The 129,754-nt window shown below is 55.5% G+C and overlaps 1 protein-coding gene across 4 annotated transcripts; it reads right to left on the bottom strand.

Annotated features, from left to right (window-relative positions):
* Nucleotides 1-42,612: 42,612 nt before the first annotated feature.
* On the bottom strand, nt 42,613-112,031 carry SPSB1 (splA/ryanodine receptor domain and SOCS box containing 1). 4 transcript variants are annotated; one of them, XM_067719382.1, is made up of 4 exons: nt 111,779-112,028; nt 54,683-54,816; nt 52,761-53,603; nt 42,613-44,634 (listed from the first exon to the last, which is right to left on the bottom strand). In XM_067719382.1, exons 3-4 carry the CDS (start codon nt 53,452-53,454, stop codon nt 44,507-44,509), a joined length of 822 nt encoding a protein of 273 aa, XP_067575483.1. In that variant the 5' UTR covers nt 53,455-53,603; nt 54,683-54,816; nt 111,779-112,028; the 3' UTR covers nt 42,613-44,506. The 4 variants fall into 4 exon arrangements, 3 of the variants coding, with proteins under 3 accessions (XP_067575483.1, XP_067575475.1, XP_067575491.1); XR_010939110.1 differs by lacking the exon at nt 54,683-54,816 and adding an exon at nt 47,036-47,654 and having other exon boundaries at nt 44,507-44,634; nt 111,779-112,031; XM_067719374.1 differs by lacking the exon at nt 54,683-54,816.
* Nucleotides 112,032-129,754: the final 17,723 nt, after the last annotated feature.

Genomic DNA, 129,754 nt, shown 5'->3' with positions numbered 1-129,754 from the left:
TCAAGAAACGTTCATTGAACACCAGTTGTGTGTGGGGCATGATTACTGTTCATTGAAAGAATGAAGTGAGATCCAGGAGATATGGTGCAGCCAGGAGTCAGGTTTGGTCTTGATGTTTGGCCCTGCTCCTTTCTTGCTGAATGATCTTGGGTGAGTTCTGAACTCCATCTGCACCTCAATTTCATGATTTGTAAAAATGAGCACAACCCTACCTCCTAAAGATGACAGACGTGAGAGTTAAACTTCGTGCCCTGGTTGGGGGGTGGGGGGGTATTCTTTCCACTTCCTTACATTTCTTCCCCTCTCAGTGCCTGTCTTTCTCAGGCCTTACACAGAGGACAACACGACTAGTGGGAAAACAGCCCCCTGACCGGCACACAGCCTCAGAGGTCATCCACAGGTTCTCCTCAAATTGTTTTAAAAACAACCTTCATCCAGACGCTGCTTTCTGTGAGTCTGTGTGCTGAGGCCAAATTAGATTTAAGCAGAGCCCTCCCACCTCATCCCCAAACAAATTCCACTAAAACCACCCAAATCCTAAAGGAAAAAAAAAATCCTTTTCTTGAAGTGCGTGGTGACTTGAAGCTAGGTGTTGGAGGGTGGCCTGTGAGGGTGGGTCAGATCCTGGGTCACTGTCTGAGGAGGGTTGAGGCACCGTAAGGGTTGGGGAGCGGGTGTCAGGCTCCCTTGTCACCACAAGGCCTGTGGTTTCCAACCCTGTCTGCATCCCCATCCCACTAAACGACAGAGGGAGAGAAAACAGACGTGCACACGGGCAGGGACACACACACACACACACACACACCCACCCAGACTTGCACAGCCTTCAGAGGAAGTGGGGCACCAGATGTTCTGGGTTTCCTGTTCAATGCTTCCACAGCTGGTCGAGTCTGTGGTTGTGGTTTGTCTGTCTCGGGCTCATGTGCGAGACAAAAGCTGGGCTGACGGGAAACCTCCCCTCCCGGCCGCCGACCCCCCTTCCTCAGCTCTAACTGATCAGTCACACGGAAACCTGGCAGGTCAGACATTTCCTGAAACACCCAGAGCCTGGATTCTCCCAGGAGGAGGCTGAGTCCCCCTAGCCCCGCGAAGCAGCCCCTGGGCTGGTGGTCGGCCCTCACAGATCCCGGGGACAATAGAAATCTCTCCAAATATACTATTAAGATAGACCTGCATCCCTGCTGAATAGAATGAAGCCGAAGCCGGGTTGCCACGGTCACTAAGCTGGTGCCTGGCCTAGAGCAGCCATTCAGAAGCACTCAGCACGTGGAGGAATGGGTGAGGAACAGGGAGCTTCATCTTCGGGGGTTGGATCTAAAAGCCCTGGCTTGCCATCACTTCTCATAAGTGGCTCTGGAGTCAACAGACAAGGGTTTGAAGCAGCACCGTGCTACCGCTTTGCTGCAAGTCATTTAACCTCTCTAGGCCCACTTTCCTCATCCGTAAAATGGAGACAGTAATATCTGTTTCATGAAATTGTGAGGCCCAATGAGACACATGGAGTTGCCTGATATGGAATGTTGCCTGTAGTAACTGCTCAAGACATGCTGGTTCCCTTTTCTACTTGCAACACTGCAGTTTATTTAAGGGGATGCACTAAAAAGGCAAAAGAGATAAAACAACAACCAAAACATTGTTCCCAGGACACTGCCTGGCTTGGAGGCAGAGCAAGAGCGCTGGTATTTGTGTTGATAATTGTGGCTGCCATTCAGACTGCATTTGGACATGAGCAACAGGGACTCCAGCCTTCAACAGACTCCACTCCAGCCCTCCTCCAGTGGCATCCTTCCCTTTGAGATAAGGCTTCCACTTACACCCTGAATGTAGCCATTAGTGTCATTGCCTCTTTGGGGTTTTTTTTGGCCGCACCACACAGCATTTGGGATCTTAGTTCCCCGACCAGGGATTGAACCCTCACCCCCTGCATTGAAAGCTCAGAGTCTTAACCACTGAACCACCAGGCAAGTCCCCAGGGTCATTGCTTCTGAAGTCTGACCAACTAGGTTCAGATGTTGACTCTGACACTTATGAGCTCTGCAGCCTTGGGCAAGTTACTTCACGTCTCTGTGCCTCTGTTGCCTCATTTATAAAATGGGTAAAGCAATAACCATATCATAGGATAGTTGTGATGTTTAAGTGAGTTAATATATGTGAATCACTTAGAACGGCTGCTGGCAGATGGTAAGGGATGGATAAACAATAACTGTTATGGATGTGCAAATGCATTTGATTCTTACAGCAGCCTAACTACGGGTAGGTTCTGTGAGTAGTTCCATTTCACAGATGAGAAAACTGAAGCTCAGAGAGATGAAGTAACTTTTGCAAGTTCACCCAGGTAGTAAATAGTAAGGCTGAGGCTTTACTCCAGTTCTTTCTGACTCTTTCTCCTGTGTGAGGGTTTAACCACCTCCTGCAGTTGCATTTCTTTCTTCTCCTTGGAGTCCTCCTCCCACCCCCAACCCCATGAGGCTCAGCCTCTTCCTGTAGTCCAGGACATCCCCGTCTGCAGCCTCCAGCTGGATGCACGCTTTCAGAGCAAGGTCTTGTTTCCCTGCAGAAACTTCCCTTGCAGAGTGACGTCTTACAGACGGTTGTTCCTAGCTGGGGATGATCTGACTTAATTCACGAGAAAGCCTCACGTGTTTCTAGGACAACTTGTATTTGAACCCAAAGAAAGGGCTCTTTGGGGAGAATTTCACGAGCTGTCTGGCAGGGGAGACATTATGTTGTTTTAGTTGGAGAGGTGGTCCTTTGCTGCACCCCTCAAACCCTACCGCTCTGGTGGTGGCTTTGTCTGACGGAAGCAGGTGGTGTAAATGTTCTCAGACTTAGCGAGCATCATTATTGCCCGAGGAGCTTTGAAAATGCAGATTCCTGTGCAGTTCCATGGTGTAATGGTTAGCATGCTGGGCTCTGAGAATGCAGATTCCCAGGCCCCACCTCGGAGTCTATGAGCTACATTTTGAGAAATACCAGTGTTGTGATGACAGGCACAGACCTAGGTTCAAGTTCCTTAATTAGCTGTGCAACCTCAGGAGGACATTAACTCCCTCTGAGCTTCAATGTTCTCATCTTTAACATAGGAAGTAAGGCAATCCCACCTTCCTCATGGGGGATCACCAGTGACAGTGCTTCATTTCCTGTTCAATGAGAGAATGTGAGAGATGACCATTTCTATGCTTGTGTTCAACCAAGTGCTGCAAAGAAATTCAAAGGAAGGCACAGGCCCAAGCCTCAGAGAAGTTCCTTAAATCTTTGGTGAGACAGGGAACCGTGGGCCCCTGAATATAAGCAATGCTTTGGGTGAAGGCTGTTGGCCAGAAAGGGAGGAAGTGTGGTTTTCCACCTCTTGCATGCTGGGCTCTCCCAGTGACAACATGGCAAAGTACACCAGAGCTTGAATCAGTCAGGCCATGCCAGGTAATGCTGCAATAACAAACCAACCCTGGGTCTCAGTGGCTGAACACAGCAAGGGTTTTGCTCACGCTGTACATCCCAGCAGATCAGCAGGCAGCTCTGCTCCACAGACTCACTCAGGGACCCAGGCGGGTGGAATCTCCGTCATCTTATAGCCGCACTATCCGGAACACTTGGCTTCCATGGTCAGAGTGGCCAGGAAAGAGAGACTAGCGATCACGGCCTGGGCTTTTTACTGTTTCAGCCTGCAATGACATGCATCCCTTCTGCTCAATTTCATCAGCCCAAACGAGTCACACGGCACAGCTGGGAAAGGCAGGGGAGCAAATGGCATACTTGGGGAGCACCATTGATTCTGCTGCCAGGTACTTCGTGCGTAGAGTAGGGAGAGCTGAAAACTCTTGGCCCAGGTTTCCAGCAGGGGCCCAAAGACTGATATCTCTCAGAGAGAAAAGGAAAATTTCTCTGTTGAGTTGCTCCTGCACCCTATGTGCTGAGAAGCTCAGCTCTCCTGTCTGGTAGAGCTGAGTTTTATTTGTCTGAGAATGTGGTTGTTGGGTTTTTTTTTTCTCTTCTTCCTTTTTCTCATTCTTGCCTACCCTCAAAACATGGGAAGAAAAGTGGTCTGCTTCAGATAGCAGCAGTCTGGCCTGGCTCCCTTGGCTGCAGGGGAGTCATCTGCCAGCAGGCCAAGAAATACCCCAGAGCTCCAGGGTCCTGTGGGCACTGGGTGGGAGGCTGACACAGCCTAGAGGCTGTGTGCCCTCAGTCCAAATGCTCTGTGCAGAGCGCAACCAGAAGCAACCCAGATATCTTCAGAAATGGAGAACAGTGGACTAGAACCCAGTAATTGGGGGCAGTAGTTTTTCTGGAGCACGTAGCTGGGGAATTTGCCTTAAGAAACCTCTCATTCCTAGAGTGTCGCTGGATGAATGACACTTATTTGTTTAACCTCAAATCAAGCCACAGCCCCCATTTCTGGGCTGCTTTGAAAGAGTTGTTTTAAAAGAGCTGAACAAGCTGAAAATCATGGTTCTGGTTGCTGGTATGGCTTTGCAGAAAGTGGCGGGCTCAGAAAGTTCCTGAATTTTCCGTGACTGGCAGTGGTGGGGGGAGGTGGAGGCTGGGGAACAGAGCCTGGACACTTCTCCTGCACGTTGGCTGGACTGTTTCTGTGGCAGGTCCGGCCTTGGCCTGGTCAGCGTTCTCACGAGGGTTTTGGGTGGGAGGAAACCCTGGAAGATTCCCTTCTGAAATCTGCTCTAGGCAGCTCTGCGTGAACCAAGTGGAGTTCTTCTGTTGTTTCTGTCTGACCCCCCTCTACTTCCCCTCTTTCGGTAACAGAATGTGTCTTTCCTCAGGAGAATCTGTTTCATTGGTTTAGGTAGGCCGACTCCTGTGGTGTGTTTGTGTTCAACAGCTGGCTCTAGGGGGGGTGGAGTGCGGAAGCCCTGATTTCTAGCGTTTGCCAATTTCCCTGGTGTAAATACAGGCACACGTCGTTCTATTGTGCTTTGCCTTATGGCACTCCACAGATACTGTGTTTTTTACAAATTGAAGTTTTGTGGCAACCTGGCGTTGTCAGAAGATGGTTAACATTTTTTGGGAATAAAATATTTTGAAATTAAGCTTTGTACATTGTTTTTAAAGACATAATGCTATCGCACACGTAATAGACTACATAATTAAGTAGTCTATAATAGACCACATAATTATATAAAAATTATGTGTAAACATAATTTTTACATGTACTGAGGAACTGAAAAATCACGTGACCCACTTAAGTGTGATATTTGCTTTATTGCAGTGGTCTGGAACCGAACCCGCAGGATCTCTGAGGTCTGCCTGTGCTCCCACCATGGCCAGTTTCAAGCTACAAACATGTCATCACTGAACCTTCACAGCACATCAGTGGTGCTGATTCTGCCCCATCTGGGGATGGGCACGTGACCCAGAGGTGCTGTATCAGAGTTCTTAGGGCTATCAGAGAAGACCATTTCTTTCCCTTGGCACTGATAAAGAGATATAGTATGTTATTCTGGGGCTTTCAGCAGCCACCTTGTCAGCCACAGGGAGAGAGTTTCTTAGAGACAAAGCAAGTGAGCAAAGGGACACTCATGATGTCACTTGAACTCCTGAATCCAGTCATACCCGAAGCTGATATATTCCTGAATGTTCCAGTTACACAAATCAGTATTCCCCTTTCTTTGCCTAGGCAGTGTGAGTTGAGTTCCTGCCATCTGCCACTAAAAATGCCGTGAATAATACAGATGGGCCACCCATAGCCAGTTAAATAGAGTTGGATTTTATCTTGATTGTGGTGGTAGTTTCACAGGCGTATTCATCTGCTGAAACTCATTGAACTGTACACTTTAAGTGGGTACAGCTTATTGTAAGTAAATTATATCTCAATGAAGATGTTAAAAATTTTTTTAAAATTGGGGTGCGTGTATGTGGTGGATGGGAGTGGTTTTCTCATACCTAATTCTGCCGGGCAAAGGCTCACATAGGAAAAGAAGGTGAAACTAGGAGGATGGTTCTATCTCTCACAGCAACCGGTTCCTGCTTCCACCTGTACTGTGATGTCTATCCACCCACCCGTTTACCACCTGGGACCTCTTGGAGAAGAAAAGGATGAAGGACGGAAGGAAACAGCCCTCTTGGAAGAGGGAGAAGCCGAGCGGAAGTCGGGTGTTATCTCCCCCGCAAGCCCTGGAAACCAGCAGGGTTACCGCGATCCTTCATCCAGTGACAACAGCCTGATAGAGCAGCAATGCTGACGAAAGCAAATGGGCAGCCCAGCAGAGCTTGGCCTGCTGTTCCTTTGAGAGCGAGTGGAAACAAACCCGGTACGGACTCATTCTCCCTTTCTGTCTCTGGGGTGTGGGAGAGGGTGGGCTCCAGGTTGCAAAGATGGGGAAAGCCTGGGTCAGGCCTCGTGCTCAAATTCCACCGTTTGGTCCTGGCTTGGGGCTCTGAGGCTGCTGTCCCCACCTGGGCGTCTGGGACAACGCCTCATTTCCTATACTCCGAGCTGAGAAATAATATCAATGACAGCATCTACTGCTACTTCTTTCCGAGGAGACGTTTGAGTGCCCACCCTGTGCCTGGCTTTAGAAGTACGAGCTGATTTCACTTTCCAAATCCTAGAGGTACGTTCTCTGACAGTCGCCATTTTACAGATGAGGAAGCTGATGCTCAGAGAGGTTAAGAAACTTGCTGGGGTCACACAGCTAAGAAGAGGCATTGCTGGGCCTCAGACTCACGTCTGTCTGGTCCCAAACCTGGCTGCCGTGCTGTACAGAGTGCAGAGCAGAGTGAACTGCATTTGTGTTTCTCACCTGGTGGCGCCGAATTCATGACAAGCAGCCCCACACGAGGTGAACCATCCTGGGCAGGTGAATTTCAAATGCCTGCCACCAACGTGAGTGTGCCCTGGGCACCACGGCCAGGGTAGAATTTTCCCAGCCGAGGTACGGATCCCCACCTGCAGCCCACAGGAAGGTCCTGGGCAGATTGCTGGGGGCAGAGCCGGGCCTCCCAGCTGCCATGGGCCAGATCAGCCTGGGATGGGCTCACGGCTCTGCAGGAGGGGCTGGGTGCTTGCACTGTCCCTGGCCGTGGGCATCTCTCCAAGTGTAGCAGGAGCGCTATTCCAGGACAGGCAGGAGGCCTCAGCCCAGTCTGCCCCAATATGCGCCTCTCGGATGACCGCCTGGCCCCAGAGAGAGGGAGGGCAGAGCCAACGAGAGTTCCCCAGCCATCTGGAGCTCCCGGCAGGATGGACACAGGTGTGGCCCTTGAGCCCGGTTCACATTGGTCACGCCCGGTTCTGCTCTCCTGACGCTCCCGTTGGAATCACCTCGTTCCCCACCGCAGCCCTCGTCTGCGGAGAGACTGCTCCAAGGAGAGGACTCTCTTGGGCTGAAATTTTGGCCGGGTTCCAGGGAGCTAGCTTGGTCTGATTAGGTGGCAAGGATGGTCAGCCGTCAGAGGGGAGGGGGAGGAGGTCATGGAAAGAGGCAGCAGGTGTGGAGGAGGTGGGAGGGGGAGAGGGAGGCGGGGATGGGTGTGAAGTGGCGAAGCGGTTCGGGGTGGGATGTGGGCAGAGAGAACAGGGAAAGATGGAGCAGAAAGGGGCTCTGAGGCCAGAAAAGGGGGAGGGGGCAGCGTGCACCCCAGGGCTGGAGGGAAGAAAAGCACCACGGTGATCAGAGCAAAGAGGAAGAGCTGAGGGCAGTTATAAAATAGTTATAAAATGCTTATTGATCAAGGCCCTTGGGCAGGAGGGGCCGAGGGGTCCCCAGGTCGAGGGCGGAGCTGCCCCAGTTTGGGGATGAATGCTGTCTGGGTGTGTCTGGCTGGCAGGAAGCTGGGCAGGGCCCGGGCTGCTGGGTTTGGGCTTCAGCCTGGGGCACAGAGAGCAGCGGCAGGGCGCTCAGCCCCGGGGCCCTGGCGCCGGCCTGGTACCTAACGTGTGAGGTCTTCTAATGGTAGTGATATTTAACTCTGCCACTTACAATCCCATCCGTGGGACTCACATAGCTCCCACCATGCCCAGCCCTTAGCACGCGTTACGTCCTTTAGTTGCCCAAGCCCCCTGCAGGCAGGGAAACAGGCTCCAAGCCCAGTCTCTTCCCAAATGGTGGGACTGGGGTTGGGACCTGGGTCCTTCCTCTGGGCGTGTCCCCCTGTGTCCATGGAGGGGGCAGGAGCTGAGGCGGGGGCTGCAGCTGCTGGGGGCAGTGGACACCAGCCAGCTGGTCCCGTTGACCAGGACCCGTCTCCTCTCGTGGGGCAGCAGGGCAAGGTGTTCTGAGCCACGGGGAGGGTGGAGAGGGTGTGTGAAGGTGGGAGTGAGTGTGTGTGTGTGAGCGTGAGCCTGCCCTCTGTTCTGGGGCTGGGCCAGCCAGGAGACAGGACCCCCCACGGAGTCTGGCTGGAACAGGAAGTCGCTCACCCTCGGCATATGCAGCAGCCCTCCTGGGCCAGGACAGGATGCTGTGGTCTCCACAGAACAACGGGAACCAGGGAGGGACCAGGGAGGCAGTGGCTACGAGGGCTGAGTGGGAGATAGGCCTGGAGTGGGGTGGGGGAGCCCAGGGGCTGGGTTGCTTGCAAGGTGAAGAAACTTCGGAAATGCTCCAAGACACTGAAGGGGGGGGCGGGGCTTTGCCTCACGTCCCCGGGGATGTACTGGGGAATCAGTTCCGTATGTGCCCACCTGGAACTGACTTGCCCCTATGTCAGCCTGGCCTCTCACTGCTTTCTTACCTCCTGGGTTCCTCTGCATGGGCCCTAACTGCCAACCCGGGGCCCCAGCCCTGGGAGAGTGCTTTCCTCGGCTCTGTCAGCAGGAACCCTACCCACCTTGGAAGATGTGGCTGGTGCATCATGTGTGAGAAGGCTTCCCACTCGTGGCACAAGGGGTTTCTCCCTCGTGGTCCAAGCTGCTCATTCTTAAGACCTTAGCTCCCCAACTCTGCTGGGGAGTCTTTCAGTCCTCTTCACCCCCCACAGCATCCTGTCAAATGTGGCAGGGCTGGGCTCACAGCCGACACCACTGCTAATGATAAAAACCACATGTGTTGGGTGGATGGGGTCGGGGAGGGGGCATGGGGGAGGCAGGAGAGATCCCACCCCTGCCCTGTCCCCAGAGGAGCCTCATTCCTATTTTTCTTTCAACACCCTTTGTTAGGATTAAAGGCTGGGGAGTTGGGAGGGAGACTAACTGGGTTCAAGTTCACCCTGTTACTTCATGTGTGGCCACCTTTCACATTGTAATCCCACATCTGGAAATGTGAGAATCTGAAGACAATAATCTCCAAAAAATGAAAGACTTTTCCAGATGAAGATGTTCACAGCAGTGTTATTTATAACCGTGAAGAACTGGAAACTACCTGTATATGCTAACATGGGAGAATGGCTACAGGAGTAATGGTATTATCTACTGCATAAATATTAGATAGACATTTTAAAAGATGCTTTGTTGATTTTGTGGTCACATGAAAAAGGTTTGTAATAATGTAAGGTGATCACGGCTATGTGAAACAAACAACAACCTTACATCAGACATGTCTGCATAGGAGAAATAGTGAAAGAAAACACAGTGAGACGTTAATGGTTGACAGTGCCGTGGGTGATTTCTAATTTCTCCTTCCCACTTTTCTATAACAAGCATGAATACTTACATCAAGGTTAATTTTATTAAAAAAAATCTTTTTTCTTATCTTGAGAGTCTTTTTTTAAATTTATAAAACAGCACCAAAAAGAAGAAAACAAGCATGTGAACATTTTACGTATTTCCTTCCAGTCCTTTCTTTCTCCATGCATATTTCCACATCTATAAATAGACACTCGGTTCACTAGAAAAGAAAAATCCCAAGGAATTTTGGAGGCGTTCTCTCTGGGCTTGGAGGTCCCAGTTCCCTGGAAGTTTCCTGTGGCTATGGGAAGAGTTAGGACATTGGCTCAGGCTCCTGGGACGAGAGCTGTTCCCTGCGTGGAGTCTCGGGCCAGGGTGAGGCCACCACCGCCAACCTGAGAGCTGACCCCCCGGGAATCAGCTTGCTGACGGGCTGCCCCCAGGCCCACTTTCTCCATTCTGGCCTCTAGGTCCTGGTCCTGTGCCCTCCACTGCCTGTCTAAGTATCTTCTAAGCAACCGATTTGCTCATTAATCCTGACCTTTGCAAAGTCTGAAGTTTCTAACCAGTGGGAGACTTTCCCTTTCAAATGGTTTTGGCAGTTGTTGGCCACAGGCTGGGGGTTTCCATCTCAGTTCCACGGGTTGGCCAATCAGGCAGGTTTGGCCCTGGGGGTTCAGTGGGTCCCGGGCCTGCTGGGTCTTGCCCGGCCTCGCCCTGCTCAGTTGGGGACGTTTGCTCCAGGGCTTTGCCAAGGCCACCTCCCTGGTCCCCTGGTAATGTGCTAGCAGGATTCAGGTGACTGTTGACTCATTCACCCCCATAGACCAGGCCAGCTCACTCCTCCCAGGCCTGGGACCATCTCCACGCCCTTGATCTCAGGGATAGTTGCTGCCTCCACTCTTCCTAGGAAATGCCGTGCACTCTGGGGAGGGGGGCAGGAGGGAGGCAGGGGATACAGAAGCCCTGCTCCGTGCAGCCTGCCCTCGGCATAGGACTCGGACTCCTCCCCTCGCCCCATTCCATCCTGTGGCCACATCTGCCCCATGAATAAGATCCCGTGATTCAGAACTTCTCTATTCCCCCCAACGTCCCTCCCCGTAACCCTTCCTCCTCCTTCTGCCCCCCCCACTCCCACTCCCAGCCTCTCACTTGCTCTCTGATAACCACAGCTGGGTTTCTGTCTTGGTCAGAGGTGAACATGAATCAAGAGTTACTGGGTTCTGCCCTGAGCTGACTTTCTTTTTCAGCAGACTGTTTCCACTTAGAAGGCAAAACAGGTCAGGCTAGCCAAGCCCTGCTTGCTGGGTCAGGGTGAGGACAGGGTGGGAAGGCTGGGCTCGGGACCAGGGACCAGGGACCAGAGCAGGCATGGGAGGGAGGGACGCAGCACCCAAGGACTGCCTGCTGCACTGCCCTCCAGAGCCTGGCACACAGAGGAACTTCAGAGTACTTTTGTAGAATAGATGCTCCTCCCCAAGGCCCAAGGGGATGTGGCACGGGATGTGGCCACGTTTTTATTTTTCAGTGATGGGAATTATTTTGGTTCCATTCTCTAACAGCCTACATCCATCAGAAAACATCTGCTAATCACCTACTGGGTGCAGAATATATGGTTTGTTTTCAAAGGAAACCTCTGTCATCCCACTGCTCACCTCTAGCCCAGACTTGGAGCGATGCTGTCTCTTACGTCTTAGGCCCTTCAGGGGATGGAGTGATGCTCTGTAGACCTGGCCTCCTGTCTAGGTCTGGTGTGTTGGAATTTAAGTAAAACTTCTTAGCGACTTCCCTTTAATCTATTAGACATTTATTTTAGGTTGAGATTGTATTTCTAACATCCTTGTGGGTGGTACGAGGGGGCCTCAGATACCAAGGTGCCCCAGAATCAGTGGCAGAACCCACAAGGTGGCCGCTCACCCAGGACAAGGTGGTGACCCAGAAGGCAGAGGAAGGAGGCCTGAACCACCCTATGTGCTGTGATCGGACTCCTCTGGTTTCAGGGACAGAAAGGTCCCCAGAGACTGGGGTGTCCACTGGAAGGATGACTGCACAGCTAAAGCTGGGAGGAGCCTCAACAAGGCCACCCCAACCAGGGGGCACTGCTCTTTCTGCAGGACCAGCACCCCTCCCATCCCCTGGTAGCAGCAGCCCACTATCACGCTGTTCCCAGCATTTCCAAGACCCGGCCCTCCTCTCCTCAGGGGTGGGCCCATGACTCAGAGCCTGCCAATCAGGGTACCCATTCACACCTCTGACTGCAGTGATTGGCTTAGGCATAACACATGCCCCAAGCTGGCCAATCAGAGCCCTCCCAGGAATTTTCTGCTGGGCAGGAGCTCTCCTTCCTGCTGGTGAGGGCAGGTGAATTGGAAAAACGGCAAGTTTTAGGTTTCAGGTGACCCCCCCCCCCACACACAATCTGCTCCTAGAGAGACTTTATCTTAGAGAAGGATGGAGACCTGATGACATCATTTGACCTCATAGATCTTGATGTACCTGAAGCTGAAGCTGGCCCATCGTGAAGTTTTCAGATCAGAGCTCATAGGTTTTCCCCCCTTTAAGCTAGAATGAATTGGGTTTCTGGTACTAGTAAGTAAGAGAGAAGACCACAGGGGTTATTGTTGCTGCTCCACTCTGCTGGATATGGCTTGGGTCCTCAGGAGGAACCGATTCAAGTTGATGTTTTTAACAACTAGACCTGGTACACAAAGTCTTGACCCAGATTCTTTCTGTGTCCTCATGGCACCCCCAGCCCCTAACACACACACTGCACAAGCTGCTCTTTGGCTGACCAAACTGTGGTAGGCAGAATAAGTGTCCTCCACAGACGTCCACATCCCGGTCCCCAGAACCCATGACTATGTGCCCTCACACGGCAAAAGGAATTTTGCAGATGTGACTATAGTTAAGGACCTCGAGATGGGGAGAGTGTCCTGAATTATTCCGGTGGGCCCCTGTAATCTCAAGGATCCTTATCAGAGGGAAGCAGGACGGTCAGAGTCAGAGAAGGAGGCAGGACAGTCAGAGTCAGAGAAGGAGAGGTGACAACAGGAACCGAGGCTGGAGCGAATTGAGGAAGGGGCCATGAGACAAGGAATGCAGGTGGCCTCTAGAAGCTGGGGAAGGCCGGGCAACATATTCTCCCCTAGAGCCTCCACAGAAACATAACCCTGACACTTTGCTTTTAGCCCCGGGTGTGGTCTACTGGGTAAGCCGTAACAAAATATCATAGTCTAGGTGGTTTAGACAGCAGAAATCTGTTCTCTCACAGTTCTGGTGGCTGGAAGCCCAAGATCAAGGAGCCGGAAAATTGGATTTTTGGTGAGGGCTCTCTTCCTGGCTTGGACATAACTGACTTCTCACTGTGCCCTCACCTGACCTTTTCTCTGTGCATATGGAGAAAAAATGAGAGAGTTCTCTGGTATCTCTTTCTTTTCTTATAAGGACACCAGTCCTGGGAATTCCCTGGTGGTCCAGTGGTTAGGAGTCTGCGCTTTCACTGCCAAGGGCCAGGGTTCAATCCCTGCTCGGGGAACTAAGATGCTGCAAGCCGTGCAGCGTGGCCAAGAAAAAGGACATCAGTCCTATCGGATTAGGCCCCCACCCTTATGACCTCATTTAACCTTAATTTTCTCCTTAAAGGCCCTCTCTCCAAATACAGTCACATTGGGGGTTAGGGCTTCAATATATGAATTTGGGAGGAGGAACACAATTTAGTCTATAACATTCAGCAAGACTGATTTTAGACTTCTGACCTCCAGAACTACAAGAGAGTAAACATATTGTTTTAAGTGCCTAAGCTTGTGGTAATTTGTTACAGCAGCAGTAGGAAACTAATACACTCAGCCAGCAATGCTCTGTCTCTCTCTGTCTCTCTCTCACCTTCATGTCTTGCCACATGCTGTGCCTTCTGCCTGGCGCTCTTAGCTGGCTGGCTTCTTCCGATGCTTCCTGATTCTGCTCAGGGGTCCACAAAGTTTTCCTTGGCTCCGTATAACTATCTGTTTATGTGTCCGTCCCCCAGCCAGGCTGAAAACTCCCATCTCTCATTCCTCCATTCAGCAGGTATATATTGAACACCTACTATGGGTTCTGCAAAACCCAACATTCTTGTCCCTGTGGAGCTTTTGTTCCAGCAGGGGACAGAGCACAGGGTCTCTTCCCCTCTCAGCTGTGTATCCCAGCACCTGGCAGTGTCAGGCACCCGGTGGACTCCATAGCTCTTAAATTAATCAGAGCCACGGTGGGTGAGTCTGAAAGAAGTCCACCGTTCCAGTCCTCTCTCACACACAAATCCCTATGGCTGCCATTCTGGAAAAAGCCCAGACTTCACAACTCAAGGCTGGCAGATATGTTGGAGTGTGTTTTGCTGGCTCCTCCCACTGCCTGGCTCCTCCCACTCCTGCCAAGCCTTCCTGTTGCTCAGCCAGCAACCAAGGCCAGCTCTGGGGCCCAGGGCACATGTAGCCCATTCATCAGTCTGAGCTGGGTTCTCCCTGCTCCTCCTTTCCCAAGCCCGACGGTTCTCAACATGGGGATGGTTCTTCCCTCCTCTCCTGGCAATGTCTGGAGACACTTTTGGCTGTTGTCATAACTCTGGGTTCAGAGGGGTGCTAGGGCATCTGGTGGGTAGAGGCCAGGGATGCCTCTCAACATCCTGTGATGCACAGGACAGCTCCCTTCAATACAACAAAGAAATGACCAGCCCCAGATGTTGGTAGTCCTGAGCGTGAGGAACCCTGAGGCCTGACTCCATGCTTTTGAACTATTCAATGTTTTTGTCTGAAGAGCTTCAGCATTTGGGTTATGAGACTTGACCCCTCTTTTTAGAACTAGATGGGCAAAGCTCTCCTGTACTGTGTTATGGAAAGGAAAACTCTGCCACCATGTTATCTTCTTTTGAAAGTCTCCTGTTGTTAACTTTGTTCTAGTGGATTCTACGTGCTGGGGCTGTGATGTCTGCAGGCCACACCAGACTGAGAGGAGTGTGTTCATGGATTCCTGACACAATAGCAACTCCCCAGACACACCTGCTGTTCAGTCCCTGCTCACGTCGGCCCCACGGAGCGACGGGTGCATGTCTAATGTCACCATGGCATCAGACCGTCCTGGGCACAAGCCCTTGTCCTGTGGCCTCTGAGCCCCAGCTTCCTGATTTGTGAAACAGGGAGACTAAATCCTACCCTACAGAGTTGTAGGGGGATGAGATGTGCATTCACTGGAGCCAGCTTGGACCGGCTCATGAAGGTGGAATGGTCAGTTTTCAGGAATTTCGTGAGCCAGCGGTTAAATGTGGCCATCACGAACAATTCAGTTTTACAAGCTTACAATTCAATAAATTCTATTAAAAACGAAGCAAATACTCAAATCTCATCACTTCCTCATTACTTTACTATATTTTACTATTGTCTGTGCTCTGAAGGTTATTTACGTCTGTCGCATCTGCGTGGTGGAAACATTGTACAACGGCGGCTGCTAGGTGTCTCTTCTCAACTCCACGGTCAGTGACACCGCCTTGGTGGCTTGGAATCAGCCTTGGTGGAAGCTTTACACCAGTGAATTGGTAAACACTATCAGTCAGGGCTGGCTTGGTTGTTTTGTTGATTTTCTAGGTTTAAGAAGGTGATGGGAAAAATGGTAATAATGCAGGTTAAACTTGAAAGTGAGTCGTGTCTCGGGTCACTGCATCGTGAAGAGCACAAAAAATTAAGGACGTATTCTTCCTGTGTTCAAACACTGTGATGCAATTCAGCAAAAAAGTGAAGTTCCGATGCATATCTTCACTGTTTCACTCTTCCTCATGCATTAATATAAGTGGAAATATTAATCAACCTTCATGTCAGAACAGCGCTCTCTGTTCAATGATGTGAATGATTTCTTTTGCTGAGGTGGATGGTAATCAAGCACTTATTTGTAGTAAAATTTATACTAACCTTATGTACATATAGTTACGGGCACACCTCCCCCCAGAGAGCCAGTTGTTAAGCATTTATCAGCACAGCACAGAACGTGAGCGTGGATGTCAAAGTTCTTAATGCAGAGACAGTGTTCCATCCGCAGCGTCAGTTCAGCCGATGGCCCTGCAGCCGGAGCCCCGTGGGAAGGTGACCTGCGTCTGAGCTGAGGTGGGGACTGGTTCTTGTAGCCATGGCCTGCAGGGTCCACTCTCCCTGCCCATCAAGACACCTTGGCTGGACATCCTTGTGGCTTCCTGGCACACACACAGGCTGTGTCCTGGGCGCCGGGGAGGCATCTGAGAACCCAAGGTGAGGGCCTCCTTGTTTGGATGGGTCCAGTGCCCACCCATCCCGGGAGATGGCCCAGAGACCCCAGGTGAACCTGGGCTGAGCTGGTGGGAAGGGCAGGATGTGGGCCTAGGTGACCTTTGGGGATGGGGGGGTGACCTCGAGGGGCACACTCAGGGTGAGTCCAGCCTAGCAGGCAAAATATTGGGCACCAGGCCCTTTGCACTGAGTCATTCATTTATTCAAACACCATTCAAAAAACATCCTGTCTGTGCCGGCTCTGGGCTGGGTGCTGTCATCCAGCTCATTTATCTTTCTTTCTCTTGGGGTGATAGTGTTCCAGGCAGAAGGGACAGGCCCCGGCAGCTCTAGAGCATGGCTGGAATTGGTGGAGGATGGGGGAGTGGCCGCATGTGCAGGGCTACATGGGGAAGAAGGGTCACAGTGACCGCTGTAAATAGTAAGCTCTAAGCCAGGCTTACATGTCACTCTTTTGCTGGTGAAGCTCATAAGCGAATGTTGGTTGAACGAAACCATCAGGAGACAGGAAGCTGACACCTGAACTTCTAGGCGGCAGGAAGGAAAGGTTCTCAAATGTCTGAGAATCTGCGTGAGCCTCATTCTGGGAGGGTAAGCCGGGCAGGAGGTTCAAAGCCTGCAAGGACCCCCGCCTGAGCAGGCACAAGCTAAAAGCACATCCCGGGTGGCAGGACCAGTCCACCCGGGAGGATGGTTTGTGCAGTGGGTCCTCGACTAAGATCACGCACCTCCTGCCTGACAGGACTGGCACCGGGGGACTGGTGAAGGCCTGAAGGTGGGAGGAGGGATAAATTGGGAATCTGGGATTCACAGATGCACACTACCGTATATAAAATAGATCAACGACAAGGCTTAACTGTATAGCACAGGGAACTATATTCAATGCCTTGTAATAAACTATAATGGAAAAGAATTGAAAAAAGAATATAGATATATACACATATATGCATAACTGAATCACTTTTCTGTACACCTGAAACTAACATAACATTGTAAATCAACTAGACTCCAACGATAAACAAATAAATAGATAAATAGCAGGCCCAAAGGCGAATCTTCCCAGGATATTTCATCCAAATCCCCTTCCCTTGCCCCCTCCTGCTGGGAACTGCCACGTTGCTCTGCAGTCCCGCCCCTAAGAGTGCCAGATTTAGCAAGTGAAAAGAAGACTTCCAGGTAAATTAGAATTTCAGATAAACGACAAATAACTTTTTAGTCTAAGTACATCCCTCGCAATGTTTGGCGACTCTGTGCCACCCGCACCTGCCTGAACCTACCCTGGGTCGTCTTCTCCAGCCATCCCTCTGGGTGGGGACCCAGACTCAAGGAGGAGCCCAGGAGCGGGAGAACGCCGAAGTGATGTGTCAGGCTGGACCGCTGGGGGCAGACCTGCACCTGAACCGGGCTCTGGTCTCAAACTTCTTCTTTTTTTTTTTTTTAATAACATCTTTATTGGGGTATAATTGCTTTACAATGGTGTGTTAGTTTCTGCTTTATAACAAAGTGAATCAGTTATACATATACATATGTTCCCGTATCTCTTCCCTCTTGCGTCTCCCTCCATCCCACCCTCTCTATCCCACCCCTCCAGGTGGTCACAAAGCACCGAGCTGATCTCCCTGTGCCATGCGGCTGCTTCCCACTAGCTGTCGACCTTACGTTTGGTAGTGTATATATGTCCATGCCTCTCTCTCGCTTTGTCACAGTTCACCCTTCTACCTCCCCATATCCTCAAGTACGTTCTCCAGTACGTCTGTGGTCTCAAGCTTCTTAACTCCCACCTGCCAGAGGGCGGGCTGGCAGCTAGCTTCTCTGAGCCCATGTTGTCCCATCTGTCAAATCAGACTACTAATACTACACAATAGGTGGTCGTGAAGGTTACGGGGGATGGAGGGTGCTGAGCATGTACTGAGCATGTACTGAGTGCCTGGCATGTACTGAGTTCTCAAAAAATGGTCGCCATGACCATATACTGACCCCTTATTATCTATATTATGTTAATGATTTACCACAATAAAAATGATTATTACTATAGATTGGCCTCTTGTTTTGCCTACTGTTCTATTGCCAGCATCTAGAATGATGCCTGGAACACAGTAGGTGCTCAGTAATTACGCGCTGAGTGACCGTATAGTGGGGGAAAGGTCTTTGCCTCCAGGGAGCTGGAAAGGGCCCAGGCACCCAGCCTGATCCCTGAGGCTGGCCCAGCCTGCCCCCACCTGACCAAGCCACCCGGCATTGCCCTGGTGATGAATAAACAAGACACGCGGGAATGCAGAAAATCCAGGCTGAGATGTGTGGCTTCGTTTCCACTGAATTCTGGGAAATCAGACCCGTGACAGGAGGCGGGTGGCCTCTGGGTGCATCTCAGAATCCTGGCTCCCGTCGAGGGCCTTGTGGGGATGAGGGATGGCACGGTCCCAGCCCAACCCATCCCTCCCGGCAGATGAAGAGGAACCTGGGAAAACAGATGTGGGATGGGCAGCCACACAGTTTCTGTTCTAGACGTCCCTCTGTCCGTCCTCATCAGGCCCCAGCTCTGCAGCGTCCAGCCTGCCTGCCTGGCGTTGCCAAAGGACACAGCATCCCACGGCCCACGCCTGAGGTCAGAGTCCTGGTTTCCCGGGTATTTGGCCAGAGGCACTTTCAAATTCCTGGGACGCTAACAGAGATGCCCTACAAGCCCCAAACTTGGCGGGTCTGAACCGAGCTCTGACCTTCTCCCGCTCCGAATCTGCTTCTCCCCGGGGTCTCCGCCTCTGACAGTGGCACCTCCATCGTCCTGGATCTCAAGCCGGAAACCAGGTCTCTCGATATTTCCCCACCCCCTCTCCCCACGCACAAGCCAACACCAAGCCCTGTCGACTCTACGTCCCAGATAGCCCCTGCTTCTCTCCACACCCACCACCAGCACCCCTGTCCTTCCATCCTGCTGCATCCTGCCTGCCACGTCCTAAGAGTCCCAGCCTCCAAGCTGTTCTCCGTGCAGCCACCCCTGAGTGCTGGCCTCTGCCAGGCTGCTCTCTGTCCCGGGCACCTTCTCTCTGCTTTTCTCAGCTAATTCCTGCTCAGGCTGCAGGTGCCTGCCTCCTCAAAAAACACCTAAATATTCAAGCCGATCGCAGGCACAATCGCCCTCACTCCTGAATATTTAAGCAAGTGTCTTCTAAGATCCAAATGAGTCTCCTGCATGACCCAAATTCCACTTTCATCTCCAGGAATTTAACTTTGATGCAGGACTATTATCTAATATACGATCCATGATTTAATTCTCCGATAGTCCCTAAAAGTAGCGACTGGCCTTAGTTTGCTTCAATCCGGGATCCAAGCAAGAATTGCGCGTGGCGTCTGGTCGCAGGCCCTTTTCATCTTGGTGATCCCTCCGGCAGCGCCCGCCAGAGGTGGCCCAGCAAAGCCCTGATCCTTCCCCGTGGAGCGGCTTCTTTAATCCTCTGCTTTGCACACACTCTAAGGTCAAGGCCGAGCCCGTCTTGGGTTTGGTTGTGTTCCCCGGAGTTCCTGGCATATAGAAAGCAGGGAATCCGTATTTCTTGAAGTTGAATCTGGAGACGACCGTTAATTCTGTGTGCTCACAACTATCCTTTCCTCTCATGATGAAATCTGTACCCCGTAAAGGGAGAGCAGTTGAGGAAATACTGAGAATTCAAACTCTCAGTCTAAACCATGGGAAGTGTGAACCTTGAAAACGGCAAGGGCAGCTTGTCTCTGCCTGGTAGGTGGCGTCCATCTGAGACAGGATATTGTCCTTTCGGAGCACAGAGGGAGGCAAGGGACACCCAGGCAAGGGTGTGGGGGAAAGGGCAGGGTCAAAGTTGAGCGTCTTTCTGGGTCTTTCTGAGTCTGGGCCTCGCAGTGTCACCCATCCCTCTGCACCCAGGTTCATGAATTCCCAGAAGGTCTGGACAGTTCTGGGTACGTGAAAATGCAAAGCTGGGACGCGGCACACGCTTCCTGGATTATCAGCTCGCCAGGCCATTCATTCTCCAAGGCCCTCTCACTAGCAAGAAGAGTGACATGCTGGCTGGAATAACAATGGCCTGGACTTGATCTTTGGAGGGGCAGGAAGGCCCGAACGGCCCTGCGAGATGGAGAGGTCATTCAGAGTCACCAATATTTATTGACACAGCCATGACTGTTCCTGGGACAGCTGTGAATCAGAGGAACTGCCGGGAATAGCACTCAAAGTCCAGACTCACACTGTCTGACCAGCTGCCTGCCGGCGTCTCCCCTACCCCCACCCCCAGCAGCGGGGCAGGAACCTCACTGGGGCCCATCCTGCCCAGGCTCGGGCACTCTGGGTGTGGGAACCTGGGCGGGGGGCACAGCAGGGTCCCTGCTTCTAGCCGACTGCATCGTGCCAAAGACAAACCTCATTCTTTCCTTTGTCCGACACATTTATATTGAGCTCCTACTACGTGCCAGGCGAAGTTCTAAGCACTGGATTCCGCTCTTCAGTGTACCTTTCTTGGACACCTACTGTGCGCTAGGCATTGTCTGGATACTAGGTTCCAGCTATTTGCCCTGCATGTTCTTGAACACCTACTGTAACGTGTGTGCCAGGCATGGTAGTAGAACGCTTGCTCAGGGCAACCCAAGGCAATAAAGTAAATCCCAGAAGCAGGCCCTGCCCCCATCCCTTTGAGTCCTGGCACTGGTGCCCTGGGCAAGGGAGGGCAGTTTTCCCTCAGCCCAACAGGGATCTCTGCTCCCCAAGGTCAGCCCTCAAGGGGGCCGCAAGAGTGGGAGTACCGCCTCCAGCCCAGGGTGTCCAGGCCTGGCCGCTCACAGGCCTGTGCAGCAGGCTGGCCTCGGCTCTCGCCAGCTCCCGGGGTGCCGCCCCCCCCCGCCCCCAGCCTGTATCAGAGTGCCCCCCGTTGCTGGGAGACACCGGTACAAAACAGTGCTGGCCGTTCTGCAAACCTGGCGCCGCCCCCGGCCCCGAGGGCTCCTGCAAGGAACCCAATCCCCTAATTAGAACCGGCCGGCTTGGCCCGCGCCCGGCCCAGGCCCGAGCTGACTTCAGTGGCCGTAAAACTTGCAAACTCTTTCCTGTGGGCTCCCCCGGGATGCGGCCGGCAGGAGCCTGGGAGGCGAGTCACTTCCCCTGGCCGCCGGCCGGGCAGGTGCAGCTGCGGCCTCCTGGACGGCAGAGGCTCCAGGGCGGGGGCCTGCGCGCTGGCTCACGCCTCCTAGGGCCTGAACCCTGGATGCTGGGAAGGGAGGGATGGCTGAACAAATGAGCCCCGGGCCCCCTCAGCCCTGCAGAGCCCTGTGTCCAGCATCCTCACCCCTTCCTGCCGACCCAGTCTGCCCGTCGTGCAGGGCCCAGCTCCGGGACACTTCTCAGGTGGTTCACTGGAGGCTTCTCTGGGCTTCTGTGCACCTGTGCAGACATACTGTGATGCCGTAATTTTACCTGTCTCCAGGGAATTCCTCTAAGCTAGGGACTGGTTTTGTGTATTTCCACATCTCAAAACTAACCACAGGGCTTGGCACAGAGCAGAATTCAGGGGCATTTGTTGGCTGCTTGAATTGGAGGCTTAGCTGCTGGTCCCCAAACCCCTCTTGGGTCCTGGCAGGAAGGAGCCCTCCCCTGTCCTCCGGGGGCCAGAGATCTCGAAGCCAAACTCCTCCTCCCTGCGGAGCCCCAGAGGCTCACGTGGTCTGGGCCATCGGTGTGTCCAGCCAGGTGGGCCGGTCTGATTCCAGCTCATAGGCCAACTGCTAGCCAAGCCTGGGCCGAGGTTTTCACTTGGAGAAGGTCCCCATGGTTGGGCTGGCCGAAGACCCAACTCGGAATCTCTGACTAATCCCAGCTGCCCGACCTCTAGTCCTGGGTACAAGGCAGCAGCTGGCACTAAACATCCCCCCAAGGTTCTCCTCAGCCCTGCCTGTGCGACAGGTGGCTGGGACAGGCTGGCCTCGACACCTTGAGGTCTTGTGGTTCCCCTTTGCACCCCAAAGCCCACGTCAGTTTGCAGAGAGCCACGGCCCCCACGGTCCCAGCCCTGAGAGCTGCAGGCAGCGGCTTCCAGCAGGCCCCTCCTGGCTGCATGTTTTCTGGAAAGATGGCTGCTCTCTTCCGAGCTCTGGGGGTGTCTGTCCACACCAGAGGCAGTGGGATCCCCTAGTGGGAGGCCAGAGGGAAGGGCTGTCGGCTGAGACAGCGACTTCCAAGGGCTCGTCCGGGCTCCCGGCTCGGGCCCCCAGCTGCAGGATGGGCTGAGCTGCCAGTCCGGCAGCTGGCAGAACAGGGCTCCGCTTGCTCGAGGCGCCAAACTGCAAACAAGGACGGTGCCCAGAGGCAGCCTGCGGATCCGAGTGGCAGCGGGATCCTCCCAGGGAGTGGGGCTCGAGGGCGGCTCCGCTTACAGGCCCAGGCAGGGGCTCCGCCAGCATCTCCCTGGGGCGGGGCCGGGGCGGGGGGAGCCCAGGCTGCTCCTCGGTCACCTCCTCCAAGGGCACGCAAGCCAGCTCTCGCTGATTATTTACTTTCCAATTTGTGAGTGACCCTACTGGGGCAAAGCGGACACTGGAAAGACTCTGTGTCGTGATACTAAGGAGGAGAGGACCCTGGCATTTACTGCCCCCCAGCCGCCTGCCTGGCTTGGTGTTGGATGCTTTGGGGGTAGAATGAAGAAGGAGCAGGCCGCGGGGGTGGCAGAGAGCGGCGGGCTGTGAGTCCAGGCTGTGGGACGCCCTGGGATCCGCTGGGGTTGGGGAGGCTTGTCCCCTGTCCTCGTGGGTGGGGCCCGCCAGTGCATCCAGAGGGTGAGTCCTTCGGTGGGCTACGTCCCTGGAAAGGAGGGAGGGGTGACTAGGCTGAAGCTACAGCTGGACCCTCCTCCCAGCTTTCTTCCAGCTTCACTCGCTGGCTGCCGGCCCCCTCCCCCCTGCCCCCAGCCACCTGCCTCCTGGTCTCAGATGGTCCCGCGTGACTCAAGAGGGTGGAGAAACTGCCTGGAAGCATCTCAGCATCCTCTCCCAGCCCCTCCCTGGCTGCCGGCCAGAATTCCGCACCTTTCCCATGGGACCCGGATGACCTGCCTGCCGCTTGGGTCCTGCAGGGCACACGGGATGTGAACCCTGCTTCATCCCACTCAGGAAAAGCCTGGCTTGTCCAAGGGTGTGGCCGGCTGGCCTTGGCCAGAGGCCCCGTGCCAGCTGAGCAGTTGCCGCGGTGCCCGGGCTTGTCCACCCTGAACAGGGGCGCTGCTCGGCTCCACTGATTTCACTGAAGAGTCCTTTGAAATCTCTCCTCAGCGGTCGCTGAGGGCTGAACAGGGGATTCTGGGCTCTGGAGTCCATCCCAGGGGATAAGCCTGCTAGGTCTGGGAGAGCTCCAGCCCCCAGCCCTGCAGGACCTATTCCTTCCCAGGAAAGAAACCTCAGGGCCCAGCCCGAGCCTGGGGACTCGAGCTGTGGAGGCCTCAGTCCCCTGGAGTCCAGCTTGACAGGACCTGGCGTGGGCGGTGCTGGGTTTTTACAGAGTGGCCCCGAGGGTGGCAGAAGGCAGCAGGGCAGCAGCCACGGCCGGGATACTCTCTTGGGAGCCCTTTGCCTTCCTTCCCCTTCCTGGGGTTAGCTGAGACCGGGACCCTTCAGCAGGGCCCAGCCCCTTGTCCACACACACCACTGCTGGGGCCCAATGGCTGAGCAGAGGCTGCCAGCATCCTGCTGAGTGTGCAAGTCCGTCCTGGACGTGCCAGCTCAGGGAAGGGTGACCATGTCGGAGCCCACCCCCTTCTCTTGTAAATCACTCCCTTTTTCTTCTTTTTAAAAATCTCTTTATTGAGTCTGGAATTCTGACCCGAGTCCACGTAGGTGGGTCTGAGAAAGTGTAGGGAGCAGCTGGGTTCCCTCCCTCCTTCCAGGGGGCCCTTCCCCTGGCTCTACCTTCCTGTGACTTCCTGGGCAGCGGGGGACAGTGATGCACCAGGCACCGTGTCCTCTTGACTTTCAGCAGCATTGGGCCTCTGTTCCTCCACCTCTGGGGTGTTTTTTGAGACGGTTCTCTGTCTGCCACTGGACTGAGTGCTGGGCCCCGTTTGCATAGGTCAAAACTCGGGGCAGGATCTAACAGGCAGGACAGTTTTCTGAGGCAAGACTGAATAATTTGCCACTAGTAGGAGTTAGGGCTTGAACATTAAGATGGATATGAGGTTAATCCTCGCGGGGGATGTGGTAGGATAAGAGCTGCCCGGAGAGGTCTGCTTCCGAATCCCCAGAACTGTGGCTATGAGACCTTCCTGGCAAAAGAGATTTATAGATGTGATTAAGTTAAGGATCTTGAGATGGGAGATTAACCTGGATTATCCAGGTGGGCCCCCTGTGATCACAAGGGTCCTCACAAGGGAGAGGCAGGAGGGCCAGAAAGAGAGAGAGACAGTTATGGACTGAATGTTTGTGTCTCCCCAAAATCCACATGTTGAAGGCCTAACAACCCCCAACAACTCCAGTGTGGCTATATTTGGAGATGGGGCACCTAAGAAACTAACTGAGATTAAGTGAGGTCATAATGGTGGGGCCCTGATCAGGTAGGATTAGTGTCTTCATGAGACACGGGAGAGGTTGCACTCTCTCCCCTCCCTCCCCTCCCCCATGCTTCCCCTCCCCCTCTCCCTCCCCCCTTCCCTTCTCCTTCTTCTTCTTTTTTTTTGAAGTCTTTTTTCTAAAATTTTATTTATTTAATTAATTTATTTTTGGCTGTGTTGGATCTTCGTTGCTGCGTGTGGTCTTTCTCTAGTTGCAGCGAGAGCGGGGGCTACTCTTCATTGCATTGCACGGCCTTCTCATTGCATTGGCTTCTCTCGTTGCAGAGCACGGGCATTAGGTGTGCAGGCTTCAGTAGCTGTGTCACGAGAGCTCAGTGGTTGTGGCTCGCGGGCTCAGTAGTTGTGGTGCACAGGCTTAGCTGCTCCGCAGCATGTGGGATCTTCCCGGACCAGGGCTCGAACCCGTGCCAGCTGTGTTGGCAGGTGGATTCTTAACCACTGCGCCACGAGGGAAGCCTCTCCTTCTTCTTCTTCTTCTTCCCCTCCTCCTCCTCCTCCTTCTTCTCTCTTCCCGCTCCTGCCACCCGCCATCGTGTGCATACACTAAGGAAAGCCCACGTGAGGACAAAGTGAGAAGATGACTGTCTACAAGCCAGGAGTAAAGTTCTCACTAGGAATTAAATTGGCCAGCACCTCGGTCTTGGACTTCAAAGCCTTCAGAACTGTGAGACATAAATTTCTATTGCTTAAGTTATTCAGTCAGTGTTATTTTATATGGCAGCCTGAGCAGAGAGAGAGAGAGACAGAGAAAGAGAAGGAGAGAGGGAGAGAGGAGATGGAGGAAGAGGCCATGAACCAAGGAATGCAGGTGCCTCTAGAAATTAGAAAAGGCAAATAAACAGGTTCTTCCCTAGAGCCCCAGAAGTCAGCCCTGCTGACACCTTGGTTTTAGGACTTCCGGCCTCCAGACTGTAAGATAGTACATTTGTGTTGCTTTAGGTCATTTTGCAGCAGTTTGTTATAACAGCACGGAAAACTAACACAGGGGCCATCGAGGTCTGCCCTGCCCTGTCCGGCCTTCCTTCCCCATTCCCTGGTGGCAGCTCCTGGACCTTCTTCTGGGAACCTCCCGTTCCTGCTGTCACTCCCTCCCTGTGTTGGGTGGAACTGACCCCAGCCCCCGGCCCCTGAGTGGAGCAGGTGACCAGAAGATGAAAACATCACAACATCACATCTCGCCAGCCCCAGGGCAGGTGACCTGAATCAAAAAGGCTCTGTCTGGGACTTTTGCAGAAACAGTGGAGGAGAATCACTGAGGATGAACGGGAGCTGGGAGGGCTGGCGGCCATCAGCCACTGCAGGGGGAGAGGCCTCCTAGAGATGGAGGCCACGCAAGAAATCAGGGACCCGGAACTGAGAGGTGGTCCAAGTGCCTCCTGACCTCCTGGCCAAGCCTCGAGCAACCCGATCCTGAACTTGCTGACACATGAACCACTGGAGCCCCCGACTGGCTTAACCCAGTTTGAGGTGGGATTCTGTCACTTGCAATAACGATGTCACCCCCTGCCATTTGTATCGAGGTCCGTTTCCTCAGGTGGGAAAGAAAGGGATGGAGTCACAGCCGCAGCGCGGGAAGTCCTCCCCAACCTCATCCTGCCTCACCCCTACGGCGGCCGCTTCAGTGCTTGTCGTGGGTAATCAGGAAGTATTGCCCTATTCCTCTGACCGTTTGACTGGGGAGCTTCTGCGGTAACCTGAGCGCTCCCTGCTTGGAGGTCCCCCCCCATCACTGCACTGCCTGGAAGGAAACAGAGAACTACCCCTCCCCAGGTGGCCCCCACCTCAGTCCTCCTGGACCCCCTCCTGGCGAGGGAGGCCCTCTTTGCTGATGATTTTACCTACGATGATCTGGACCCGAGGGCTTGGGCTTGGGGCACGGGAAGGAAGCACATGGTGTCTCGCTGGCAAATCTCGTGGATGCCCAGGTTATCATAGGCAGAGAGTGACGTGCACAGATACCAACATTACCGTCATCAGCACAGACACGGGTGGCAGGACTCCCCATGCCCTCGGGCAGGCCAGGGTCCACCGAGGTCCCCGGGGCTTCAGTTTCCACCTCCTTGGGATTAGAAGAACCACAGCTCTCCCTTTGGGATCGGGGTGGGATGTCCTGTAATAATAACTGTTATCTAGTATCCTCCACTTGCCCCTCCAGATCCTGGCCTCAGCATTCCCGCCTCAGAGGCTGCCTGTATGAACCACAGCGGGTCTGTGCCCTCCATCTTCTGGCTGGGGAGCCCCACCGCAGGCTAGGGGGAGGCAGGAGGCTGAGGCAAGGTGTTCATTCTCCCAGGCCCCTCCTTTCAAGGCCTGTGTTAGTTTCCTGGAGTGGTCACTACGGGCGCCACAGACTGGGTGGCTGAAAGCATCAGACATGTATTCTCTCGCAGTTCAGGAGGGCATTATGTTTGAAATCAAGGTGTCCTCCAGGCCACGGTCCCTCAGGGCTCTAGGGGACCATTCATCCTGGCCTCTCCCGGCTTCTGGTGGTACCAGCTCTCCCTTGGTTGTGGCAGCATCATGCAATCTCCTCCTCCATCTCCACATGGCCTCTCCTCTGTGTGTCCTCTTCTCCTTAGGACGCCAGGTAGAGATTTAGATCACCCGAGATCCAGGGTGATCTCATCTCGGGATCCTTAACAGATTACAGCCACAAAGATCCTACTTCCAACTCAGGTCACATTCTGAGGTTTGGGGAGACACGAGTTTTGGGGGATAAGCCCTCTTGGACTGGTTGTGTCCCCTGCCCGACGGTCACTGCCCGATAAGGTGCCCTGCCCCGCATGCCTCTCTCTCGTCATTGTCCTCTTGGATCTCGGGTGGTAACGGCTCTCCTGGTGGCAAGCCTGGCTCCCACGTTCCCCTTTTCTCCCTTGAGGTTCCCCAGCTTGTGAATAAGCCCTCCCTGAAGGACCCAAAGGAGGCTTCTGCGTCTCACTGGGAGGCCGATGACGGGCACCGAGCCCCTACTCCGTCTCCTCCCGTCCCTACAATTAGTATCATCCCCACTTGAAAGAAGAAACAGGCTCCACGAGGCCAAATTAGCTGCCCAAAGCCGTGTGGCTGAGATGCGGGGCTGTAGGACTTCTCTGGGCTTCACAGTCACGGGCAGTACCCTCCTTCTCTCAGGGTCCCAGAAGAAGCCAGTTCTGCCTCCAAGAGGGGTCCTTCAGGGTGTGGAGATGCAGGGAGAGTGGGGTCTGACCACCCGGACTGCTCCAGACTCTTGTCGCTGCAGGTGATAGAAGCCCAGCTCTCACAGGCTTCGGCAAGAAGAGAATTTACTGGCTCGTGTGCCTTAGAAGCCCTGGGGGTGGCCTGGCCTGAGGCGCCTCTGGATTCAGGTGTGCAAATGATGGCCCGCAATAGGCGTGTTTCCCTCCCCTCTCTCAGCCCTGTGTCCCCCTGTGCCGGCTCCATCCTCCAGCAGCTCTGCCCCGGGGGGTGGGGGGGCCCAGGTGGCTCTCATCCTCCCAGCTTCAGCCTCTCAGCAGAGTTGCTTTCCCACCAGAGCCTGCAGGAGTCCCAGGGAAGAGAGTGGTGGATTGGATCACATGCCGGGCAGGCACCTTCCCCCGCCCCCAGCCTAGGGGAAGTCAGGGTACCATGGAGACTTCTGGAAAGGTCAGGTGCAGCGTCCTCCAGCTTGGTGAGGTAGGTGGGCAGAGGTTTTATCAGTCACCTGCAGCAGTGGGGGCGGGGCGGGCAGACGTGGGCCTGGGGCTTCTTCCTCCTCCGTGCCGGGGTCCTGCCTGGCCAGAGATCCGGGAAGCAGGAGGTGGACAGTCTGTCGGGGGCGGGGTAGGTGCAAGCTCCTGGGTGCTGGTTGCAGGTGGACAGGACTTCAACACCATAAACCCTCCCGAGGGACAGGGCTGCTACTTCACAGTCTGCCCTTGCAGCTCCAGACACTGCAGGCCCCTAGAGCTCCCCAGCTGCGCCGCACAGAGGCTCTGATGTAGTGAGAGAGCAGGCCGCACCCCTGTCTGCCACATCCTCGCTGCGTGAGGGGCTGGTTGGCCCCTCTGCCCTCTGGGCCTCAGTTTCCTTTGCTGTAAAAACGAGGCCCGCTGCCTTTGTCAGGACAACTAAGTAGGACACTTTGGATGAGAAAAGGCTGCCGGGGGCCTCAGCAGACATTCACAAGCACCCTGTCCCTGTCCGAGCCTGAGATCCCGACCTCTGAGTTCCACCTCCAGGCCTGCGACGGGCTGGTGCTCTGCAACTAAGGTCTGTGTTTCCGGTCCCCTCTGTGTCCTTCTCTTCACCGTGTGCCCAGCCAGGCCCGTAGAGGCTGGGCTGCTGGTCCTCTGCTGTCCCTGCCACCCCGGCGTCTTCAATAAGTGCTTGTTGGGAGGCTGACGTGTGGGAGTGGGGCAGGGACGGCTCTGTTTTCTCCGGGTCGGACGTTGAAGAAACACGTCTTATTCCGACCCGGTGCCAGGCGGCGGGGGGCACGGGGAGGCATAGGGGCTGGGCCAGCCTGGAATCAGAGCCGCCTCTGTCTGAACTCAGGCCCCCCCTCCTCCCGGCTGCGAGTCTCGCTTTGGGCCAGCCTTTCCCCCCGCCCCGGGCCTCAGTTTCCTTCTCTGTAAAACAAGGACAGGCAGCCAAGCTCCTGGAAGTGCGGCAGCTTGTAAGTGAGGCGGAATGTTCCAGTGCCTGCAGGGGCCGGGTCCGAGCCGCAGGCTCTGCGGCTGGCTCATCAAACAGCCTGGAGTGGTTGGCCTGGACTTTGCTCCCGTCACTTGCCTCCCAGCTGTGCACTGTCAGACCGCTCCTTCCTGGCCCTTGACTCGCAGATTTTCAATCACTTTCAATTTTACACAGCAGAGGCCTCCGCATGCTAATTCTCTGGCCTCCTCCTTTGCTCTCCCCCTTCTGCTTACCCGGCATTAACAGGTTGGAGGCGTGAGAATCACCCAACGGGGGGATGAGTGGCCGGTGTCCCCTTCTTTGCTCCCCTCCCCAGAATTTCCCCGGACCTCCTTCCTTGCAGCCAGGGAAGGAAGATGCCTGGGGTGGGGGCTGGCCCCCCAGTAAGGGGAGGGCACTCTGGCCCTGGTGGTCGGAGTCTGTCTGTATGACTGGGGGCGGGTGTAATCTGGGGCAACAGGAAGCGTCTCACTCACTCTCCCCTTAAAACATGGTGTTACTACCGAATGCTCGGGCCAGAAATCCCCTGGTTTTGTGCACACTGTCTGTTGGTGTGAGGGGAGAGAGAAGGGGAGGAGAGAAAAAGCTCTCAGGAGGGTGCAGTCTCCTTTCTGAAGAGAAAAAGGCCTCTCCCAGGACTGCCCCTTTGTCTGAGGCGGTCCTGGCAGAGACCTGTCTGCAGCCAGAGGGGCGAGTGGGATGGTCCCTCCTCATGGCGGAGCTGCTCGGCATGGTTTGGGGAATTGCCCACTGAACATTCTGGCCTAAAGATGCCGTTTAGTCCCGATAGGCCAGAGAGCCCCGCAGAAGACACCCCTGCACCCGCCCGGCTATTTCTCTGGGAGCTGGGGAACGGCCCAGGTGCACGAGTTTCATGGCACTGACCCCTCCCGTTCTACCTGCGGCCCCATTTTCCTCTGACTTGGATCCCAGAGGCCCTGCCCGGTGTGGATGGAGCCCCCTAACAAGCACTCGTCGAAGATGCCGGGGTGGCAGGGACAGCAGAGGACCAGCAGCCCCGCGTCTATGGGCCTGGCTGGGCACACGGTGAACAGCTCACAACTCCCCGAGGCCAGGGTCCATCTCAAAGCATCTGCCTTTTGGCTCTGTGTAAATCTTTCTTCTGCTTTACCCAGTGACCCTCGGGACTCCCCCAGCCCACACCAGAGGCCACACTGACCACGGAGGAGCTAGATTTTCTGTTACAGAGACTCAATCTGGCTGGACCTGGGGCAAGAGAGACGAAGTGGCACAGGGCTGCCTTGTACAGATGTTCAGGTTGTGTATTGCACAAGGGCACCTGTGAGGACAGTTGTCAGTGTAGATATAAACTGACCTATATGAGACCATGTGGGCAAGTGTGAGAATCCAGGCCTGTGCTTAGCCCCACACTGGCCTGGACACCCTCAGAGAGGTGCCTGCACACTCCTGGCACACACACACACACACACACACACACACACACACACACATACAGCTGTGCCATCCCCCGCTGAGCTTGGGGGATGCCCCAAGTTTCCTCCACCTGCCTGAGGCTCCCAGGGCTCCCCGAGGGCAGACCTGAGTCAGAGTTTGAGGGACAAGCAGAGACCAAATAAGCGAACGAATGAATGAAGGAGGGGGCAAGTGACAGTTGAGGCAAATGATGACAAAAGGAGAGGGCAAGCGGCTGAAAATCCTGACCTTGTGCCTTGACCTCCTGGACTGAGCAGAGCTCTGGACCCTGGTCGGCTTCGGGGTCTGGGCCGGGTAGAGGGAGCTCCTTCTCTTGGTTTAACCCCCGCTGGTTCTGGGCTTGGGTCCGTAGCCTCTCCCAGCCCAGACCTGGGCCCAGGGACCAGTGGGTGGAGTACTGACCTTGGAGTCCGAAGTTAAAGCCTCCAGTGGCCACCTGGGTGTCCACTGCTCCAGCAGCTACCACAGGCCACGTGAAGGAGGGAGTGCCAGGGTCCCCGTGGGCCCCTCCAGGGGTGCCTGGCCTCCTTCCTCCCCCCACAGGCAGTGTGGACTCCTCGGCCCCCCAGGTGCGGGGCTGGGGTTTGGAGGCAGGGGAAGAGGCAGGCAGGGCGACGGGGAGCTGTATCCCAGCCAGCCTGCAGGGAGTCTGCTCTCCCCTCCCCAGGCTCTGGCAAGAAGTTGGAAGACAAAGCTATTTTTATTTATGACAGTGTCAGTGGGCTGGCCTCCGTCTAGACAGCTGGTGTTATCATTCGAGGCCATCCTGGAATGCGCAACCCCATTTATTGAGAACAGAAGACAGTGTGCAGATTAAACAGCTCATAAAAATAAGCTGGGAACGGGACTGGGCCAGGGAGACCAAGGTAACCCAGCTCGGTCAACGGTCCTCATTTATTTTGGACACAGGGATGCTTTCAGAAAAAACAAGGAGTGATGTGGCCCTGGGGAAGCCAGCAGCTCTGCTGGTGCCCCTCGGCAGAGATCCGTGGGGGGGCTGGGTGGGGGGAAGCTGCAGAGTCTCCCCCTCAGGGGCAGGAGGAGACAAAGGACAGCCACCTGGCCAGGACAGGCCTCTGGAGAAGCCAGGACTCTATCTGCAGAAGCCTTTACCTCCCCGGGGCTGCCAAGCGCCCAGCTGCTGTCTCCTGAGGCTCCCACCCTCAGTGCAGAGGCCTTTGCTGGTCATCCCAGTTATCTGGGCTTCAAGAGAGAGCCAGGCTCTGGGTGACTGATCAAGGAGACACGTGTCTGGGGCATACCTCCTATGTTCATTCATTCACTCACTTATCCATTCATTTGTTCATTCATTCAATCAATTCACAAATATGTACTGAGCATTTTCCACAGGCCAGGCAGCCGTTCAGGTCTTGTCTTCAAGATGCTTCCAGAGGGACATGAGGGGAAACAGATTTGAAAACACAGGTTCGTGTCCTGGAGAGAAATGTTGGAGTGATCTGACCTTACTGCTCCCTTACTTAAGGGGCTCCCTGGTACCCAAGAGGCAGAGGCGGGCACAGGAGCCCAGCCTTCCTCGCCACCAGCCTCATCACCCCTCAGTCCTCGCCCCCTGCCTGCCTCTCTGCACCCTTCAGCCCGATGCTGGCATCCCACCCTCCCCTGGGCCCCCCTTCCCCTCCTCGGAGCCTGTCCACGGGCTGCTCACTCTGTTCCGGATGGTGTTTCCCCGGGTCCCACCTGGGGCACCCATCCCAGACGTGCCCACCTCGAAGCCCTGGCAGCCCCCACCCCAGGCAAGGGTCCTCACTGCCACCTCTGTGGGCTGTAAAGGTTCACTGTCCCCCTTGCCGTCTGAGATCCTGCGGGGTGTGGCCTGGGAGCTGAGCGCATGTGCGTGTGAGCCCGGCAGGCTGGGGCCTGAACCTCTTAGTCCTGTGTGGACGGTGCAGCCAGCTGCCCTGTGCCTCAGTGTCCTCATCTGTAAAATGGGGATGACTTGGACCCTCCACCTCGGGGAGAGGACTGCGTGGATAAGAGAGCGCTGGCACGCCGTGAGGGGGTCCCAGTGTTAGCACCACTATTGCTCTGTGTGGTCACTTGATCCAGTTTCTACCTTCGGGGCCTACACAGAGTTGCAAGCTGGGTGTTTGCTGATGACACGAACCAAGTGACAGGGGGAGGATTGCTGGGAAGTCTCTCTCTCTGTGAGCAGCTCCGGGATCCATTTCTAAGCTCCAAACACAGAAATGTCAGTTCTGGGCAAAGGGAAGGAAGAGAAGGCAGCAAGCGTGGACTTGATCCAGGCCTCCCCAAGGGGCAAGGCAGCTGCTGTCAAGGCTGCTGTGTGGACACAGCGGGGCAGAGCTGGAGGGGCCAGCTGGGGCAGGAGAGAGCTCCCACGGGGCTAAGCACGGCAGCACCAGCTCTGCCCCCAAATCCTGCCACCCCTCTGAGCCTCGGTTTCTGCTTCTGAGGAATGGGGACGCTAGTGGCTCCCCTGCAGGCTTGCCAGGGACGGAACACCCGGGGCTTGGGAGCGCAGGATGCTGCTTGGACACCTGGGTCCCAGCTTCTCCTATAAACAGAAGGCCAGGGCGTGACAGCCCATGACAGATAAACCCTTCAGGCAGACTGGCCCTCCCACCCTGACCCCCACCCAGTGCCAGCTGAAGGTACAAGTTCCCTCTTCGTCATTGTCTTAGAGGCTGCCCTGGCTTCTCAGTGTTAAGCCCTCATCCTAACATGGCCCCTGCCTCATTCCCCGGGCCTGGGGCCTTTGTGGTCAGAGAAGACTTGGCTGCCTCTCCTTCACTTTCAGAAAGCCCAGGGGTTTCTCCTGCTGGCCCTCCAGGCCTTCAAGAGCTGAGCCCTGCTTCCCAGCCTCTTGTTCACTCCATGTGTATTTGCTGAACATCTACTATGTGCCAAGTTCAAGGAGGAAGACAGACAGACACAATGCCCACCCTCCCATTCCTGTGGCAGGTCAAGTCCACTCCGTGCCCAGGGACCACACTCAGCGTCCTGCACAGAGTAAGGGCTTGGTGGACACCTGCTGAGTGAATGGGAACATGGCTGCAGGGGTGGCAGAAAGCTCTCGACTTCTTGAGAGAGGCGGTAGAGCCTGGGGTGACGGGTCCAGGGTTTGGTGTCAGGGAGGCCTGATTTTGAATTCTGGCCTCACTACTTCAGCTGTGTGACCTTGGGCAAGGGAATGAGCCTCTCTGAGCATCTGAGGTCATGGCAGCTCCTGCCACAGAGGGCTGCTGACGGGATCGCACGTGTTAATGTGTGCAAAGAGAGTCTGCTGGCACAGGGCGAGATCTCAGGATTGCGTTTTTGCTTAGACGTAGACACTGTGATCACACCTGCTTTGGAGGGTGGCAGCAGAGGCTCAGAGAAATGGGTCATTTTCCTAGAATCACCAACTAGTAGCAGAGCTGGGGCTGGAGCCCAGGTCTCCACTCTAAGTCCTTCTTTTTTTTTTTTTTTTTGCGGTACGTGGGCCTCTCACTGTTTTGGCCTCTCCCGTTGCAGAGCGCAGGCTCAGCGGCCATGGCTCATGGGCCCAGCCGCTCCGCAGCATGTGGGATCTTCCCGGACCGGGGCACGAACCCGTGTCCCCTGCATCGGCAGGCGGACTCTCAACCACTGCGCCTCCAGGGAAGCCCTCTAAGTCCTTTTTTGAACCCACATCCCTCAGGAGAGGCAGACCCCAGCTCCTCCTGGACTCCCGCTCAGGAACGACTCTAGGGGAAAGGCAGCCTCAATTCACCTGGGGATGCTGGGCCCTGTTCCCCCGAACACACCCCAAGGTACAGCAGCAACATCGCTGGGGGCTGACCCACTGACAGCCCCGGTGCCCGAGGGAACAGTCACCGTGCTCGGAAGAGGTCTGGGAGCACAGGACCCCCTTCCCGGGACACTCTGCACCGTGCTGAGCGGGCTCCACGCAGCCACCGTGATGCTCCCAGACAAACCAGACACCAAAGGAGCCACACAGATAAGCCTGGGCTCTTCTCAGGAGTATAGACTCTGGTGGGTTTTGAGACTGGAGCACCCAGCGGAATTCAGAGCCAGCGCCTAGACCAGGAGCTGCCCAAAGCTGGAAGAACTTCTGTATGCAAGCAGAATAAAGGACCCCGGATTCCTAAAGTTCTGGGTTTAAGGTTCCTTCAAGGGGCTGCCCGTGGGAGGCAGAGAGGCTGTGAGCTTAGACAGCATTATTATTATTAGCAGTAGTAGTATTACTGTTTCTACCCAGCACTTAAATGGCACTCACTGTGTGCCAGAAACTGAATCCTGTACCTTACAAAGAGCCACTCAATGAGGCAGGTCCTATCACCATCCCTATTTTACAGAGGAGCCTACACAAATGAACTCATTCTCCTTCCCCCAGAAAACTCCTATTTATCCTTCAAAACCCTGCTAGGGCATCCTTGGCCTGATCACCTGGTGGAGTCCATTGCTCCTCACTCTGCCTCACTTGGATGCAGAGCCCCATCTCCCACGTTTTTCTGAGTCTGAATCCCTGGTGTCCCCACGTGTCTGGCACAGACAAGGGGTCAAGATGGGCTTGCCTAATGGGATAACAAAGGCTGTGGCACCTCTTCTCCTCATTCCCACAGGGCCTCCTGCAGGAAGAGGTTGCTTTTCTCCCTCCTAGGTGGCCAGGATGACTTCAAGGGCCTGTCCTCCAGAGGTGAGTCTGGGCAGGCTGCTGCTTCAGTTCAACCCCAGCTCACCCTTCCAGGAAGCTACTGGTGGGGTATACTCAGAGGGGATCTCCAGCTTCCAGGGATGGCTGCAGGGTACATGAGGAGAAGCCATAGGACCAGAAGAACGGCTGCTTTCTGGGAGGGGCAGGCTTATCTAAGATGCTTATTTTCCCCACTCTCTTGTAAACTTATTACAACAATCAGACCTCAGGCATGCTTGCACTTTGCAACTTCTCCAGGCTGTGCCCCACACCCAGGCCTCGTTTGATTTTTGCAACACCGTGAGCTCGGCTGGAAGGTATCATCATTCCCACTTTACAGGAGAGGAAATTGAGGCTCCACAGGAGCGCGACGTGGGGTGGGCAACTGATATTCTGAATCTAGATCCCAAACCCCAGCCCTTCCGCCCCCTTGCCTGGGTCTCTCTGTGCGTCTGTGGACTGTCGCGGGCTTCACGCTGTGGTGGGCAGGCCTGGGGACTTCCTAAATTCTGCCACCATTTCTGGACTGGGCACACGGGCTCTTGGGAGAGGGCACCCTGGTCGTTGTCTCTCTCTGGTTCTCTGGAAGATTCAGAAGTTCAAAGCGAGCAGGGCTGCAAACGGGTGGTGCAGAGGTGGGTGCCTGAGGGCTGGCGGGCAGGCTGGGGAGTCTCCCGTTGTACCCCAGGGAGGCAGGCCGGCGAGCTGCTTCCCCTTCCCCGCATCCCATCACCCACCCCCCCGCCCCGCCCCTCCCAGCACAGCCCTCAGAGGCCTTTCAGTCGCGGAGGGCGAGCCAGACACGGGCGCGCTAGCAGAGGATGTTTTCTTGCCCAGTGGACAAAACATTTCTGGCGCGTTCAGGAGGGGACTGAACACTCTGTCCACTTTGGCGGCCTTCGGGATTCCTGGACGGACACAAGTGTGCTTTCACATGCAACAAGATTAATTGCACAGCCTCCCTCCCTGCCCCCCTCCCTCCCGCCTCCTCCGATCCCCACCTCTCATCCCCTCCCTTGTCCCTGGTCGCCTGCTCTGCTCCGGAGCAGACTTTGGAGAAATCATTCCAAGTGGCCTCAGGAAGTGAACACTTGGATCACGTGACTCTCGCCACAGGCCTCCTCGGTGGGGAGAGGGGATGAGAAACACCCCCTAACCCTGAGTCCTGTGGACCCCAACAGTCTCATGCTGGGACATCTTGGCCTGCTTGATGGGGTTGGCCTCTGGCCTGACACGGTGGCCTCCATCCAAAGGTTGGTCTTACTGGTGCCTCCCTGGAACTTCCCTGGTTCACTGGGATTTCCAGAGGTTTGGGAACCTTTCAGAACCAGCCCCCTAAAATGAACTGTGGTCTCAGGCCCGGTCCCCTGTGGCCTTCTGTGCTCCATTAGAAGAGGCTGGCATCAGGTGGCCAAAGTGGGACCAGGAAGGAAAAGCAGGGAAGAAAGGGTGAGGTCTGTGTCCATGCCTCCCAGGGGACAGCCCTGGCACTAGGGCCTGCTCCAAGGGGCGCTCACTGCAGAGCTGTCCTTGGGGTCTCGAGGTTGGTTTTAGACCCTGCCTATACCAGGGGAACATTCCACAAGCCTCGGGTGCCTGCAAGATGCCCTGAAGTCAGGGCCACGCTGCCACCCCAGGTGGGTTGGATGCTTTGGAAATCGGACTCCCACTCTCGCTTCACTCGAGGAAGAGCAGGCCTGGGCTGCGCGGGGGGAAGTGGCAAAGCCGCTGAACAAAGGCCCGTGGGCCAGTGCCAGGGCCCCCGAACCCGCTGGGGCGAGATGCACTCCAGCGGGAGGCAGGCTGCTAACCAGTAAGCAAGTTGTAAAAACCCAGCTCAGACACAACATCTGGCAGCTGCTTCAAATAGTTCTCTGTCTGAAGTTGGAGTTGCTCGCAGCCCTCCAGTAAATCAAACCATGTGCAAAGAGGAGCCCTGGGCCGACCTGAGACACCCTGCTTGGCCCGGTCCCAGCCTCGCCCCCGTCTCTCTTGCTCTTTAAATAGCCCGGGGTTCACATTCCATTTCCTTGTACAGATCAGCACAAGCGGGGCCTGGCTGGAGAGGCTGCAGGGATGCGAGCTGCCTCCCCCCACCCACCCCGTCCCAGAGAAAGATGGAGGAAAGTGGGCAGTAAGACCCCACGGGGAACTTGGCACTCGGGCCTCCCATCCCTGGCTCGGTTTCCGATGACCCCTGAGCAATGTCCACGCCTTTCCAGACCTTGCGACCCGCTCACTATAGCCACTCAGAGGGAGACCCAGAGAGAGGGGCCACATCCTCTGTCTGTGGTCACGCTTCAAGTTCTCTCCACATCCGCTGTGGTTTCCACACACAGCCTGGGCACCTACCTCATAGAAGACGCCCATCAATTCCAGAGCAGATCTGCTCTCGTGGGACTGGCCACCAGAGGCTGGGACACGAGGGCCATGGTGCCGTAGCTAATAACTCTGGGAATTCTTGCCTTTTTGGAAGCACCCCTCACAGGTCTGGCACTGGGCTGTTTACCACCTTCATCATTTCATAAAACATCATCGTCACCCTATGAGTGGGTATTGTTATGAACTCTGCTCTAGAGATGTGTGTAGACGGTTGAATGGCAGAAAGATAGGTCTGCGTCCCAACCCTGGAAACTGTGAACGTGACTTTCTTTGGAAAAAGAGCCTTAGATGCCATCCAGTTAAGGATCTGAAGATGATTTCATCCTGGATAATCCAGGTGGGCTCTAAATCCAGGGACAATTGTCCTTATAAGATAGATACGGAGACACAGAGGGGAGAAGGGCATGTGACAACGGGGACAGGGATTGGAGGGATGCAGCCCCAAGCCGGGGAAAGCCTGAAGCCACCAGACGCTGGGAGAGGCAGGAAGGCTTCTCCCCGAGAGCCTCCAGAGGGAACACGGCTCTGTCCACACCTGGATTTTAGACTTCTGGCTTCCAGAACTGTGAAAGAATAAATGTGTGTTGTTTTAAACCCCCCAGTGTCTGGTAACTCACCGTGGCAGCCTCCAAACACTAATACAATGTGGAGATTGGGGGTCAGAGAGAGTGAGCGAGACCACGCAGCTCTTAACTGCTGGGTAGCCTGCCACCCTGATTATGAGACTGGTTTTTAGAAAAGTGACCTCATTTCCATCCAGGAGGACAGGCGCTCCCAGGCCCAGGCAATGTCCCTGCAAGATGCCCTCCCTCCCGGGAAAGTCTCGTTTCTGACAGCGGCTTCAGGAGATCTTGTAGCACAGACAAGAGTCTCTGGGCGCCCCAGGCGGCGTGCGAATAATCACATCGGCTGCTTTTACTGACCACTTACTATGGGCAGGGCCGAGCTCTAAGGTTTTTACAGACGTACGTTAAAATGGTGAATTTGATGTTATGTGTATCTCACCTCAATTTTTAAAAAGAGCCGGCTGGAAAGCGGAGAGGCACTTCACAGATGGGGACAACAAGGCTCCTGGGGTTCTCGTTCCCTTCCGGGCAGCAAGGAGGGTAACTGGGCATGAATCCCGGGCTGTCCTGGCTCCGGAGTCCAGGCCCTTCCCCTGTCAACACGCGAACCAGCAGGAAGGTGAGGTTCTTTGCTTTTTGGCTGAAAAAACCCTCACCCTTTCTTCCCTGCTTTTCCGTCCTGGTCCCACTTTGGCCACCTGATGCCAGCCCTCTACCTGCAGTCATCAGCAGCCCAACGGTGGCTTTGCTTAACTGAAATCATTGGGAAGGTACTTCATAAACGGGCTCTGGTTGAAAATTTTTCAAAAGATGGGGCGGGGGGTGCAGGTGGGAGGGGGAACGGAACGTCTGCTCCCTATGCCGTGAAGAGACAGGGGCGGGCCGGGGGGTCGCCGGTCTGGGTGGGCGCTGAGCTTGTGGGAAGGAGGCGAGAGCATCTCTGGAGTGTCCAGCCCTGATGGAAGGCACGAGGGCAATGGCGCCTCTCAGCTCCTGGTTCAGCTTTCCGGGGTCTGATTTCCCTGGGGAAAGCGAGGCTCGGGGCAAGAGCCCGGGCCTGAGGTTTCCCCGCCCCCACTCCGGTGCTTCCCCTTGGACCCACTCCGTTCACTCCTCCGAGACAAGGGCCTCTGCGCCTGCGTGAGCTCTCTGGGGCTGTTGCTCACGCTCTGAAACAGTGGGTGGAGCTGAATCCCATGGAACCTCCCACACCAGTGCTCGCCAAGCTTCTCTGGGTCACGGCCCCTTGCAGGTCTCTGAAGGAAATGGGGACCAGCAGGGGGTTCTGTATGGGTCCAACTCTGCAGGAGACTCTGGGGCCCCAGGGGACAACGTCTCAAAATCAGCTACAGGGTGTTTCAAGATGCAGATTCCCAGGCTCCACCTACTGCATCAAAGTTTCTGAGATTTTGCTTTCTCCCCAAGGTCACCTGGTGATTCGGATGCAGGAGGTACTTGAACTTCAAGTTAAGGTCCCCAGACTAGGTCTTCTTACTCCTGTGCTTCTCTAAAACACATTCTTAGGGGCGGCTGGAAGGTCCACCCTCAGAAGAGCCAGGGAAGGGATTCGTGAGGCCTTTGCCTTTTCTGCTTACAAAGTAGACCCAAACAGGCTGCCGCTGGGCTGGGTGGGAAGACAGACCCGGGGCAAGGTCAGTGCCACCTTCCATCTAGCCAGCTGCCCTCGGCCTGCGCTTTTCTGGCAGGAACATCCCCTCTGCCCAGGAATAGCATTATCAGACCAGCAGCTGTTCTCTGGCCCAGGAAGAAAAGTTCCAGAGAAGCGTTAGCTTTCCCTTTTAGAAAGAAAGAAAGAGAGAGAGAGAAAGAAGAAAGAAAGAAAGAAAAGAAAGAGAGAGAGAAAAAGAGAGAGAGAGAGAGAAAGAAAGAAAGAGAGAAAGAGAGAGGGGGAGAGAAAGAGAAAGAAAGAAAGGGAGAGAGAGAGAGAGAAAGAAAGAGAGAAAGAGAGAGAGAGGGAGAGAAAGAGAAAGAAAGAGAGAGAGAAAGAAGAAAGAAAGAAAAGAAAGAGGGAGAGAAAAAGAAAGAGAGAAAGAGAAAGAGAAAGAAAGAAAGAGAGAAAGAGAGAGAGAGAGGGAGAGAAAGAGAAAGAAAGAAAGGGAGAGAGAGAGAGAGAGAGAGAGAGGGAGAGAAAGAGAAAGAAAGAAAGGGAGAGAGAGAGGGAGAGAGAAATAAAAGAAAGAGAGAGGAAGAGAAAAAGAGAAAGAGAGAGAAAGAGAAAGAAAGAGAGAAAGAGAGAGAGGGAGAGAAAGAGAGAAAGAGAGAGAGAGAGAAAGAAATAAAAGAAAGAGAGAGAGAGAAAGAGAGAGAGAGAAAGAAAGAGAGAGAGAGAGAGAGAAAGAAAGAAAAGAAAAAGAGCCCCATGGAGGGCTCGGAGGGCCGAAGCTGGGACAGGATCTGCCGAGTACACCAGGAGGATGCTCGGGCAGTCCTGCCCGGCGGCAGCTGAACCCAAGAAGCCCTCAGCGTGCCCTGAGCGGCTTCCTCCCAGCTTGCTAGGCCAGGACATCATTTGTTGATTCTACAGCCCAATCCCTAGCTCATGATTTCCTCCCGGGTTGCCATGGCCCCGCGCAGAAAACACAGCAAACTCCTGGCCCCAGGCAGCTCATTTATTTCAAATATTCCTTGCAGCTGGCCTCCAACCATGTTTGGGTGTCTGGACTGGAGCATGAACTAATTGCTCTGTCTTCGGCCCCCTCCCCAGCTCCCCCTGCATACTTTATGGTTCAGTAAATCCACATTCCTCGTCTCGCCGCGGAGGAGCTGGAGGGCGGGCGGGTGGGAAGCCGTGTGCGGGAGATGGACGGCAGAAGGAGGGGGCTCTTGCCATCTATGGCAAAGCCGAAAGCCTGCTACCTGCTCGAAGGCAGGGTATTAATTACAACCACATGGGCCAGTCTGCACGGTGGTTTTATTAAGACCACTCCCTTCAACATAAAACCCTGCTCCCCTAGAAGTCTCCCGGCAGCACAAAGGCCCTTATTTTCCCTGAGCGTCTACTGCCGCCCCCTGCCCTGCCCCCCCGCCTCCCCCTTCTCCTCCCCCTGCCATCCCCTCATAAGCAAGCCCGAGTTCCAACCCAGACATGAACTCCAATCTAAAAATAATTTCAGCCCCCCCGCCCTCTTTTCCTCCAACTGCATGTGGGGAAGGCATCTAGGGGTCCCTTTTCTCCATACGCACCTTGATCTCTGGAGACTTTACCTGGGAAGAAAGAGTATTTGTCAGGAGGTTGCTTGAGGAATGTTCGGTTCATTCTCGGAGACCAATTCCAATCCGGGAGCTGCCATTTTCCAGAAGTGCAGGAGCCAGGAAGGCATTTGTTCGCACGCTTGTTAATAGGCCCGGCTATTCTAAAGCTTTACTGCGCTCTTGCTCCCCTCCTCCAAGGTGGGCACTACGGTGACCGTCATTTTGCAGAGGCTCATCCCAGATCACACGGCTCGTGGGGGTCACAGCAACGCTGGGACCCAGGTCTGACTCAGGAGGCCACGTGCTCCTCGCAGGTCCAACCCAGCCACACACCGAAAGAATTTCCCTTCACCCTGCAACTTTTCCAGAGGCAGAGCTGACACGGTGGCCAAAAGTGGTCTCCAAACTCTCTTAGACAAGGTCACTTGGGGAGTTGGAGAAAACTGCACATTCCTGGGCCTGGCCCCAGAAATGTTGATTCAGTCCATCTCAGGCAGGGCACTGAGACGAGCATCTTAAAAAACACCTCCCAGCTGGGGCTGACGCAGGTGGCCTGAGGAAAGCTGGCCAGGAGGCTCTCAGAGAAAGGGACACGGGACCTTGGCGCCAGGGGTCTTGGGCCCTCAGACCAGGGTACTTTTCCCAGCACCACCAGATCCTGACACGCCTTTAGAATTTAAAGTGCCCACAGGGAGCTGAATGCGCTCGTTAATTCTCTGGAAACCAGTCATGGATCATATCTAGTAAACCTCTTGACTCTTCACTTATCACTCGCCAATCCTCTGAGCCGGAATTTCCTGTCTTCTCTGCTGGGGTGTGGAGTGGGGGGACTCTGCCCACAGCAGCTGGCAGAACGGGTTCACTCGGCATCCCTGTGCGCTTGGCTCTGGGGACACAAAGACGAATGAAGGACCAGCTCCTCCCACTGAGTGCCCAGCGCTTGGGCTCCGAGCCCACATCTGGGCTCCAAGAAGCCCAGTCAACTCAACGGCAAGCCAGAGGCACTCGCTCATGTGCAGAATCCTTTCTACTAGGTCAGCAGTTCCCTTACTCTGAGCTGCAGGCTCAGAAACTTCTGAAAAAGGATGGGGATGGTCTAGGATCCCCCCTCTGGGATTCTCGTTCTCCTCCATCTGGGGCTCCAGCTGGCATCCCACCCTCTGCTAAGGGGTCGGGCGGGGGCAACCACCCAATTATCTGTTGAAAACCATGGACCCGCCCTTTTCCCTTCCCCCAAAGCACAAAGAGGGATTCCGAAGTGTTTGTGTATTTTAATAAACTTTCCTTTATTAGGTGACTATTATCAACCATCATAAAATAGAACGGGAGTTTCAAAACTGTACAGGCCACAAGGCTCCAGGCTGAGAGGAAAGAAAGGTGGGGTCGAGGTTCAGGGAGCTGTGGGGGCGGGAGGTGCAGAGAGATGGCAAGGACCCCCGTGATTTGCCCAGCGTCCGTGGGAGACGGCTGGGTCAAGGCGATAAGGCTGGGATCTGTATAAGTGAGACCCTCTCGTGTGTAACATTCATCAGAACATGACCCACCCCGAAACAGGAGTGAGGAAAATCTTTAAAAGTCTAACAGGTTAGGTTCCCCCCACCCGCTGGGGGACATAAAACCTCCAAATAATAAGGGGGTAATTTACATTCCTCACCCAGTCTTGGCGCCAATTTTGTGCTTTAAAAAATATACTCCACTGGAAGACGTTTTTTTCTTTTTTTTTAAAAGGTACCCTACAGCAGCTGTTTAAAACACAATTCTTACAGACAAATATATATGCATATATATTAAACATTTTAAACAAATAAAGTCATCTACTGTACCTGTACAGAAATGAGAAGGCAGATTCTAAGAGAGTCGACTTCAAGACATAAGAAACGGTGACTGTGCCGGCAGGTGCTGGGGTCTGCTACATGGGGGAGTTGTGCATGGGAGGGTGCGTCCCTCTCCTGCTGGCTGTCCGCCCCGACCCCCTGCCCCACCTCACGGCTCTGGGGCGCCATGATGAACCCGGACAGGGGCACCAAGCGGAGACCTGCACTGGCTTCTAGGACACGCGACTCCGCTCTGGTCTCCCCCACCCCGCCCTGCCCCCGGCCTCTCAGGGGATGGAGAGTCACTCATCCTCCCGTCTCGGTTCGGGTGGTCCTCAGGGAAGCTAGAGCTTCCGAGGATGCACGTGGCAAATCTCAGGTAGGAAAGCAAAAACAAAACCCAACCCACACCGAAAAACCCCACAGAAGACTAAAGAAAGAAAACCACGCGCAAAGACGGATGAGCCCCAGCGATGGGTGGCTGCCTGGAGAGATACGGGGAGCTGCCGCTGCCCGTGCGGACGGGTCCCCCAAGGCACTCATATTGCACGTGAGGCTGATGCCCCCTCAGGGGCCCACTCGGGCACTCGGAGCAGAGCCCCCTGGAAACTGTAGGTCAAGGGACCCAGACAAAGACACCCCTGTGCCCACGTGGGGACACACGACAGACACGACCCAGCGAAAAGGCCAGGTGAGGCACACACATCCCAGGGAGGGGCAGGTGGAAGAAAAGCAACAGAACACTCCAGAGAGAGGTGACCCAAACAAGGTGTCCTTTCTAAGTGGAATAAATAAATGGCTTTTGTTATTGTTAAAAGAATAAATACAGGGTACGGGGGCACCGACAGCCAGGACTAATGCTGGGTGCTCACGTGCCTGGGGAAGGTCCCGGTTTGGTTTCTGCCTCGGTGGCCACGGTGAGCTCCTGACGTCCTGAGCTTCGTCCGGCGCGGCTGCCCCGCTGGGCGGGCACCGGCCCTCATCTAAGCACCTCTTAGCACCTCCGGGATCTGCTCTCGGCGCCATGGGACCCGGCAGGTGTGGGGGCACCCAGGCCACCCCGAGAGCAGATCGGAGCTCAGTGTAGTTTATCCTCTGTGTCCTCTTCCCAGGAGGGGCTGTGAGGCGGCATGCAGGGAACTTCTGCCAGTGTCCGGAAGTGGGACAGAGGGGCCCGTGTCCAGAGCAGTCCGTGTCCGGCGGGGCAGCCGGGGAGGCTGCAGAGGAAGGGCAGGACTTCCATGCCGCAGACGCTGGTCCAGGGCGCGGGCACGGCGGTGGCTCAGTGAGTTGGCACCGGGGTGGACGGGGGCAGCCGTGCTGGCGGTCCCGGGTGGGGCATCACTGGTAGTGGAGGTAGGCCTTGAGGGAGGCGGGCAGTGGCAGCGCGTGGATCTCACCCAGGCGCTCCTTCCCCAGGGCCAGGCGCACCGAGCGGCGGCACAGATCCATGAGCGGCAGGGGCTCCGCTGCGGAGACGGAGGAGAGACAGAGGACGCTGGGTTAGCACAGCTCTAGGTGGTTCTAGAACAAACAACACTGACAACAGCAATAGCATCGTTAATACTAGTTTTAACGCCCAGATGAGATGACTCCAGATTAACTCATTTTACACTTTAAGTGAATTATTAGTTGCTAGCACGGAGAACTCACTGGACCAGGCCCCTTTGTAAGCCCTCATCTAATCCTCACAGTGGTTTATTATGAATGATTTGATAATCCCAGGGAGTTATACCATGACCATCATCCCCATCTTGCCAATGAGGAAACTGAGGGACAGAATCCAAATAGCTTGCCCAGGGCCACACCGCTGGTAGGACACGGAGCAAGTATTCCAAGCCAGGCCGTCCCTGCTCTAACCCATCAAACTAGAGGCCCCCTCAGTGCACGTCCATCCGGGACACACAGGATGGACTCTCCCCTGCACGTACCCCCAGCACCAGACCCCACGCGGACCTTTAGGAGGGGAATCATGTGTGTTAACCCAACTGCTCACGGGGACTGTTCTCCAGTCCCTCTTACAGCTGAGGGCGCTCAGGCACAGAGGAGACCGAATTGCCAGGGCTACAGGCTGGGATCCAAATCCCAGCAGTCTGGGCCCAGCGCACGGCAGAGCTGCCTCAGGAATCTGGATTCGAGAAGGCTTCTAGCTGCAGCCTGCAAGGGCACCTCTGGCCTCGTGTCCCGGAGGGCCTGGGGCCCAGCCTCCTGCAAGAGAGGCTCCGTGCAGCCCGCGTCTCAGGTAAATTCTCAGCTCCGGAAGGAACCGGAAAGTCATGGCCTCCAAGGCCCTGGAGGCTGCTGGGAGCATGGTGGGCCCTGCTCACCCTGGACCTCTTGGAGCTGACTCCTCCTAGCTCTCGTACAGGTGAGCACACCGAAACAGCCTGGGGTCCCCCCACGGTGTCCTGGACAGGCAAAGAGGTGAAATGAGGGCATATGTGGCCTCATCCACGGTCTCCCCCAACTCCTTTGTGAACAAAATAAAGGTCAGACCGAAAAACTGAGAAGCCCCCCACCATTTCCCTTGAGATCCCATTCCACCAATAAAAAGTGGACGCAGGTTCTGTAATATTCACCAGTGTGTCTCAGAATATTAAAAATAACATTTAAAAATTCAGTTATTGGGAATTCCCTGGCGGTCCAGTGGTTAGGACGTGGTGCTTTCACCGCCGAGGGCTTGGGTTCAACCCCTGGTCGGGGAACTAAGATCCCGCAAGCCACATGGCTCAGCCATAAATAAATAAATTAAATTAAATTAAATAATCAAAATTCGGTGATTGAAGGCCAAATCCTAAGGCTGGGGGCGTTGGGGGAAACGGGGAGCAACTGAGTAGGGGCTCCGTTTGGGGCGATGAACGCATTCTAAGATGGCCTGCAGCAATGGCTGCAGTCGTGAGCATGCAGCAGACCACTGCATCATGCGCCTTAATGGGTGAAACGTATGGCATGTGAATTCTATCGCAATAAAGCTGCCATTAAAAAAAAACAAAAAGTGCTTCCCTGGTAGCACAGTGGTTGAGAGTCCGCCTGCCAATGCAGGGGACGCGGGTTCGTGCCCCGGTCCGGGAGGATCCCACATGCCGCGGAACGGCTGGGCCCGTGAGCCATGGCCGCTGAGCCTGCGCTCCGCAACGGGAGAGGCCACAACAGTGAGAGGCCTGCGTACCGCAAAAAAAAAGAAAAATAAAAAAGAATACATCTTAGGCTTGATAGTGCATTTACTAAATTCCACGCTTTAAAAGAAGACAAACGGTGGCTCTTCATCTCCCATGGGCAGTCACAGGAGACGGGATGGAAGTAGTAAATGTTTTTCATGGAAAGCTTTGAAACAGGGCCTTTCCTGGAGGCAGGAGGATGAACTAAATGACCTTCCATCTTTGTGGGTCAAGGATTCCACAGACCTGGTGGGTTGGGCTGGGATCCTTCCACCTGCCAGCCCGCAGAGACTTGGGTCTCCTTCACTGGACCTCGACCTGCCTCGGTGGCCCCAGATCTGGCCCTTCACTTTCACCCTGCACAGCAGCCTGACCTCGAGCAGATGGCTCCCTCCACCCAGGCCTCAGTTTCCCCAGCTGGAGATGAAGGATGTGGACCAAAGCCTCCCCGGGGTCCTACGGGCTGAGCTCCTGAAGGCCACCGACGGCTCACAGCAGCTCTCGGCCGGACCTGCGGCTGAGGAGTGAGTGGTCCTCTGAGCAATCGAGGGGGGAAGTTCAGCTCCTCTCCTCCATCCTCCTCCGGCACCCCCTCCCCCAAGGATGTGGCTTAGCTCCCACTGGGAGGCAGAGGGGCCGGGCTGGGGGAGGGAGGGCCGAGAGGGAGGTCCCGTCACCACCTCTTGGCTAAATGGGTTTCGGGTCAACTTACCAACACCCTCAGGAAGAAACGTTTCTAAACAGCAGGTCATTCCCACCCCACCGCCACTGATCCTGCGGGAGGGCAAAACAGCGATGGCCAGGGTCACGGTCTGATTGCAGAGACCGTGCGTGAGGCTACAGAAACGGACATGGGCACGGTGCCAGGGAAAACGTCTGTCCCACAGATTTTGGTTGGTCGCTCACAGGACCCAGAAGGCCTCCCCGACGACCTCAGTCCTTTCGCCTGGGGGGCTGCAGGTTCTGCATCCGGCTCCATCCGCGTGGTCGGTGCCCACCGCTCTTCCGCGGAGGCGCGAGGGGTCTCTGGCCGCCACGCCCACCTCTGGGAAGCCCAGGTGCCCGCTCCTGTGCATGGTTTATATGAATGAGAAGGCGTGGTGCTCAGGGACCAGGAAGCGAGGCCGGCGTTGTTCCTGGGAGCAGAAGGTTGAGCAACTGCACGAGGCCACGCGCCCACGTCTATATCTCCAGGAGAAGCGGCCACGTGGTGGCCTGTTTGAACACGCACGGCCGGGGCCACCTCTCGGTTCTCCGAGAGACTGCAACCCAGCCGGAGCCCCAGAGCCCGGCGCCGGGTCCAGTTCACAGGCTGTGAATGAACTTCGGGTCTGTGAGGTCAAGGATGAACATCTCAAGTCAGGAAGTGCCCGGTTCAGCAACGTTCCCGCCCGCCGCCTTCACAGCTGCCGGGACTGGCCCTATGCTCCCTCCTGCAAGCAGCTTGCCGTGAAAACGCTCCAGAAATGTGTTCTAGAAAGTCGTGGGTGGAGGATGACCATCCCGGGACCTGTGTGTATTTTCCCTTTACCTCAAGGCATTTTTACAAAAAAGAAGCAAAAGAAAACCCCAACCCCTTGTCTTTGCCAACTGGGGAAGGATGCCTGACACCCGGTCAGGTAACGTGGGCACACTTGGTTCTCTGCCGCCCAGTTCTGAGAACATGCTGTCCTCATGTGACCTCCCCCCCACCCCAGAAGGAAGCCCCTGCAGGGCAGGGTGATCAGTCCCCCCGATGAGGAGCTCGCCCAGAGCCCAGCTGGAATGGGGGAAGGAAGGAGCCAGCGTCAGGTGTGGGCATCCCAGGAGGCTGGGAGGCCACAGGAGGAGGTCACCAAGGCAAAAAGCAGGAACAGAGGTGGGCCTTCCCTGAACCCACAGTCATGACAAACCACACCAGATGTATCTGGGAGCCAAAGAAAGGGAGAATTTGAAAATGCTGAACTGCAGGGCAACGCTTCCTTAGTGGGAGGCACCATTAACAGCAGGAGGGAGGACCCACGGGGCAGGGACTCTCCCTTGTGTGACGGCCAGTCTGTCGCTTGCAATAGGCCTTTTCCCTCTTGCATCTCCAGGGAGCGTGGTGGGCAGACCTAGGGGCCAAGCTGGGCCCTGTCCCCCCGCCTACAATGACCATCACTGCCCCTTCACCCCAGAAAAGAGCAAGGTGACACAGCAGCCCCTCTGGTTGCAGCCTTAGCCCTGGAAGTCTTGAGCCCCTAGAAAGAGTCAGAACCAGTAGCCTGTGATCAGAGGCGGTTGGACAGTGGTGGAGGTCACATAGGGACACGCTGCCTTTGCTCTGGCCTCGGCCAGCTCAGCCCATGGCCCCAGCACTGGGGCAGAGACTCTGCGGGGGAGGGTACACCTGGCGTCCCGGGGAAGGCGGGCTGGGAGGACAACATGCCCAGCGCAGCAGCCGGGGTGGAGGGGAGGGGGCCGGGCACAGGCCTCTGGCGGCTCCGGCTGCCCCACTCTGCAAACAGCTGCTTCCTGCTGAGGTCAGGACCTGGCGGCCGGGGTGGGGTGGGGCTGGGCGGGGAAGGAGAGAGCAGACTTTCCAGACAACCCAGGGAGCACTAACAGGTCAGAATCACCCCCAAGACTGTGAGAGCAGAGCCCGGCCCAGGCCTGATACCAAGAAGATGTATCTGGCCAGACCTTCTGTCTGTCACTGCCTGCTCCCCCTGGGTGGACCCTGACATTCCTCCTTCCTCAGCTGCAGTGGAAAGCCAAGCAAACCCTCCTGGGCAGAGGACTTGGGTGTCCCTGCCTTCACTCCACAGACACTCCACGATCTGAGCGCTGGGCTCTGTCTGTCACTGTCTCGTCTCCCCTGCAGGTGGTAGCACAGGGAGGGGGACCTGTGCTGTGGGTGAAGTAGCACTGCCCCTCCCCCCCCAATTCAGGACCATCTGGAACCTCAGAATGTGATCTTATTTGAAACAGGGTCCTTGCAGATGTAATTGGTTAAGCAGAGGTCATACTGGAGCAGGACGGGCCCTGTCCTTATAAGAAGAGGACAGATACAGAGGAGGTCACGGGATGACAGAGGCAGAGACTGAGCGATGCGTCCACAAGCTGAGGCGTGCTGGCGTGGGACGGACTCCCCTCCGAGCCCTCAGAAGGAACCGACCCTGCCCACGCCTTGGTTTCGGACACCTGAACCGGCACAGAACACATTTCTGTTGCTTTAAGCTCCCCAGCTGGCGGCCATCTGTTCCTGGGGCCCCAGGAAATGACCACACCACCCTCCTCTCCTGTCTACACCAGCCCCTCCCTCAGGCTTTTGGACCCACCCCATCCTGACGCCCCTCGTCAAGGTCACCAGTGATGACCTCATTGCCAAAGCTGATGGACAAGTCTTGGCCGTGAGTGTACTTGATCTGGCATCACTGTGGCCTTCTTGAAGTATCCTTTCCTCACTGGGTACTCAGGACACTACTCTCCCCTCCAGCCCCACGGCTACTCCACCTCCCCTTCCCCATCGTCCACCCGGTGACGCGCCCCAGGGCTCGGCCACGGCCCTCTCCTCCTTCCTCTCCTTGGTGACCTCATCCAGGGGTTGCAGGTTTCAGCTCCATCCCCACTGACCAATGTCCTGGACCCTGTCTCCAGACCCGCAGAGCCACCAGGATGTGTCACTTCCCCGCATCCACGGCACCACCCTGGCCCTCACCCCCAACGCCTCTCCCCTGGACAACCGTCACGGCTCCTCCCTGACCTCCCGGCGGCCACTCTTTCCCCTACTGTCCATTTCTACACAGGAGCCAGAGTGACCCTTCTAGGACATGAGATCTAACATCCTGAGTGGCCCCACCCTCACGGGGTTTCCCATCCGGATCCTCCAAAGTCAGCCAGCAGCGCAGACTGGGGCTCTTTCATGTCTGACCAGGAGCGGGGAGGCGAGAAGCCAAGGGGCCCCAGCACTGCCTGGCATTATGGTGGGGAGAGAGGGGCGTCCTCATCCGTAACCAAGACTGTCGAGGGGGCCCAAGCCTCTGGGCACTTCCGGTTCCCCCCTGCCCCCGGGTCCAGCGCAGGGGTAGCCTCTCGTAGTGCATGCCCATGCTACTCCTCTCCCCCTCAACCCCCTTTTAAGTTTCCCAAACAAGAAAAATTGCGAAAGCATCTGACTTCCCATCTTATGCAGAGCTGACAGGGCATCTACTGATGACGCCCGTCTGGGCCTCCAGGACTGGGCCTCCAGAGCCTCGCCCTGGCTCCGCAGGGGAGCAGTTCTGCTTGCTCGTGCCCTGACTTGCCACAGGGGGAACAGGCCCCAGCCCCCTCCCAGCCGCTCCGGGCTCTGTGTTCTGCCTTGGAGCTGGGCATGTAAACAGTGAAGCCGTGTGAACCCCCAGCACTGATGGTCTTGTTTCCAGAGGGGACAGGGTTGCCCTGTTCTTGTAGAGGCCAACAGTCTCAGAGGCCTGGCAGCCAGGCAGCGGACCCAACAATTCACCCATCTGTCGGCACAGTGGGCATTAAACTCCCTGGGGCCGTGGTCACTCTCTGTTGGGAAAAGGCAGACAGAGCTGCAGGCAGGGTCCTCTGAGACCCTAGGTCCTGGGGCTTCCAATCCCTGCCCATCCCCACACGGGGCAGATGTGGCTGTGGACCTTCTACCCTGTTACCTGGAGAGACAAGACGCACAGCACTCGCCCTGCTGGTTCCCTAGACCAGGTCTGAGGTTCCTTCCTCAGAGAGGTTACCTGCTGGATGCCCACCTAGCCACCCCTGCCAGGAGTGCCAGGACCTAGGGTGCAGGCTGCACAGGTGAGGCGATGCCCCACCTGGCTGTGGGCTCACTGTCACCGCCCAGCCAAAGCCTGAGAGTGGCAGCGAGGGAAAGAGGGACGGCACAGGCCTCCAAAGAGAAACATTTTAAGAGTTCGCTCTGACTGATGGCCCTGGATGTTTTCTGGTATCTTCCAAAGACTAAAGTGGGGAAGAGGAAGAGTGGGGGAACCTGAAGGTTTGGAGGCTGCAAGACCAGAGGAAGCATCTGTGCTCCTGACCCTCGGCCTCCCCCATGGCTCACCTGGCCTGCAGGTGGGGTTAGATCTCAGGTGCCAGGCCATAGCCGCCCCTTAAAGAGGTCAGTGCATGGATGGACGAAGCTTTCCAGCCCACCCCCTTTCCAAGGTGAGATCTGCAGACGGTAGAAGGGACTCATGAAGGAGTGAGGGTTGAGCATGGGTATGGACAGTTCTGGAACGCTGGGGCCTCCTGCCACCATGGGCTCCCAGCCACAAAGCCACAGAGCCCTCCGCTTCCCAAACCAGGGCAGTGCTGCCACAGGTAGGCTATTTTCACACGTGGTCTGAGAAAGGCCACTCCCTTTTCCAAAGGGACAGGTGGAAATTGCCGCTGATTCAGCCTGTTTCTAATCCATGTTCTCCTCTCCAAAGGCCTCCTGACATCATAACTGAACAAACCCCCTGCGGGGGACTGTGTCTCAAAGAAGCCCACTCAGAAGGCTCCAGCACCAGGAAAGACCCTAAACCTGTCTAATGAATGAGAGGCCACTGGCTTTCATTTATGTGAGAGGCCCTAGTAGCCCCAAAGCTGCAAAACCCAGCTCAATAATATGCTGGTTACTGTGCTAGAATGTGGTCAGCTGCAGATCAAACCTGGAGGCAGGTCAACCAGAAACAAACCATGTTTATCAAAGACCATCCATCCACCCATCCACCCATCCACCCATCCATCCACCCTTCTATCCATCCACCCATCCATCCATTCACTCCTTTAGTCATCCATCCACCCATCCATCCACCCACCCATCCATCCATCCATCCATCCATCCACCCATCCATCCATCCATCCATCCACCCATCCATCCATCCATCCATCCATCCATCCATCCACCCATCCATCCACCCATCCATCCACCCATCCATCCACTCATCCATCCATCTATCCACCCATCCACCCAGCTATCCATCCACCCATCCATCCACCCATCCATCCATCCATCCATCCATCCATCCATCCATCCATCCATCCTTCTATCCATCCACCCACCCATCCATTCACTCCTTTAATCACTCATCCACTCATCCATCCACCCACCCATCCATCCATCCATCCATCCATCCATCCATCCATCCATCCACCCACCCACCCACGTATCCACCCATCCACCCATCCATCCATCCATCCATCCACCCACCCACCCACCCACCCACGTATCCCCCCATCCATCCACCCATCCACAAGGTGCTGCCATGTAATCTGCAGACTCTGGCTAGAAATCCTCACTTAACCAGAGGTAGGCAAGAGTCGCCTCTGAGGATCTGAATGCTGGGATGTCTACTTACAGACATTTAAATTTCAACAACTGTAAACTTCTAGCTGGGCCCAGCGAGGACCAAAGGGGACACAGGGAGTCCAGGGACACTGCCACCTCAGACAGAGCAGAGGACACTTACGGTCAAGTCCATTCAAGTAGCGCATGCGGATCTCACAGTGGCCCCAGACGGCACTCACTACGGGATAAAGTTTTTTGCCCTTGAGTCCCCGAAAAGCTACTCCCATGTACTGTCCATCCACAATGAAGCTCAGGGTCCCGTCGTCCATATCCAGGGCCACCAGGAAGGAGTCAGGGACAATGAAAGTCTCGTCCGGCTCCAGAAAAGCTGGGTACGTTTTGCTCGGCTGGTTTTTGCCGTCATGGTAGAGCCGGTTGCGCCCCAAGTCCCAGCCCCAGGACTCGTGGTTATTCCCCACGAGTGTCGTGTACCCCACGGAGTGCAGGGGGGCGTCTGCCGTCGCCACCCCCACCACGGCGTGGGTGCCGCGCTGCCTCATGGCCCACGTGATCTGCCACACGTGCAGCCCGCGCGTGTACCCGACTTTGCCCCTGATGGCGTCCGTGCTCTGGGCCACCGGATGCCGGTGAAAGATCAGCTTGTCGTCCTCCTTCACAAAGACGTTGAGCGAGCGGTCATTGTTGTTCCAGGAGTGGAGCAGCTGGACGTCGTAGGACACGGGGGGCATGTCCAGCAGCAGGTCCAGGCGGGTGGGCTTGCAGTAGTCCAGACCCTGGAGCTCCTGCTTCAAGGGCCGGTACGTGGGGTCCCTCATGTCCACCGTCTTGATACCTCCAGTGACCTTCTGACCCATGTCGGCCTCCCGTTTCACCTGGTCACCAACGCCCAAGGCAAACTCATCAATCACGGGGCCTCTTCTCCAGTTTCCCAATCAGGCCTGGACGGCACTCCTAAGGGAGTTTGCTAGGCGGCCTCTGCCCGGTGTGGAGCATCTGGTACTGCCTAGTGGATGGAAGGAGAAACAGGAGGCCAAGTGAGCAGGAGATGCGGAGAGAAGGGGAGAAACTAACTCGGTTCGTGTCACGCCGGCACGTCCCAGCAGTCTGCCTTCCGGGCTCCTATCACACCAGATTCCGGGCAGGCCAGAGCCTCGGCACACAGTGAAATTCCCTTCTGTCCCCGCAGCTAGGTTGGCATAAAGGAGGGAGGCCGTCCACCTGACGGTCTACGTGGACAAGTGGACTTCGGGTGGGCACCACTCGTAACTGTGTCGGGTGCCCAGCCCGAGGCTCACCAAATACCTCATCACGGTTTCTCAGGGCAGAAGGCCAAGGTGGCCCGATGCCGAAATCAGCCCAGTGCACTGGGCATCTCTCCTGGTCGAAGCAAGGGGACACCTACTCCCTGCGCCGGCTGTTTGGAAGGAAGGTGAACCCCCGAGTGTCAGCAGAAGCTGTTTGAGATGCCACCTCCCGGTCCCTCTCTCTTCCGGCACAGCCGCCTCCGAAGACGTACCGCCGGTTCACACCAGGGAAGGGAACCCCAGCGCACATAAAGCTCCTGGTCGGCGGTGTCTGAGGCCGCAGCAACCCCCCAGCGGGCCCCGAGTCGGGTGGGCGCAAAGGCTCTCAGCCCCGGTAGCTCTGGACTAACTCATAGACGGCCACCCCTTCCCGCCCACACTCTTCAACTTCTCCTCGGGTCCCCACAGCCCATCTGGGGAGGAAGTCCGACTCCAAGATGCCTCACTCGCGCCCTGGCTCCACCATCCCTTGGCTCCTTTAAGGGAAATCGGAGCCTTGGGCTGGAGGAGAGATCTCAGTGCATCCGTCCGTCGTCCTCTGTCTCGGCAGCACCATGGGGAGGGGCTGAAACGTGCGATGGGCAGGACTCCGGCCATCCCTGCCACGCCTGTTCCCGGTGTCTGCCTTGGAGAAGGGACAATCGCGAGCTACCTGGGTTTCCCGAGACTCACTCAAGAGAGAAGGTAGTTCCCGCCATCAGAACCCCACCCCCGCCCCCGGCCCGCAGAAGGGGCTCTTGGCTGCCTGGTTTGGGGGGGATGGGCTCCCAGGACTGACCAGACAAGGGAGCAGGCAGGCTCCTAGCTACATAAACACGACCAAACGAGGATACAGAGGAGCTGGGCGAGAGGCCATCGGCGCCTGCTGGAGAAGCATCCCAGGGCCACTTGTTCCGAGGAGCACGATGGTGCCTGGGTCAAGGAGAACACAAAGGAGCCCAGTGTAGGGGCTGCAGCGGGCGTGTTGCTGTCCCACTGTGGCAGAAGACAGAGCGCCTGCCGGGGGGCGAGGGCAGGGACCGGCTGCGGGAACTCTGGGAACCTGGGACCGCTGGCCTCCCTGTCGGGCGCCCAGGCACCAGCAGGGCCGGGAGGAGGGGCGGGACCTGCGCGGGGCCGGACGCCGGTCTGGTCTCTGGCTGCCCTGGAGACGCCTTCCTCTCAGCTGGGAAGAGACCCCGTGAGACGCCGTCCTCAGGGTGGCCAGGGCCCCTGGAGACTGGAGACCGGAGTGGGAGCCCTTGGCCCGGACCTCCGTAACTCCGTGGGCAGGTCCCCCTTCTCACCCTCCCCTTTGTGGTGTGGAACAAGAGGCTCCCTCATGGGCACTGCTTCAGAGAGGGGCTGGGACCCCTCGTGTCAAATGTTTGCAAAGCTGTACAGAGCTGAGGGGTCCCTCGGTGGCCGGGAGACCACCCTGGTTCTGGAAAGTTCTGTGGATATGGTGACCTCACGATCTAGAACTCCCAGGACAATCCCAGTTTCAAGCTTTCAGTCCCATCAACCCTCAAGAGCCATCGAAACCTCCAGGACTCCCCCCAGGGCCCTGCTGAGCGAGCACCCATGGCTCTGGGGCCTGATTACCAGGATGCGGGGAGCCTGGGTTTTGGTGTGGAAACGCGGTCCTGGTAACTGAAGAGACTGGCTGCTTGGCCTTCCCTGACCCCCCTCTTCCACGCCTCCCCAACAGCGTCTTTCTGAGCCGGGGGACAGCTGGTCCAAGGCAGATCTCAAAGTCAGAAGCACCCACACCCATCTCTGTCTGGATACCCGCTCTGGCTGGTGCCCAGCAACCTCTCTGTGCAGGACCCCGTGGGGACACAGCTCAGCTCTCTCGGAGGACAAGGAGGGGATTAATATCTGAAGAGAGTTCATTTCACCGCTTCCTGGAGTGATGCAGTCTGTCGCCGTCCTGTCGGCTGCCTCTGGCCTCACAGCAGGAAGGACCTCTCTCCCAGAATCTCACGGTACTGAAGATCCCACTCTACCCACGACCCATGGGAACAGGTGGGAAGAGTCATGGGGAGGCTGGGGGTCGGGGGAGAGGAGACCCGGGGCAGGTGGGCTGTGTGTGAAGGGAAGGTGGTGGGGAGAAGTCCTGATAACACATTAATTTAAAATACTTGGAGAGAAATGGGTGGGAACAGAGAAGGACCACAACAAGTAGGTTGGGGACAAGTCAGAGGTTGTGGGGGGAGGGTTGAAGGGGTGGGGGGGACGAGAAGGGAAGAGAGCGAGAGAGGGGCTCATGGGCCAGTAAACCTGGGTCTGTGCACACATGTAACTCCTACTTCAGCTGGACCACGACCAGTAAACTCTCTCTGTCAAGGGCTAGCTAGTAATGTTTTAGGCTTTGTGGGCCCAACAGTCTCTGTGCAACTACTCAACTCTGCCTGTAGCACGAGAGCAGCCACAGACAATGCATAAGTAAGTGAGCCTGGCTGAGTTCCAATAAAACTTTATTTACAAGAACAGACCAGCAGGTAGTCGGCCAACCCCCGAGCCAGACTAAGGGCCCTGCACAGGGATCACTGCAGTAGGAAAGCACAAGACGGAGGCGAAAAGGAATCTCGTGGCAGCAAGGTCAGTCCAGCCTCAGAACGAGGGGTCAGAAAAGACAACGTAGCCTCACAGTGGCTGGTCGGCTGTCTGTCCAGGTCAGCTCCACCGGCTCTTCCCTTTCTGAGCTTCTACTTCCTGGCTGCCAAGCACGTTTGCTTACATGGCCCTTGTGTTAAGCTCCTACCCTCCTGGCCCCCCATGTTGGGAGCCATCCAAGCGGGGGAGCCCTTCTGGCCGCTGGACCATGTGACCTTGAGCACGGGGGGGGCTCCCTGGGAGGAAGAGGCTGGGGAGAGGGGGCAGAGAGGGCAGGCAAAGATGCCTGCAGCATCTCGGGACCACTCCCACACAAGGGCACCCTGGGGCCTAGCCAGGGACGTGAGCCACCCCTTCTGCTGTTCCTGGGCTGTCCTGCCATCTGAGTCACCTCCTAGGTGGTCAATCACTGTGGCAACCCTAGGGCCACTCTTGACTCACCTGTCACCTGCCCAACCCCACCCTGTGTCCAGGCCAACACCTCCTGCTGTCCACACACAGCCACCTCCTTGCCACGCAAGGCCACTAAAGCCATCCAGCTGCCCTCCGCTTTCCGTCTACTTCCAAATGTGGCCGCAGAGATCCACTAGCCCTCTTTTTGGGGACTGTAGCCTGGCAGGGCGTTCCCTTCCAGGCTCCGCCCCAACCTCACCACCTGACTCTGCATCATTCCTCCAACAGCCCTGCTCCCCCAGCTTCCAATCCTCGGCCTTCTCTGCCTAGGATTCGTCCTTAGCTTTTCTGAGCCTCAGTTTGCTCCTCTGTAAGATGGGTGTCCCACGCTTACCTAAGACTCAGCTGAGACGATGTTCCAGAGAGGACCTGGAAAACTGGCATTTTCACTTCTTTGTTTTTATTTTTAGACCGTGCTCCGTACACTGAACGAAGATCACTGTTAGCCATCTTCTTGGTCACCATACCTGGTCCTACAGATGGACGCTGTCTTTGGGCCAGACCCAAGCGCTTGGAATGCTGAGCTAGAGCAGATCAAGTTTAAGGTGCCTTCTAAGCCGGGGCCAGCAAATAAGGAGCCAGATGGTAAATATTCTAGGCTTTCTAGACAATATGTAAGTGAATGGGCATGGCTATGTTCCAATAAAACTTTATTTATAAAAACAGTGGGACTGGATTTGGCCCAGGGGCCATAGCTTACTGATCCGTGTTCTAAACCCAAGCAAAACTGCTGACACTCTCGTTAAAATACCTGGACATGAAAGTCGGGGGGGGGGGCAGGGGGGAGGGGAAGTGGGTTACACCATCCAAAAGTGCCGAGTGATGGAGATGCTGTTTTGGCCTATGCAGATCCTGTTAATGCCAGGCCAAGGCGGGAGTCCCCGGTGGGCACCAAACTTCAGGTAGGAAGTGGGAGAAGCAGTACAGGCCCCGGCTCCGGGACCAGCCCCCTTTCCTGCGTCTGAGACACAAGTGCGGATGTCCAGGCTTTGCAGGGCCTAGAGTCGCTACAGGAGTGTCAGGGCCTGGGCTGGCTCAGCAGGTCCTTGGTGAGTCCCCAGGAGGTGGGAGGACCCAGCCCTCATCCCCACCCAGGAGAAGCAAAGCCACAGAGGGGGCGGAGGGCGTGGCCGTGTATTGCCCTGCGGGGCTGGAAGAGAGAAGTGGGGGACAGAGGTGGCCTTGTTGCCGCCGCCACTCCCCACCAGTCACACGCAGACACACATACACACACGCGTGTGTGCACACTCAGAGCTCCAGCAGCTGAGGTGGCATCAGGGCCAAAGAGCAGGAGGGAGGCGAGGAGGTCAAGGCAGTGCCGTGGCCAGCGGTCCCCACTCCCTTTCGGTGCCGTGACAGCAGTGCTCTTTCCCAGAAAGCACTGCACATTAGCTACGTGTTCCTAAGATCACATCCACCCGTTCCTCCTCACAGCTGCCTCAAGCCAACCCTCAGACAACAAAGTCCTGCCCCCCAACCTCTGATCGCCCCAATAAGACACTGTTCTCACTGTCCTCAGTCCCTGAGGCTGCAGGGACAGGTTGCCGCAAACAAGGTTCCAGCGCCTGGTGCTTCCCAAAGACCAATGACGTAGCCAGAAAGGGGTGAGAAGAGACACCTGCATGCCCCGGGCTCCGGCGGGACAGGGGACTCTCGTGCTTGGTGGGTGGGTCATTACCCTCGTCATATACAGCAGGATGAGTATCTCAACCAGGACTAAGAATACGTGTGTAGGGCTTCCCTGGTGGCGCAGTCGTTGAGAGTCCGCCTGCCGATGCAGGGGACACGGGTTCGTGCCCCGGTCCGGGAAGATCCCACATGCCACGGAGCGGCTGGGCCTGTGAGCCATGGCCGCTGAGCCTGCGCGTCCGGAGCCTGTGCTCCGCAATGGGAGAGGCCCGCGTACCACAAAGAAAAAAAAAAAAGCTCTGGGACACAGGGGGAGGGAGGTCTGCGAAGCCCTATGGCTTGACTTGGTTGGACACTTTCCACCTACTGAGAACCCCCTTCTCCCCCAATGCCACACACATCATCCTCACTGGGTCAAAGGTCAGTTCATGGTTCACTGTGAAAAAGGATGCCACTTGGACCCTCTAACGGGCAGAAGCCTTCCATGCAGTGTTCCCAAGAATCCACCAGAGCCACCCGTCCATAGAGGAATTCTAAGTGGACGCACCTCCTCCCGCTGCTGCCGCCGGCAGCCAGTTAAGCGCTCTCTGCTCAGGGTCCGGGGACCAGTACTCCTACCCCAAAGCCCTGCTTCGGAGAGGGTCTGCTGGGGACCACAGCTCTCCACAGAAAGGAGGACCAAAGCCTCACAAACCACCTGCCCTCTAGTTTCTTGGGCTCCTCCAGGTGGCCTCTCTGTGCCCTCGGAGGGAGGGACAACCAGATCCAGAATTAGCAGACGTGCAGGGAAGGAAGCCCAGGACTGGACAGTGGTCCCCAGAGGGTGGGGACGACTAAGGAACACCCCCAAAGCGTACTGTTTGCGGGTCTGAACGGTGGGCTGGGTGAAGGGCACCCAGCCTTTAGTGACCTAAGGCAGTGATTCTCTCTGAAGGGGGAGGGAAGGGCATGCTCCTATCCATGTCTCCTGGGCACACGTGGTGGAGAACGCCTGTTGCATACACCCATGGCTTTCACTATGCAAGTCACAGAGAAAAGTGATGCTGGCAGAGTTCTATGGGTGACGGGGGACCAGCAAGCCTTGTGGGATGCACAGGGTTAACAAAGGTTAAGGGGAACTGGAAAGGATGTTGGGAAAAGGCCATTTGTGTACAGGTGTGGGCATGTATCCCAGACAGACCCCAACTGGGACATGCTTCTCGGCGTGTGGGTGCCACGTGGCAGTCCCCATCCAGGTGTAAAATATGCCGCAATCACCCACCGACCAGCTTTCCAGGGGTCTGGTCTACAAAACCTTACAGCCCTGCCCAGGGACATGTGGGCAAAGATGCTCACTTCACCATGAACTCCAGCAGCCTTGGAGAGAGGGAGGTAGCCCCTCAGATGTGCTGATTTAACACAAAACGTAACATGACGCTGTTAGATTTTAAAAAGCAAATCGGAGAACACCATGCAGAGCATGATCCCATGTCTGTAAGAACAGAGTTTTTAAAAGATGCTATCTGTGCGCGTTTGTCCGTAGGCAAAGAGAAAGGTTTGGAAGGATAAACACCAAACCTTCCACAACAGTTAGTCCTGGAGGGGGGCGGCGGGAGGAAAGATGCGTTCACTTTAAGGACTTTTTGAAATGAAAAAAAAAATTTTAATGCATGTATTCCCTTTTGCAATGAAAATAATGGTTAAGCAAAGAAAAAAGAATAAACGGCTGCAAAATACTGACTGAACGCACTACAGTCACAAGCACAAGTTGTCCCCAGAGCAATTGTTCCTACAGGCTCTCCACGTGTGTCACTTCTTATAAACCAAGCACAGGATAAATGTTTAATTTACCCAGGAAGATACACATGGAGACACTAGGGCATTTAAAATAAAAGGACAAGAATTCCCAGCTACAGCTCTGGGGACATCCCCAAAGGGGACAGTATTTCTATAATGAGTTCTCCTAAGACTTCCAATTATACTGTTTCCACATAACAAATTTTAATTTTCCCAGCAAAGATGGGGTAGCTATCTGTCTCCGTGGGCCCCAAGCAAGAAAAGAACTGCTCCGTGCTCAGACTGGAAACCCAGCCCCGGCAGCTGTATGTGGTTCTGTGCCCTGCCAAGGCCAGGTGGGGAGGTGAGGAAGGAGGACCTCGGCAGGGGTGGGGCAGGGGGAGCAGAGGCTGGAGGGGGCAAGAATGCCAACCTTGGCTCAGCTGGGACAGCTCACTCAGCACCTGCTCGTAACTTGACGCTGTCCCTTCAGTTAAAGCCACAGCTCCGCAGTTCCGCCTTCCAAAAAAGCACGTTCGGATCAATTGGCCCTGGAACTACTAAAAATTATCCTTTTGTTTTGTTGTTTTTCAAAAAAAAAAAAAAAAGTTTGTTGAACGAGCAATACCCTCTGTTGGAAACATGGCCAGGGCGACCGGTGACAAATGGATGGAACAGGGGTGGGGGGCAGGGGACACACAGAGGCAGCCACTGAGAGCGGCAGACGTACACTCACCCCCCTTTCAGCTCAGTTCCCCCTCAGTGCATCTGACTGACCCCAGAACAGTCAAACCATTGTTTCGACCCAAGATGGGGAAAGAATAAAATTCAGGATGTGGAACAAGGTGACCTATTTATAAAGCCTCCTTTCACCTGCAGATCAAATAAGCTCCCTCCCTCCGCCTCCCCACCTCACACATCGCTGGTTGCAGCCCAGGATTTCGCAAGAGAAGCAGGCCTGAGCGATCAGTTATTAGATCAGGATGCAACGTCTGCAGCCTGCATATTAGGGTTTTGTGCTTCATCAGCCGGGGCTCCGGAACACATTTCGGTGGTGGGAGCGCCCAGGGTGGGCGTACTCCGTGCAGCCTGGCCACACAGCCCCGGCCAAGGTGCCACCAGCCAGAGGACAAGAGCTGTGTGGTTACCTTAACCCTAACGCTACCCCATCTCACCTGCACCCTTCCCGGATGCCCGGGAAGACCCAGGAAAGCTGTCTTCTTGCTCCAGCAGGGATGTAAAAGTCAGTGTCTGGCCCTAGAATCCACCAAAAGTATTGGACCTTTCTGGAAAGTTCTGACGAGTGATTCTGGAGAGAAAATCCCACACGGGCCGGAGCTCTAGCCTCTGACTTGAAAAGACCAAAAAATGCACCTGCCGTAAACGCCTACGGAAGGACCCAGATTACTCACGGCACTTTAAGAAAGGGCTCGAATCAGTTGAGCCTTGTCCCTGGGAAATAGCATCAACATTCATTCAGAGACTAAAAATTAAAAAAAAAAAGTCACGGCTGCAGCCGAGTCAGGGTTATAACGGCAACGGCCTCCGCTGTGTTCAGACGAGCAGCTCTGCTCTCTGGAGGGAGCTGAGTGACACAGTGACACACAGCGACCTTCCTGACAGTGTTCTGAGACAGCGGCAGATGCGCCTTTGAGCGGCAGTGGGAACGAAGTCTAGATGGTGACCCCCAACCTTGCTCAGGCTGTGTGGTCCATCAAACTGGGCCTGCCTGGTCCACGCAGGAGCTGGGGGGCCCCGTGGAGAGGGGGCAGGAAGGCAGCACGGAGGACAGTGCCATAGCCACCCCCGAGGGAAAGCCCATGGGTGCCCACGGGGAAAGGCTTGGGGATGCAGGTGTTTCCTCACCCCACCTGGCTGGTGGCAGAAGCCTACAATCTCCGGGTGGCCTGGTGGCCCCAGTGAGCTCACTCCAGTCCCGAGAAAAGTGGGGCTCACCTTCCCTGAGGTGGGCACCTGGAGAAGGCTCTACAGGGAAACAGGGGTCCTCTCTGGAGGCCCCGGCCTCCCGCAGGATGCTCGCCTACCCGCTCACTCCACCGGCCGCTGGCCTCCATCAGGGTCCCTGGAAAAAAGTCTGGCCACGCCCAGGCTTTAGGGCCCGGAGGCCTGAGTGGGAGCAGGTGACACTCTGGCCTCTTTCAGCGGGATGTGCCAACTGGGAAAGGTCACCTCTGAGAGTGATCATGTGGGTCGCCCCACATCCCTTCAGGAAGAATGAGCAGGAGGGAGGCCAGGGAGAGACGTAAGGCCGCGAGAGGAATCAGCTCACAGAGAGGTAGAGGGGCCCGGGTCCCCTTATCCCACCCGGCAGATCCAGGTGATGCTCTCAAACCACGCGGGGGTGTAAAAGGAGGGGCAAGGGCAGCATTCAGGGTCGCTAAAGCACTCAACGCAGCATCGGGCGTACACAGTGGGTGCTTAATACATGCTGCTCCCTGCCCCCTCCTGCCTCCTTTTAACATGAGATAAAGAAAAGGACAGAATCTTGAATGCCAAGCGCAAGAGAGCGCTCAGCCAGGGAATACCAAGACAGGTGAGAGTTAAGGCCTCACGGGGTGGCCCAAGGAGCCCAGTCCCATCGTGTGAGACCACCGCTCCAGCAAAGCCACCCGTGGTTGTACAACCTCTCAAACCCCATTCAATAATGTAAACCCTTTAGGTCAAGAGCAGGGCAGAAGTCCCGTAAAATGTCTACAGTGGGGAGAGGCCGTAGGGATGCTCTCTTGCAAACAGGTTCACAGGAGTGGTTCTCAAAGTGGGGTCCCCAGATCCGCAGATCAGCATCACCCGTTAGAGACGCAGAGGCTTGGGCCCCACCCCTGACCTCCTGAATCGGGGACGCTGAGGATGGGGTCCAGCACTCTGCACACTAATGAGCCCTCCAGGGGATTAGGACACTGCTGGTTTGAAAGAATTATATCTCAACATTCTGGAATCTCAAATCCACATTAAGTGAGAACTGACAGGCTTGGATTGATGAACACAATTTTAAAAAACTTCCTGTTCTGTCTTGATTTGAAATATTTCAAATGTTATACGTGCTCATAAGAAATCTCAAAGAAATGTATACAGTATAAATTAAAGCGTCCCCCTCCCATCAAATGCAGACACAGGGGCCATCCACTTATGGCAAAGGATCACACCACACACACTTTTTCCAAGCCATAATATATCAGCTCCTACATCAATTTTATGCGTTAGTAGCTGCACGATATTCCATTCTCACAATTTTGGTAACTTTCCCTCATAGAAGGACATCTGGGTTGTTTGACTGTAATGACGGTCACGAGTGGGAGGTTAAGAGTTTCTCCCTAACAAGCTGGCCTTAGAACCTTTTCTTTCTTCCTTTCTTTTCTTTTTCTTTTTTTTGGCCACACCGTGTGGCTTGCGGGATCTTAGTTCCCCGACCAGGGATTGAACCCATGCCCCCTGCAACGGAAGCATGGTCCCAACCACTGGACCACCAGGGAAGTCCCGTGTTTCTTTTCAGTTTCACGGCCACCTCTCCTCTCATCACCCTCAAAATCTTGGGCCCTCAGAACCCCCCATCCCTCACTGTCCATTTTTTGAAGAAGAAAATCAAACGTGAAAGTAACCTACCGAAAGGCTTCCCGATCTTGGAACTGACCGTGGGGTCTGAAGGCGCTCAGGAGTTTCTGCACAACTAGTTGGGCTGAAGGTTTGTCAACTGGACCTTGAATGGACCGCAGCCAATGAACTTGGACAGGATTCTAAAAGGAAGGGGCAGTGCGTCTTCTGGTGCAACCTAATCACCGTACCCTGGGTGGGATTTCACGGAACTCAACAGGATGCCAAGGGAGCGGTAAATCCCTGGGCCTCACAGGCCAGTTGGTGAAAAAAGGACTGAAGTATCCTTTAAAGCCACAAGAGCCTGCAGGAACTTCCTGTTAGGTTGCTGGTCTTCCTCCGCCAATCCTGTCAACCTGGAAAGTCCAGAACACCTGGGCTGATAACTCGACAAGGTGGGGAGGAGGGCGGGGGGGTGGGGGGTGTCTCAGCAAGCCCACAGGTGGTGGATAAATTCACCCTGAACCTCCAGGCAAGTGGAAGCGGCCGGGTGCTAGATTCCCACGGCACCAGCTGGCCACGTGGGGGGGATGCGAGGAGGCAGGAAGGGGGCTCCCCAGCCACATCTACGGAGATGGACACAGCCATCCAAGATGCTAGCTGAAAGGATCACTCTTTGAGAGGCACGGAAAAAGGTTTGCTATCTTAAGTAAAAGGAAGGACACAGCTGTATCTGCCCTAAGGTAAAATCTAGAAAAAATTATACAGGCACATGCAGGAAAAGAGATGAAAAGGAAGGTGGAAACATGATGCTTCTCTGTTTAGAGGGATGCGCTTATGAGTTTCCCTTTCTTTCACATTTCCTTACTGTTGTCCTATTGTTGTTACAAAACCGTAAATGGATGAAACCAGATGTCCATCAATGCATGATTGGATAAGCCAATTGTGGAATATATATTCAATGGAATATCATTCAGCCATAAACAAGAATAAAGGACTGACACCTGCCGTAACACGGATGAACCTCAAACCCTTTATGCTGGTGAAAGAACGCAGATATAAAAGGTCACCTAGTGACGCTCCCACTTTTATGAAATAGCCAGAATACGTAAAGCCATAGAGACAGAAAGCAGATTGGTGGTTGCCGGGGGAGGGGGAATGGGGAGTGACGGCTAATGGGTCAGGGTCTCTTTTGCAGGGGATGAAAGCATTTCAGAACTGGATGGAGGTGGTGGCTGCATGGCATTATGAATGTACTACATGCCATGGAACAGCCCTCTTTACAAAGGTCACTGTTATGTGAATTTCGCAACAAATAAAAAAAACATAAATGGATGAAAACCATGCACTTCTCCAAAATCCACACGGCAGGAGGCAAGTGTGGAAAGGGGCTGCAGAGCAGAGAGGAGCCCAGAGCTTGCAGAGACCTGGCGGGCAGAGCCAGGCCCGTCAGCCAGGGCTACACACGGGTACACAGCTAACGATATTCATATGTGGGGAGCGTGGAGCCTTCTAGAGCTGAGTTCTCTGCTCCCTGCCCCACCCCCCTTGTCTTTCCTCCGAAAAGCGCAGAGCTGTGGTTTGGCAACCCCGCTGCCTTGAGACGGCACCTGTAGATCGAGTTTCTCTGGAGGAATTCGGAACGCGGGCCTGCATCTTCATCCCTGCACCCGAAACGGTGCAGGCAGGGACTGACCAACACATGCACAGCTGCCGCTGGTCTGAGAATGAGCCTGCGCGTGAGCCGAGGTCACCGGGGACCCCCCGCCAACACACCCCCGACTCTGGGTACAAGGCAGGGCTAGGATTCCCAGGTCCCAGCTTTTCCACAGAGCACGTCAACACGCCGAGGACAAACTGGCAAAGGCTGCGCACTCTGTGTTATCAGGAAAGCATCCCAGCCACTCAGCCCCTTGCTCACTCCCTCTGTCAGTGCCCGTCTGCCAGCTAAGACGCCACACCACGGGGCTCTGGCTCAGGCCAGCCAGGCCCCAGGCTAACGCACAGTGTGACCGCACCTGCTACCATACGCAAACTTGTTCTAATGGGTGGAGTTTCCGTGTTCTCGTGAGGATCGTCGCTCAAGACCTGGACAGACCCCAGCTTCTCATGCCAGGTACTACCATCTCCCACGGACCCCTTCTGGCCAGACTTGCTCGTGGAAAACACGGAAAGTGGGCCCCAAAGGGCCATGCTCAAGGCCTATGTGTATACAGTAGGTGCTCACGAACACCTGAGTTGTTTACTCACCCGTCCCACAAGCACCTGCTAAAGCCCAGTCGGGGAGCGCGGGCTTCCCGAGATCCTTTCTTTGTTCCTTAGTCCCCGAGAACCTCAATGAAGTGGATGATTCAAAACTGGGGGCCACAGGTGGTCGGTGTCTGAGAAAGTAGGAGAATGTTCCACCTATGCTCCCAGAAAGCATCTTCCCCAGGTGGAAACCAGCAAAAACTGACAAAACCTACAAGATGGACACCTGCAGAAGTGATCCAATCTGAGAGGTGGTCTGTAAATGTTTAGCTGATGAGTGTTTGGAAAACAGCCAAGTCCAAATAAGGTGACTTAGGGCTGGAATTCATTCCAAGAATATTTATTAGGCACCTACTATATACCTTATGCACATACATACTCTATAGGTAGAAATCATTGCCCCCATGGAGCTTACAGTCTAGTGGGGGAGACATACAGCCATCGTAACAATCACTTGAACAATCAATGCAAGCTTCAGGGCAGAGATTTTTATCTGTGTGTTCACGGTGGGAGCCCCCGTGCCTAGAACATTGCCTGGAACAAAGCAGGTGCTCAAGAAACAAGCGTTGACTGAATGAATATCTAACGTAGGGCCAGGTAATAAGTGTTAAAGAAAAATGAAGCAGAGTAGTGAGGACAGAGCAAGAGATGGGAGAAGGTGGTGAGGGAAGGCTTCTCTGATACAGTGATACATGGACAGAGACCTGGGGCAAGGGGAGGAGAAAAGCATGTGACTATTCAAAGGGAAGTGTGTTCTGGGCAGAGGGAACAGCACATGCAAAGGCCCTGAGGTCTGAGCATGCGTGGCATGGCGGGGGAAAAACAGAGATGCGGTATGGCCAGAGCAGAGAGAGGAAGAGGCTGAGGAGACAGTGCAAGGTGGGCAGACGGCAGGCACACCAGGCCCCGAGGGCCACAAAGAAGGGCTTTGGATTCTGTCTTCAGTGTGACAAGAAACCGGCAGAGGGCTTTGTGCAGGCAGAGGGCACAGTGCTTCCCTTCTAACAGAATCCCTCTTAGCTGCTGTGTTGAGAAGAGGCTGTTGACAGCTGGAGACCAGCTAGGGAGTCAATGCAAGGATGCAGCTCGGACCACGGGGTGGTGGGAGTGGTGGGATCCAGAATGTTACCCGAACTGGCTATAATCCCATAGGTGAGATCATACCTTGCCTGAGCAAAGGGCTGCTTAAGCTCAAAAGTGGCGGTGAGTGAGGACGCAGACACAGAGCCCGGGAAGATGGCGGCCTGATCCATGGACCAAGGACTCCAGCTCTCGTTCCATCTACTCCTGTGACAACAGGGATATCGGGCTACAAAGCTTGAGGCGCAAATCCCGAGGGCCTCTCGCCCGTTTCCCTGAGCTCTGGTTCAGTGCCTCCCATTTGCCCCTTTCAGAGGCAAACGCAAATCTTCAGTACACTGAGTGTCCCACCTCAGGTTTATACATCAGTCTCTTGTGAGTTTGGTAGATATCTCTAAACTGTATCAATATTGGATACACTGGGGGAAGAAGTCCAGTTCTTGAACCTGCAAAATGTAGATGGGCCATTATGACCCCAAGGGCCCAGTCCATCCCTTTGGGATCCTCATCTGAGTCGCCCTGAGGCCCCTATCCAAGACTTCTTGGAACTGAAACACGGTGGATCAAGGAGAAGATGGAGAAGACTACAGTCTGGGGCTGGGCTGCCTAGACTTCACCTTCAGCTCCACAAGCTGGGCGACCTTGGGCAAGTGCTCCAACCTCTCTGAGCCTCAGGTTCCTCATCCACTGAAATGGGGACAATGACAGTTCAACCCTACTGGTTTGCTTTAAGGATTAAGTGAGGATCCCATGAAAAGCTTAGCACTCAATAAAGTGCCAACACTGGCCATGTATTTGTAGTTTGTGATCTGAGGAGAAGGAAGGGAGGGAGGGAGGGAGGGCTTCTTCAGAAGGCGTCTCTGGTAGCTCCCCAACGGTAGAATGTAGCCATGCAAATCCTGACACCCATTCCCCACTGCAAACTCAGCAAGCTCTCAGAGAACAGCCACCTCGGGGTGTCCGTGACCCAGCTCTGTGGCTGCCTCTCGCCATCTCAGGCTCACTAACGGCAACAGAGAGGTCTCCACGGGAAGCCCGAGGCTGGCAGTGGTTTTGTCTGCCTCTGCAGAACTCTCCCGATGCCTCCCCCCCATTCCCCGCTGCGCCTGCTCCGGGAAGGGGGTGATGGGGGTGGCAGCCGTGGCGGTGGGGTGCCACGCCTCTGTGCTCTCTGGGGCCAGGCAGCCGGGACAGACACATCTGGAGAAGTTTCTCAGGAAAGCAACTGGGATCTGGCGTGAGCCTGGGCCACTTACCACATTTGAGAACTCAAAAGGAAGAAAGGGGAAGTGGAAAAAGGGAAATTGGTCCAATGTCCATTTAATGGGCTAGTCCGGGGTGACAATCAGGGCAGAGGGAGGAAGAAGCCAGACGGAGACACTTGCCTGTCTGGCAAACTTGTCAGCCAAGTTTGGAACCAAGCAAGCTCAGGATGGGCCATTCGAGCTGGACCAGGGCCCCCCGGTACCTAGTAGGAGCCGTGCACACGCCTCGGCTGGGCTGCTCTGCGACTCCATACAGACCACGCTCAGAAAGGTATTTCCTCTGCAAGCTGGACTTTCCATAAAATCACCACAGCAGCGCATCACCTTCACAGGCGACATGGGGAGCAGAGGACGTGTCCCCCACCCCTCAGTGTCAAGGAAGGCCAGCCTCGTCACAGCCGCGGGGGGCACAGACCACAGACCCAGGTGTGGGGAGCCCTCCCCACCCCCCGGTGGGCAGCCAGGCAGTGCGGTCCCATAACTGCAGGAAGACCACGGTCCCCTCCCGCCCAGCACACTGAGTGCTTCTAACACTGTCCCAAGTTTCCGTTCCCATATCAAAAGCGCCTCTTTTCTGCTGAGGCGGCAAGACCTGCCAACAAAACAAGCCGCTGGGACCCGCGTTTCTGTAACACAACGCCTTCCCTTGAAACGCACTTCAATGAATCACTGAGGTTAAACAGTATCGACAGCTGGGCTGGTGGAAGGAATCCGTGTGAAAGTCGGACAGAGGCGCTCAGGCCCCTCCCCCTGCGCCGTGTCCCAGCCCCCCGCCCAGATAGCCCCGCTCTTGATTGACAGCACCCTCCCTCCAGGCCCCCAAACGGAAAAGCAGACGCGCCTGAGATCCTGCATGCGGAGCAGTACGAGTCCCTCCTTGCGAAGTGATCCCTTTAGGAGCGAGGGAGCCAGTCACCACATGTGCCCTGCATCCGGTCACGCCCTGGGGAGCCCGTGGGCCCGCAGCAGGGGCATCACCTGGGAGCCTGTTGGAAATGCAGACTGCCTCCGAACGCCCCTAACACAGGTGCTCTGTGTGCCCAGGTGGATGGCGGACGTGCTGTGGGCCCTCCCCAAGGCAGAGGCCAGGAGGAAACACATCAGCAAGAAAGATAAATGGAGCCCCGTCCATCCCTCTTCAGGAAGCCAGTCCCGAAACGTATCTGACTCCCAACAAACCAAATCTAGAAGCCGACGAGTTTAACAGAAGTTGCGGGCAGAGCCTGTCAGGGCCCCGTCGGGCGCACAAAACAGGCTGTGGTTCCCTAGCCCAGACGTTCTGGAAGCCCCCGGTCACTCGGGGTCTGGGAAGACCAAGGTGGGGGCAACACCACTTCCGGGCCCCGCCCCCCAAGCTCCTTCTGAGCCCTCCTCAGCTCTCTCCGCTCCTCCAAATATCCCCAATTCCCCCACCAGCCAAGCCAGTCCAGCCGCGTCCGGGAGCCTCACGCTGCCTTGCAGCCACACCTGTTATAACGCCGTTCCTTTCACTTCACACAACCCCACCCGGCCAGAATCCCAGCCATCCAGGATCAGTCCCTCTCGGCCACAGAGCCCTCCCTGGCTGGCCTCCACGACCTGGGCTGTTTCACAGCAGGTCTCCATTTCCCTGCAAAGTCTCCCCCCAGACTAGCTCAGGATCCTGGCTTCTGCCAGGATCTAGAATGAAGGACACCCCCGGGGCCCAAGCAGCATCCCGGCTGAGGTCCACACCCTGCCCTCGACCCAGCCCCACATGGCCTGCCAGCAAGTGGCCTCACGGTCTCCCAGACACCTACCGGAGGATCGGAGTTCTGGAATGTTTCGGGCCAGTGCCCAGGCAGTGTCGGTGGGGAACCGCAGGAGGGAAGCCCTTGGTCCTCAGGCCAGGGAGAAGGAAGCGGAGTGCAGGCGGCTCACTGGTGCCCCGGGAGCAGGGTGTCTCACTGCCAGTGGCCGGGCCCTGCGGGTCCCCAGGCCTCCCTCGCCCGGGCTGGATCAGCCCTGGCCTGAGTGAGCTCCGCCGTCACCAAGGGGAAGCGGCCCTTGGTTACCACTGGCCAGGAGAACACAGAAGGCAAAACAAACACTGGACTCCCTCCTCACTGCTGGGAACAATTACAAGGTAACCGGCCAGTTTTTAAAAGCCCTCCAGAAAGGAGGCTGCAGGCCCAATGGGAGGCTGGTTTGTAACCCGTTCCCTTCCCGCTGCTGCCGCTGCATCCTCCCCGAGACCCAGGGACTCTCCCTCCACCCCACTCAGGGGACGCCCAGGAAGGCAAGGCTGTAGTCACAGCGGAAGCGTGGCAAACAGTCATGGGCAGGCAGTGCACCCTTCCAGTGTCCAAGGCATGTTCCAGAACGGCAGGTGGGCCCAGCCTGGCAGGTGTGGACCCCAGCCGGCATGCAGGGGCGGATTCACGACAGCACTCACCACTGCCCCCTTTCCAGATCCCCTCCCAGCAACGAACAGCTGTCTTGTTCCCAAACAAGTTGTCGTGAAACGAACAGAAACTCAGCAGCGAAGAAGAGAGTGCCTGCTTGCCAGGCTCCAGCTGCGGCTGGTGGGCCACCAGGACTGCCCCGGGGAGGGGCTTCAGGTACAGCCTGGGCTCTGATCCCCAACTGACGCCTGTCAGCAGGCCTGAGACCCCCCAGCCAGTCGCACACCTCCTCCTGGGAACAGAGGACACCCCCTGCGCCCAGGGCCTTGGCTGCGTCCAGACCCCGGAGAAGAAACCGTGGAGAGCCCCAGTGGAAACGGGGGAGGGGGAGAGCAGAGTGACACCCCAGCCCCACCCCAGGTCTCCCCCAGGTGGGGGGCACACGCAGGAAGAGGTTTTCTTCCCCCCACCATGGACCTGCATCTGAGCCACAAGGTCCTCCAGGTACCGGTTCCAAGGCTCCCTCTCTTCCCTGCTCCCTCACTGGGAAGGTGGGGCACCTTCTGGGGGGCCAGACTGCTGACCTTGGATGGGGAACGTGGCAGCAGGTCCAAACCCCCGACAAACAGGACCCGTCTCACCCTCTTGAATTCCCTCACCCCACCCCACAGGGCACACTGCTCAGTTTTCCCATCCTGCTCAAGTCACACTGGTCTCGGGGAGAAGAGTCCACCCTGGCTTCACTGGCCTCCCAGGGGACAGACAGAGACAGACAGACAGACAGAGACAGAGACAGAGAGAAAGAGAGAGAGAGACTGAGGCAGAGAGACAGAGACAGAGAAAAACAGACACAGAGAGACAGAGACAGAGAAGCAGAGAGAGACAGAGACAGAGGTAGAGATACAGAAGGACATGGATATAGAGACAGAGACACACACAAAGAGACAGAGAGAGAAATACAGAGAAAGACAAAGACACAGAGAGACAGAGACAGAGAGACCCACACACAGAGACAGAAAGGCAGAGAGAGACAGAGACAGAGAGACACAGAGAAAGAAGTGCAAAGGAAGCAAGGGGACGGGAAGCAGGAGGGTGGAGACCCTGCAGCCTCAACAAACTTGGGCTCCGCGCCGCGGCTGGCCCAGCGTCCCCATCAGGAGGGCAGGGCTGAGGCTCTGAGTGGGAGCTGCCTCCCATGGTGCCGGGGGGGCAGGCAGGGATGGTGGGGAGCTGGGGGCAGGGCAGGAGGTTGGGGGTGCACCTCTGCCCAGCCTCACCCTGCTCCCCTGTCCCCGCAGACAGGGTCTCCTGTCCACAAACCAGGAGGGGCCTGAAGTTAAAACAAGTCAACGACCTCCCTGGCCGGGCAGGCCAGAGGCTCCAGGGTGAGAACCTGGGCCCCTGTGGGTGCGAGGACCTGCCTGGGCTGTGCTCTGGAACGGGGAGGGGAACCAACAGTGGCCACAGCGGCAGTGGCAGGCACCTTGAGGGCCCCCCCCCTTTATAAAAAAATCAAACCAGTACCTTTGGTGGTGAAGGCCTGGCTCACCTGAGTATCAGGTCCCCCGGCCCACCCGGCCAAGTCCCTGCCCATCTCAGAGGGACCTGGGGGCCAGCCCCGGCCACCCCAGACGCATAGAGCTATTGTTTAGGGGGCGCTGGGCAGTGGGGGTTATACCGGGCTTAGAGTCTCAGACCTGGCTCCGGCGCGCTGGGAACTGAAGTGGGGCATTTCTAGGACAACTGGACAGAAGCTACCAGAAAGGCCCCCTCCACCTCTCACTTGAGTTGATGGAGAAGTGTCTCCCAGACCTTCAGGTGTTGACTTGGATGTTGGAGGGGGAAGGGAAGGAGACAAGAATCACTGGACTAAGACGCCAGAGCCTCCTTGGTGTGACCCCGCCCCGTCCCTGCCTCCCTTTGGGGATGTGGGCTACGGCAACCGTTGCTGCTTTACCCACCAGGAGCCCAGCTAGGGAAAAAGCCCCTTAGTGCTATCTTATGTTTGAACATCCATAAACTGGCTTTCTCTCTCTTTTTATTTTTGGCCGCACTTCGCGGCATGTGGGATCTTAGTTCCCGGACCAGGGATCGAACCCGTGCCCCCTGCAGTGGAAGCGCGGCGTCTTAACCGCTGGACTGCCAGGGAAGTCCACCCACAGCCTGACTTTCTCCTTGTAGTCTTTCTCCTCACACAGTGAAGGAAAATTTAAACCCTCAGGAAAAAGTACAAAGAGTCTTGACACAGCCTTGTTCTTGTCTAACCACTAATGATCCGTTCGGCAAATTCGACAGCCTGTCCCGCGAGGCAGGGCCTGGGGCGGGGCGCGCACGGAGACTGAGGCCAGCAAGCCGCCTGATGCCCACAGCCTCACAGGAGAGATGACGTCTTCAGAGAGCTACAGTAGAAGCAGGATGCGCCACCTGGGGGGCTGCTGAGACGGGTGGCGGTGGAGGAAGGGTGGAGGAGGGGTGGGACCCTCAGGGAAGTCCCCTTTGAGGCCTCCTGACCAAGGCTGGGGTTTCAGTAACAGAGATGAGCTGAGGGAAGAAGCAGGCAGACCCCGCCACCCCCTGGTGAGAGAACCCCGCCCCCCATCAGAGGCGGGCAGCTGTCTTTGGGATCCGAAGGGTAGTCAAGTGATGAGAATGCCATTTGGAAAATTTGAGCAGTAACTGGAGAGAGGGAGAGAGAGGAACAAGGTGTGGACGGCAAGGGCCTTGAACGTCATGACAGGGATTCAGGACTCAGGCACTGGGGCCAGGTGGGGAGGCGACAGATCGACAGATCAGAAAGCCTGCTCCTAAAGTTCACCCAACACCCCGCCCCGCTCCGCCGCCGGGTTTCCGGATGGAACCAGAAAGCACTCAAAACGGAGAGATGACGTCCCTTCCTTCCACAGAGCAGCTACCCTTGCACGGCTTAACAAAAAGTGCTATGAGGGGCAGCAGTTCCATAAATACTTTGGGGGAGGCAGGCTAAGAACCAGCAAGAAAGAATTAGAACATTTCTTTTAGGTAAACAGAAAATCTGAAGTGTGTTAACAGCCCAAGAAATACCACTTCAAACCAACATCATGAGAAAGCATCACTAATTTTTCACCTGTGAGAATGAGAGAGAGGGATTTCCCTGGCAGTCCAGTAGTTAAGACTCCAGGCTTCCACTGCCAGGGGCACGGGTTCGATCCCTGGTTGGGGAACTAAGATCCTGCATGCCGCGAGGCACGCCCCTCCCCAAAAAAAAAGAATGAGAAAGACAATAAATACCTATTCTGCAAAGATAATGAATATACTCAAAGAGGCCAAAAAGGTCCCAGCACATAGTAGGTCCTCAGACAATACCGGATGCTTACACGGCCCTCACGACATGTGAGGCACTTTTGGGCACCTTGCCTTTCATATGTATTAATGGGTTAGGTGGTGGCTGTAATTATTACCGCCACATGACGTTCTGGTGAGCAAATCTTAACTCCAAAGGTCATTTCCAACCACTGACCACAGAACCGGATAAACACAACCTGCTTTTAAAGCACAAAGATATCTTAAAGATCACCCAATAAAAATGCTTCACTTTATACAATGGTGCAGCTGCTGCGGCAGGTAGTAAGGCAAATCCTCAAAAAGTTAAACATAGAATTACCATTCCCATATGATCCAGTGATTCCACTTCTGGGTATAGAACCAAAAGATTTGGGAGCAGGGTCCCGAACAGATATTTGTACACCTGTGTTCACAGCAGCATTATTCACAATAGCCAAAAGGAGGAAGGAGCCCAAGCGGCTACCGACAGATGAATGGATAAGCAGTGTGGAGTGTACACACACGCTGGAATGTCATTCAGCCTTAAAAAGGAAGGTAATCGCGACACACGGCAACATGGATGCACCCTGAGGCTAAGTGAAATAAGCCAATTGCAAAAAGACAAATACTGTGTGATTCCACTCATACGAGGCACTGAGAGCAGTCAAATTCAGAGACAGAAAGTGGAAGGCTGGGTGCCATGGGGAAAGAGAATGGGGAGTTAGTATTTAATGGAGACAGAGTTTCACCTTGGGAAGATGAAGAAGTTCTGGAAATGGATGGTGGTGATGGTTGCACAACAGTGTACTTAATGCCGCTGGACTCTACTCTCAAAAATGGTCAACATGGGGCTTCCCTGTTGGCACAGTGGTTGCGAGTCCGCCTGCCGATGCAGGGGACACGGGTTCGTGCCCCGGTCCGGGAAGAGCCCACATGCCGCGGAGTGGCTGGGCCCGTGAGCCATGGCCGCTGAGCCTGCGCATCCGGAGCCTGTGCTCTGCAACGGGCGAGGCCACAACAGGGAGAGGCCCGCGTACCGCAAAAAAAAGAAAAAGGTTAAAATGGTAAATTTTATGTATATTCTACCACAATAAAAAATGCTTCATTTTATATGAAAATAAGGAAAATAAACCTGAGGCATACAAAGTGATGAAAGGGGGGTCCCTCTATCCTGATGCTAAGGGAACAAACGCTGAACAAAGCTAAGGCATTTGGCAGCCATCCCTGGTCCCACCCCATCTGCACCTTTAAGCCAATGGCCAAGGCGGTTCAGACAAGGAGCTGTTTTCCCAGGAGTCATGCTGGAGAGGAAAATTGGCAGAGACAGAATGTCACCATTTACTTGGCTAATGCGTTCCTTAGACCTCCTGGCCAATCTCTCTTCTTTTCATTTGGAATAAGAAAAAGAAGGACGTGAATACTCGCAGGCGTGCTCACATGCTGTTTCTCACTGCAGGTGCTTCACAGACCCGACCAGGAGACAGAATTGGCAGGAAATGGAGGTGGACTTCAAAAGGAAGATAAATTTATGAAAGGCCAAGCCCAAAATGGCTAAGAAGCTGGGACAGGTTGCTGTCCAGGAAATGACTCATGTCTCCCCTGCTCCCTTGGGGCTGCTCTGGGAACAGACACTGAACAGCGTAGATCAAGGTTCTTGAGGTTCTCAGGAGGAAGGCGGCATCTGGTGGATTCCCCTGCGGACCCTGAGCCTGTCAAGCCCGTCTCGGACACCTGTAGTGGCAGGTGCCTAGCATGGCCCCCAAGGGCAGCTCAATCCACAGTCGTGGGTGAAGAGCATTGGAACCAAGCCGGAATGCCACAGAGCCCAGTGACGGGGCACTCTCCTGCAGCCAGACACACTTCCTGTGGCCTCGGTCACCCTCCCTGCACTCAGGCTGCAGAGCCCAGCAGGCTGACTTCAGGCTCCAGCCACTTTAGGGAACGTGCTCTTCCAAGTTATGACCTGCTAATCGATAAATTGAACGGACTAAAAAAAGCATCTTCTCTACCTCGCAACTACATTTGAAAACCCTGACTATGACCTTGACCTTGAAACAGTACTTTCCGTGATGGTGTACTCCCTGTTCTGCAAGGCTGCCATCCAGCTCCTTTGCCAGTTTTTCCTCCTCCCCTTAAACACAGATGTTCTTGAGGGGCCCTCTTTCCATGGGCTCCTCTGCTCTCGTGGCTCCAGGGAGCATCTCTCCTTGAACTTGACACATGACCCTTATTATGGCAACTGCATCATTGAACGGCATCACTCTTACGGCAACCCTGCCCCTCACTCCCACTCAGCTCTTCTCCAGACTCAAACACAGCCCCCTCCCAGCCTCTGCACCTCTGCCAAGTTCCGTCCTTGTTCTCCTGCTCGGTCACCCAGATTCAAACCCCTCATCTTCCTGGACTTCCTCTCTTCTTGGCTCCCCACATCATCACCAGTTGGTATAAATTCCCCTATAATTGCCCAAATCTGTCCCCACTCTCACAGTTCAAGTCATCATCACCCGCAAAGTTATTGCAAGAGTCTCCAAATTGGTCTCCCTGCCCACAGCACCTCTCTGACCCCGACCGATCTTCCTAAAACACTCTCATTTAGGTATTGGTCTTTTTTCCATTTTGAAAATTTGTAATTCAAACATGTACAAAAGAGACGCATATTTTCAGCACCTAAAATGAACCACTGTCAACAGTTTGTCACATTTGCTTCTGATCCTTTTATTAGTCAAATGGTCAGAGGACTTGAAGAGGCAACTCAGAGGAAAAAAGTAAATGCAAATGGCAGATAAACTTGTACCAAAAGACGCCCAATCTGTCTAGTAAACAGGGAAACAAAAAATTAAGTACTAATGAGCTATCGATCGCCTTGTGACCCCCAGATTACTACACAGTCAGTAGACAGATGGTGCCTACTGCTGGAGGGCAGGGGAGGAAGTGTACACCCACGTGGCTGGTGGAATCTGAAATCTTGCAGCTTTGGGGAAACAAACTGGGGATTGACCCAGCAATTCCACTCCTGGGGCTTGGGTCACAAGAATAAAAGCATCCGGGGACTTCCCTGGTGGCGCAGTGGTTAAGAATCCGCCTGCCAATGAAGGGGACGCGGGTTCGAGCCCTGGTCCGGGAAGATCCCACATGCCGCGGAGCACCTAAGCCTGCATGCTGCAACTACTGAGCCCATGTACCTCAACTACTGAGCCCATGCACCACAACTACTGAGCCCACGTGCTGCAACTACTGAAGCCCGCGCACCTACAGCCTGTGCCCTGCAACAAGAGAAGCCACCGCAATGAGAAGCCCGCGCACCGCAACGAAGAGTAGCCCCCACTCACCACAATTAGAGAAAGCCCATGCACAGCAACGAAGACCCAACGCAGCCAAAAATAATTAATTAAAAAAAAAAGAATAAAAGCACTTGTACTGAGGATATCTGTATATGTGTTTATTACAGAGGCACTGCCATTTTCTGCCAGTCCAAATTAAGTGTTTCCATCATATCTGACTCATCAGGTGGACGACTCTGGTGCATCTGTACCATGAACCATTCATCACACAGCAATGAAAAAACAAGGGAGAACCACACTGGAGCCTAGGGGCATTTCCACACGCATTCAGTGAGAAGAGCAGGGTAGAATGTGAAAGGCAGCCCGATTTCATTAAATAGCGGTGTCCCCTGAGATACCTATACGTATATGCCTGGGCAGGCAGGAAGGCATGGAGCTACTCGGGGTGTCTTACCCCTAAATACAAGGTTGAGGTTAAAAAGAACTAGAAAAGAACAGACGTTGGCGAGGATGTGGAGAAACTGGAACCCTTGTGCACTGTTGGTGGGAATGTAAAATGGTGCGGCCACTGTGGAAAACAGTACGGCAGTTCCTCAAAAATCTAAAACTAGAATGACCATATTTCATTTCTGGGTAAAGACCCAAAAGAATTGAAAGCAGGGTCTCAAACAGATATTTGTACACCTGTGTTCACAGCAGCATTATTCACAATAGGCAAAAGGTGGAAGCAACACAAGTGTCCACTAAGCGATGACCGGCTAAGCAAATGGTGTAAATCCATTTGAACCTTAAATATTAATTGACCTTAAAAAGGAAGGAAATCCGGTCATAGGTTACAACATGGATGAACCTTGAGAACATTATGCTAAGTGAAATAAGCCAGTCACAAGAAGACAAATACTGTGTGATTCCACTTATATGAGGTACCGAGAGTACCTCAGATTCATAGAAACAGGAAGTAGAAAGGTGGATGCCAAAGGCTGGGGGAGGGGGAAACGGAGTTGCTGTTTAATGGGGACAGAGTTCCAATTTTGCAAGATGAAAAGAGTTAGGGAGCTGGATGGTGGTGATAATTGCACAACATCATGAATGTACTCAACACTAGTGTACACTTAAAAATGGTTAAGATGTTGTTATGTTCTAACTCGAAAAGATACATGCACCCCAATGTTCAGAGCAGCACTATTCACGATAGCCAGGACATGGAAGCAACCTAAATGTCCATCGACAGATGAATGCATAAAGAAGATGTGAGATACACACACACACACACACACACACACACACAATGGAATATTACTCAGCCATAAAAAAAGAATGAAGTAATGCCATTTGCAGCAACATGGATGGATCTAGAGATTATCATACTAAGTGAAGTAAGTCAGACAAATATCATATGATATCACTTATATGTGGAATCTTAAAAAACAATGCAAGTGAACTTATTTACAAAACAGAAACAGATTCACAGACATAGAAAACAAACATGGTTACTAAAGGGGAAAGGTGGGGAGGAGGGATAAATTACGAGTTTGGGATTAACATATATACACTACTATATATAAAATAGATAAGGAACAAGGACCTACTGTATAGCACAGAACTATACTCAACATCTTGTAATAACCTATAATGGAAAAGAATCTAAGAAAGAATATATATATAATATATATATTATATATATATGAATCACTTTGCTGTACACCTGAAACTAACACAACAATGTAAATCAATTATACTTCAATTTAAATAAAAAAGAAAAAAAAAGATGGACTGAATGTGTCCCCCCAAAACTCATATATTGAAATGCTAACCCCAAAGTGATGGTTTTAGGAGGTGGGTCTTTGAGAGGTAATTAGATCATGAGGGTGGAGCCCTCACAAATATAATTAGTGCCATTATAGAAGAAACACGAGAGAGATGATCTCTTTTTCACTGCCACGTGACTACACAATAAGACAACTGTCTGCAAACCAGGAAGAGGGCTCTCATCAGACACCAGCTCTACCACCTCCCTGATCTTGGACTTCCCAGCCTCCAGAACTGTAAGAAATGTCTGCTGTTTAAGCAGCCTTGTCTAGAGTATTCTGTTTTTTCAGCCCAAGATCACGAAGACAAACTTCTGAGACAAGCACCAAAGACTGTTCCCACGCTGACCTCAGCCCGCTTTGTCACACAACGGCTTTCTCAAACGGTTCACGTGCTCCTGCAGCTGCTCCTGTCCCCCAGTTTGGTTCACACACATGTCCGTGCTACTCCACGCCATCCACCCGCTTGGAAGACCATCACTACAGAACCAGGCAGACCCTCCGGAGCCCTCTGCACGTTCTCCATCACCTTAAACACCTAACTGAGCAACCACAGGGCGCAGTCCCTCACCTTTCCGTGAGCTCATGTTAGACTTTGATACGAACCCTCCCCATGTGCCCGGCGCCCTAACGCAGACACCTAGCGACTGATTAAAAACTTTGGTGAGGGGCTTCCCCGATGGCGCAGTGGTTGGGAGTCCGCCTGCCGATGCAGGGGACACGGATTCGTGCCCCGGTCCGGGAAGATCCCACATGCCGCGGAGCGGCTGGGCCTGTGAGCCATGGCCGCTGAGCCTGTGCGTCCGGAGCCTGTGCTCCGCAACGGGAGAGGTCACAACGGTGAGAGGCCCGCGTACCGCAAAAAAAAAACAAAAAACAAAAAAAAAAACAACTTTGGTCAGAAAGGGCACCCCATGTACCCCCAAATGGTGGCCTGAGACCCACGCAGCCCATCAGGTTTCTCCTTTTCTCTGCACAGATGTGTGGCCGCCTGCTCCTGGGCTACTCTGAACCAGCTGTTCATCATCCAGGGCAGTTCTCCTCCCTGGACTCTAAGGCAGCAGGCCCAGAAGAAACCCTAAAAGCTCCAGAGCATCAACGTTTCGAGAAGAAAATGTCTGTAGATGACACCAGCTGCCGAATGTTCTCCACACCCCTCCCACGGCACACGTCCGCACTCAAGCCCCCCATCCTCCAAGGCCGAGATCTCGGAGGCCTCCTGGACTCCGCCCTGGCTTCCGGTTGGCTGTCAGGCTCACCTCCCAAGACAATCTCCACCCCACGGCCTTCTGCACCCTCTCACCTGTCCCCTCCACCACCCCCATCGCCTTTCCAGAACACTCCCCACCCACAGGGTCGTTCCCCTCCTGGTCTGGCATGAAGTCAACTGACCGCGGGGCACACACCCTCCATCCATTCGGGATCTCACCTTTGCCTTCCTCTCCACCTGCATGTGCCCCCTCGCCCTGGGAACCCCTCAGCTGGGGCCACCCGACCCTAATGCAGAACTGAACCACCTCTGGTTCCCCCTGTCCTGCTTCTCACCCTCAGAACTCTTCCAGCAACCTGCCTGGGACGCCTCCCCCACCACCCCGTGCCCCCCCCCCCCCCGAGAACTCTCCTGCACTCCATCAGAGCTTGGGCAAATCTTTCTACCATTTACCAACAACTCCAGGAAATGCAGGCTCCACACGGGCTGGCTTAAGATAGAACAGTGGTTCTTAACAGGGCTGATTTTACCCCCAGGGGATATTCGGCCAGGTCTGGGGACATTTCTGATGGTCACAAGCCGGGTGACATCCAGTGGGTGGAGGCCTGGGATGCTGCAAAAAAATTATCCTGCCCGTAAGGTCAACAGTGCAAGGTTGAGAAAGCCAGAGACAGAGTGGGCTTCGGATGAAAGGACGCAGTGCATCCCTGGGACAAAACCGCCTTCGTGTGGCCAGAGGCACAACCCCGGACACCCTTATCTGTGACTCTGCGTCAGGGCAAGGCCACGCCTGGAGGCAGGTGGCGGAGGAGGAACTCAGTGCACATCCCAACACCGTCACCAGCCTCCTCTGTCATCCTGAGCAAGACGTTCGGCCTCTCTCATTCGGGCGTGAGGTTTCCACGTCTATAAAACAAAGAGTCGAAGGAGATCAGCTCTTCCCCAAAGTGGTCTGGACAGATCCTTAAGCACCTAAAAAACTGTTTCTGAGTTTGGGGAAATATTATACCCCCTCCTAGAGACTCCCAGGGCCCATCCGCATCTTAAAGGCTCTGAGAAGTCCTGCAGGCGAGGAGCTTGGCAGATTTCAACTCTAGTGGTTCCCACCCTGGAAGAGAAGGGGACGTTCTTCCCACACACTTTCCTGCCACATCCCGAGGGACAGCAGTTTGAAGGGCCTCTGAGTCTCTCTTGGCTCTGCTGCCTCTCGATTCTACGACGAGCAGGGTCCCGCCTCCTCCCATAGCCATGTCTCTCTGGCTCTAAAGGAGGCGTGGAAGCGTGCTGCCGAGCTGCCTGTTCTACAGGGTGATACAAGGGGCTACTTCCTGCTCTGCCAACTCTCTGTGGGGCCACCCCTGCCCCCAAAACCCCCGAGGGTAGTAGACCAAGGTCAGGGGCTTGCTTTTTTGGTGGGTCATCTTGGCGGGTTCTGAGCGTCGCTGGGCCTGTCCTCTTAATCTAGCCCAGGGTTTGGCAAACGATGATGCCATGGGCCAATGTGGCCCACAGCCTGTTTTTGTAAATAAAGTTTTATTGACACACAGCCACTCCCTTTGGTTTACAGGTTGCCTCTGGCATTCCTTCTTGCCCGCTATACCAGCATACCAGCAGAGTCAAGTAGTTGCAACAGGCCTAAATATTTACTATCTGGCCCTTCGAGTTTGCGAACCCTTGATCTAGACCTTAAGAAATGGTGCCTACCATGGTGTCTACAGGGGCCAAACTTCCCCCCCAAACTCTTCCAAGAGCCTGTTCTACCATCCCCAGGCCCCCGTGTCCACATGTACCTGGATGACACACAGTGACCAAAGCACAGGAAAGAAGAGCCAGGATCCTGCCGTCTGCCCACCCCACGCCCACGCCATCCGTCCCCTGCACCGGCACATCCTCCGCCACAGCCTCCCCTGGACCCCAGTGATGCCCCTCCCTTCACAAACCAGAGCTCATTTACAGCAGAATACATCAGCCTTTTCTTGGTTATGCACCCCATTTGCAAACTTTTGAGCACGTATCCTCTGAAGGACATATATTGTGCATGCATTCTTCTCACATGCTTCTGTATCGATAGATGACATGCATTATGAAACACACACCCAAAAAGACAGAAATTAAACAGGAGGAAATAAAAGTCAAAATAAAGCTACACCCTGGCAGACCATCTCGGAAGCAGCCACTCTGGAGGCGGCTGGCTCAGGTGTCACCCGGCGCCCCCAGGTGCTCAGCACTCAGACAAGGGGGCTCTGCTCATCCCCAACCAGCGGCAGCAGATGAGGACGCACCCTGACACCCAGGCCTGAGCGTCTGCCCCGGTCGGCTGGGGGGGGCCCTGGGATCTCAGGACCCGGGAGCCTCGCCCACCTGGCTGCAGCAGGAAGGGAAGGATTAAGGACCCCCCAGAGAAGGCACCAGCTGCTCCCAAGGCAGTGAACACCACGGCGCATCCAGGGGGATTTTTATGTTTTGACTCAGAGGCAATAAGTCTTTCAAATTAAACCAACGCAGACTAAACTGCAGTAATGAGGAAAGCCCCTTCCAAACCGTCGGCCGGGGGTTACCACTGCCAGGCGAGTGGGAGGGAAGACGGCTGCGGTGGGGCTGGGGAGCCGGGGGCAGGGGAGCAAGGGGGACTTTGCCCAGCGGCTCCTTTCTGGAAGGTGGGCACTGCAGCTGCAAGAGAGCAGGTGGGCACAGCGGCTTTGGGGGTCCTCAGACTCGCTCGCCCCCCAGTTCCTGGGCTGGGGCCCCCGGCCCTCACTCCCATCCTTCCAGGCCAGCCCGCCCACCAGGAAAACACTGGGCCAGAGGCAGGCAGTGACCCTGGAGGAGGGAGGTCCCATCTCACCTTCTTAGCCACTACTCAGGGGGCCATTTGGGCCACCATTCAGACCCCACCCACTGATTTCTGCCGGCACGTCAGGCGGCTCCGAGGGGCGATGCTTCCTTACCTAAGAAATCTCACGGGCACCAGAGGCCCCCCCACACGCAACCACAGGCAGGTAGAGCAAATTCAGCCCCACAGAGAATATCCTGCCGGACCGCTCCAATGCCAGCTGCCAGCCCAGCCGTGCTCCTGGCGACCGAGGGGACACAGGAGGTGCGGGGGGAGCGGGCGGGTTACTAAGACCTCACGGATCTCATCTTGTAGCATCTTCTCTGCTCCCGGGAGGAGCCAGGGCAGACGAGGGGATCCGGATACCTCTTCCCTCGAGTTTTTATGGAGAAAAAAAATTCAACCGCAGGGAGTTTTGTGCCAGCCCAGGAAGCAGGGCCACCCAAGTGAAAAGGCGGCCTCACCGGGCAGCCAGCTGCTTTTAGAAACACACCCTGCTCATCCGCCACAAACATTCGCCGGCAGCTAAAAGAGGGAAGTGAACAAAACAGCTCTCCGGATAAGACAAGGGCTGAGAGGATGCTGGGGGCAAAGCTAATGATAGGATCCAACTCCGCCACCCAAATGTGTCCAGACAGCCTCATGTGGAGAGGGCCGCGCGGGTGAGCGTGCCAGGCTGTCACAGGAGGAAGCGGGAGGGGGAGGGGGCTCCCCCCACCCCACGCCCGGGGCCCGCGGCCCGTGGCCAGGCTCTGCGCTGGGCCCTCCTGAGGTCCCGGCCCCAGGCCCCCTCCCAGCCGGGGTCTTCCCAAACGCTCATCTGATTGCATTGCTTCCCTGATTAAAACCATCTGGAGGGCATCCACGAGACATATAGGTCACCTAGGCAAGTTTACCAAGTGTCTGCTATGTACCAGGCACGGGGCCACCTCAAGGACGACGGTCAAACTCTCACATATGAAGGCGTTTTATGACCCGGTTCTGCCTGCCTTCCTGGCCTCATCCCGGCCCCCTTCCCTGCCCCTGCCCTTCCCGAACACCCAGAAGAAAATATGCACGCTGTCCCTAACAAGTTGGGGTGGGCAGCTGAGCCGTCTGCCCAGCACCGGGCTTCTCTTGTTCTGGTGTTGCAGCTCGATTCTGTCTTGGACTCCCTGACCCCAATCCTGGCCCCGGGCCCTAGGGGTGGGTACACAGCCTCGGTCTGCTGCATGGGGACATCACCCACCCTTGTGACAGTGAGTATGCAGGCCAGCCAGAGCCAGTCCTGAAACTTTTGCTTAAATGACCTTCTGAGAATGAGGCCAGGAAGAAAGAAAACAGATGCTTAAACAGAGAGAGAGGTAATTACTGATGCCAGGGTTTCAGCTTCTGGATCCAGCTGTGCCTGAAACCCCAGGACTTTTTAGCCGCTTACAGTTCAGCAAACCACTTGCCTTTTGCTTAGGTTGTGTGGATTGAGTTTTTTTAATCTCTTGCGACTGGAAAGTTCTAACCGACCCAACAAGCCAAGCTTTTTAAAGACTCCACTTTTTTGCTCATGCTGTTTCTTCCACCTGGAACGTCCAGGCTTTCTTGTCAGGCTTTTTCCCATGTGTACTTTGAGATTGGACTCAGATTCCCTCTGGAAGGCCTTCCCAACCACTCCCCGGTGTCATTTCAATGCCTCTATGCTGTGTCTTACGCTGTTGTACCCGTGTGCTCTTTCCGTCTGTTCACGTGTTCCTCAGATATGTGCTGGACAGCCAAGCCCTGGCCCTCAGTCCGCTCGGTCCAGGTGGAGAGATGCTGTGACTACTGATTTTCTCACCTGTCCCGCCGTCCTTGCAGGCAGGGACCAGGCTGCTCTCACCGGGCACACAGCAGGATAATGTCTGCAGAAGGAGGGAGCAACCCTGCCTCTCAGTGGTGCACCTCATCCATGGCCACACTGTGTGTGATGAAGGGGCAGAAATCCAAGCCCGTCCAGGAGCAAACCCCGGACCATCAATCTATCCAGAGCCCGGCCACCCTCACCACCTCGCTGCTCCCTCCCTGGCCCCAGCACCAGCTTCCTCTGCCCTGACTGCCCTGTGGTTTTGCTCGGGGTTGGGGTGGGGGGAGAAGCAGGTGCCTCACAGCCCCACCTCCTTGTTCCTCCCCCCGACCCTCCCACGCTGTGTCCTGCCTCACTGGCCTTCTTGCTGTTCCTGCCACACGCCAAGCTCCTAGCTCAGGGCCTTTGTACCTCCCAAGCCCTCTCTGCCTGGTACACTGAGCCTGGGTACCCAGATGGCTATTCCCTCACTTCCATCAGGCCTCTGCTCTGGTTGCCTCATCACAGCCACCCCACTTTAAATGGCCACCGTTCTTTGCCCCCAGAACTCCTGCCTCCACACTTTCCAATGACATCCACTTGGTTGTCTGCTTAGGGCCTGTCCCCCTATAAGAACGCCTGCCTCGTGAGGACAGGTGTCTTGTTCACTGCTGTGTCCCAGGGCCTGGAGCAGCGCCTGGCACACAGTAGGTGTTCAGGGAGTACCTGTTGAATGAGAGCGGCTCTTTCCATTCTGAGAAGCCACTGGCCCTCACCACCATGCTCCGCAGAAGCAGGGTCTAGGCTCCCCTCCTACACCACTTTCCTAAAGGGGGTGGTGAGGCATCCATATATCCGCCCCCGACCTGCTCTGGAACCTTCCTCCAACTGACCTGCAGACCCTTTATTCCTTGAGAACTCAGTCCCCAAACAAAGCAAGAGCTCATTCCTTCACAGCCCAAACCATCCTTAAGTGTGCCCGGCCGGCTGGTACCCAGAGACAGGGGCAGCCTCGGTCCCTTCCCTCCTCCCGCACCAGCTCCTCTTTGCTGGAAATCCCAGGAGCAGAAGCAGCTCTGCCAGCTATACAGCCCGAGCCCCGGGGCCCCAGCTTCCAGTGTCCACATAAGCCCTCCATTCAGGGGGCAGCAGCCGGCGGGGCAGGGGGCTGGCTCCCAGACAGGGCTCCCGCGGCCCCCCACTGCCCGTTGGCACAGACCGGCTCACGAGATGCCTCCCATCACAGCCCCGTCCCTGCTGCCCTCACCCACTCGGTTTTCCAAGAAAGAATGTGTCTGGTCTGGCCCCGACGATGCCAGCCCCGAGACATGGAGAACAGACTTGTCCCGAACACGACTGTCTGGACACTGTCTGGCCCCATGTCGGCTCTAAGAGGTCAGGGGTCACAGGAGTTATTGTCCCAGAGAGCTGTGGCTCCGAGGCGGTCACGCCTGTTCCCAGGGAGTGTCTGGGCGCCGGGGCGTGATGCTGGCCGCCTCTCCACCGCCAGGAACCACACACAAAGTTCCCTTTATGGGAACAAGGCGGGCCCGGGCATTGGCAGTTTCGGCCTCAGGGAAACTCAGGTTTGGGTTTTCTCTGAGGGCACAACCGGGCCTTTGTCTTGACTTTGCCCATCCCCACCCGGGGCTGGCCTCCTTGCTGGGTACACGGCATCCAGGACTCAAGCCCTTCCAAGCTGACCCTTCCGAGGCTGGGCGCCAAGACACACCACCGAAGACAGCACAAGGGATGTTCCCCACCAAAACCTCACCGGGGACCTACTAGGCACTGAACGACGGAATCGCAGTGGGACCTGCTACAGAGGAGGGTGGCAGATGTGACAAAGCTAATTAGGCCAATTCACTGATGCTAGGAATTGCTGAGAGCCCCACTACGTGCTGGTGCTGTACCTGCAAAGCGCCGTCCAGCTGGAGCCCATTTCAACTGCATCCGACACTCCAACTAGTTAAGAAAAGCATGAACGTGTGATTACCCAGCAGGGATTCAGCCCCCTACTTTGGTACACAAAAAAGATATGGCCTACAAAACCTAGGAGAAAAGAAATGGAAGAAAACCTAGGAAGTGTGACCGAATGGGGCAACCAGGATGCCCCGGGGAAGAATTCGGGCGCCGAGGGGAGCTGGCATACATCAAGCCTGCGTGTGAACCCCTCTCTGGGGTCTATATCCCGGTTCTCCTTCTTGCAGGAAAAGTCCCCCCGAATTTCCCACTGGCCACAGGGAGGAAGAATCCGAGCGGAGGGAGGCAAGAAGTCCACGGTCCCACGGTTCCGAGGTCCCACGGTTCCGAGGTCTGGCGCTCGGCCCCTGCCGTCTGCTAGCACGGCAGCAGAAAGGTATTGCTCATCACCACGGGAGCCCGGCAGCGGGATGTCGATGGCGTGGACGTCATCAATTGTCTTGCTGAGGCCCAGGGTGCTTTAAGGACCTGCCAAGGCCACCTCCCCAGAATCTGCCCAGCTTGGGCTCCTGGTGCCCAAAAACCCAGGGGCGGCCAGGTGTGAGAAAGAAACCACCTCCTTGGAGGGAGATGGGCCTGGTGTTGTCCCTTCTCTGCTCTGTGCACATCTGGGTTCCATGAAGCCTGAAAATTAAGCCCAAGTTAAGCTCTCTGTGGCAGACAGGGTTCCAGGCCTGGGGGAGGGGCAGTGCTGCCCAGCACTGACTCTGGGCACCAGGCAATGTCGAAGCGTGGACCTTCGGGGTCAGCCTCGCACCCGGGCCACACAGCAAGCCTCTTCCAAGACCCACCATGATCTCTGCCAGCAGGCCCTGAGGGGTGGCTCCCCAGGCCAGCCAGGGGGAGAAACAGAAAAAGCCCAGCGATTCTGCGGAAGGAGCATCCCCTCGGCTTCAGCCCAGCAGGAATTAGCCTGTTCCATCTGGACAGTCAAAGCTGCCAGCCCAGCTAGGGCACTTCAGGGAGCGGAAAAGGTCGGATGCTCAGACCGAGGGTCGGGAGTGTGGATTTCCTCTTTCTGATATGGTCAAGGGAAGGAGGGCCACTGGCAGACGCATCCGGCAGGCGCTGCCGCAGGGGCGACAAAGTCCTCGACGGCCAGAGAGGGGAGGGGCAGCCACCCCGCCCCTGCACATGCACTGCCCCTCCACAGACAGCATCAAAGAATGACGGCCAGACACTGTCACCACGGGGAAGGTCACATGTGGGTCAGTGCCGGCAGCACGGGAAGGGAGTGACCTATTTCCAAGGCCCATTCAGGAACCTCCCTGCAAACCCAGACGTCTGACGCAGCCAGACAACAAAGGACAGGGGGCTTGGGGGGGAGGGCTGGAGGTGTCTGATGGTGCAACGCGGCCCGCCCCTCTATCACGGGGGCCGCCCACCGCTGCAGCTCGGCCTGCTGACCATCGCAGGGGCCGGAGCGCATGTACACCCCCGCCTGCGTTAGCTCTCCTCACCCTCCGGGTTATTCTGACACTTTTTATACTCCGTGGAACCAGAGGCGGTCCTGGCCTCTCCAGAATTCGGCCCAGGACCTCAGAAGCACATCTCTCCCCGGCATATATACCACTTCTCACGAGGCTTTGAGAAACATGTGTCACCCCGGGTCTTATTCATAGAAAGCCCTTCTCGATCAACATCAAGTCAGGACTTTGAAATCCCACTTTGCCAAGAGGTCGAATCACGATACAAACTGGGGAAGAATAACAAACGGGAATCTGTCGGCAACTTGTGGAAGGGAGAGAGAGACGTGGGCTTTGGAGTTCAAATCTCAGCTCTGACCCCTCCCCAGCTATGACCTGAGATGTCCTGGGCCTCAGTTTCCCCAGCTGTAAAACAAGGACAATAGCCATCTGTTTCACAGGGACGGTTTGAGCGTTGGACGATGCTGGGACACATGCATCCCGGTGCCTGGTACACACCGAGCGCTCGCTAACCACGAGCTACAGAGGTGGGGCCAAGACAAAGGAGGAGGAGCCCCGGCACCAGGGGCTGAGCCCCAAGGGTCTGGGTCGTTAACAAGGAGCCACTCATGCCCCTCACAGGACGGGAGCTCAGGAAGAGCAGGTCCTGAAATGCCCTGCCTGACGCTATGCCTAGGTGTGAGTTACCCGGGAGGGCCCTCGCCCACCTGTGAAACAGACTCATCGTGGCTGCTGCCCCAGAGGGGGAGAGGCTGTAGTGAATAAATGAACAACGAGGGCCCAGGACAGGGCCACACGGTGAACACTTGGTCAGCAGCGCCCACTGGCATTGATCTTGCTGCTGCTGCCGCATCCCCAGCCCCACTCTGCCCAGAGACTGTGTCCCGAGGTACCCGCTGCAGCTGAACAAACCTCTCCATGAACTCGGCAATGCCCCCTGGCCAGGACAATGCCCCCGTTCCTGTCTCGCACGACTCAGCATGATTTCCCATCGTAACATCGCTGAAATCAGGCTGGTGTTGAAGTCCAGGGCTCGTTACAGGTACAATCAGAGGCTCACTACAGAATGCCGAATCCTCCTCTCGACGGGTCACAGACGTGACACAACACAGCATCAATGAGCGGCCCGTGTCTGTCTCCCGCACTGGCTCATGAGCTTCAGGAACAGCTCTCTTACCCATTTTTGGCTGAAGAGTCAGTGTTCACTGAAGGTCTGAGAACCGAACTGCTGAAACACCTCTCTCTCGGGTACCAAGGTGATGCCTAACAGGTCAGGGGGAGTTTAGATCAAGTGCAGGGCCTGCTCCCCCCTGAGAAAGGGCCCAGGTACTTGGAGGCCATTCTGTACCATCCAGGATATTTGGAATTCCACCACACACACATGCGTTCTTTGTCAAGACTTCTGGCTTCACCCTCCACGTACCACTAACCCAGAAACTTGACACTCTAAAGAATCGGCTAAGCCCAAGGAATGCAAATGTTTAAGGTCCACTGCCTGTGATGCCTCTGTAGACTAAACTGAGGAGGTTTAAGAGCTTTTTCCAGCTGTGTGTGTGTGTGTGTGTGTGTAGAAGAAGGTTCAAAAGAAAATAGGACTATTTCCAGTACCTGTAATTACACTGCTACCGGTCCCACTGCCTTGGCCTGGGGAGGGGGTCAGAGACTCAGGAATTGAGACGTGAACGGAGCAGAGGAGAAGCAAGATGACTATTTTTAAAGGTGAGGACGGTCTTCCACTGGAGCCTGACCCCTCCCGGTCACGCCAATCTTTCATGAGCAGAGCTTCCTGTAATTCCGTTCCACGAAAACCAGCCACGGTGGGAGGCGTGGCTTCAAAAACACCAGTGATGTAAATGAAAAGTCCCCACAAGGAAACAAGAGACACGGAGCCCACCATCCAGGGCACCGTCAAAAGGAAGGGCGTGATCAGTGGGAGTGCGGGGCAGCCACACAGGGGTGCAGTCAGCCCCTACAGCCGGGTTAAAGTGATGGCTGAAAACGAATCCACTGATTCAGCCCCATCGTGTTCCACGCACTGTCTTAGGTGCCAGGCTGCCTAAGTAGGTAGATGGAGCCCCCGCCCTCGTGGAGACAGACAGTCCAAAGAATCTGAGCTAATATGAGCTGATTAGATCAAGGATGCTAACTTTCCCATGGCCAGTGAAGAGGCTGCCTAGCTCATTCATTCATTCATTCATTCCTCCAACAAGTTCCTACTGAGGCCCCACCAGGTCCCAGACAGCGCGCTAGGCAGGCACCAGGACCTGACCATGATAACCAAGATCTTGCCCTGGAGGGTGTTTCAGGGGCTCCCACCACATCCCCCAAGACTCCCACGGCCCCTCCTGGATTCCTTACAAACCCCAAGGCCCAGCTCTGTATCACCAGTTCCCAGGGTGAATCCACCTGGCTGGGGGAGGGAGGGAGGGAGGAAGATAGAGATGCACCCGACATACAGAGGGCAGTCCTGGCCGGAGAAACAATAATGGTTAATTATCACCCTCCAATCTATCTTATTGCTGCTATAACCTCCCTGCCTAGAACAATGGCCAGGACATAGTGGGTGCTCAGTAAATATTTATAGAAGGAGGTTTCCGCCATGTAAATTTAAGAGGGAGACAAAGAGAAACCAAAGATGGGTGGTGGGGGGGTGCCCAGAAACAGTGAGAAACAGACACCAACCTGGACATCTGGAAGCCTGGGCAGAGAACTCTGGCCCTGTCCTGAGCAGGTAAGTCTGTCTTACCTTCCAAAAGAAGTCACCTGACCCAATGGGCTTGAAGAATGGATTCCTCTCCACCCTTCTGAGAGTCCTACCTCCAACTCCAGGACCAAGCAGGCAGGTGGCCAGCCCAGGGCCAGGCCCAGCCAGGGTCCTCCCAGGAGGTCTGGGGGTGGATGCTTGGGGACAGGAAAGGCGGAGAGGCAGCAGCTCAGGTGGCCAAAGGACCAGCGGGTGTGGACTCAGGAGGTCGTTCCAACTGGGCTGTCCTGTCTCCTCCCACCAGGCTGGACAGTGCTTTGAAGCCCCGCCCTTCGAGAAGTGGCCCTACCAACATCACCCCTGACCCAAACCACACCAGACACGCCTGGGCCTGGGGGGAGCCTGCACGTCAAAGCCCCAGAAAATCCGTCACCCGCTGCCGCTGAAACCCAGCTGTGCTCTGCTCCTTCCCGGCCCCTGCGACCCCCTCTCTGATCCGGGTGGACATCCGAGGCCTTCTCCCCACTCACAATCAGCCTCGCAGGCCAGGACTTCACCAAGCTCCTAACCCCGGGCGGCCCCCACCTCCTCCCCAACTTCAGCGGGACAGCGTCAGCCCGGGGTCCCGAGGGGGGAGGGGGCTGCACTGTCCTTGTCCTTCCAGGCGGCCTCCTCTCCTGCAGTCCAAGGCCCCAGGTGAGGAGTAGCCACTGGGGGTGAAGCCCTGCCCTGAGGGAGGCTCGGCGTGTCCCACGGGCAAGGCGAGCGGCGCCTGGCCGTGGTGGTCCCGTCCGTCTCTCTCCCCAGCCTGCCGGGCCCACACTCTGCCTGCAGCCCACATGCCGCTGCTGCTTGGTGTCCGCCCTGCGCTGTCCGCTCAGCTCCCACCCCCCAGTCCCTACCTACCCTCCAGGCCGTGTTATGATTATAGCTCACGTGACTGTCCCCACCACGGACGGAAAATCCTCAGGGGTCCCTGCTGTGTCCGGAGCGCGGCAGAGACACTGACCTGGGCAAGCCGCCCGAACTGCCAGACGACCAAAGATCAATTCTCTGAATGAAGGACACAACGGCCTCCGAGGCAGCAGCCACAGGTAATTAAGTCCTTCCTTTCATCCTCGTGATGACCGTCACGCCCATTCTTACACACATGTAAACTGAGGCTCAAGGAGGCTGAGGCACCTCTCCAGGACGAAAGCCAGAATCAAAACTCATGGTCTTCCCAGGCTGCTGGAAGCCGGACAGTAGAGGTGGCCTTGCGGGCAAACAGGAACACGGCCGGAGGGCCTCGTGTCCTACCTCCTGTCCCACCGCTGCCTGGAGACGCGCTGCCTCAGGCAGGGCCTACACAGCTGGGGAGGGAGCACAAGGAGGCAGGGGCCACAGGGAATGGACTGCATGGGCAGCGCAGACCCAGCGGGGCCAGACTCGGGGAGGCACGCACGGCCGCCCCCTGGCCAAGGACCAGGGGCCTCAAGGGCCTCTGGGTTCCCACGTCCATCTTCACCCCTCACCGCATCAACCCAGACCCCCGGGCTCCGCCCTCACCAGGCCACAGGAAGTGCCGGTTCCCCCCCGCCCAACATATACACACACATACACACGCATCTTCCCGGAAAGGAAGAGGGAGAGCAGAGGCTTCCTGTGGTCCCCACCTGGCTGTCAGGGGTGCGACCTTCCACAGCACTCCCTGGCTCCCCGCTGGCTCCCGGGGGACGCTTGGTCAGACCCTCCCACCCACCGCGGACGCTCCAGGACAGGCCCGGGGCACCGGGAAGTCCCAGAAGAGCCTGGGCGCAAAAACCCAACAACGGTTGGGACTCCCCTCAGGCCTTCGCCTGTGTCCCCGCTTCCTGTCTGTGCGACCATGGCAGGACGGAGCCCAGCATACGGACAGAGGCCGGAAGGTCAATGGAGAATAAAAAGCATCCACCCGAGAAGCCCGCGGATCTGCGAGGGCTCAAAACACATCAGTCCCCTTTCGCCACAGGAAATCAGCTACGCGCGGCTTCTAAACCGCCTTTTCCCACACAGCGGCCTGAAAACCTCTACCCCACACCTGCGCACGTGCAGGCGCGCACACACACGCTCCACCCCTTCACCTCTTGACTTGCGAAGGCGATGAGTTTGTATTCTGTTTTCCACCCTGGATCCTGGACAAATTACTCAGCTTCTTTGAGCCTCAGTTCCCACATCTATAAAAACACCTAAACTGAAATACCAGACACCTAATACCAGACACAAAATACCAGACACCTAAAGTGAAAACCCTGGAGTCCTGTTGATTTTGATGATGGTATTTATTAAGTGCTTACTGCACACTGGGGACCATCTAAGCTCCTAAGCATATGCACATCCCCTGCCACCAGTGAAAGATCACTTCCCTTCGTCCCTTCCTTTTCTCTCTCTAGTTCTTACACATCTGAAGGGCCAGCTTCAGTGTCACCTCCTCCAGGGAGTCTTCCTGGATTCGCCTTCTGACCTCATCAAAATCCTCCAGAACTCCACTCACCTCTCATTGCCTTTATTACCCGATGCCTAACATGATATTGTTTGACCGTTATCAGTATATTTGCCCTTTTTCCCTTCCAGAAAGCACATGGAGCAAGCTCTCAAAGGCCAGGATTAAGGATTGTAAATTCCAAGGCATGTTCCCTCCTCGGAGCAGGAAAGCCCATGGGTGGTGAGGCCCCACCCCACCTCAGGCCTTGGAGCCCAGTTATAGAAAGGACAGCACCTGGCAGTTCACCCATGTCAACCCATTCCAGCCATGGTGTCCTCTGACACCCCCCTTTCACAGATGGGAAACTGAGGCCCAGGTCAGAGAGGCAGGAAGTACCACAGCAGGACTCTGGCCACCTCTGTCTGACTCCGAAGCCAGGTTCATAACTGCTCCAGCCCCTGCATCCAGACTAGATGCGGCTTCTGGGGCGGCATCCTCCAGAGAAGAAACCGTGGGCCAGAGACACCAGCCAGCAGAGCGCCTGCGTTTGTGCTCTGAAGCACAGGGACACGTGTGGGCTCTGAGATCCCCCAACGCTCCCAGACCTGCTGGGAAACAGCGACTTCTCTGAGGCCCTGGATGCCCCCTCCATTGATCAGCCCCTTTGGCACAGCCCATGCCCCCTCACTATCGGGCATGGCAGGAGCCCCAGGACCCAACCTCAACGCAAGTCTGCTCTGCTTGGCCAGTGGCCGCGCCAAACTGGCATGCAGACATTACACGGTGGAGCCTGTGTGGGCAGACACACACACACACACACACACACACACACACACACACACACACAACCCCCTTGCCCCTGGGGGCTGCCTCTCAACCCTTCCCCAGAAGAATCTACTGTGACTGGGCACACCACCATCTCCAACTCACCTGAAGCAGGTGGCCTGGCCATCTGGGCAGTGTCTCTTTCCCAGGCCCAGTCCCTTGGGAGATGCAGCCAGCCCCAGGGCAGGCGAGGACGGCTGTCTCACCTGGCACCTTCCCCAGGTGCCCCTCCCCGACCCTGCGGGACAGGGCTGAACGGGGAAGAGGCTGCAGGACCCGGTGGCCGCTGCACCTCCCTGACCTCCCGCACCTGGTCCCCACTGGTAAATGACTAAGCGATTTCCACCTCGGAGCCCGCCTGGCAAGAGGCCCCGCTGGCCGCGGATCGGCACCGGGATGCCCGGAGCCACACGCAGTAAACCCGTAACTGGCGAGTCCTCTTCTTGGGAAAGAAAACCCCCTCCATGTTTTGTTTTGTTTTGTTTTCCCCTTAAATGAAACAAATCCACCCACGTAGTTACTGGAAACTCAAGCATGTGAAACTGAACCGTTTGCAAAGAGAATTAGTCAGCAACCTTGTGAGCAGAGGAGCCGTCCCTCTGTGGGTGGAACTGCCTATGCTCTCCAGGTTCCTGTCCAGAAGGAACAGGGAAGCAGGGCAGCATTGATCTCCATGCCAGGTTCTCCAAAGTCCAGGTGATGCCCCGGGGGTGGGTCAGCATGAGAATGCCTCGCCTTTCGAGGGTGCGTCCACTGGCACCGGGTGGAGGGTGAAATGCACTTCTCACTACTGTACACGGGCAATGGTGATAAGCCCGGGCTCAGGGTCAGGCTCACTTCCAAATCCCACCCCCTCCAGTGAGTTGAACCGCCGGGTCTCAGTTTCCTCATCTGCAAAATGAGGATTACAGAACGTGCCAGGTGCATTGTCAGATCACCAGAGACAATCTAGGGGAAGTTCTTTGTGCCTGGCGCTAGAGAGGCAGCCATAAACGCTGACTCTTGAGAAGGTGCCTTTCGTTGGGGAGCTAAGGAGGGCACCGATGTGACTGTATTAGGGTCTGTCCCGTGGAGCTCTGTCCCTCTCGGTGCAGTGGAAGTTGCTGAGCTGGTTCCCAGCCCTGCTGCTTTACCCAGCCTGTGGTACAGCCCAGTGGGAACTGGGACAGGTCAGGTGCCAGCAGGTACAGGTCTAGTCCCAGAGCCCTAAGCCCCAAGCTGGGGACTCCCCTGGTGGCACAGTGGTTAAGAACCCGCCTGCCAATGCAGGGGACACAGGTTCAAGTCCTGGTCCGGGAAGATCCCACATGCCACGGAGCAACTAAGCCCGTGCGCCACAACTACTGAGCCTGCACTCTAGAGCCCACAAGCCACAACTCCTGAGCCCACGTGCTGCAACTACTGAAGCCCGTGTGCTTAGAGCCTGTGCTCTGCAGCAAGAGAAGCCACCACAATGAGAAGCCCGCGCACAGCAACCAAGAATAGCCCCCGCTCGCTGCAACTAGAGAAAGCCCGTGCTCAGCAACGAAGACCCAACGCAGCCAAAACTAAGTAAATAAACAAGCCCCAAGCTGTGTGACTCCACTGGGTGCCTTGGCCCTGCCCCCTCATCTGTACAGAAAGGGCACAAACATTCTATTCTGTGTTGTTTCTTTAAGAACAAACAAACCAAAAAACCCACTAAGTTATTTAAGTTATTTGCCTACTTAAAAAAAAAAAAAAAAATCTGGATGCCTGGCTTCTCTTAGGGGAGAAAGAAGTGGACGCTAGAGTGCCCTGGACTCCACATCTCTGGGTAGGAGAGGCCCCCGCTTCTACAGGACACACGCATGCTTTTTGCCACAGTCCTCATTCCGCCCTATAGCCTTCCACTGGCTGCTTCATTTGCACCTCTTTCCTGGTCCCTGGGGCCAGCTGAGTTTGTGACCCAGTTTAAAACCCTAATTTTATTTAGGAGCACAACCTCAGCCCCTTGTCACTGGAAATATCTACAGGAAGTGTCCCTTGGGAAAGTAATTAAAGTCTGATGCTTAAGGCTGGTTTTTTCTCAGAGAAAAACATGACAATGTAAGAAGACTTATGCCCCACTGTGGCCAGGGGAAACCCAGCAAGGGGGCAGTAGTCTGCTGAAATTCTTTACGGGATTTACTAGAAAAAGAGCAGAAGCGTGTGTCCAGGGTTCTGTCCTTCACCGCCCGAACTTCCCTCCCTCTCCTTTGGCTTCTGAAGCCAAAGAGGGCTAACTCTTCGGATCTCGCCCCTCTGGGTGTGCAGAAGGTGGGCAGTGGGTCAAGACGCTGACAGGGACCCTTTAGGAGGGTTCCGGGACAGCTGCTCCCAGGACGGGGAGCCCCCAGCTTTCCGAGCTGGGGGGCTATTTCGTTTATTTAAGGGGGCAGGAGAGAGAGGATTCAGCAGACACGGCTGAGCCTACTCACAGCTCAGCAGAGACACTGAAACTGTCTAGTGGACGTTTGAGGATTTTTTCAAGTTGTCTGGGTCCCTCCTGAAGGGAGAAGTCAAGACTCAGGATCTCCCGTTTCCCTGCCTCACCAATGACACTTGGCAAATTCAGCCTCCACTGCAAAGGGCCGGCCATGGCGACACAGCAGGGCGAGGCTGGACCTGCCTCGACCCCGCACTGCAGCATCACGTGAACCCGTTCTCCCCTCCTTGTCTTGACTCTCGTGCCCCCTCCACCTGGGGCACCCTTCATGGGCCCTTTCCTTTGTTTGGCTAAGGCTTCTCTCCTCCAGAAAGGTTTCTCCCCCACCATCCCCCCGGAGCACCCCAGGCACACCCGTATCGCAGAACTGCCACTGTGCGGTCTCCCAGTGACTGCTGCCTCCTGACCCACTCCCCATCCCCGCCAGATCGTGAGCCTCCCCACGCCCTGAGGCCATGTGGGGCAGTGATTCAGAGCAGAGCACAGACTGGGTCTGCGTCCAGCTCGACTCCTTGGCTCTGTGTGATCCCAGGCAAATGATTTGATGTTTTTTGTGTGCTTCAGTTTTCCCATCTGTAAAATGGGCAGAATAACCCCCCACTCAACGGGGTTCTTGGGAACAGTGTAAGTTAATGCACGGAAAGTGCCGAGAACGATGCCTGGAACATAGCAGATGCTCAGTAAACATTAAGCAAACTGGTCTAAACACAGGAGGAAAGGGTGGCCCATGTGCGCACGTCTGCTGGGGATACGCACAGCCTCGAGCCCGGTTTGAGCAACTGGCACTCACTGTCCCTGGTCACCTCACCTTGGTATCCTCCACACAGCCCCAAACTCCACATGAGCAGCTTTCAATAGGTTCTTTCCAAAACCGCACTGCTTCCGTGAGATGACAAGACGTGAGGTCGTCCAGTCCGCAAAACTCAGCTCATGAGCTGCTTGCCCAAGAAACCTCCATGATCGTACCTGCCTACATCGCTACCAGCATTTACGGACTCAGGAAAACTGCAATCCCCCTACCTCGGTTCCCACCTGCAGAGAAATGAATCCTGCATTAGCTCCTACGGTTTACACTCTGAGCCTCGAAGAGACAGCCTCCCACTGCTACAATATCCAGAAAGGTTGGGTACTACCTGCTTTGTCTTATAAAAAATTCAGGAGAAGCAGTTACACCAACACAACATTTGGTCCTCAAGAGGCTCCCCGTGACTGAAGAAGGGAAAGCCAGCCCCACTTTTCTACTTTGTCTGAACACAGCTATTTTATCTGGCTAGGATGGAAGTGTGGTTCAATCCAAGGAGAAAAGTCCCCATAGAGGCTCCAAACCCACCTTGCTGGGAAGAAAACAGAGATCCCATCCTCAAACCCATAACATGGTGGATAAAACCACATCTTGTGCCCAACACGTGGTAACTCGGGCAGAACCATCTTGGGCGCTGCAGTTCACCCTGGTCCCGACCTTTATCTGTTCCTACAGGTTTACTGACGCATGTTGCGGGGAGGGCAGAGGCAGGAGTGGGTGGGAGAAGACCACCCCTAATCTGCCTCTGGAAGAGTGGCCCCCAAAATTATTTTTAGCAGCTCCGTGATTTTCCCCCCAAATTAAGCCTTGTACAAAACTCCACCCCGCTCAAGAAAAAAGAAAAGAAAAAAGTTGAAGTGCTCTGTTCAAATGGCCTGTCTCCCTGCTCTGTGTGGCATCCCTGAGGCTCTGTGGGAAATCGGGGGCTGGGGAGGTGGCGTCCACACAGGCATGGGACAGAGCCCTGCACAGCCTTCCGAGCATGGGGTCCCGGGACGCCCAGTGCCCCTTGTCAGAGCCGCCGAGGAAACAAGAGCACAGTTTTAACCCCCAAAGCACGAGAGCCCCATCTGACCCTCCCGGGGCTTCGTTGTCATCCCTCAGCCCAATCTGTCCAGAAAGGCGGATGTCTCCTGCGCGCAGCTGAGCCGAATGATTGGGTGGTGCCCACTGCCAGTGTGATGCAGAAGGGGGGCTCCAGACACTGGCCTCTGCTCTTACCTGTGTTCAAATTTTTCCATTAGGACTGCCCTGGTGGCGCAGTGGTTGAGAATCCACCTGCCAATGCAGGGGACGTGGGTTCAAGCCCTGGTCCGGGAAGATCCCACATGCCGCAAAGCAACTAAGCCCATGCGCCACACTACTGAACCTGCGCTCTAGAGCCCGTGAGCCACAACTACTGAGCCCATGTGCCACAACTACTGAGCCCATGTGCTGCAACTACTGAAGCCCGCACGCCTAGAGCCTGTGCTCCGCACCAAGAGAAGCCACCGCAATGAGAAGCCCGTGCACCGCAACTAAGAGTAGCCCTCGCGCGTCGCAACTAGAGAAAGCCCGCGTGCAGCAACGAAGACCCAACGCAACCAAAATTGAATAAATAAATAAATTTATTTAAAAAAATTTTTTTCCATTAAAAAATACATGTAAACACTGACTGCAAAGCAAAACCTTAGCAGAGTGAGACACCCTGGGGGTGCAGACGGGGGAGACACCCCAGTCATGGCTCGGGACTCGGCTCAGACACTGCTTCTGGGTCGGCGCTGTCTGGACACCTTCCAGTGCGGGCACTGTGGCAGCCGAGACAGAGGGGGCATTCAGGGAAGACTGGTAAATGAGGAAGGAATTTAAAAACCCTTTATCCCAAGCTGTCTAGACACCCCTGAGAGTGACATAATGGTGAGGAAGATGGGCTTTCTGGGGCCTTGGAGGGCACAAGGCAGGGGGTGCGGGGCAAAGAGACAAAGATATAAAATATACAAAACGGCTCAAAATTGGCCCAACTGCACGGAATGGGCGGGGTGGGGGAAAGCCCTATCTTTTGAACCTCACACTTCTCCAAAGATGAGGAAGATTTTTTAAAGGAACCCTGACATTTCTATATAATTTATACGTAATTAGAACAGATTTCACATTGGTGTTGCCCCTAAGGATGATCCTGCCAAGCTTCCCAAAGGCAGGGCAACCGGTCTCATTAGAGCTTCTTAAAAGCTCCAAACGGAGACACTCAGACAAGCAAATCCCCTCCCCCCTCCAGAAATCCACAGAGGCGCCCCCAGCACTAGGCAGGGCCCCTCCCCTCTGAAAACCCGCCTTCCTCTGAACTCTCGGCTTCATCTCAGGGCTGCAGGAGGCTCCCTGGCATCAACCCATCGAGGCCCATTTCCCGTGCGGCCTTCCCACCATGGGTGTGGGAGCTCACAGGGTCTCCCCATCAGACCCCATTCCCGAGGGAAGGTGCAGGGCCACAGAGGCACAGCACCACCCCAGCCAGAAACCCCAACCTCAGTCAGACCTGCAGCCAAAGCGCCAAGCAGACGGTTGACGATCGGCCCAGCAGGCGCCCAGTGCATCCAGGCAAAAGGACCAGGGCACTGACCTGAGGCTCCTAAGAGGCACCGGTCAGAGCGCTGACCCCACAGCAAAGGGAGACAAAGTGTCTTGTTTATGTGCGCTTCACAGGAGCAACGTTTGGGGCAAATGGGGGCGGGGATGCAAGGTCACCCCCTACCCACTGATAACCAACCCCTGGACCCGGCATTCGGGGCTCCCTCCCACACAGCAGCCTTCCCGTGATCCTCCTCGTGACAGCCAGTCCGTCCTCCTCGGGGTCACTCTGTGTAAACCCCTAGCCTAGAGCAAACCCTTCTGGACAGCCACAGGAGGCCCCCTGCGCCCACTCAGCACACCTGGCAACAAGCTAGTGTTTCCTGCACACACCTGTCATCTCTACCTGCTCGACCTCAGCCTCTTGAGAGCCCGGGGCTGCATCCCACACCTCCAGCGTGATGTCTGGCAAAGATTAAGTGCCCAATAGATGACGTGGTGTGTTCAGCTGTCACGGTAGAAAGAACACAGCTGCGGATCAGGCCAACCTTCTATCATCCACGGAGCTGTGTCACCTCCGGCGGCACAGAAAATGTCTCTGACGCTCACTTTTCTCATCTGTAAATGGGGAGGTCATACCTGCTCACAGGTTGTTTGAAGGATGAGAAATCCGTCTATGGCAGAAAGCACAGTGCCTGGCACATGGGAGACATTCGATAAAAACTAAGACCATTTCTGGTAGAGTCATACACAGAGCAGACGGGAGTCAAGATACCCTCAACTAGGTGTTGGCCCAAGAATGGGAGGAAAAGGCGGGAAAATGTTGTCAGACGGCTCCTACAGCTACAGGGCCGGTGTGCTCTCGGGCAGTGACGGCGCAAGGTTCCCTCCCCCCGCCCCCGCCCGGCCTCTGTGCCTGTCTGCAAAGTGTCTCCTCACCCACAGTCATGGCACCAAGGCCGAGGACCTAGTCAAGGGTGGACGTACAGCAAATGGCCCCACTGTTCACGGACACTGGTCAGGGCATCACTGCCCCAAGGCAGGGCAGGAAGCTCTCGGTCACACCGCAGATGAGACAGAGACAGTCAGGTCTCAGGAAACTGGGAGGAAAGGGGAGAGAAAGGGCCTGGCTAAAGCCGGAGCTCTGCCCCCAGACGGGCCAATAGGATTTGAAAGTGGCACCGAGTTGCAACGCTGTCAGAGACCAATCCTGGAAACAGCTTCCAGCCAGGGGCGGCGGGGGGAGAAGGAGCGCCACGACCCCCAGCCTCTGAGCTGGTCCACAAAGACACATGTGGCCTCGCTGCCTGAGATGGGGCGGGGGTGGGGAGGGGGAGGTGCCCAAAGTGAGCCTGAGACCAGGTCACTCCCTGAAGGCCACGTCACGGGTTTGGGAATTCACCCCAAGAGCAACGGATGCTGTTGGTGGGCTTTAAGAAGGAAGTTGATGTTGTCAGGTGCTCACTTTTAAAAGTTCACTGGAGGGACTTCCCCGGTGGTGCAGTGGTTAAGAATCCACCTGCCAATGGAGGGGACACGGATTCGATCCCTGGTCCAGGAAGATCCCACGTGCCGCAGAGCAACTAAGCCCGTGTGCCGCAACAACTGAGCCTGTGCGCCGCAACTACTGAGCCCACGTGCCGCAACTACTGAAGCCCACATGCCTAGAGCCCGTGCCCCGCAACAAGAGAAGCCACCACAATGAGAAGCCCACACGCCACAACGAAGAGTAGCCCCTGCTCGCCACAACTACAGAAAGCCCGTACGCAGCAACGAAGACCCAATGCAGCCAAAAAAATTAATTAAAATAAATAAATAAATAAAGACCTGGTTTTAAAAAAAAAGGAAAAAATGAGGAACAATGAAAAAGTTCACTGGCTGCAAGAGGGCAGTGGCTGGGTCTTTGGTGGCTATGGATACAGGGGGAAAGGCAGGTATCTGCAGTTTCCCGCTTCATCCAGGTGAATGTTTTAAGACAAGCTCTTATTTCCACCTTCGAGTAGCCCCCAAGTGAGCCAGGAGGGGAAATCCAGCTTCCTTCTAGGGAACACTTCAATGTGCTGCGCCCAACATAATTAGCCAGAAGCCAGACACAAAAGGTCCCAGAGTGGATGATTCCATTCGTAGGAAATGTACGGAATCGGCAAATCCATAGAGACAGACGCCGAGTGGCGCTTGCCAGGGACTGGGGGAGGGGCACGGGAAGTGACTCCTTAATGGGTACGAGGTTTCTGTTTGGAGTGAGAAAAACGTTCTAGAACTAGATGGAGGTGGGTGCACAGCATGGTGAATGTACTAAATGCCACTGAATTGCTCGCTTTAAAATGGTTAATTTTATGTTATGTGGACTTCACCTCAATTAAAAAAAAAAAACCCATGGGGCTTCTCTGTGGGTGCAGTGGTTAAGAATCCGCCTGCCAATGCAGGGGACATGGGTCCGGGAAGATCCCACATGCCGTGGAGCAACTAAGCCAGTGCACCACAACTGCTGAGCCTGCGCTCTAGAGCCTGTGAGCCACAACTACTGAGCCCGCGAGCCACAACTACAGAAGCCCACATGCCTAGAGCCCGTGCTCCTCAACACGAGAAGCCACCGCAGTGAGAAGCCTTCCCACCGCAATGAAGAGTAGCCCCCGCTCGCCACAACTAAAGCTCACACACAGCAACGAAGACCCAACGCAGCCAAAAATAAATAAATAAATTTAAAAAACAAAACAAAACCCCCCAGAGTCAGCCAATATCACAGAGCACATCAGCACATGGAGACCTCTTGGAGTCTGCAGCCACCAATCCCATTTCTGTTGGGGGAGGGTCACCATTTCCCCATCAACCTGGAGCCACTTCTGACTCTCATCAGCCCCCTACACCCTATGCATCAGGCCACAGGAGACATGTGACCCTCTGGCCTGTCTCTCAGGCACTCGTTTCTGCTGCTTTCCTTCTTTGTGGCAGAGCTTGACGATGAAGGGCGCAGACCCGGGAGAGCCAAGCTGCAGGGTTCAGCTCCCAGCTCCTGGGCAGCCCTGAACTCCTCTCAGTTTCCTCATCTGTAAAATGGGGCAGCACCTACCTGCCCTACAGGCCTCACTGACATTATGAAGACTGGGCGACTTCACGCACACACAGCCCCTGGGAGTGCACCCACACAAGCCAGCCTCCGTTAGGTGGCTGTTGTGACCGTGCTCTGAGCCCAGCCTATGCCTGCACTTATGCTGCCCTTCTCTACCTGATCTCTTGTGTGTGGCTCTTCTTCCTACACTGGTGACTCCATCCCGTCCAAAGTGTCCAGCTTGGTGCTCAAGTGCCCCTAAGCCCATCCTGCTCATCCACCTGCCCCCACATCTCCCACACTCCCTCCCACCGCCACCTCCACCTCCCGCATCTGGGCTGCAGGGTAGGAGGCATCCTGCAGGAAAATGGGTTCTCCTCCGACACACACACCAGTTCTGCTGTGCCCAGAGTCCTCTCCACGGTCAAAGTTTGTCTATTTATAGCGAGGACCTAGTGAACAAACTGCAGCAGGAGGCGGCATCTGCCATGAGAGTCAGCCATCCCGCTGCAGGGACCCAAGGTCGAGAAGGTGAGGACAGCCAACAGCAGCCAGGCATTGACCGGAGGAGTCCAAGTCAGAGCACACCCTCCAGGTGCCTCCCCTGGGTCCCAGCCCCTGGACAGGAGCATCCCCCTGTCCTCCCCCTCCCCATGGGAGCAGCCCCATGTCCTCCCCCTCCCCATGGGAGCATCCCCCTGTCCTCCCCCTCCCCATGGGAGCATCCCCATGTCCTCCCCCTCCCCACAAGCATCCCCCATGTCCCCCCCTCCCCATAAGAGCGTCCCCCATGCCCTCCCCCTCCCCATGGGAGCATCCCCCATGTCCTCCCCCTCCCCATAAGCATCCCCCATGTCCCGCCCCCCATGGGAGCATCCCCCATGTCCTCCCCCTCCCCATAAGAGTATCCCCCATGTCCTCCCCCTCCCCATAAGAGCATCCCCCATGTCCTCCCCCTCCCCACAAGCATCCCCCATGTCCCCCCCCTCCCCATAAGAGCATCCCCCATGCCCTCCCCCTCCCCATGGGAACAGCCCCCATGTCCTCCCCCTCCCCATGGGAGCATCCCCATGTCCTCCCCCTCCCCATGGGAACAGCCGCCATGTCCTCCCCCTCCCCATAAGCATCCCCCATGCCCTCCCCCTCCCCATGGGAGCATCCCCATGTCCTCCCCCTCCCCATGGGAACAGCCCCCATGCCCTCCCCCTCCCCATGGGAGCATCCCCCATGTCCTCCCCCTCCCCATAAGCATCCCCCATGTCCCCCCCCTCCCCATAAGAGCATCCCCCATGCCCTCCCCCTCCCCATGGGAACAGCCCCCATGTCCTCCCCCTCCCCATGGGAGCATCCCCATGTCCTCCCCCTCCCCATAAGAGCATCCCCCATGTCCTCCCCCTCCCCACAAGCATCCCCCATGTCCCCCCCCTCCCCATAAGAGCATCCCCCATGCCCTCCCCCTCCCCATGGGAACAGCCCCCATGTCCTCCCCCTCCCCATGGGAGCATCCCCATGTCCTCCCCCTCCCCATGGGAACAGCCCCCATGCCCTCCCCCTCCCCATGGGAGCATCCCCCATGTCCTCCCCCTCCCCATAAGCATCCCCCATGTCCTCCCCCTCCCCATGGGAGCATCCCCATGTCCTCCCCCTCCCCACAAGCATCCCCCATGTCCTCCCCCTCCCCATAAGCATCCCCCATGTCCTCCCCCTCCCCATAAGCATCCCCCATGTCCCGCCCCCCATGGGAGCATCCCCCATGCCCTCCCCCTCCCCATGGGAGCATCCCCCATGTCCTCCCCCTCCCCATAAGCATCCCCCATGTCCTCCCCCTCCCCATAAGCATCCCCCATGTCCTCCCCCTCCCCATAAGCATCCCCCATGTCCTCCCCCTCCCCATGGGAGCAGCCCCCCACGTCCTCAACCTCCCCATAAGCATCCCCCAATGTGCTGGCCCCTCTCCCCAAGGCCCATCTCCTGGTGTTCTCCAGCCTCTCTGCCTGCATTCAGCCCCACTCCAGCCACACACTGGTCCATGCTCACCTTCCACACCTGCCATCTTTCCACCTGAAATACCCACCTGCCTCCCAGCCACCTTCTCCCTGTCAGTGTCTCCCTACGTCCTGGCGTCAGGTCATCACGCGAGACAGGCCTACATCTCCCACTAGACAGACAGGTCTCTGAAAGTGAGATTCCCCCGCCTCCATCCTTTGTATCCTCAGCCCCAGCAGACTGGCTGCATACTGTAGGTGCTCAGAAAATGTCTGAATGAAAGAATGAACACCAGTGGTCCAATAACAGCTCACGAGAAGAGACCTGTTTTGGAGTTCCTGACCTTCCACAGAGCCGTGGGGGAAATTCTGGTCTGTGAATTGAAAACTTGGCAGTCAGGCCCCATGACGAGAGTCCAGGAGGGGTCAACAGGATACGGATGCAGGTGACTGAAGCTGGGAGGGGTGAGCGGGACCTGAGTGAGATGGTGGGCTGCCTGAGAGAGATGTGAGGAGGGGCCGTGCGTGCGGGTGGGAGGGCTCTGTGAGGGAGGCATGGCAGGAAGGGCCAGGAGGGGCGCAGCAGTGGCCGGGGCGGGGGGAAGAGCTCTCTCTATGCAGGAAAGAGGGGCAACGGCACCAAAGCAGCAGGGATGGCGAGTGGACGTGAACTGAAAGGTCCTCGCGAGCGAGGGCAGTTAGGATGGTGACCTCCAGGGGCTTCTGGGAAGACCTAGAAGTACCAGGGAAGCGAGGAAGTGGAAGCCAGGTGTGTGTTGCCCTGGGAACGAGAGGCTGCATGGCTGCTGCAGAGGCCGCTTCTCCCACCCTGAGAGCACCTCCGGGGACTCGCGGCCAAGTGAAGCCTGAGCCCTGGCTCCCCGGTCCCTGCAAGTCCCCACAAGGGGCCTCACTTTACCTCTGCCCAGCTGGAGGGGGCAGCAGGCTGTGAGGCTGGGCCAGTCACATCGTGGCGGCTCAAGAGCCCCCAAGCCCACCATCAGAGCCCCTCGTTCCTCATCCCCACAGGGACCCCAAAGGTCCACAACGAGGCCCCTCCCTGGAGCCTGTAACTCTCAGGGAGGGCAATGAAAAACCAGAGACCAAGCGTCCACTGCAGATGAACGGATAAGCAAGATGCGGTCCATCCATACAGTGGAACGTTATTCAGCCTTAAAAGAGCAGGAGACTCTGACACGGGCTACAGCACAGATGAACCTTGAAGACATCACGCTAAGTGAAACGAGCCAGTCACAGAAGGGCAATCCTGTATGACCCCAGTTATATGACGGACCTAAAGTGGTCAAGTTCACAGAGACAGAAGGTGGAAGGGTGATTGCTAGGGGCTGGAGAGAGACGGGGAGATGGGGAGTTAGTGTTTAATGGGGACAGAGTTTTCGTTTTGCGAGATGAAAAGAGCTCCGGAGGTGGAGGTGATGATCGCTGCAGAATAAACTGAATGTACTTCATCCCGCTGAATGACACACTTAAAAACGGTTAGGATGTAATTCTGATGTCGTGTGTATTTACCATGATTAAGAAAAGAGGGAGAGAAGCAAACCCCTAAACCAAGAGGAAGCTCCCCAGGTGGCCTTTGGGCACCCCGACGCCCACTGTGGAGACCCCAGCGCACACCCTCCTTGTCACAGGTGCACTCTCCCCGGACATGGCAGGCCCAGACAGGAGCGTTAGGCCGAGGGCTCTAGCGCCAGGGTCTCTTCCCTGGTTCTAGGTGGAAATGCCAGGAATGAGGGCTCCATGCCCTCTGCAGGCTTCATCTCATGCCAAATGCTCTCTTGCTGATGGCATCAATCCCCTTTAAAAGAAGGTTCCAAAGTTTCTATCTCCAGCCCAGGCCTCTCTCTCGAGCCCCAGGCCTAGCTGCCATCTGGACACATCGGCATAGACCATTTCCACCCGGGACAGGTTCAAGGCACGTCTGTGTCCTTAGCCCCCAGCCCTCGCTATAGGGTCACCGTCCACTCTGACCCCCCAATAGACAGCCACAATTCTTCCCCCTTCTTTAACATCCCACGTCCAACTAGTTACCAAACCTGCCAACCCCACCCTGAAGACGCCACCTCCACCCTGCCCGGCAGGAAAACAGACGCAACGTAACCCAAGGAAACCTTTTTAACAGTCAGAGGCCCCGAGAGCAGGGCCGGCAGCTGTGTGTGGCCACAAGCAGCCTGTCTGGCGAGGGCTGTTCACAGCTGGAGCAGCTGTTGAGACCGTGTCACTAGGTCGACCCTAGATTCCTACTCAGCGTGGCGCTACGCCCTCAGCCTTGGGCACATATTGCCCACCGCCTCTTTCATTTCCCCGGAGGCACCCCAAGGGCGGCCACTGCTCCCACACGCCCCCCACCCACCATAATCCACAGGGGGAGTTCAAGACGGTTCAGCTTGGGTTTACGGTGGGGGCAGCGCTTGTGGACGGACCACTTCCGCGTCCCTGACGCCCAGCCCTGCCTTGAAGCCCATGCCTGCCTTGCAAGGGCCCAGCCTCAGTGGGGGGGACACGGACGACACACAGCCTTGGTGGCTTCTCCGAGGGAGGCCCAGGGAGCTCGCGTGCTCTGTCTTCTGACCAGCAGACTCATTTATTTGTTATGTTGGGCAACAAAGAGAATTTTTAAAACACAAAACAGCAGGAAGCTTTCCAAAGGCTTTGGGTGGGGGGGTGGGAGCTTTGGTGGCAACAAGACAGATCCCCTGCCGTGAGCCACCCTCCCCTCGGCACCGCCAGGAAGGACCCTCAGCTCCAAGTCCGGAAGAGTACACTTACCCCAACTTGCCCTCCAAAGTCTACCTCTTGGAGACGTAATGCTTCCCCTAAACGCTTTCTAGAAAGTACTTACAGGTGACTGACATCACGTCTGAGATCTGCTTCCAAATAACCCAGGATGAGTGTGTGCATGTGTGTGTACGTGTGGGCATGGGCATGCGTGCGTGCACATACGTATGTGTGTATGTGTGCTAACACCTGAAGCTGGTGAGGGAACCTTACATTTCTCACAACTTTGGTATATGTTTGAAATTTTCCATAATAATAACAATTTTGCATTAAAAAATTAACAAATGGGGCTTCCCTGGTGGCGCAGTGGTTGGGAGTCCGCCTGCCGATGCAGGGGACGCGGGTTCGTGCTCTGGTCTGGGAAGATCCCACGTGCCGCGGAGCGGCTGGGCCCGTGAGCCATGGCCGCTGGGCCTGCACGTCCGGAGCCTGTGCTCCGCAACGGGAGAGGCCACAACAGTGAGAGGCCCGCGTCCCGCAAAAAAAATAAAAACTAAAAAAAATAATTAACCAATGCTTCCTGAAGAAAAGGCTAAGGTGATGGAGGTGGGAGACTACTGGTTAAGGGTCTGGGTGCCAAAATCACGTTTAGGGTTTTCCTCCACCAAACAGTAGCAAAACTCTAACCTTAGCCAAGTCGCGTGGCTGTTCCAGCCTAATAGAAGGTGGACGACGGGAAAACCCACTCACTGCCCTGGGTTCCTAGGAAGAGGACAAGGGTTAAGGACTCAGATCAGAGTCTGCTACTAGTGCAGGACTATAACACTGTTTCCCTCTGTCATTATTATTACTGGTATCATCATCATCATCACCAAACAAGGTCGTACCCACAAAGCACTTACAGCACAGTGCGTGGCACTTACTAAAGCAGAATTTCACTCTTAGATTGGGAGGGATGCTAGCAGATAACAGGGAGACGGGAGAGCACTCGGCTGAAAGTCCAGAATAAAGGTCCTTTTAAGCCTGGATTTCATCGGTCAGGCTCGTGGGGGAAGGGTGAGGTCCACTCTAGGCGGACCGAGGCGCACCTACACCTGCTCTGTGCTTCTGTCTGATAAAGATGCTCATTCTCAAACTTTTCAGGAACTGAAAGATAAATCGGTCATGAAAGACAGCCACCACCTAGTTCTTGGGAAGAACTGTTGCAAAATTCCCAGACTAAGCTCTTGAACACCGTAAGAATCACAGGCTTTGCTAAGTGTGAAAACGCACGAGCAGGCAAGTCTCTGCTCACCCAGGAGGAGGAGGAAGGTGCGAGAAAGGACGGCACAGCATGGGGGAGCACAGCATCCTTCATCCTCAGCGAGCAGTGGGCAGCGCGGGCCTCCACCAGCTGGACACCCACCACGCTCCCCCGACCCATAGGAAGATGATTCCCCAGGGGGTGTCAGAGTTTTACCGGGCAACCCAAGGGAGCCCACTGAAGGGTTTCAGCCTTACTGGAGCAGCCCAAGGAACGCAGCCTCGCCCAGCTCCAAAGTGGCATCACCCGGGACCCCGGGCTGGACCACTTCTCCCTAAGAGGCCTGGAACCCACAGAACCCACTGATTCTTCCTAGAGCTCCGACCTCCCTGAAGCCAGGCCTGCCCCCGGTCTTGACTGTCAGAGCCACTGTGGTCAACGTGCCCCTGCTTTTACTCTCTCTGCTTCCCTGGTGGTAGCCAGACCGGGAAAGAAAAGGAAGTTTGTAATGTTATTGCATTAGGCCACTCCACGCCTCCCCATCTCTGTCTCTTGCTTTCTCTCTCTCTCCATCTACTGGGTAAAGCCCTCCCTGCAGAAAACAAAGCAGTAAGGGAACGAGAGAAGTGTTTAAATGATCTAATCCAGCCCATCACTTTACAGCTGGGGAGACGACAAGTGCCTGGCACATGACCTCAGCACTGCTGACAGTAACCAAAGGCAACAGCTTAGGGCTCTGGGGACTTGGTCCGCAGCCCCTGGCTGTACGGTACGGGTAAGCCCGCCACCCTCTCTGGGCCTCTGCAGGGAAAGGAAGCGTTGGCCCAGACAGATGCCCTATAAGTAACATAGGGCTTCCCTGGCCCCATGACTCCTCAGTGGGGGAGACGTCTGCCTATACCCCTAACACTTAACCTAGCACGCTTCCCGCGGTGGGAGTGGGGGAGGTGCCAGGAAGGGGTGCAGCAGAGAAGGTGGGGCAGCCCCGCCCCCTTCCTTGCTTGCTGTCCACACACCCAGACCAAGGTGACAGGTCTGCCTCCCCCCAAAATGTTCTGCCCAGGAGAGAATTCTTCCAAGGATACCCACCTTTAGTCAGCAGAGATGGCATTTTTACCATCAACACCTGTCAAAACTCAACTCATGACCAGTTTCTGATGCTACCGGCTGGAGCATTTAATTAAATATTACTCACTCAGGAAGCAGCCCTGCCAACTCACCTCCAAACCGTACAGTTCATTTTCAGAGAAAAAGAGAGGGAGGGAGGAGCCTGAGCCCTCCTCAGTTGGTACCAGCAGAACTGCCCGAGTCCCCTGTTCCCCTGCTCCCGGGTCCAGAGCAGCGCTCTTTTGAGAACCAAGCGGGGAAAGTCGAGGTAAGCAGATCTCAGGAGCCAGCAGGTCCCACTGCCAGATTACCATGGACGGCACACGCACACACACTCACAGTGACACACTCACCACACACAGACACACACACAGTGGCACTCAGAGGTGCACACCAACTCACACAAGGACACACTCACACATGCACTCAGAGACACACCCTAGCACATATACATTCATACACTTATTCACGCACACACACACACAGAGACGGGCTCACACAGACACACTTTCACACAGCCCTCCCACACACAGACGTACCCTCAGCACACACCATACACTCACACACACAACTCGCAGTCTCTCCCCACAGACCAAGCCACGGCGCCGCTAGGGCCGTGAGCATTCCGAGGAGCCTTTGCCTTGAACTTGAACAGGACAATTACCGCCGACGGCCCCAGGCTGCTCCGGTTTTTCCGTTTTAATCGATTTCCTGACAGAACTCTTCGGCTCTCCCTTGGTGGCCGGGAGAAGCCGCGGTGGCTCCGGGGCGGCGGTGAAGGCGGCACCGCCCGGGTTGTTGCCCGGTGGGCTCCCCGGGGTAGGCGCTGCGGGCAGAGCTGGGGAGCCCCGAGGGGTCTAGTCGGGCTGCGCTGCGACACCGGATGGCGGGAAAAGCGAAAGTAACTTCGCGGAGCGGGGCGCGCCGCCCCCCGCCTCGGCCTCAGGGATGGTCCCGGGAACGGAGGCCCCCGGGAGTGCCGGCACCTACAAGTCGGCGGGGGCCGCTGCGCGTCCCGAGCCCCTTCCTGGGCCTGCAGCTGCCGAGGCTCAATCCCGGGTGCGACGGTCGCCGGGGCCGCCGGGACTCCCGCCCCGTCTCGTCACCCCAGGTGGGACCCGTGGCCGCGCGACCTGCCCGCGCCTGCGGCGGCAGCGGCGCTGGGCGGCGCCCCGGCCCCCTCTCCTGGGACCCGCGGCGAGAGAAGGGCTCCCCGCGCACCCCTACTGGGACCCGCGGCGAGAGAAGGGCTCCCCGCGCAACCCTACCGGGTCCCCAGCCGGGACCCCACCCGGTCCCCACTGCCCGGCCCCGCGCCCAGGTGTCCACTCGGTCCCCGAGTGCGATCCCCGCGCGCACCCGGCCCGGCCCCCTATCCACCCACCCAGTCCCCGTGCCTGGCCCTGCCTACCGTTCCGGGGAGGACACCGCCGCCGCCCGCTCTCCGGGGCCGAGGAGGCTCCTGCCGCCGGGAGAGAAGCCGCCTCCTCCCCGCGGCCCCGGCGCCAGCGCCTGGAGCCTGGTTCCTGCGAGCGCGCGGGCTGCCGAGCGCGCGGGCTGCCGAGCGCGACTTCTGTGCGAAGAAGGAAAAGCACCCGTAGGCTTTAAAGTGAAAAAAGGAAAGCGCAGGGGGGCGGGGCCGGCCCGCCCCCGCCCCGCCCCGCCCGCCCCCGCCCCGCCCCGCCCCCCGGCTCCGGCTCCGGCTCCGGCTCGGGCTCGGGCTCTGGCTCCGACTCCGGCTCCGGCTCGGGCTGCGGCGCGCTGGGCGCTGAGCGCTGCAGCGGGGGCGGCGGTGGGGGCGCGGGGCGGGCGGTGTGTCACGTGCCCGGCGCTCGCTCGGCCGCCCCAGCTGCCGCCCCACCCGGAGGCCATCGGGGCGCGAGGGGCTGCGGCCGAGCTGCCGCGAGGGGCGGCGCCGAAGCTGTGGTCCCTCCGGAGGCGTCTTTGGGAAACGCCGGGCAGCCTCCGCTGGGCAAGAGGCCGGAGTTGCAACACCCGGAGGGCCGCGGCGGCGCTGGGCCCGGAGTGGGGGCGGGGGGCTTACTAATAATAATTTTTGTAATCTCTTGGGAGGATCAGTGTTGTTTCAATAACCTCGGGAGCAAGGCCTTGCTTGCCTCATTTCAAATTCCCAGCAGCTTAAAGTTCCGTAATTCTAGGGCACAGGAGAGGAGTTCCTGGGCCGGCAGATAACCCAGGGACTCGCCGCCCTGCCGGAACCCCGGGATGCATTTCCGTCTCGGTGCCCACAAGGACCGCGGTCTCGGGACTCCCAGAACCTGGGGGCTCGGCACCTCGGCATCCCCAGCTCCTTGATGGCTCTGGGCATACAGCAGGCGGCTTCGCCTGAGTGTTTGTTGAATGAATGAAGGAAGGAAGGAGAGAATGTCTGGTAGGTACCCACCACCCCCAACCCCGCCAAGACTTCTCTAGGTCACCAAAGAAATTCCTCCCCTGCCCTCAACAGAGCAGGCAGTTGCACCCTAGAACTGGGAAGATTGTAAGGAAAGAAGGTTTCAAAGACCAAAATCTCTTTACATTCCTCCACCCCTCGTTGTGTGTAGTGTCCCTGGAAGGGAATGGAGAATTAACATTGTTGGAGAAGCTGTTGGGAAGAACGTGGCTCCACAGTTATTTCATCTCTACCGTAACTATGAGGGCGGGACTGTTATACCGATTGCAAAGATGAAGCAGTGAAACCGAGCAGGACCCTGTAGGGGCTCCTGGGCGTAGGGAGCCTTTCTGTGCAGCCTTCATGACCTTCTCTGAGTTCCAAAGGGCAGATTTGAACAGTTGCCAATCCGGGAAGAGAAGGCATGCAGAGTCAAGGGAGGAACACCCAAGAAATAGTCGTACAGCCTTGGGGCAGGGTCCCAAGGGACACACACAATAATATCTTTAAACCCTTTTTATGGAATTAAAACCCAACAAATGGAAGATGTCAGCATTCTCCATACCAGAGAAGACCACCTGAGGCCAGACTAAAGGAACCAGAAAAGCTCATCAAGAAGCTTACCTGAGGGGCTTCCCTGGCAGTCCAGTGGTTAAGACTCGCTCTGCCACTGCAGGGGGTGTGGATTCGATCCCTGGTCAGGAAACTGAGATCCCACATGCCTTGCGGTGTGGCCAAAAAATTTAAAAATAAATAAATAAAAGATGACCTGAGACCAGATTAAAGGAGTGCAGGTCCTGCACACACCCTAGTCTTATCAGCAACCCCACCCTTTGAACTGTTGCTATAAAACTCCTCACCAAATCCTCCCGGGTCGGGACACATATTTTTCGAGGGCAGGAGCCTGCTGTGTCCTCCTCTGCCTGGCAAAGCAATAAAGCTATTCTTTTCTACTTCACCCAAAACTCTGTCTCAGAGATTCAGTTCGGCACCGGTGCACAGAGGCTGAGCTTTGGGCGTCGGCAGCAGTAACTGGTGAAAGGCCCTGCTGGAGCAGAGCTTGGGGCCCGGCTGGACTCTGTGACATCCCGGACTTAGCTGTCTGCTCACCTCACTGGTGCTGAAAGTCAGTTTTGTTTTATTTTGAATTTAAAAAATACTGCGGCTCAAGGAGCAGTCACGGGCAGGGCGGGCCTGTGTTCTGGCCTCGGTTAACACGCTGGGTCACAGTTGTCTAGTATGTTGAACCTAGGCCTGGCAGGCAGGGAGCCACTGCCAGCACCCCAGGGGTGCTTCGCATTTAAAAAGAGCACCGGACTCCCTTTAGCCGCGTGCAATTTGAGAACTGTTAGTTGTCCCAAGATGAAATGGGACTTGGGAGAACCATGAAGATGAAACCTTGTAAATCAGATTGGGATTGAACCCACGGTCTTTTAACTGAGATCACACACCTGGTCTCAGGACTTAATGAAGCTCAGGTTCTTCATGTCTCATCACAGAAAGAATTCAGTGAGAGCCAAAGTGATAGCTAAGAAGTGGATTTATTTAGAGAGAAACACACTCCACAGACAGAGTGTGGGTCCCTCAGAAGGCGAGAGCCGCCCCAGGGTATGGGGTTGTCGGTTTTTATAGGGGTGGGTAATTTCATAGGCTAATGAGTGGGGGGAGTATTCCAGCTATTGGGGGTAAGGGGTGGGGATTTCCAGCAGTTGGGCCACCGCCCACTGTTTGACCTTTATGGTCGGGCCTGGAACTGTCATGGCGTCTGTGGGTGTGTCACTTAGCGTGCTGATGTGTTACAGCGAGTGTACGATGAGGCTCAAGGTCTAGTGGAAGCGGACTCGTCCACCGTCTTGGACCTAGTTGGTTCGAACCAGTTTATACCGTGTCCTATGGCTATGTCATTCTTTTAAAGGTTGTGCCCTGCCCCCTTCCCCCCTGTTTCAAAAACACCCAGGGTGGCAGGAAGTCTTCCCGAGTTCCTGGTGTGCCCCCAGAGTAGCCTAATCGCTGCAAAGTACAGCTGCCTCTATGGCCTCTGTGCTCCATTCCTCTCCTTCTAAAGAATAACCATAGTCAGTGTGTTATGCGGGAAGTGGGCACCTCTCGCCAGGAGCTGTCCTGGCCGGGACAGGGGGTGGAGGGAGGCTGGTGATTCAGCCACACAGCCTGGGACCGTGATGCTGTCAGCCTTCCTGAGGGGAGCTCCTCCAGGCCTCGCCCTTAGCCTGGATGATATTTAGATGTTATTATTGACCTTCCAGGGCAGACCAAGTGTAATTCAAGTGGCAGCGTCCGTCCATTCGGGACCAGAGCCCCACTTCTGATGTGAGGGCCCTGAAACAGACCGTTCCCAATCAGAAGTCCGCAGCGCTCCCACCGCACCCTCCTTCAGCATTAATCTGGACCTCTCAGCTCTGATCCAGTTGGGTAATTAGCTCCTGCTGACCTAAATTTCCCAGAGCAATCCCTGGGGAGTGAGCCTTCCTCTCCACCAGGGCATGGGCAGGTAAGCCTATCGATGCTGGGAAGCTGGTCATCCAGCAGTGACCTGGAACAGTGTTGAGCAATTGTGGAGACCACATTGTGTGAAAGGGGTGTATACTCATGCCATCAGCACTGATACTATTGTTAAAAAGATACAGAAACTTGGCATATTGTGACATCAGCTGATAAACACCATCCAGGAGTTTGAAGACTGACTCAAGTCTTAAACCAAGTATCTGTGTTCCACAGGGGTCAGTAGGGAGGGGGGGTGGCTGTGGCTCCTGGTGGTGTCATCTCCCTGCAACTCCACCTCCGCCTCCTCTCAACATTTCATCACTTACATCAGCACTGTTTGCTCACCTCTCTAATCTGTTTCAGGAAAATGATGGGGAGAAATTACTAGATAGCAAATTAGCTATCAGCTGCTTTTTCTGATGATGAAAAGTCTGTCCAGAGATGATGTCTCAGACACACGTGGAGCCTTCAGAGCAGACTCCTGCTGCCCTCACAAGCTCCTGCCTCCTGTGGGCTCCCATTGTCTTTGAGTCCCTTTTGTTGATTGGGATTTGGGATTAGACAAGTCTAGGGCAAACCCCGGAGCTGCCATTCACCAGCTGTGTGAGTTTGGGCAAGTTACTTAATCTTTCTGGGATCCAGTTTTCTCACCTGTAGAATAGCTCTAAAGTTTTCCAGGATTTGGTGGTGGGGAAAGAGTAGCAGTCATTCCACAAATATTCATTGAGTACAACATGTGAAAGGTATTGTGCTAAAATGAGATCCAGAGGGTTTAGAGGAATGTCAAGATAATAGACACATTTTAGATATTATTGTTGACAATAAGAAAAAGAGGTTTCCTTAAAAAGCATGGGATCCATAACACAAAACTGTGGCAAGATACACCAAAACAGAAAGAACGCTGAAGCATATTTAAACAAATTTAAGCCCATTCTGCAACCCTAACACGGCATATACTTAGCTCATGAAGTGAAACTGGAGTAGAATAGACCTCATCTTTCAGAACTTTGATCTTAAAGCATTCATGAATTAGTACACGGGTTCTTTTCTTAGACTCTTCTCTGCTTTAAAGGTCTGTGGGTTTCACGCTTGATCACAGAATTAGTAGACAGGGACACCTGCTGGCAGAGTGTGATATTGCAGTGTAGCTCTATCAGACATTGCCGGTCATCAGAAAAAAGGGATGATGCCGAGCAAAGTTTCAGACGCTTTAAATGAGACACTGGGTGGCAACCAGGCTTGAGGAGAGTTCCTATGGCCTTGAGAAGAAATTAATAAAGAGATGACCTTGGACTTGTGACAATCATTATTGTAAAGTTATTCAAAAACACTTTCAGTGACTTAAAAGTGAGCCAGCTGAGACCTCGATGCCTGTCTTCACTCTTCACCGGAGGTTTTCAATAGTCCTTCAGTGTATTTTTTTCCCCGTGGGAACATCTTCAATATTATAGTAAAACGCCAGTACAAGTGAAGCACCCCTCCAAGTATTTATTTTATTTTATTTTTTACTAAATATTGAGGAACTGAATGAATAAATATCGAACAGCACTCCTCTGCAGGCTGGAGACAAAGTAGTGAACAAAATGGACCAGACTCCTGGCCATTTCCATGTAAGTGAGGGAGACAGACAATAAACAGTAAATGAGATCATTTCAGAGAGTAACAAGTGATAATAAAGAATCATTTTATGGGCTTCCCTGGTGGTGCAGTGATTAAGAATCTGCCTGCAAATGCAGGGGACACGGGTTCGAGCCCTGGTCCAGGAAGTTCCCACATGCCGCGGAGCAACTTAGCCCGCGTTGCACAGTTGCAACTGTGCCCCAACTACTGAGCCTGCGCTCTAGAGCCCGTGAGCCACAACTACTGAGCCCGCGTGCCACAACTACTGAAGCCCGCACACCCAGAGCCCGTGCTCCGCAGCAAGAGGAGCCACCGCAATGAGAAGCCCGCGCACCACAACGAAGAGTAGCCCCTGCTCGCCACAACTAGAGAAAGCCCGCGCGCAGCAACAAAGACCCAGCGCAGCCAAAAATTAATTAATTTTTTTTTAAAGACTCTATGTAAAGACTCTAGAAAGGTAACCCTTCTGTCCCAAATGACAGATCAGAGACCTCCGATAGTCAGGGACTCATATCTCCTTCCTGTCCCCCACAGCAGTTTGCCATGTTTGGTAGACACCTTGAAAATGAGTTCAAACTCACAGGTCTGGCCTCTCTACTCCATCCTTATCACAGGATGCCCCATCTTCCAGCCAGGGGGTCAGCTGCCACATTCATTACGCAAACATTTAGTGGGAGTGAGCTCCCATTCTGTGCTGGGAGCTTCTAAGGTTAGCATTGATCCCACAGGGACCAGTTTGGAGAATGAAATGAATCAGCTCCCATTCTGCCTCACTCCTGGAAAATACCTCCAAGAGCTTAAAGCATCAGGCCTACCACCCTTCTGCACAAAGCCCGGCACTTTCCAGCTGGGAATTGGTGATGCTCGTTCTGGCTGGACTACTTCCTCACTGGGGATGTCCTGAATTTTTCTCTCCAGGAGGGATCAGGTTGGAAGAAGAAAGAATTAAGGCATCCAAACCTATAGCATGATCACAGACGAGGATTCTGAGAGTGGAAGTCTGCCCAGCCGAAGTTCCAGGCTGAGCAGGGAAGCATCAGTTGGCCTCCTGCCTGCCTCTGGGGACGGGGTCTGCGAGGTAACTCCCAGACACGGGAACATGCCATCACAAGGAGGCAGGGGAGAGCAGGGCACTGCTGGGTGTGGCCGGCAGGGCAACATGTTCTCTGAAGAAGTGCATCTAGGGCTGACCGCCGGCCAGCTGTGGGCTGTGAGGCATCAGCGGGGCCAGTGTAATGAGGGGAGAGACCACCGGAGCAGTGAGGAAAGAGAAGAGCGAGTCCACCCCCAGGGTCTCCCTCTGTCGCCACCCCGTGATGGAGTTGGACCGGCATCTCTACGTTCTTCCACGGGATCTTAAGGCTGACCTTTGCAGGGTCTCCCAGAAACACTCTCCTGAAGGTCAGCACTGGGTATGTCAAACTTGCAAAGCATTCAGGACCCTCCTGGAATTCTGCATCGCTTTATTTCCCCATGACTAATCTTGCTCAAGCAAATATTGATTGAAAACTGCAGGAGGGAAATATTTATTGTCCTCCACCCCAGCCACTGGAGACAGCCCTTCCCCACCCTGTGACGTGGAGCTCAGACTTGGTGTGGCCAATGGGAAGTGAGCAGATGTGCAACTCAAACAGACACTGAAATGAGCTTGCACGATTGGGCTTTCCTTCTTGGCACCTCTGTGACAACCAGGAGAAGAGCTTCCCAGGGGTTTCCGCTTCCCCTTCTTCCCTGGGATGAGTGCATAGAACACAGCTGTGAGCCACATCAGGGAGCCCTAGAGCCCAAAGCAGAGCCACCCAGTCAAGCCTGGTGGGACCAGCTGGCCCCCAGCCACCTTGCAGACATGTGAGTGAGAAGAAATGGTTGTAACTTGAAGCCACTCTGTTTTGGGGTGGTTTGTTACACAGCAACAGCTGACTGATACAAGAGCCTATGGTGTACCAAGTTCTGAGATAAGTAAGAGTGAAACTAACTCCTGCGACAAGTGTACAGAGGAAGGGGTACATGGGATAGTGTGCAATGAGAAAATAGGATCAGGCCGGATAGGATGGGAGCTGGGAGCTGGAGGAGAAGCAGGGGATGACTATGAGAAGAAGGCAAGGAAGGGAAATCCAGGCAGAGAGGCCTTGGGGCAACACTTCATGGCCCCAAGGAGGGAGGGAGGGAGAATGGCACTTGGAGGAGCTGTAGAAGGAAGGAGCCAGGAGAGGTGTGGTGGGGGGGGGGAGGGGGTGGTCCATGCAGGCTGAAGGGACAGGCAGAAGGCAGACTGCCTAGAGCCTTGTGGGCACATTAAGAATTCTGATACACATTTTGCAAATATCACTTCCACTGCTGAGTGGGAATCAGATGGGGAGGAAAAAAGTCAGGCAAGACAAAATAATAATAGTTTAGCCATTAAACAAAGTCAAGGATCTTTAGTTGTTCCTCAAGGACTACACATAATATTCTGAGCCATGTCCTTTGAGCTGTTTTGCAGGTAGTGACGCCCCCACCAGGTGGAAGAAATTAAGTGCATGCTGCCCACAAGCACATAGACCCCAGACCAGTTGGAATCAGAAGGTTGATGATTCTGACTCCTGATTACCTCACCACCAGCCAATCAGAAGAATGTCCACAAGCTGATCACACACCCCACAAACCCCCTCCCTCACCCTGTCTTTAAAAACCTTTCCCTGAAAGCTTTCAGGGAGTTCAGGCCTTTTAAGCACCAGCTGCCTGGACTCCTTGCTTGACGCCTGCAATAAACGTTGTGCTTTCCTTCACCACAACCTGGTGTCAGTAGGCGGACTTTACTGCGAGCAGGCAGGCGAGTGAAGCCAGGTTTGGTTTGGTAACAGTGGGACCCCTGCCCCCTTCACCAGCTCCCAGGGCACTGGTGGCCAAGGTTTTTCCCCACGGACAAGAGACTAGAGGGAGCTTTTTTGGGGAAACTAAACTGTCCAAGAGCAAAGACCTGCAGATCCTGACATTTGAGGGTCCTCGACAAACAAGGGCACTCCACGGTCGATGAGTACCACCTCCACAATCCCATCCCCCCACCCACACATGCACTGAGCTTCCATCAGCTTTCTAAGCCTCACTTTCAAACAGGAAGGGGAGCCCAGGATGACAGACATCTGAGCAGAGTCTCTGAGTCTGTCAGGAGAGGTGAGGTTATGATGGTACCCAGCTCCCCACAGCTCAGAGCACTGATTTCTCATCCACACTCCCTGTTCATCTCACTGTAGGGAAGCTCTGCTCCATGTTGCCCTCACTAAGGGACCCAGACCGGCGGGACCTCCATCATCTGTGGGCTGCTGTAGAAGAGAAGGCACCATCACTTCCATAATGACTCTCTACCCTTATCAGTAATTTTGGTTGTTGTTTTTCAATGACCTGAAACTTACAGAAAAGTTGCAGGAACAGTGTAAAGGATTTTTTTTCTTGAACCACTTGAGAGTTCTAGCATGATGCCTCATCACTCCCAAAACAAGGCTTCTCCCCTGCCAAACCACAAGACATCCATCCAGGGCTTCCCTGGTGGCGCAGTGGTTGAGAGTCCGCTTGCCGATGTAGGGGACACGGGTTTGTGCCCCGGTCCGGGAAGATCCCACATGCCGCGGAGCGGCTGGGCCCGTGAGCCATGGCCCCTGGGCCTGCGCGTCCGGAGCCTGTGCTCCGCAACGGGAGAGGCCACAGCAGTGAGAGGCCCGCATACCGCAAAAAAAAAAAAAAAAAAAAAAAGGACATCCTTCCAAATCAGGAACCTCACTTTGGGATGTGAGCACATCTAATCCTCAGACCCTACGAGTTCTGCCAGTTGTCCCAATAATGGCCTTCAGAGCAGAAATCCCAGTTCACAATTACATGTCACCTTTAGTGGTTGCACCCCTTTGCCTCCCTTCTATATCTCCTTGAGTCTCACGACCTGGCCCCTTTGGAAGACGACAGGCCAGTTATTTTGCGGATGTCCCCCCATCTGGGTTTGTCAGTTTCCTCACGGCTAAATTCAAGTTGGGCCTCTTTGCAGGAAGATCACAGAGATGATGCTGGCTTCCTCTCACGGCCCCCCGTCAGGTGACGCTTGATTTGTATTTGTCCCATTACTGGTGACACTAACTTTGACCATGTAATGAAGGTAGTGTCTGCCAGAGTTTTCTATTGTAAAGTTACTCTTTTCCCCTTTGGAATTAACACCTATTTTGTGGGTAGGTGCTTTGAGACAATGTAAAGATTACATTCCTGGTCAAACTTTCATTTTATTTCTCTGTTTATATTGGTATGAACTCATGGATTCCTACTTCAAAGGATTACAATCCATTACTATCATGATTTTTTTTTTTTTTTTTTTTTTTTTTTTTGTGGTACGCGGGCCTCTCACTGTTGTGGCCTCTCCCGTTGCGGAGCACAGGCTCCGGACGTGCAGGTTCAGCGGCCATGGCTCACGGGCCCAGCCGCTCCGCGGCACGCGGGATCTTCCCGGACCGGGGCACGAACCCATGTCCCCTGCATTGGCAGGCGGACTCTCAACCACTGCGCCACCAGGGAAGCTCTATCATGATTTATTTTAATGCTCAAAGTGTGCCTTTTTGGCCAGTGGGACCCCCATCAAGCTGTCTTCTGTAATGTCCTTTTGACAGATCTCCACCATACTCTGAACATTTCCATTCCTACATGGCTAGATGCTCCAGGCTCATTTTATGCTTACCCTGTAACCAGCCATTTCTCCAAGGAGCCCTGATTCCTTTCGCAGGAGAGGGATATTTAGAACCCTGATCTAGGTGTTCATTCTCACGGGCCCTTGCCCATGCTGGAGCCCTGCTCGGGGAGCAACCACGCTGGCTTGGAGCAGGAGGCTGGAAGGCTCCAGAAGTGGAGCTGATGGATGACCGTATTGAGAGGAGAGTCACAGTTTTCTCAGGGATTTGAAGGGAAGAATCAGTGATAGGAAATTAAAAGACAAGGCAATAATTAACTACAGGAAAAACGTAACAAAATACATACCAGAAAGGAAATTTAATTATAGCATACGACGTGGCTCAGCTGTATATGATATTTGGATACTCATTACAATAGATACAATAAATGTTTATTTAATCAAAATGGTGATATAACTAAATTATGAAGTTGCGAGGAAAAGAATGCGGATTCTCATCTCTCATAGATGGAAGATAATAATAACAGGAAAAATGATCACGATGTTGATAGTCAACACTTATTGAGAGACTCTTACGTGCCAGGTCCAAAGTACATGTGTTGGTCCGTTTCTTCCTCGCATGAGCCCCATGGGTAGGTACTAGTGTCCCACATTATAGATAAGGAAACTGAGGCACGATGAGATAAATAACTTGTTCATGGTTGTTCTACTAGTAAGTGCAGAGCCTGGATTTGAACCCAGGTAATCTGGCTCAAAAGTCAGCATCTTAACCATTATTCTATGTAGTTTCTTAGATTTTAGACATTTGGATGATGTTATAAGTGAAAAAAGAAATGAAACAATAGTATTAGCAAGCTGTTGAGAAGTACAGCTCTAAACATCAGAAGAAACAGCTAAAAATAATTGCAAGTAGCCACCTCTTGGGGGTAGCAACTGGGCCTGGGGAGGGGCGGGACAGGAAATTGCTGGGGTTTTTTTGTTTTACTTTACTCCGATATTTTAAAAACTATTTGCATGCATTATTTTGATTAAAATAGAAATCAAGTCCAAAAAAGGAGCTTCAAACAGTACAAAAGGGATCCCCAGTCTCGTCCCCCAAGGCAACCCTCTGGCCAGCCTCCTCTGTGTCATCCAGACCCGTCTGTGCTCTAACCTGTGGGCTGTGTACCACACACGGCTCTCTCCCTTTGCTTCTCTCTCGGAGACGGTCCAGTCCAGGCACTTGCATCTCTCCATTGTGTTCCACTGTGGCCCGGAATCAAGACAGGTGTCCCGGCTGGAGGGGGCCCCTGGAGAGCTCTTCCCCACGTGCCTGAGGGTCCCCATGAAGGCAGCCACCCAGAAATGAGAGCAGGGCTGTCAGGTCCAGGCAGAGCTCGGAGCCCCGGCGTCTGACACAGAGGGAGAGCTCCTGCCCGGCCTCCAGGCCCATGGAGGATCTGGGGGAGGTGAGGTCAGTAAGCCAGGTGGCCCGGGGCATCAACTTTGCATTTTAGGGGTCATCTGGTTGCCTTTGTCCTCTGATTTCTAGGTGCCACACAGACGCCCAGTGCCTCTCAGGACGGATGGCACTCTGGGACACTGGGTCCGCCCTGCCCCAGGAGTCTGCCCTCAGGAGCGGGTGGGCCCCTCCGTGTCCCCCACCTGTCCTTGTTCCATCCCCCGACCGCTCAGTGTTGGGGAAGCTGAGTCTGGGTGAGGTCCCCAGGGTGCCCACTCACTACCCAAGAGGAGGACTGGGGTGGAGTGAGTTGTTTCCTTTCTATTTAAAGAAAAAAACCCAAGTCAATATTTTTAGGTGCCAGCTAAGAAGTTGCTTCCTCTGAACAGGGTCTTCGTCTGCCGTGTGGCGGGGAGGTGGCTCACCCAGCCTGCAGAGCTGGGATGGGCAGAGGAAGGCAGGGTGGTGTCCGGCTTCCTGGGCTGGTTCAGGACACATGCTCACATCTGGTTTTAAGTGAAGGGTCTCATTTTTTCCCCACTCAGCCAGTGGGTTTGTCTGGAGCTCCAGAAGGAACTTTCAGGAAATTAGTGGCAATTTGAACCCAGGCTCCTTCTGGCCTCTGGATTTCATTCTGATACCAGACCACCCAGGCGGCTGGCACGTACCAAGAGTGAGCTGAGCTGTCTGGAAGCCACATCTGGGAGACACTCTGCTGCGGACGCCTGCAGCCAGGGCCATCTGCGGGACTGTCAACCTGCGTTTCTCTGCGCCCAGTAGGGCCGGTTGCAAGAAGGCTCTCCAGTGACTGTAGCTTGTACACATGTGGGGGTCTCCTCTGTCCCCCGGGGTGGCTGGGAAGGACACAGGGGCTACAGCCAAGGCCCAAGAGAGAAGATCAGTGTTCCCTTAGGGGCTTCCGGCCTCTGGGTGCCCCCGGGGAGGTGAAGGCCTGGGCATATGGGCAAGGCAACTGCTGAGGCGGGGCTGGGTGCCCCCCCGACCCCCAACCAGGGCCGGGCTGCTGGATGGACAGCTTTGCTGGTAAATCGGCCTCCACAGCCACACCCTGTGAAGGCCCTGTGCTTTCCAAGGGCTTCCAGGTCATAAGTAGGAGTAGGTCCCCCAGGACCCTGGGGAGGCCTGGGAGTTACATCCCATCAGGGCTGCCAGGACCCGAGAGAGAACCACTCTCTGGGGTTCTGGCAGCTCCAACACCCTCGGCTTGTGGATCATGAGACCGAGGCCCAGAGACGGCAAGAGGCTGAGCCTGCGTCCCACAGCAGCCTTTCCTCTCCTGACTCCCAGTGCCTGTGAGACCCCCCTGGGGTGGGTAAGCACCCCTGCCATGCGCTCCCACAGTTCCCAGCCAGGCTGCTGTCGCCTGGGCCTTGTCTCTCTCCCCCACCAGACAGGGAGTCCTGGGGAGGGTCCCGTTTAGCCAACACCACGCACAGTGCCTGGCACACAGTAGGTGCTCAACAAATGTGAGTGGGTGACTGTGACACCAGTTGTCGGCATTTCCTGAAGACGTAATTTGTGACCCCAACTTGTGGAGCTGTTTCCTGACTCCCTGGCCTGCTCCCCGGAACCCCAGAATTGCCATCTTTCCCAGAGCCTTGCTGCTCCAGGCCGAGTTTAGCACCTGAGAGCCTGCTCTGGTGTAAGACAGAGGCCCTGGCACCCAAGAGACCCCAACTGTCGGAAGAGTGGGCATGGCGGAGGACACACGACCTGCTGTCGCTGGGGCCCGTGCCTCCGGGCTGTGGGCCTCTCCTGACAAGGGCCATGCTGAACCCCTGGCTCTGTGCCTCCTTCCCACAAAGCCGGGTTCATCTTCCCGGTTAGCAGAGGAGGAGACCAAAGTTCATAGTGGTGAAACTGGGCCATCACTCTGCAACGAAGCAGCAGGGCCAGGATCTGAAGCCAGATATGACTGACTCCAGGGCTGGACTCTTAACCCCACAGAGCGCTGTCTTCTCCCAGGGATCCTGGGGAGGCCCAGGATGGCAGGACCCGCATCCTTGCTCCCAACATCCTACCGAGGGGCGGAAACTGTGCCACAGGCTAGTCGAGCACCCTCGCTCTTTGGACAGGCCTCAGGCCCGACAGGAAATCGCTCTTGGCAGGAGCGCTTCTGGAGTGGGGGCCACTGTGTGGACAGAGCCGGAGCGGGGACCTCGTGGAGGCAGCAGGCGCGGCCTCTCTGCGGATCCAAAACACACGGCCGCACAACCTGACGAGCTGGTCCTGAAGCCGTCGCTGACTCCATCGATGAGCACGAACTGGCTGCCGAGTGTGTACCAGACAGCGGGCCCCAGAGACGAGCCGTCGGCCGGGCTAGTGGGGAGGGTATGTCACCAGACACATCACAGGCTGCTATGGAAGGGGGGACCCTGCCTGCCTTGTTCACGGCTGTGTCCCCAGCACTTGCCACAGTGGTGAGTTATTTGTGGAACGGATGGATGGATGCATGCATGGACGGACGGACGACTCCAGGATGGACAGTTTCACTGATCCCCATCTTGCTGAGCCCTCACACCACAGCCAGACCTGGCTGGACCCCTCCCCAGTTAGCAGCCCCCTTGACAACCCCACCATCCCAGGAAGTGACGCTCCAGCTTTCCCTACCAACCATCCTAACCCAACACAAGTGGGAGTATCTTTGGCATCTTGTGCTTTATATTGGAAAGGGATAGAATTTTACTTTCTGCTCCAGCTTTGTTTCAGCATAAAAATGTTTGCCTTCAACTCCTGGGGCACAGACTTTGTCCTAGGATGTGGTGCTTTGCTTGTCCTGTGGCTTCAAGTCCCCCCAGCTCTGTGTAGTGAAGTTTTTGAGAAGTTTGAGAAGCTGGGACCGACCTGGGTTAATGTCCACACTCCTTGGCTGGCCTTCAAGGCCCTGAGGTCTGGCCTCTTGTCGCCTCTGCTGCCCACAACGGCCCCTTGGACTGTTCCCCCCAGCAGCACAGGACTGTGTGTGGCCCCCCTCAACCAACACAGGCTGCTTCAGGCCCCCACCCTCCTCTTCTGGCTGATGTCTACTCACCCTTCAGGACTTGACTCAGCACCGTCTCCTCCAGGAAGCCCTCCTGGCCCCCAGGTGGGGCTCAGTGCTCTGCCGTGTCCTCCATCACCGCCTTGTTGATCACACTTCCAATGTAGTGTTAGAATAGTGCTCCACATCTGTCCACTGTAAAATCCAGCGGATGACAAAAATCTAATCAAAATTATTTGAAGTTGGAAAAAGAGGTGGGATGGATTGATTCACAAAACTGGGATGGCGTGGGCGGGGCACACCTGGGAGCCACGGGGATGGTTGGAACCCTCTGTGCCTCTTGTCTAAGTGGCTTCTTTCTCTGGGACAGGAGGCCTGGCTGCCTGCTCCCCAGGCAAACACATAGACAGGTCTGAGTCACAGGAAAAACACTCTTTTCCACCAGTTCCAGGTAGAAAATTCCAGGGAAGCTGTATCAGTCCGGACCCCAGCCTGCTGGCTCACACAAATTAGGCTAATTTGAGGAGAGCTGCAAAGGGGACTCTTTACAGAGGCCTGGGCCCATTAGGGAACCCAGGGGGACAGCACAGCCCTCGGGATGGGGTGGGAGGGCTATTCCCACCCCCAGGTCTGAAGGGCCCGTGCGAGGGAACAAGCACTGGGACCCCAAGGGAGAGACACACGGGGGGTCTGGCTGCACAGCGCTGTGACCTTCCTTCAAGGACATGGCCAGCCCAGGGGACCCTTCACAGCTGGGGTAATAAATTACCCTCCTCACTCTTGTCCCATCGATGGATCCGACTGGAACCGGGGGCCAAGGGAGCCTGAGATGTAGCCCATGCAGACCAACCTGCTGGGACCCAGACGGGGGTGAGGGGTGGCAGGAGGCAGAGTGGGGCACACGGAAGACACCTGTGCATCACCCTCTCTCCGTGGACCTCTCTGCGGCCGGGGAGGGAGCCCTCCTCGGGGGGGCGGGGGGCGGGCAGAGGGAGGGAAGCGTGTGGGAAGGTGAACCCCACAGTCTTGACACCCACGCAGCACACCGGGCCCCAGGGGTCAGGGCCTGGGATGGACCTCCTCCTCTCTCCGGGGCTCAACACCAATCAATAAATGTTGAAACATGAAAGAGGCTGTCCCCAAGCCTGGTGCTCAGGGGCTGCTGGGCACAGACGTGTTCAGCCGCCTCCTGGGCAGTGAGCGAGGCCTTTGGTTCCAGCCTGGGGTTCACGCTGCAGGGACAGCGGGAAGACGGGCTTTGGGCTCCTTCCCTGCCACGCTCACACCACGCAAATGGCTTCTCCAGGGCGTGCGGGCAGGCCGGGCGATCTCAAGATCAGGCCTGGGAAGAGGCCCAAAGGGGCGGCCTCCCTGCTGGGCCAGGCTGAGCGGGTACAGCAGGCATCCCTGAGCAGAGCTTCTGGGTGGATTCTGGGGCGCTGGGGTGTGGGGAGAGGGAGACCTGGAGAGCAAGGAGAGAGGCACGGGCTACGAGAGTCCCTTTCTAGGAAAAACCGAGCCTGTTTGTGATGGAGTCGCCAGGGTGGCCGCCCCAGGTTGGGGACACATAGACACAACCCTCACAGGGGAGGCTGCAGCGGGACCCCGGCCCCAAACTGCTTCCGGGTCACCTGAGGTCCAGCCCAGGGACCTTCCCGCCTCAGATGGCCGGTGCACAGCACCTGCAGCCCCTCGCAGCCCGTCTGTTGGGTTCAACCAGCTTGGAACGTCGCTCAAATTCAAGATACGGGCACCTGCGCCTCTGCCGTCCCTGGCCGTCTACCCCGCCTTTTATGATTTTGTGACAGCCCGCCACAGAAGCACAAGAAGTCATAATATTTGCAAAGAATCAAACCACGGCTGCAATGGGAGAGGTCGTTGTTGCCCTGGACTTTTTGAGGCACTGGGAGTAATTTTAGCGTTTGCTGAGGAGAAGGCACGGAAAGTACCATGGTTGTGCTGACCTTGAGGAGCACGGGGACCCCTGTGGACACTCCCTCCCGCCTCCCCTTCTCACTTTGCTCCCGGACACGGGTGGGCGTCGGAGCAGATGACCTGAAAACTGGTTGTAAACACGATTCTCAGCTTGGGCTTCTTGGAGGATGACTTGCTTCTGAAACAGCTTTATGACTAGAAAACTTTTGGGTGGATGTTCCGTTCTCCGGAACACGGAGCAACAGCTGCTGAAGTGGTCACTTCTGTTCACAGGACGGCCCTGATTTCTAAGGACCGGAAGGCACCGAGTGAAAAGTTTGAAGCTCTCCAGCGTGCGTTCAGCCTGCGTGGTGGGTCCACGTGGGTCTGGGCGCATCTGCTTCTCCTTTGGGAGCGACCCACCCGTTGATCGCAACACCCCAGAGATGGGCAACTGCCTCCCATCCCCATCCAGTGATCAATTCAGAGATGGGTGCCACCCGAATTCCCACGAGGAGGGGCTTTGGGGCAGGAATCTGATCAAAAAGGGGAGCCCAGTACTTGCCTTCGGGCTGCACTGATTGCCCAGAACTTGACAAACATTGAGAAAACCTCAACTGTTCATATCCAAGAATTTTCGGGGTGCTCTGATGGGGTGGGGAGGGAAGCGAGAGGGCTCTCCAGGCACCTCCCGGTGCCGCCACCACAGTGACCCTTGCTGGACCCAACCAAGTCCTCCCCAGGGTGTCCCAGGCAGAGCCGTGAGCCCGAGGCCCTCTCTCCCTTGGGCGTCCCGGGGCCATCGAGATGCTGTGAGCTGCCAGCAACCACCATCCCTCCCAGGGAAGGCCAGGTACATGAGGCAGGAGTGAAGCCAGCGTGCACAGTAGGATCGCCAGATTAAACACAGGCCACCCCGGTAAATTTGCATTTCGAATGAACAACAAATAATGTTTCAGTCTAAGTCTGTCCCGTATGTTGCCTCGGACATACCGCTACTAAAATCGTATTTGTTCTTTACCTGAAACTCAACCTTAACTGGGCGTCCTGTAGATTTATTTGCTAAATCTGGCAGCCCTAATGAAAGGAGAGCCTAACAGCTTCCTGGTGACACTGGCTGACTTCCCTGAGCCCAGCCCGGCTGAAGCTGCTCCCACCCTGGGCCTTCCAAGAAGAGGAGCCGGCCACTTCCTTCTTCTTTCAGATCTAGTTTGAGATGGGTTTCTGTCATTTGCGACCAAAGGAGTCTGGGTTAAAGTAGCAAGTGATGGCCACCATTCAGCAATACAGTAGCAAGTGGCCTGGGAATCCAAGGGCTTGGAAACCCGAAGTGTAGCACCAGGGGCTCAAGAACTCTTGAAGGAGGATTTCTGGGCCTGGCGCCCTGGCCTGCAGCCTCTTCTCACTTCTCTTTTCAGGGGTCGTGCTCCCGACACAGCCTGTGACCGTGCCAGCCCCATGGTTCCCTCCTCTCTCTTCTGACCTAGAGGTTTCCAGCCTCCTCCTGTGTCTTCAGATTCTCCCCTCCTTTCCTTCCTAGGCCACTGATTATTCTTGTGGTTATAATTACTGTCGTATCAGGGTTTGTTTCTCGACTACAAAGTCGTTCACGTGTACCGGGTCCTTTTAAACCTCACATTTCCGTAATTTTAAAAGAATAAAAAGGGTTTTTGCCTTCTAAGTACGCTTTGCTGCAGCACTGTCTTCCAACAGGTAAAAGCTAGACATAACCTACGCGTTCCACCCCAGAGGACAGGACCTGTTAACAGGATGCTATCAGCTGATGGATCTCATGCTTGCGTGGAAACAAAGTATGAAGGCCATGAGGACGTGTGGAGAATGCTCACGATGAGATAAACATGAAATAAAGCAGGA

Source organism: Pseudorca crassidens, chromosome 2 (genome assembly GCF_039906515.1).
Source record: "Pseudorca crassidens isolate mPseCra1 chromosome 2, mPseCra1.hap1, whole genome shotgun sequence".
NCBI classification, from domain to species: domain Eukaryota; kingdom Metazoa; phylum Chordata; class Mammalia; order Artiodactyla; family Delphinidae; genus Pseudorca; species Pseudorca crassidens.
This window is presented reverse-complemented; position numbering and strand designations above follow the sequence as displayed.

Excerpts from the sequence above, each read along its gene's own strand:
- SPSB1 (XM_067719382.1), bottom strand. The coding sequence starts at position 53,454 with ATGGGTCAGAAGGTCACTGGAGGTATCAAGACGGTGGACATGAGGGAC. Across the intron at positions 44,635-52,760 it reads CTACTTGAATGGACTTGACC|CGGAGCCCCTGCCGCTCATG; the intron begins GTAAGTGTCCTC and ends CCGTCTCCGCAG.